Raw genomic sequence first — 139925 nt, forward strand, 5'->3', positions numbered from 1 at the left:
AGGGCTCTTGTGTCAGTCGTACTTTAATTAAGGAGAGGAGAGTGGTGGCGGGTACGGTTAACAAGGCTCTAGGGAGCAGCAGAGCCACAGGCTGGAGGTCCTGAGGGGCCAGGTGACTCAGCAGAATGGAGGGTCAGAGGGGTGACAGAGCACCAAATTCTCCCCTCTCCCTGCACCTTCCAGAGCGACAGGCTCCAATGAATGAATGAACCGAGGGGATCCAGGCCTCTTCACAGTGGCCTGGGGCCAAGGTTGCCCAAGAACAGGGTCGACGGCACCCCGAATCTCACACACACACGCACACATGGGCACAGAGCTGCAGAGAGGGTAGGCCCCGCTGGGCCCTGGGGACACAGGCTCCAGTGGCTGTCTTGCCATCTCCCCTCCCAGCCCAGCCTGGATCCACGCCAGGCCCTCCCTCCCAACAATTTGCTGGGGAGGCCCCAGGGCACCCAGAGTCCTAACTAGCCCCTCGGGTGCCGTGAGCACAACATGTTGGCAGGGGATACTGCCTTCCAGAGAGGCCCACAGCATACTGCCCACGGCCCTGTGATGGGCACGGGCAGCAGTGCATGTGGCAAGGCACCAGGGTGAGAATGAATGGGGTGCAGTGGTAAGGTGGGAAGGACAGGAAAGCCAGCAGGGATGGCCGTGAGGGCCTTGAATGCCAGGCAAAGGAGGTGCACAGCTGGACAGCGGTGGGGTGGCCCCACCCGGGACTCTCAGCCCCAGATTCATTCACCCAAGGACTTCATCCAACATCCAGCCCGCTCAGCACCACTGGGCCCGTACTCGGGATCCTACTGTGGATGGAGGTGGACAGAGAACAGAGCCATTTAATCATGATTGCGAGGGTGCTGTGGGGGAGGGGCCTGAGTTCCCTGGTAGGGGGTGAGATGGTCAAGGAAGGCTGCCCTGGAGAAGTGGGATGAGTGGGAACAGCCAGGAGAGGGGAGAGCAGGGGGCACATTCCAGGCCAGACAAACAGCCTAGGCAAAGGCTTAGCGGGTGAAGATGGTCACTGGGTTAGAGGAGGAAGAGGACAGGGCCAGTGTACAGACAGCAGCGAGGGATGGCCTGGACCTCCAGCAGCCTCCTGAAGGCAGGGGCCCAGCAGAGAGCAATGGGGATCTTGAGTTCAGGGGCAGAAGTGCATGTTGTGTGTGGGCTGTAGGGGAGCAGTGCAGAGATAGCAGCCTGGACTGTGGTATGGGAGGAGGTGGCCCCAGCCAGTGAGGAGGGCTTCAGGCCGTGACCACACCTGCCTTCCCCTGGCTGTGATGGGGACTGTGGCTTTGAGCAGAGTATGTGAGCTCGGTTCCCCACTCGGGGTTGGGCGCTTCCACGTCCCCATCACCTCTGCCCAGAAGCCTGTCCAAGCCCCTTGTTGGGACCCACTGACAGCGCAGCACCGCGGACAAGTCCTGCACACTCAAGCCTTTGGCGTCGTTCCCCCGGTTCCCCGGGGCCCCATTCGCCTAGGTTTCAGCCCTGCGGGGGTTCCGCGGGGCCCCAGGCCAGACTCCCCGAGGCCTTGGTCGTTCCCACAGCCGTCCCGGAGGCCCTCTCCACGAAGCGTCTCCCGGGCCCCATTGATCGCTAGGCTACGGGCTGGGGCTCTGGCCCGGCCGGGCTCTGGAGGCGGCGGCGGCGGCGCGGATGGCGGCAGAGCCTCGGCGCCCGTGGGCCCAGGCGCGCAGCGCGTACGGTGCCAGCGAGGCGCTGAGGCGCGCGGTGGGCCACTGGCCGGACCCCGAGCCGCAGCCCCACAGGCCAGCCCCAACGAAGCCCGCGCCTCAGGCCGCCTGGCGCGCCTGCGGTGCCAGTTCCGGGCTGAAGCGGCGGCGCGGGCCGACGCGCCCCGGCTGCCACGGCTGGTGGAGCGCGCGGGGGCCGCGGCGGGGGCCGGGGAGCCCGAGAAGGCGCGCAGCCGCGGCTCCGTGTGCTTCGTGTGCGGGGAGCCGCGCGGCGGGGCCACCTACCCGGCGGGCGTCCTGGAGGTGAGCGAGCGGCAGCTGCAAGAGGGCCTGGCGGCCGTGCGCGCCGAGATGGGCGCGGGGCTGGAGGCGCTGCGCGCGGAGCTGTGGGCCGAGCTGGACGCCCTGCGCGCGCTGCTGCCGCCTCCGCCGCTCGCCCTCCGCGAACCTCGCGGCCCCCGCGGCCCGGCCCTGCTGCGGGCGCTGGGCACCGTGAACGCCCTGGCCGCGGGCGCGAGGCCCACCGACAACGCCTCGGACAGCCTGGTCGACGGCGGCGCGAGCCGGGCCCCGGCCAGTAAGAACCTCAAGAAGACCCCGCCCGGGGCCCCGCAGGGCGGCGGGGATTAAGCGCAGGGAGAGGGAGCCCGGGGCGAGGGCCTGGCGCGCCGCCTCCGGCCGCGGGGCTTTGCTACCTGGGACCGGCCAGGTGGCTCGTGGAGCAGGGCTTAGAGCGAGAAGGGTCCTCCGACGCCGCCGGCTAGCGCTCTGGTATCGGAACGGGCTGGGGAGTGCGGCCGGCTCCGCACAGCTGGAGCCGGAGTCCGGGCGGGGTAAAGTTCGGGCCAGGAGTATGTCAGCCTCCGGGAGTGAGCGCAACGGGAGAGCCCAAGGTCTCCTCTGGGAGAGGTGGTTGCAAGAGTATTTTCCTGAAGGGTCTCAGGGAGGAGGTCGGGCCTTCATGCACTGGGGTGGATGGAGAGTGTGACCCACACACCAAGTGACAGACACCGGGGACACGTGGGCTGCTGGGACACTGTCACCTGGACACAGGTTTACTCAGGACAGTGTCACTCGGATGTACGAGCACATTCTACCGTGGGCCCTGCCCTCAGCAGCCTAACTCTAGCCAGCTTCACTCCCCTGACAGTCGGGCCCACCCTCTACTGGACAGCGTTGCCTGGACACAGCGCACCTGGTCAGTGCCCCCTGGACTCTCAGCTTTGCTTTGACAGTGACACGAAGGCCACTTACCTTAAGTAGCCTCACCGCAGGCAGTCACCCGACAGCAGTGTCTCTCCAGTGTCAACCTACATCAGACTACACAGCCCATCTTCCCGGAGTGTCGCCTGGGTCGGGTCTCACCTGGTACAGACAGCCCTTCACTCACTGTCCCTGTCACCAGGACACAACACTCTGTGCTGCAGAGCTGGGATCCAGCAGCTTCTCACCTCTTGGCCTCTGGGAAATGGCAGCTGGAGGCATCACTAAACCACACAGTGTCTGGGGTGGTCAGCCAGCTCGTTTGTAAAATAAAATAGTAATCTTAGGCTTTAGCAGGTGGAGTTTCTCCTTCTATCTCATCGGGGGATTCAGGCATAAGATGTAGGATGGGAGTGGGGGTGCCTACTCCCCGAGAGGGATCTGGGGAGGTCTGGGGTTCTGGATGGGGTCTGGGACTGGCTGTGGTGGGGTCGGGAAGGGTGGCACGGGAGGCCTCCGTGGGAGCTGCGGTGCGCCCAGGCTGCCCCCCTCCCCCCAGCCACAGGAGGCCAAGGTCACTCTGTGAGTCGTTTATTGCGGGAAGGTGGTCATGTCTACATCCTAGGGCCCCTGCCAGAGCCACAGGCTGAGCCCCAAGCCCAGGAGAGCCCCGTGCCCTCGGGCCGGGGTGGGGGCTGCCGCGCGGACCGAGGCGCTGGGGGAAGCTACAACCCTGCGTACTCCGAGAGGCTGCTGCGGCCGGAAGTTCTCCATGAGCGGCGCGGGGCGGGAGCCGGGGGGCCCGGCCTGGGCCACGATCCGGAACTGGGCCACCTGAGGGTGTGGGGCGGAGGCGGTCAAGGCGCGGCGCACGGGAGGGCGGGGCGGGGCGGCTGGCGGGGGGCGGGGCGCGGGCTGTACCTGTGCGCGCCCGATGGGGACCGTGTCCTCGAAGACCGTCCAGAGCACCACGGGCTCGCAGCACTGCGTGGTCAGCGACCCCGCGTAGCGGGAGAAGCGCGAGAGGCCAGAAGCGCCCAGCAGCAGCGAGGCCAGCGGGAAGGTGGACGCCAGGTTCACGGAGGTCCCTGGGAGAGAGATGGCGGCGGGTTGGAACCAACCTCCCGGTGTCCGGCCGCCCCGCCCCCGCCGCGGGGAACCGCGCCCCTCACCGCGCGCAGACATGTTCTTCAGGCCCGACAGACGGCCGAAAAGTTGGCGTTGTCAGAGTCCTGATCCTGGGAAGGGGGCTCCAAGTGAGTGGGGCTCGAGCGGGGGTCTTAAAAGGGGGGAACACTGAGAGGGGTATAGGGGAGACTAAGTGGGAAGAGAGGTGAAGGGGGTTTGCTGGGAGGAGGGCCACCCCCACTGACCCTGCAGGTCCACCCCCACTGACCCTGCAGGTCCACGACTTCTCACTGGCCACGCCCCCTCACAGAACCCGTTCATCCTATAAAGCCTCTAGGGGCCCCAATGCCCACCCAAGATTACACAGGCCACCTGTCCCATCTACAGACCCCCATGGACCCCCTTTCTTGAAAGCAGGCTGTCACACAGCAGCCCCCCTCCGTGCCAGGAGGCACACGGCCCCTCCCTCGCTGTCAAGAGCACGGCCAGCACTGCCAGACCATCAGGGTGACCTCGGGCTACCCCTATGCTCTGGTACTGGGTGTTCATATGGATCACGTGCATCTGGGGAGACACAGACCATGGGAGGTACCCAGCTACTCCCACCAGGCTGCCCTGGCCTCCATGGGGCACTCCCGCCAACCCTCCCCATGACCAGGCCCACCTCCATGGGGCGGTGCTGCTCGTCCAGGCTGTGCTCTGAGCCTGCTCGCCCGGGGCACCAGCCAGTGGAAGTGCAGCTGCAGGGCACAGTAGGATGGTGGTGGCAGCCTGGCGTCCTGCATCTCCAGCAGGCTCTGCAGGCCAGTGTCCATGCGGAGCACTGAGGGGGAGGGAACAAATGTCACCATCTCTTTCCCCCACTCAGCTGCTCTCGTGCCATTAGGGCACAAGGTGCGAGCAAAGGTACCCCCTCAGGCCAGTCTGCCCCCTGGCTGGGCCTCTTTGGAACTATGACACCCTGGGTGTCCAGGCCCCTCTGCTGGCCGGCCAGGTGGGGCTCCACAGACTGCAGTGGAAACCCCCGACCCTGCACGGAGGGGAGAAGGCAGCCTCTCGTGGCAGGGGTCCTGATCCACCTCAGCTATGGGATTGTTGGAGGTTGTGGTGACTCCAGGAGTTCTGACCTCTGGGTACGCCCTGACTTCTGGTCCTCGGGGACAATGGCTGACTGCTACTGGTAGGGGGTTCCTGGCACCTCTATGTGGGGGTTCCAGACCTCCATTGGGGGATGTCTTGACCACTGTGTGTGGAGCTTCCTGTGCCATTTACGGAGATTTTGATTCCTGTGGGGGCATTCCCATCCTTATGTAGAAGCTCTTAATCCATCTGTAGGGGTTCCTGACCCTTGTGGGGGGATCCCTGGTCTCTGTAGGGTGTCTCATCTCCTGTGTGGGGATCCTGATCCTTGTGCAGGGGGTTGCTGTCCCTGTCTGTGGAAGGGGGGGCCTGACCCAGGGTGCTGACCTGTATGACCATCATTCTCCAGGGTCCACGGGCCTGGAGGTGCTGAGTCATAGCCTTGGAAGATGAAGGGTCCAAGGGTGGGGTCCCGCGATGTTTATGGGGGACTGGCCTGGGCCCCCACAGGCTGGGGCCATGTCCTTCCAGTGGGTGGGGCCTGGGGGAACAAGTCTAGGTCTCTAGGGGGGCTGAGACATTGGGGTGCACAAAGGTGGCCCTCCTCCCCCCACACACACACCCAGGGAAGAGCCCCCACCTGACAGGTCACAACTGCCACCCCCCAAACCTGGCCTGGCCATAGTGCTTGCAACACCATCACAGGTACAGCCCCTGCAGGCAGCTGCTCCACAGGGAAGGGGCCTGGGAAAGTCTGCTGGCACCTGGCCACATGCCAACTTTGGGGACCTCCGCGACCTGCTCACACGTGGGCTGGCCACATGGCACGCTTATGGGTCCCGCCTGATGTGAGCAGCTTGGCACACACAGAAGGACTGGAGAGCACAGCAGCCACAGACCCGGACACACACAGAGGGGGCTCCCAATCGTTGCGACCCAGGACTACAGACAGAAAACCCGCAGAGACCACAGAAGTGCAGTGGACACAGGACACAGACCAATGCCACACAGCCTCACACAACACTCTGTCCTCACCACTCTTTGGGTCCTGTGAGTCGTAGCACCAGGCACCTGCAGACGGTGGGAGGGGACTGGGCTGACACAAGCCATCTGGGCTCTGAGCGCCATCCCAGCCAGGGTCCAAGGGTGGGAGCACAGGGCTTTGGCCAGTGGATGCCAGGCAGACTCTATTCTCCTGTCGCCCCAATTCCAACCTCTCCTCCCCAAAGGACGCACCCCCACCCCGACTAGGGGCAGGGCATAAAGCGGAGAAGAGGGAGCGTCCGGGGAGGGTAGGGCAGAGCAGAAAGGCAGGGTCCTGTGCTCACCCTCCGAGTCGGCGCGCACCACCAGCGGCACGGCGAGGAAGGCGAGCGCCAAGCCCGGGGACTGCATGGTGCAGCAGTAAGTGGCGGAGGACGCGGGCCGAGGAAGCCAGCGAGGGCGGCGAATTTACCAGCGGGGTGAGTTAGGGGCGTGGCTGAGTCCTGGGGGCTCCAGGCGCGGGGAGGGTCGGAGGGGCGGCGCCTCCAGTGGGGAGACAGTTGGAGCTCGCCAGGCACTCGCTCTGATCCCGGGGCGGGGACGGCTGCCAGCAACAAACGCCGGCGTCGACCCAAGCTGCACGCTTTCACGGACCCCCCCACCCCCCAACTATTCCTGGGTGGGGGGATGCTATTATTATGCCCATTTACAGATGAGGAAATGGAGGCTGGAGACCAGGAGTGACACGGCAAGGCCACCAGAAAGGACGAAGTTCGAGGGAGATGGCACCTTGGATTCTAGTGCCTTGACTTGGGGAGCTGGGGTGGGGAAGACGCCCCAAGACCACAGCCTCTCTCCTACCAGCGCACCCCTGCCGACCAAAGGGTCTGGGAAGCCGCTGCTTCCTCCGCTCCGCCCCGCCCCAGTGGGACCCCGGCTTCCGCAGCAGTTTCGGAGGTCCCGGCGCCCAGCGGACCCCAGGCTGTGGCCCGAGCCCCAGTCGCTCTCTTGGAAAGCGGGGTCCCTATTTCCCCGCCCCGCGAGTGGCCAGGAGGGAAGACGACGCACCGGAATGCGCTCGGCGGGCGCGCCTTCCCAAGCGCGAGTGCCGCGCCCCGACTCCCCCGCCAGGCGCTGTCCGCGGTGCTGACCGGACCGCCCGCCGCCCCGCAGGCATTCAGGCCCGAGGGCCGCCTCCCCAAGCCCCCAGGGGCCGCACCAGTGCCTTTCCTAAACCAACCCCTTGCCCGCCCAGCGCGAAGACCCACCCGAAGCTGAGTCCCCTGGGCGCCCTCTTTCCTCACATCAGGAACTGAGAAATTATTGAAAAGACCACGGTCAGAGAATGGAAGGGATAGGTGTCTCAGAACCCCACGCCTGCTTCCAGAGGTGGCCCAACTCCTCCACGCAGCCACCTCTGCACCTGTCCCTCGGCCCCAACAAGGCTGGAACCTCCTGCTCCAGCTGGGGCCGCACCGAGGACGGACCACACTACTTCCAGAACACAAATTTATTTGGCATTCGGATGAAACGGTTCTCACAGCATCTTAAGAAAAGAATTAGTGCCAACCCAACCAAAATAAACCCAAACTAAAAACCCTTAGTGAAAGGAAAACATAAACAGGCCTTGAGACAATGGCCTATAGACACCCACCCCCACCAAGCAGGCCAGTAGCTCTCACAGGAGCACAAGACTCTCAGCCAGGGCTGGTCGGGATTCGTCTGACCACGGAGCACAACCAGATCTCATGATGGTTGGCCTAGGCCAACCCCACCTCTCCCCTTGCTCCCCCACCCCCACCCCCAGTGGAGCTCAGCCCCTGGGGCACTAGCTCCTGGGGACACTGCGGGCAGCAGGCAAGGCCTGAAACAGTGCTGCACGTGGGCTGAGCAACCCCAGAGCCCTGGCCTGTCCAGAAGCAGGCCCCACTCTGTGGCCCCCACAGCCTGCTTCAGGCCACCCCTTAGTGACTCCCACACACCCAACTGGCCCAGCAGTCCTTCGGTCCCCAAGGAGTCCCCAGTCCCACACATCTAGTGCCAGCCGCCCTGCCCTGTACACACGGGTCTGAGGCCTGGGCCAGAGACATGGGGGCTGGGAGGGACCCTGAGCTGTTGGGGCCAGGCCCCTCTGGGGCTCCACGGGGGAGCCCACTCCAAAGCAGGAGTGCTCAGGACCCTCACCTAGCACCAACAAGGCCTGTGACAGCTGCTCAGTGCCTAGAACACAGTGGAGGCAGGACACGCTTTCTGCTTTGTCTTTAGCAGCCAGTGCAGCCACCCTCCAGTCCCAGTCCTTGGCAGCGGGAGTGCAGGACTGCTCGGCACGCAGCCTGCCTGCGTGGGGCCGCCTGCAGCACTCTGGCTCCTGTGGGCCGAGTCCCAGTCTGTGGGCAACTTGAGAAGCTCATGCTGCCCAGGGAAGAACAAAACGGTCCCCAATGGGAGACTGTGAGAACGTGTCCAGAAATAGACTGTGCCAGCGAGGCCTATCACCACAGAGCACCCACTTCAAGTCATCCCCCACTCACTGCTGGTCTGGGAGGGCGCGAGGGGCCAGGGAAGGGCTCCCTGCTCTCAGCTGAGGGCCACGCCTTGGGGCCGCCCAGCATGCCATGTCTGGCCCTGGAAAGGGGGGCCCCAGGCCTGAGTCCCCGTGTACCGCCACCACCTGCAAACACTTAGACACATACGCACACATACGCACACAGATACACATGCACACAACAAAGAAAAGATCCAGACATTCAACGTAGAAAAGATATGAATGTGCTAAAAATCGCACAAAACCCGCTTAACCTCCAAACCTCAGAAATGCTAAAACCCCGTGTCAGGAAACAAGACCACTGCCCAGAAACAGGCAACAGTGACCCTCAGTCAAAGGCCCCCTAGGACACCCAGCACCTCGCTGCTGGGGACAGGAAGGTGGCAGGCGGCCACCGGGCACGTGGCTCCAGTGGTGGCGATGGTGGGCAGGAAGTGGACTTCTGGGAGATGGACAGCCCAGGATGTGAATTTCAGCCATCCCTCCCCCCAAAGACACAACCCTTATGGCACAAACAAGGTGGGGTGGGAGCAGGCCAGGCCCAGGGGCAAATTCAGCAGGAGTGGGGGCTCCAGAGGGTAGCAGCCAGGAGCCAGCCCCAGTGGAGGATCCAGGGCCAGGACACTCATGCATGGCTAAAGGCCCCAGCCCGACCCCAGAGCTGCCCAGGGCGGGCCACGTATTGCGATGCTGGGGAGAAAATGGTTGGGGTGGGACCCAGGCCTCCTGGTGTGGAACTGGGTTTCACGGAGCCCAGCTGGAAAGACAGTACAGAGTCCAGCCTCCTTCCCAGCTGCCCTCCTCAGGGCCTTGGGCACCTCGGGCACCAGGCCAGCCCCCAGCCCCCACAGCTGGATGTTCACAACTGGACCTGGGGGACCACCCACAGAGCAGCCCTTGTGGCAACCTCCAAGGCCATCTGCCCCGACTGCACTGACAGTCCTCAGACACCCGCCACCTGGGCGCGCCTTCTCGAGCGGCGGCTGGCAAGGCGCGCGCAGCAGCCCGGGCTCCTCTGGAGGGCGAGTGGCAGCAAGCAAGCCCATCAGAGCTGGAGTGTCCAGCCCCACTAGAACGTATGGCGCCTCCTTTGTTCCCTGCTCCTGACACATGTGGTCTCACGAACTCTGTCATCCTTCTGCCGTTTAAAAAGAAAAATACAGTGACCCAAAGCTACGCGTGTTTGAAGGCCCCAAGGACCCTCGGGCAGGTGCTGGCGCCCTGGGGGCTGGCGCAGTGTCTGTGTGTGTGCCCGCCGTCACGGGTGCAGCTGTGCAGCTGGGTCCAGGCTCACTCAGGGGCCCCTCAAGTCTCCCAAGGGGACCAGCGTTTTTCTTGATGGCAAACAGGTGCTCCCTGCCCATTTGGGCCGCAGACCCGCCGTCCTCTACACCACGGTATTGAGGGAACTTCGGCTGTGGTGGCCGCCCCCCGGCAGCGCCTCTGTGGCCAGGGCACTGCCACTCTGGGCGGGGTCAGGGGGCACGAGGAGGACACTGCTGCTGTCGGCTGAGTCTTCCAGGTCGGCCAGAGAGGCCCTGGGGGTGGGCGGGGGCTGCTCCAGGCGCCGGGGCGCTGCACCCTCACCACCACCATCCCCTGTGGTCGGTTGGGCGGCCTCTGCTGGCTCAAAGGCGTCATCATCTGCGGAAGGAGATGAGGGTCAGCAGGGGGTGGTCCTGGCTCGGAGTATGCTCTTCCTGCTTGCCTGCTCCCACCAACACCGCCGGGCAGGGGACAGCCTGCCCCACGGGGCTCCACTGTGCTCACCCCGCACCTTCGCCATGCAGTGGGCTGCGTTGGGCTGTAGCAGCGGTACAGCCGTGAGCAAAGCATGATGTGTGCGTAGGGGACATGCTTTGACTGAGTCAGCAGATCAAAGGGAGGGGAGGGGGAAACCTTCTCAGACTCTGGGGGTCCAGGCAGGGCTCACATGCATTAGACATGGGCTGGAACACGGGGGCAAGTGCGGGAGATGGGCCAGAGTAGGCAGCCCCGCCAACTGTCTGGGGGTCTGCAGAACACCCTGGTCTGAGGGAGACCTGGTGGCAGCCCCTCCTTATTCCTGCAGATGCTCTCTGAAAGCTCGGGGCTCAGGGACCCAGCACCGCCGTTCCCCTGGCCGACACCCCAGGCCCAGCAGTCCTGCCGTCCTGCCCCGGGGAGCATTTGCTCCCCTGCAGCCTGGTCTACGGAGGAATCTGAGACTCGCTCTCCCAGAAGCATCCCTCGTCCTACCCACCCTGGCCCCCTGGACAGCATATTGTGACAATCAGTGTCCCAAGGACAGAGGTCAAATCCAAGGCTTTCCTGCCTGTGCAGACCACAAAGGACGGGACTAACTGACGGGAACAGACCAAGAACACAGCAGTGCCAGCCTTGCAAAGCCCAGCCTGCTGTGTTACACGTGTTCATGTGTGTGTAACACACAGGGAATCGGGATGGGACACCTGCGTGCACACCAGGGACAGGGACAGGTCAGGCCATGGGCAGGACACCTGCCGTTCTTTCTGCTTCGCCTGTGAGGAATGATTTTCCACAGTATCAGATGAACAACAGACTCAAGTGACCGCTGGACAGGAGGGCATGCCGAGGGGGTGTCTCCTCAGCTCACCACACGTGCACCATGCCTGACAGCCCAGCATTTGGGCACCCCGCTCCCCACAGGGCCCTGCTGAGGGAGCCCCGAGGGCTGCTCACTAACAGGAGTTCCTGGGAGGGAGGCAGGGGCAGGAAGACCACTGCCAGTGGCCATCTGCAACCCTGGGAAGAGTGTGCCCACCCCAGACAGTGGGAGCATCTTACAGGGAAAACCAAAGCAAAAGCAGAAGGCTGGGCAGAAGTTGGGGGGCCACAGGGCCTTGGCCTGCATGCCAGCTGGTTGTGACCCATGGCTCCCTTGCCCTGAGGGTCACCTGCAGGGTCGTAGAACATGCTGTCCGGGTTGATGGAGGCCTCGTAGGGTGGCGGCGGGTCATCGGGTTGGTCGATGTCCGGGTACTTGTACGCGGTGTAGGGAGGGGGAGGGTCATGGAAATGGAAAGTACCACCTTCCCCATCGTCAGAGAGGTGCAGCGGTGTGAGGCCTGTGCCGAACCCGTCTGGGCCATAATCAAAGCCGGGGATCCTTCGGCCGAGGTTGAAGTGGTGCACTGGGCGGTCGGAGAGAGAAACAAGCACGGAGCCGTCACTCCTGGGCTGGACCTGCCACGTCCAGGCCCAGGGCACCACGCACTCCAACAGTCACATGCCTGTGCCCGGCTGCTACCTGCCATCTACACTGGGAGCCCCACCCACCCACCCACCAGCTCCGGCCCACGGAACCCAGGCTCTCAGCACATCTGGGCCTGACCGCGACGGCCTCGGCGTGCTGCCCACCCTGCAGCTCCATCTCCAGGAGGGCGCACCGTGATGCGGGGCCTTCAGACCTGACACGTGTGCCTTCGGAGGCCCTGGAGCCCTAACACGGCAGCTGTGGTCCCTCGTCACCATGATCCTCAGCCCCCCTCCCCACAGGGACTGGGAAGCCTCCTGGCTTGCTCACTGAGACAAGGGGGAATCTCAGAAACTCTACGCAGGCACAGGCTGCGGCAGAGAACGTGGGCTGAGGAGGGTGGGCCATGCTCCCTAAGCTGCCACCAGCCATGGGTGTCCAAGGTTTTTAGCGGGCAGGCTGCCCCGGCAGGTGCCCACACACCCTGGGGGGCCAGGGCTGGTGCCCCTCCCACCACACTCGTGTGACTCAGCCCGGGAGTGGGAGCAGAAGCGGGCAGGGCACAGCTGCCGGGCAGCCCTGTCTTCCTCCTCCCTGCCCTGGGACCACCGCCAAGCCGCTGTGGGTGGCAGGGCTGGGCACTCACGGTTTGCTCCAATCAGGGACTCAATGCGCTCCCGGCGCCTCTGGCGCAGCCGATGGACCATGAAGAGCAGCAGCGACAGGATGAGGAAGGAGGACACGCAGCTCACAATCAGACGCATCCCGCTGGCCATGGAGTCCAGCAGGCTGCTGCCGTCTGTGCGGACGGGGAGAGCTGCTCTCAGGAGGGGGGTTGGCACCCCAGGCAGTGTACCTCCTGACCCCTCCCAGTACCAGGCCCCGCACACAGCCACTGGGATGCCGCAGCCCGGCCTCAGCCCCTCCTGAAGGCTCTGTCGCTACCCCATTCCCCACCCGCCCCCATCGCTGGGGTTGAGCCCCGGAAGCCACTCGGAGCTGGACGGGGTGCTGAGCAGGACTGCACATCCGGCCGCAGCACCCAGGTCCTCCCTGATGCAGGGGAGCTGAGGTCAGCAGGGCTGTGCCAGTGGCCTGAGTTCAGAGCTTGGCTTCAGTCCTACGGGGGGCCCAGAGCTCTCTGCCCCTCCCCTGCACCCAGCAGTGCTCACATGTGGAGGCTGGGGTCATCTGGACCCCACAGGTGATCAGCAGAGGATGCAGGTGCAGCTTCCCCAGGACCCCAGAGTCCCTGTTTACAGCCCCTGTCTACCCTCAGCCCTGTGAGTGTCTGTTCTGATTCTTTCTTTTTACCTTTTTATTTTATATTGGAGTACAGTTGATTAACAATGCTGTGTTAGTTTCAGGTGTACAGCACAGTGGTTCAGAGTTAAACATACACGCATTGGCTGTTCTGATTCCTGACCTCCCCACGCCCACCCTCCTGCCCGCCCTCTCTGTGGGTGGGGAGCCTGGGGGCCACCGCCAGGGACTCGACTGCGCACTCACGGTCTCGCAGGATGGAGAGGGGGCACCCAGGGAGGAAGTGTTCACAGGGGAACCCCCCCGCCAACTCACGCTCCTCTCCCCATCGGGTCATAGCGCCCGCGCCCGAGTAAGGCTGGGCAGGGCCTGCTCTGGGCCAGCTCCATGGTGGAGGCCCAGGGTCCCGCAGCAGTTTCCTCAGGGGGTCAGAGTCGGGCCTGCACCCGGATGTTTTGGGGCAAAAGTGGTGGGGGTCTAGGGCCTGGGCAGCAGCTCCATGGTGAGCACCAACCCCGCCCCACCAGCCAAGCGTCCCAAAGTCCTCTGCTTGTGGAGGCCGCAGCTGCAGGACGCTCTGCTAAGGGCCCCGTGCCTCTGACTGCATGTGTCCAGGGGCCTCACCAGGGTGACTCTGCACCCCCGGGGACACTGGCAGCTTCTGGTGATACCTTTGGTGTCCCCAACAGCAGGCGGGGGAGGCACTTCTGGCACCTGGTGGGCAGAGGCCGGGGATGCAACTCAACATCCTGCTGGCCACTAGCTCAGGGTCTGACCTGCCCTGCCGGGCGCACACCAGGCTTGTTGGGCGCTGCTAAGAGAGGTGCTGCTGCAAGGCAGAGAGGGAGAGAACGGTGTCGGGCATTCCCAGGGCTCTCGCCTGCGTGAGGTTTCCACTTCTGAGTCACAGAATTGGAACCAGGGGGATCTGGGAACACCTGACTCCAGATGCAGCGCGGAGGCCAGGGAGTTTCACGGGGCAGGAGTAACCTGAGCCATGGGAGCCTCTGTGTCCACTCCCACTTCTGCAACAGCCACATGGGCAAGTCCCCAACCACCAGCCCTGAGGAGACACTTCACAGCCAACACAGGTGCCAACTGGATGGCCAGGCTCACACTGGCCCTCCTCCCACGGGGCCAGAAAGCTTCCCCCAAAGCTGCATTTACTGCTGACAACACTGGAGTAAATGTGTGAAAGGAAACATCCTCTCACCAATTAGCTGCTGCTCTGATGCCGGTCTCAAGGGAACATTTCATCCCCGTCCGGGAGGAGGGCTGTCAGCCCAGGGGGCTGCTGTTAATTGGAGGCCAGCTCAGAGACCCCCCGGGGGGTGGGTACCTAAAGCAGCGGGCCTCTGCAATGACTAATTCCTGCTCAGTCCTAAAATAAGCCCAAGGACACAGCCAAGGTCCCTGACCGTCATCCACGGTACTCACCAGGAAGAGGCACCAGCAGTCAGACATGAAGAAAAGAGTACTGTCCCAGGGGGCAGAGGCCAGCCAGGGGCCCCCGGGGGCCCTCAACATGGCAGGTCCCTCCATGGGGTCCGGATAGTGCCAGGCGGGGCTGCCTGCTGTGGTGCAGGCTGCAGGTCCCTGGCCAGCCCTGGGCCCCGACAGAAGACACATAATGCTGCAGCAGACACTGCTGAATGGAAGTGGCCCCGGAGGCCACTGGCCTGACCCTTGGTCTGATGCCTGAGCCTGCCCAGGCCTCCCCAGGCCACCACGAGGAGCTTGGCACCCCACTGGGCTTGGTGCCAAGGACAGCATCCAGTCTCTGTGGAGGAAGCAGATGGAGCGGAAGCTCAGCAGGAATCGGAGGCGGGTGCCTGGTCCCTGATGCAGGCTCTGCTACCGGCTGGTGCACGGCCAGCACCTCACTTCTCGGCCCCAAGCCCGGGCACCAGCGCAGGACGAAGGAGAGGCCGTTGCTCAGCATCGATTTGTTTCCTGAATGAGCCGAATGACCGTTGAACATCTTTTCAGGTGCTTGGCTGACTTCGTGCATCTGCTCTGGTCAAGTGTCATTTTAGGGCCTCTGCCCATTTTTTAAGAGGGTGGTTTATTCTCTTATTATTGCGTTTTAAGAGTTCTTTATATACTCTGAATACAAGACCTTTGTCCGATTTGTGTTTCTCTGTTGGTGGTTTATCTTTTCATTTCTTTAAGGGTCTTTCAACGAGCAGAAGTTTTCAATTTTGATGAAGTCTATTTATCAATGTTTCTTTTGTGGACCATGCTTTTGATCTAAAAATGTTGCGTATCCCAAGGTTACAAAGATTTTTCTCCTGTTTTCTCTTTTTTTTTTTTTTTTTTTTTTTGCGGTATGCGGGCCTCTCACTGTTGTGGCCTCTCCCTGTTGCGGAGCACAGGCTTCGGACGCGCAGGCTCAACGGCCATGGCTCACGGGCCCAGCCGCTCCACGGCATGTGGGATCTTCCCAGACCGGGGCACGAACCCGTGTCCCCTGCATCTGCAGGCGGACTCTCAACCACTGCGCCACCAGGGAAGCCCTCCTGTTTTCTTTTAAAAGACTTAATTTTAAAAGAACATATGTTAGGGGGGAGGGATAAATTGGGAGATTGGGATTGACATACACACACTACTCTATATATAAAATAGATAACTAATAAGAAGCTACTGTGTAGCACAGGGAACTCCACTCAATACTCTGTAATGGACTATATGGGAAAAGAATCTAAAAAAAGAGTGGGTATACGTGTATGTCTAACTGATTCACTTGCTGTACACCTGAAACTAAAACATTGTAAATCACCTATACCCCAAAATTAAAAATAAAAGAACATATGTTTTCTTCTAGAAATTTTATAATTTTAAGTTTTACATAGGTGTATGACCGTTTTGCAAGAAGTGTAGTGTAAGGTTAATTTTTTTGTTTTGCTTATGGATGTCCAATTGTTCCAGCTCTATTTGGTGAAAGATTATCCTTTCTTCACTGAATTGTCTTTGTACCTCTGTTAAAACAGCAGTTGACCACATAAGTGTAGACTATTTCTGGACTCTCTATTCTGTTCCACTGATCTATGTGTCTATTCTTTTGCTAAAAAATCACACTGTTTTGATTACTATGACTATATAGTAAGTTTTATATGTGGTGCCATGAATCCTCCAACTTTGTTCTTTTTAAAAACTGGTTTGGCTATTTTAATTCCTTTGCCTTTCCACATAAATTTTAGAATCAACTTGTTAATGTCTATAAAAAAACTCTGCTGGAATTTTGGGAGGTACCGTACAGAATCTATAGATAATTTGGGGAGAATTAACCTCTTAGTGATATTGAGTCTTCTGATCCATGAATGTGGTATACCTTTCCTTTAATTTATGCCCTTGATTTCTTTTATCAGTGTCTTAACGATTTATAGCATACAGACGGTGTGCATATTTTGTAAGATTTGTACCTAAGTATTTCATGGTTTTTGGTGCTACTATAAATGGTACTTTTCTTAAAAATTTCAATTTCCAACTTTTTACAGGTAGTATATATAAACATAATGGATTTTTGCATATTGATCTTGTATCTGGAGACCTCGCTAAACGAAACACATTTATTAATTCTAGTAACATTCTTGTAGATCCTCTGGGATTTTCTACGCAGACAATCACATCATCTACAACAAGAAATGATTTCATTTCTTCCCTTCTGGTCTGGATGCCTTTTCTGACATTGCCCTTGACCTCCCATACAACCCCGAACATGGTGGTGAGAGCAGACGTCCTAGCCTTGTTGAAGGAGATATTTTCCTGGTGTTTCTTTCCTTGGTGCAGTGTGGGCAGTTCCCAGAAGAGGATGCTTGGCCTGGGAGGCAGTCAGAAGGCTGCAGAAGCAAGGCCACAGTGTGGGGCAGGGTGAGGCCCTGACTGGGCTGTTCTGGCTGCACTGGAAAGAGGCCTGTGGCAGCTCTGATCCTGCCCAGATGCCCTGAAGGCCGTGGTCTGCTGAGAAGTCCTCAGAGCTGGGTGGGCTCCACGGGCCATGCATGCCCACAGATAAGTCACCCTTGTATATATTTGGTCATTCTTACAGAGCCTGGACAGAGTAGTCAAGGCAGCAGAAGTCAACTCCTGAGAAATGGAACCAGGAACCCAGGTGAAGAGACTTGTGAAAGCCAGCATTTGACTCCCGTAGAAGGTGAGTAAGCTGGAGGCTGGAGTGATGTGGCTGGGGCGCAGGAGACCTGGCAGGCACCCGACTGGCTTGTCAGAGGTCTGCAGGCACGTGCCCTTCAGTAGCAGGTACCATCTACCCTGTGGGACGGGGAGGCCTGAGCGCACCCCAGCTCCGTGTCCCCTGCTGGCTCCTTGCAAACATGGCCTCTGTATGCACCACAGCCAGCCACACGGGTTTGGGATACACGCCAGAGCACCCGGTCTGCCGAGCCTCAGCCAGCCTGACGCTGTCTGGCTTCCCCTGATGGCCCTGGGGAGCAGGACGGCTCTCGGTGTGTGGCCCTCGCATGTGGCTCCAGCTTCCCTCCATAGGCCCTGCCCAAGCCGTCCGCCGTGGGGCCCACAAGCTCGTGTCGCTCACACTGAAATTCATGCTTCTGTTTTACGTTTCTCTTGAGGTCGTGAATTCACAGGGAGATGCCAGCTGCTCTGGCGTTGAGAACAATCAGCTGCATGAGTTGCTGTGCTAAGGGCTGAAAGGACAGTCCCACCCGCTGCTCTTTTATCAGAAGTGGAAGGAGGAGGGTCACCCAGAGACCACATGGCCCCTGGCGTCCACTGTGAGTCACCAACGACTGGGGAGGAGTTTTATGTCAAAACTGTGGGTAATATTTAATGTTTTTCTTAAAGATTCTAACAGTAAAGACTGATAATGGCAAGCAACAGAAACTGTCATCACCTTCCACGTCACCACACTCAGAAGCAGGAAGAGCTCCAATGGGGACCACGACGGAAGCCAGTTCTGAGTGTTACCAGGAGAGGAGACAGGCCTGCAGCCCTTGGTCACAGCTGCCATGTGAACACGCAGCCCCACGCAAGGCCGAGCTCGCCATCTCACCTGGGTCCAGGCACATGAACTTGCAGCACTCCTTAGGGTCCTTGCGGTACTGCTGGCAGCCCTGGGGCCGCTCGCAGAGGGCAGCTACGCACATCTCGGGCTCCCCTCTGTGACAGGTGCAGCTCAGGCACGGATCGTCCCCTTTGGGGGTGAAGTAGAACCCTTCATCCACAACGTTGTCCTTGATGTCGACACATGTCTGACCTGCAATAGGAAGAGATATGTGGGTCACCAGCCAGAGGAGCCCTGACTCCCCACCCGGGGAGTCCTCTGCATGACAGCAGAGGAGTTGGCAAGATGGACCTGGAGCACCCCCTTCCAGGGTGGTGGGTCTGCCCATGGTCACAGGGAGGGGCTGAGAGGCCACCCGGCACACTGTTAAGACAACACGCTGCTCAGCATACCTGGCCACGAGCAGACAGCAGGGACAGAGAGCCCGGGGAGAAGTGCTTGCTTTCAAGTGCCTAAGCACATTACATGTGAGATTCCCTCCATTATAAAATGCAGGTGTCACGAGTACCAGCCCTTTTAGCATCAGAATGTATCTCAAATGAGCCTTGGGAGACGGTCCATTGGACCTGAGACACACAGTGAATTCGCGCAAAGCCGACTGGGACCAGAGGAGGAAGAACTGCTGGTGTGAGACAAGAGGGGGTGAAGGCGCAGGCCCTGAAGCGGGTAGGAGACACGCCCAATGCTGGGCATGAGGGCTGAGGCAGGGGCGTGGTTCTCCTCGGGGAAATGAGGAGGAGATGTTCTGGTCTCTCAGTGGGGTAGGGACATCTAGGAAAACTCGCAGAAGACGCCACACCTCGGGTCTGTGCCACACTTGACTAGAGTCAAATCTGTGTAACCCACGTGATCAGGAGTATGCAGGGCAAGAAACTTACATAAAACTGTTCCTGCTCGAACAGAGGGAGGAAGGATGAAGAAAATGAGCAGAGCCCTTGGAGATGCAGGAAAACCATCTGGAGACACAACGGACAAAAACGTCCACATTTACCGCAAAGCAAAATCCTGCACATCTAGGAAGCTCAACGGACTTCAAGTAGGATAAACACAAAGAACTAACACATCAGACATGGCATAGGGAGAAAGCGGGAAGTCAGAGAGGATGGAAATCTTAAAAAGAGCAAGAAAAAATGACACAATACTTATTGTGAACCCCAGTAAGATTTCCTGCCAAGAGGCCAGAAGGCGGTGGGCTCGAAGGAAAAGCTGTCAACCAAGAGTTCTCCAACCAGCAGAGCTGTCTTTCAAAAATGAAGACTTTCCCGGGTAAACAAAACCTGAGGGAACTTGTGCTTTCTGACTCCCAGGATAAGAAACACCAAAGGAAGCTCTGCAGCAAAAAGCAGGTGACCCTCAGAGAGTAATCTGAATCCATATAAAAAACCAAAAAGCACTAGAAAAGGCAATTATGTAATTATAAGACAGTATAAATGCGTATTTTTCCTCTTTTATTCTCTCAACCTAATTAAAAGGCAGTTGCATAAAATAATATATCTATAGTGTAGTGTTGGGCCCATAACATATGGAAAGGTAATATACCTGGAATGTATGTGCCAGTGACAGTGAAAGAGGTGTGTGGAAGCAAAGCTGCACTGCGCAAAGGAAACGGCTGCAGATGGTAAAGCAATTACAACTGTGTAGTGTTGGGTTTTTAACGCTAAGAGATCTAATGTATGCAGTACTCATGCTGCAAAGAGAGGTAAAGAGAACGGAGTTTCACAGAAGTATGTGACAGTGTGATTTAGAAGAAACATATTTGGTCATTTAGATGACCAACATACACTTCTCATATACATTTGGTCTTCGCCCACAGTTCCTGGCTCACAAATGCTTGGAATTTCCTAAGTGCAGAGAGTGATACAGGAGTCTTTTGTTCTGTGATGAAGTGACTTTTGGAAGCTGGTTGCCAGGAGGACCAACCCTGTGATCAGAGGGTTGGAACTTTTGGTTCCCATCCCTTGATTTCTGGGGAAGGGGTGGGTAGGGGCGGGTGGAGGTTGAATCAATCACCAATGGCCAACGATTTAATAAATCATGCCTATGTAATGAAGCCTCCATAAAAACCCAAAAGGACAGCTTTTTGGCCCTTTTTGGAACGCTTCCATGGCACGGAACCAGACCGTTCTGCGGGCCGCTGTGCTGGGCACCGAGCTCCCCAAGAACAGAGCTCCTTCGTTGGGGACCTCGCCTTATGTGTCTTCTCATCCCAATAAATCAGTAATCTAGTGGGTAGACAGGTTTCCTGAGTTCTGTGAGCTGTTATAGCAAATTAATCAAGCCTGAGGAGGGGTCAGGGGAACACCATTTTACAGCTACCACTGGAAAAGAAGGAGACTTTAAGTAAAACAAACAAAAACTACTATGGGTAAAAAAGAGCTTCAATTAATAATTGAAAGGTTCAACTCACCAGGAAGATATAATAATTATAATGGCTTATGTCCCTAACAACATGATCTCAAGAAAGATAAAGCTAAAATTAGAGTATCAAGGAAAAATGGATGAATCAACATCCATAGTGAGAGATTATAACATGTCTCTTTCAAAAAATTGATGTATCATGCAGCCAAAAAAGATCCGAGCAAGAGCACCAAAAAGCCTGAGCTACCAGATGTATAAAAACCCTGTGGCTGGGAGTTCATAAAGATGAATCAAAGAGGCAAACCTCCAGTGAGACTGATCAAGAAAAAAGGAAGAGTACGTAAATGATACCAGGAAACAAAAGGAGAGCACAATGACAGACATACAAATGCTTCAAAAAAATCATAAGCTATTATTTAGATTAGATTACATGGGCAATGCCCTAGATACACATGACTTACCGAAACTGACTCAAAAAAACTAGGAGATGTGAATACGCCTATAGCCATTAAAGGAACTAAATCAGTATTAAAAATTGCACATGTATACACACACACACGCACTCGCACGTGCACACACACACACGTCTTAGCTCTGCCCATTGAAAGGGCATAAAAGCAATGAGCATTAACTAGTGCTCAGGTCCTCCAAGGATGATTCCAGAGAGTAAAAGATGAACTTGGAAATGCTCAAAGAATGATGCAGACACGTCAAAAGGACAGCCTGTGTAACTTTTTATTTCACAATGCTCATGAATCCAAAAGCTTAGGGAAGAAATGGCTCAATTATTTGAAGACCACAAACTATCAAAAACTCACTGAAGAGGAAATAAGACAATCTTGATAGTCCTATAACCATTAAATAAATTGAATTCATAATTTAAAAGCTCTCCCCAAATGGTTTTACTGGAGAAGTCTACCAAATACTTGAAAAATTAACACCAATTCTATATAACCTTTTCCAGAAAACAGAAGAGGGTGGAACATTTCTCAACTCATTTTGTGAGGTCAGTGTTACCCTGATACCAAAACTGGACAGTACAAAAAAAGAAAACTACAGACCAATATTTCTCATGGACTTAAATGTAAAAATCCTCAGTAAAATATTAGCAAAGCAAATTCAACATTGTACTCAATGAGTTATACACTATGGCCAAGTAGGATTTATTCCAGAAATGTAAATCTGGTTTAATATTAAAAAAATCAGGGACTTCCCTGGTGGCGCAGTGGTTAAGAATCCATCCACCTGCCAATGTAGGGGACACCGGGTTTGATCCCTGGTCTGGGAAGATCCCACATGCTGTGGAGCAACTAAGCCCGTGTGCCGCAACTACTGAGCCTGTGCTCTACAATCCGCGAGCCACAACTACTGAAGCCCGCATGCTTAGAGCCCATGCTCCGCAACAAGAGAAGCCACTGCAAAGAGGAGCCACCGCAATGAGAAACCCGCACACCACAACGAAGAGTAGCCCCTGCTTGCTGCAACTAGAGAAAGCCCGCGCAAAGCAACAAAGACCCAACACAGACAAAAATAAATAAAATAAAATAAATTTATAAAAATTAAAAAATTAAAAAATCAACGTACTCCACCATCTCGATAAGCTAAGGAAGAAATACCATATGTTCATAAAAAATGATGCAGAAAAAGCATTTGACAAAATCTAATATTTATAAAAACTCTTAGCAAGTTAGGAATAAAGGGAAACTTCAACTTGATAAAAAAAATACCTGCCCATGATACCTATAGCTAATATGATACTTAATGGTAAAAGGAGTGAATACATAGCCCATAAGATCAGGATACCTGTTCTCATCATTCTTATTCAACACAGTGCTGGGAGTTTTAGGTATTGCAGTAAGGCAAGATAAGCAAGTAAAAGACATAGAGATTTAGAAGGAAGAAATAAAACTGTCTCTATTTGCAGATAACATGACTGTATATATATAAAATCCCAAGCAATCTACCAAAAAACTTCCTAGAATAAGTGACTTCAGCAAGGTCACAGATTACAAGATCAACATACAAAAACCAATTACATTTCTTTACACTAACAATAAACATATATAAGCCAAAATTTAAAACACATACATTTACAACTGCTCCAAAGAAAATGAATTACTTAGATATATACTTACACATGTAGAGGATCTGTTTGCTGAAAAATACATAATGCTCATGAAAGAAATAAAAGAATATCTAAGTAAATGGAGAGACATACCATGTTCGTGCATTGGAATATTCAACATTGTAAAGATGTACATCTCCCCAGATTGACCTATAGGTTTAATGCACTTCCTATCTAAATCCCAGCAAGGTTTTTATAGACAGATAAGCTTATTCTAAAATTTAGGTAGAAAAGGCACAGGCTCTAGAACAGCTAAAAGCATCCTGACCTAGAAGAATAAGGTAGGAGGAACCACTTCCTGATTTCAACACTGATTATACAGCTACAGCAATCAAGACAGTGTGGTAATGCAGAAGGTTCAATGGAACAGAATAGAGAACCCAGAAATATACCCACACAAACATACTTGACTAAGTTTTGACAACGGCACAAAATGCAATGGAGGCAAGACAGCTTTTCAACAAACAGTGCCAGAGCAACTGGACATCCACAGCAAAAAAATGAAGCTTGACCTAATTCTCACACCTTACTAAAAAATTAACTCAAAATGGATCACAGACTCAAATGTAAAATACAAACTATAAAACTTTTAGAACACAACACAGGGTAAACTCTTCAGAATGTAAGGCTAGGCAAAGAGTTTTCAGACTTGACACCAAAAGAGTGACCCATAGAAGGAAGAATTGTTAAACTGGACTTCAGCAAAACTAAAAACCTTTGTTCTGTTAAGGCCCATGTGAAGAGGATGAAGACAAGCTACAGCATAGGAAAAATACCTGTAAAAAACTCATCTGCCAAAGAACTAGAACCTATAATACATAAAGAACTCTCAAAACTCAACAGTAGAAAACCCAAACAATCCAACTAGAAAATGGACAAATGACACGGACAGACATTTCACCAAAGAAAATATACAAATAAGCACACGGAAAGGTTTACATCATTAGCCTCAGGGAAATGCAAATTAAAACCAAGAGATAGTACTACATACCTATCAGAATGGCTAAAAATTAAAAATAGTGAAAATCACAAGTGTTGGCCATGATGTGGAGAAAACTGGGTCACTCTTACATGGCTGGTGGGAATGTAAACACTCTGAAAAAGTTCGCTAGTTTCATAAACAATGAAACATGCAACTAACATACAACCTAGCAACTGCAATCCTGTGCATTTATCCCAGAGAAGGAAAAACTTACATTCACAGAAAAACCTGTGTGCACATGTTTATGGCAGCTTTAACTGTAACAGTCAAACACTGGAATCGGCTCAGCTGTCTTTCAACAGGTGAGTGACTGGTTAAATGCTACTCAGCAATAAAAAGGAACAAAGTTGGGCTTCCCTGGTGGCGCAGTGGTTGAGAGTCCGCCTGCCGATGCAGGGGATGCGGGTTCGTGCCCCGGTCTGGGAAGATCCCACATGCCGCGGAGCGGCTGGGCCCGTGAGCCATGGACGCTGAGCCTGCGCGTCCGGAGCCTGTGCTCCGCAACGGGAGAGGCCACAACAGTGAGAGGCCCGCGTACCACAAAAAAAAAAAAAAAAAAAAGGAACAAAGTACTGACAAGACACACGTGTAACAACTTGTAACTGTGCTGGGCAGAGAGCCAATCCCAAAAGGATGCATAGCAATATGGTTCAATTTATACCACACTATTGAAATGAAAAAACTTTAGAAATGTTAGTGGTTGTAAGTGGTTAGGGAGCCAGCCCACCTCCAGCTTCCCACACCAACCACATCCAATCCGAGCACACCTGGAGCCATCAGGGCACCGCTGAAAAGCCCCTTGCTGGATCCACAACCCCAGCTGGAGGTGGGGAAGCACTTGAGGAGCCCACGTTACTGGGAGGCCTTGAGGACAGATGCCCTGAAGAGGGGCCCAAAGGGAAAACCTAAAGCAGAGGCTGGAACAGACACTAAGAAGAGCCCTGCAGCAAACCAGATGCATAAAGGTAGCCACAGCCCAGCCCGACCCCTGCTGAGAAAGACCCCTCCACCCACTACACCCAAGGTCCACAGAAGAAAGGCCAGCCTATTTCCAGGCACCAAAATGACTGGACTCCCCTCTACTGTCCTACACAAGGTGCTGACTTTCAACAAAATATGACAAGGCACACGACAAACCAGAAGGAAATACCAAACTCCAGAGACAACACGATCATCAAATCCAGACTCGGATATGACACAGAAGAAGGAACTAACACACAGAAAATTTAACACAAGTAGGATTAATATGTGAAAACCTCTAGTGGAAAAGTTGACAACATACAAGATGGGAAATTCAGCAGAGAGAGAGAAACCATAAGAATCAAACAGAAATGCTAGAAATGAAATGTTAAAAAAAAAAAGAGATGAAGAAAGCCATCAGTGGGTTCACAAGTAGACTCAACACAGCCAAGGAAAGAATTAGTAAACTCGAAGACAGGTCTATAGAAATTACTCAAACAGAAAGACCAAAAGGAAATTAAAGAGACACCACAACTAAGTGCAATGCATGATTCTGAACTGGATCCTGGGCCAAGAAAAAGAAAACCCGTAAAGCACATTATTGAAACAACTGATAACACCAGAGTAACAAATTGCAGATTGTTGTGCGGTGTTTGTTGCGTAGCATTTATTGTGCAGTATTGCATCTAGATCAAACATCCTTGTTTGGATAATTGTGCTGTGGTTATATAAGAACATGCTGTTGTTCTTAGAAATACGCACTGTGTATTTAGGCCTCAAGGGCACAGTACCTCTAATTTACTCTCAAAAGATTTAGGAAAAATAGGCAGAAAGAGAATGATAAAGCAAATGTGGCAAAATATAAATAACTGGTGATTCTGTGTAGAAGGTGTATGACAGGAAGTTCCTTGTATCATTCTAGTAACTTTTCCCTAAGTGTGGAATGATATCTAAGTAACAAGTTAGAAAGTTCCCTAGCCCCTGGGCCCAGATGCTCCTATAAGGTTGGTCTATCAAACAAGGACAAGATTATCACCAACTTGTACAAACTGACCTAGAGGCTGGTAAAAGAGAATGCTTCCCAGCTCATTTCATAAACCTAATATAAATGTGATACCAAAAACTATTCAAGGAGCACGTGGAAAAGGAATGGTAGTAACAGGCTAAGCTCACTTCTTAAAGCAGTTTCAAAAATCCTAAATAAAGTATCAGCAAACCAAAGCTGGCAATATACATACAAAAACCAGGAGGATGGTTTAAAATGAGAAAACCTATTAATGTGAAAGAGTAAATGATAAAATCACATAATATAAACAAAGCAGTAATGTAAAACAGTAAAGAAGAAACACCACACACTCCCAATAAATGGAGAAAAAGCATTAATATAAAAATCAATACATTTTTGTAATGCAAAAATTCCCAGCAAACAAAGACTAGACGGGTACTTCCTTAGTCTCATAAAGGTATCTGGTTTTCTAAGTCCTAGAGAAAGTTTTACATTTAATGCTGGAACACTAAAAGCCATCCCTTTTGGGTTGGGAAGATAAGAATGCTCACTACTACCACTTCTAAGTGAAGCTGCAAGAAAAGAAACACCAGGAAAAAAAAGTAAAGAAGTTTTAAAAAGAGTAAAAAGATCTGAAAGAAAACACAAAAATGTCTAAACAGAAAGTCTATTCTCTAATAGACAACTAATAAGGGAGTTCAGAAAACTGATCCCCAAATTTATACAGAAGAGGAAAAGGCCCAGAACAGGCAACACGATGGCCGAGGACAGGAGAGGAGCCCACCAGGTGGGAGGACTTGTCACGAAGCTCCTATAAATGTGATGACATGGTGCCCATGCAAGGACTGACCAATGGCCAAGTCCAAAACCAGGCTCTGGCCCCTGTGAAACCCTGACCCATGACAAATCAGCAGGGAAGGCAGGGATGGTCCCCAGAGGGGACAGATGAGGGAGCCCTGCCCTCGGGCTGCACAATCACGGCATGGCCCTGAGGCTGGAAGAACCTCGATGTGGAATGTGGGCGAGCGAGCTGGCAGAGGGCCCAGAACAGACCTGACACCACAGGCTGGAGGGCAGTGGCCCAGACGGGGCTGACAGAGAAGCAGAGTGAGGGCCTCTGGAGGACCCGCGGAGAGCAGGGGGAGGTGACTAAGAGAGTCCGAGGCTCCAGGACACCACGAGATGCGGCAGGTCCTCTGGTCACCACCGTCATCCCGACTCCTAACGACACGGTGTGGGCAGGGCCTCTGTCCTTGGGGGAGATGAGGGCTCAGGGATGACACTGTGGCCCAGCCTACAGGGCCAAACGGGAGGCCCGCCAGCGTCAGATGTGCGCTTACTTCTTTTACACAGAAACGAGGACTTGTCGTGGCAGCTCTCGGCATGCCAGCTGTGCAGGTCGTGGTGGCGGAGCGTGGGGAAGTGGAAGCACTGCAGCTGTGCACAGAACACGCCGTCACCCTCTGACGTGGCCGCTGCGAAGATGGGGTCCGGGGGCAGAAGCACCTCTGAGGAGCCTGCGGGACAGACAGCGTCACAGCACGATGGCAGCAGGCCGGGGAGCAGGGAGGCAGGCACGCTTAGAAACGTTACTGCAACGTCAGAGGCCCTGCAAGGACGGCAGTGCCCACAGGAAGGAGAAAGACGCCCCTTCCTCCCCAGAGGGACTCAGCCAGTGAGAAGCTGTGGACTCTCCTCGACCACACTGTCAGGGCCACAAGTGTGCCCAGGAGTGTCCGCACTGTCCTAAAGGCTGGCACCCTCCGCTGGGGTTAGGGATTCACCCCAAGAGCTGGGATTAGGGCAGGTGAGAACCTACTAGAATGATCCTCCGCAGGCATGCTATGACTCTGAGCCTGGAAACCTAATGGCCATTTCCGAGTCAACTACTCCACCGGGAGATAGGAACAGGCACTCACACTCCAGGAGTACAGGTCTGGGATGCTCCAGCAGGACCTTTGAGGACTGAGGGGGTGCTGCTTGGGGGGAAGCCACTGCCTGGGGCCCTGACCTGTCTGTGTGGAGACACGGCCACCCACCTGCCACAAGGTCCCCCAGGGTGGGAGACAGGTGAGCTCTGCCCAAGCGCAACATCCCTTCACTTTCCGCAGGGAGGTGACAGAGCAAGCTGCCCGGGATCCCCGGGCTCACCAGCCCTCATTTGTCCTCAGAGACACATCAACAGCAGGACTGGGATGTGTTTAGGAAAAGGAACTGGCCCCAAGCTCAAGCCAGAGGCTCAAGGAGGGACAGGGCAAGGCATGTGGCTCGGGTGGCAGGTGGAGGAACCTGCCAGCACCCGGGCAATGGGACAGGAGAGGTGACCACGGGTGGGTGGGAACGCAGCTGCTCACATGGCTCCTGACATCACCTCGGTAGTTAAAGCAACACACACGTACGCTCACACATGCACACTCACACTCACATACATGATCTATTTTAATTCCACCTGCCTGACGGTTCCAGGATGTTTTGGACTCCAACTCTGACCTTCCCTGTCCTAGGAAGCCTGTCCCTCCCTCTCTGGCCTGAGTTCATGTCCGCTGCACACTCTGCTCATTTTTATGCACCAATTAAAGTTGTGGACTTTGAAACGAGGGTGGACAGTCTAGAAATGGCCAAGGGAGAAGCCACGACAGGTTCTGGAGGAGGTCATGCCCCACCTGGGCCTGGGGGAAGGGCCTGACTGGGGCTGGGCCATCACAGCCTCCCCGGGTCTGGGGCCCAATCCTCCACACAGCCCCGCACCAGGCACCCGGGTGGGAGAAGGTTGGACTGGAGAGCCTGGCAATAGTCACCCTTGTCAGGATGACGCCCCCCAGGTTCAAGCCCAACAACTCTTCTGAAGGACCAGGAAGCCTTACCTTTGAATGCCACCTCCCAGTGACCTTCTAAGGAGTGGTTCCGGCCAGTGATGACATACTGGTAGCCGACCCACAACCTGTAGGAAGACAGATTGCAGGAGACCTCAGTGGGACAGGGGGAAGCAGGCACCACTCTGTGAGTGTGTGCATGTTTTTTTTTTTTTAATAAACTTATTTATTTTTGGCTGCATTGGGTCTTCGTTGCTGTGTGCAGGCTTTCTCTCTCGTTGCAGAGAGCGGGGGCTACTCTTCATTCCGGTGCGCGGGCTTCTCGTTGTGGTGGGTTCTCTTGTTGCAGAGCATGGGCTCTAGGTGCGAGGGCTTCAGTAGTTGTGGCACGTGGGCTCAGTAGTTGTGGCTCACAGACTCTAGAGCACAGGCTCAGTAGTTGTGGAACATGGGCTTAGCTGCTTCGCGGCATGTGGGATCTTCCCAGACCAGGGCTCGAACCTGTGTCCCCTGCATTGGCAGGCGGCTTCTTAACCACTGTGCCACCAGGGAAGTCCCTGAATGTGTGCATTTTTAACAGTTACATTGACCTTTAAAGTATTGAGCTTCAAGGGCATTAATGATTTTTGAAAATTTTGATACTTAGTTTTAATAAAATGCATTAAAATTCTAAATAATAGGGCTTCCCTGGTGGCGCAGTGGTTGAGAGTCCGCCTGCCGATGCAGGGGACGCGGGTTCGTGCCCCGGTCCGGGAAGATCCCACATGCCGCGGAGCGGCTGGGCCCGTGGGCCATGGCCGCTGAGCCTGCGCGTCTGGAGCCTGTGCTCCGCAACGTGAGAGGCCAAAAAAAAAAAAAGTAAATAATAAACTCACTAGTCAGAAAAAGTTTTTATCTCAGGTGACTCCTGCCAAAACTCTTCTTATTAGCTGAACGAATAAAGCTTTTACATTCTAAGTAAAATCAGCCTAGTTCTTGGTGGACACAAACCTGTGAATACACTAAAACCAAAGAGTAGTATGCTCTGAGGGGTGAGTTTTATGGCATGTGAATTACACCTCAATAAAAGACAACCCCTATGAGTATACACTGCCTCCCTTGGAGCCTCCCACCCAGCAGGTGCTCCCAACCCCAGCTTCCCAGCTCTGGAGATGTCCATCAGTGGGTCCCTGGCTGCCGTGGGTGCCATTCTGCCACTCCAGCCCCCACCATGCATGTGCCCATCCTGAGGGCACATTCCCAACACTCTCCCTTTTCCAAGGATTCAACCACCCAGTGAGCTGGGAGTTATCTTTCTCACTTTGGTGATTTGCCAAGCTCACAGGGCATAACGGTGGAGCCTCCACCTGCCACGGTCACTGCGTTCCTATGGCAGTGTGGCAGCCTTTGCCATTGTGTGGAGGGAGCACTGGCAGTATAGTGACCCTGTGATCCACTGCTGGCCCCGGCAGTGTGGAAGGGCTCCTCAGCACACATCTGACCCCAGAACAAAACCCCCTGAATGCCGGGCCTGGGAGAGGCCGGCAGTTGGCCAGTTTCCACACTTGCTCCCTGATGCTGTGGAGCCTGGGGGTCTAGGCCAGGCTCCGGAGCCAGATTGCCTGGGTTGGAACCTGGCACACCCCAGTTAATACGTGCCCTGGTCACCATCCTGGGCCCTGTGGTGTTTGGGGGACTGAACGAGTGGGCCCATGGAAGGCACTGAGCACAGGCCTGGCAGAGCCCACTTTCTCAGAAGGATCGCCCCACCTACCTGCACGGCCTGCAAGCCAGGCCTATGAAGCCCCATGTGGAGCAGCCCCATCTGACACAGGCCCAGACCCCCTGCAGTTGCAGCAGAACCCACAGAGGAGGACCAACGAAAAGGACTGGCCCAAGGTGACACAAGGTGGCAGCCCATCCCTGCCCCTCTGAGAGACCCTGCCCCATCGCAACACCTACCCTAAACTCCCATCTCCATTTGCTTCCGGGGGGGGCAGCTGCTGCAGGCTTCCAGAGGCCACGTCCTGGAGGCCATCATACTAGGCAGACCTTGGCACCCCACAGGCCCCAGACCCCACCCCGGACTCACTTGTGCTGGTCCTGCCACGCGAAGCTCCGCTCGGGCTGGTCCCATTCCTGGGTCAGGACGAAGTGCAGCTCCTGGTCAGTGGAGAAGGTGGCGAGGGACCCGTTCACGCGCTGGCAGGTCTGCGCGGCATCCCAGTAGTTCTCCCCGCTCAGGTAGACTCGGTAGCAGCTGGCCGTGCCCTCGTAGTGGTGCCACCCTGTCGGGCACTTCCCTAGGAAACATGAAGGACGGCGGGGAGTTGTCCCCCAAGTTAGCATCCTCACTCCAAAATGCAATTGTACATGCTGCATCTAAGCAGCTTAGAAATCACCCAAGAAGGGGGAAGCTGAGGCTCAACAGGGGAGCTCTGCCTCCAAGACCATGAGCCTCCCAGTTGTATGAGGCTGTAGCCGCTGGGCAGTCAAGACCAGCCGCTGAGTTCGCTGAGTAAAGTGGCTGACGAGCCAGTAGAACTCCTCAGGCTGGCAGTGTGAGCATTCCCACTACATCACCACACCTAAGCATGTCTACTCAGGAGGGGGTTTCAGCTGTGGTTTTTCTGCCTTTCAATTTTCCTTAAATTTATTCTGCTCTTTTAAAATCCTAATATCGTAGAGAGTTCACTAAATAACTAGTTATTTAAAAAAATTTTTAAACGGAGGGAGAGCCTGCTTCTCCACCTACAAAAGGGTGGGTACAGTTCAGCCCCAAAAGGTAACCATCTCTTAAAAAAAAAGCAGGCTGGTTCCAGAGCTTGGGTTCAGGTCATGGCTTCCTCACTTGGGCTGGGTGGCTTTGGGCAGGTCATTGCGCAGCTTCACCCATCAAAGGAGGCCCTGAAAGGCTATTTTAGGCGGACACCCCGGCACAGCCAAGTGGCATGGGAGAGCCAGGGACCACGTTAGGGGTGAGCCTTTGATCATGAACAGGGCAGGTCTGCAACTTACTGCTGAAGCGGACAGGTTGCGCCATGTTCATGGCATGGAAGTGCGTGGGGTCGCCACCTCGAGCCCGCCCCGGCCTCGGATCCACAGCCTCCTTCTCATGGTAAGGACGCGCCTTCCCGATCACTTCTGAAAGCAGAAAGAGAGTGGCTGTCAACACTGCTCATGGGGGTCAGACGCCAAAGTGAACCGCGGTACAGTCAGATGGCGGGGTGAGGGGGGGGTTGGGAGGGCAGGGAGGAGTTAGCACAGATTCCATCTATTCAGGTTTTCTTTACAACTCTAAAACATGCCGTTCATGCCAAATGGGTTACATGAGCTTCTTGCTGAAATTACGCCTGGGCAGTCTTCATTTTTCATTATGACTACGAAATGGGGACTCTCAGGTTGCATTTTCTAACAGGCTACTACGGGCACATCACAGGGTCAGCCACTCCTGCTTAACACCTTCCAGCATCCCCGGCCCCAGGGGGTTCTCTGCAGAGCCCAGGCTGCTCCCCCACTGGCCTGGAGCCTCCCCTCTTAGCTGTGTGTGGCCGTCTCTGCCTGCTGGCCCCTCTCTCGGCCTCAAGGCCAGGGTCAGGGCACCTGGCACAGGCCCAAGTGTGCAGCAGGCCTGGAGCATGGTTAAAGCGTGACCAGAAAGCTCAGGGTGAGGAAGAATGCTAGCTTTATGTGTGGTGGTCCAAGAGTAATTCGCAGGTCTGAGAGAGGAGACCCAGAGAAGTGAGGAGATTTACCCAAGGCAGGAGAGAGCCAGGGGCTATGTTTCCGAGGGGCCTCTGCGCTCTGCCTGCTGGGGGGCACCTGGTGGAGGATACCGGTACAGGGTCAGCACAGGCGACGAACTTGGTCTGCACGGCTTCGCAGACACCACAGACACCTGCCTGCAGGTGGCTCAACAACCTCAGGCCGGGAGGCTGGGGGGCGTGGCCCTGGAGGGGCGTGGCGCGTGCCAAGGTGGGGCGATGGGCGTGGCGTGGTGGGGGCGTGGCGTGGCAATGGGCGGTCCCCACCTCCCCCACCTGCGGGCAGAGGACCTTAATTCCCCACCAGGGATTGAACCGGGCCCTGGCAGTGAAAGGAGACTGCCAGGGAATTCCCTGACACTGTTTTTATTTAATAAATCATCTTTATTTTTTCCCATTATAAAATAACACATATTCAATGTAAAATATTTGAGAAATACAAAAGTTTGAAAAGACGAAACAGATAAACTGTACTATTCTAGAGGTGGCTGCCCTTCCAATCTCTCCTTTCTACACAAATCCTTAAAACTATTGGGATCACATCAAGCACTATTTTATGATTTGCTTTGCAAGCTGAAGACTATAAACAGCTTTCCACATTCTTAAGTGAGTGAAGATCACTTTCAATGGCTGCTCAGCATCTGTGAATCGATTTCTTTAATTACCACAACTCCTAGGGTTCCAAGTTGGGGCTGCCTGCATTTTCTAATTTTTGTAGAAGAAGCACATGTGTGTCCTCTGAGACCCTAGCAGCTTTGTCCCTCCTTCCACTAACTACTCAGTAGAGTATTTCCTCGGAGTTTCCACAGTCCCTTCCCAGGCAGGTGATGGGATCAGCTTGCCAATCACTCTAACACATAAAATGTGTTCCCAGTGCCTGAGATAAGTTGGACCCCAGGCAAAGACCTAGAGGAGAAGCTGCCCTCTTCAAACACTGCCCTGGGGTGGGGCGGCTTCAGCTCTCTGGGACTGGGGTGCCCCTTGCACACGCCTGGGCACCACCACTCCCCGCAGGAGACACTGCAAAGCCCCTGCCTCCGTCCCTCCAGGGCGCCAAGCAGAGGAGTGGGCAGATCCCCGCTGGGCTGAGGGGTAAGGAGGGAGGGGAGCAGAGCGCTCCCCGGCAGAGGGCGCAGCCTGGGCAAAGGCCAAAACCGGGCATGCCTGGGACAAGCTTGAAGACCAGCTTGGGTATAGCTGAAGCATATTTCACTGCGCCTGCACTTCACACCTCCCTTCTGCCTGCTCAAACGAGCAAGACCTGTGGTTCCACTTGGTCTTGGCCTCTTCCCCAGACCAAGCACAGCACCTGGGCACCTGGTATACAACCAGTCAAACTGCTCACAGAGGGACGAGGAATCTAGGGCAGAGGGGAGAGAAAGAAAAGAACCGGTTCTGCTGGGGGCACCGAACACCAGGTGGCCAGGATGCAGCCGGCAGTGAAGCCATCTGCAGCCCGGGGAGGGGGTGGTGGGGGCAGGTGAAACAGCACAGTAAAGTAACCAGAAAGCCTGGTGGCGGTGGAGGACGCTGCTCTGTGATGAGCAGGCTTCTCTGTGGTTCAGGCGGCAATTCTGAGCCTTCCTCTCTCCTCCAATTTCCTTCATATCCAAACGCCCACATCCATCCCCTCATCACTCATTATTCAGCGTCCATTACATGCTGCCACCGAAACCCACCAACAGACACAGGCCCCCCGAGTGTCCTGGGGGCCAGAAGCAAGAGGTGAGGGTGGCTGGGGGAGGCAGAGTTCACTGGATCAGCAGCCTTACAGCCCTCTTAGGACCACCTCTGACAATAAGGAGTTTCCTCTGAGCCCCACAGACAGCGCGGCGGCCAGCTGGAGGGTGTGCGGCCAGCTCCAGAGTGCGGGTTTCAGGGTGCAGACGCCCCAGAGCAGCTCTAGGCACTGTCCCAGGTACCCGGCAGCAGGTGGCCCTGACCCCTTAGTGGGAGGTCTCACTCTCACTCCCTGTGGTGGGGATGGGGATGAGTCCAAGCCTGGAACCCGAGCCCAGCCCTGACGTTTCTGAAGGAGTGCTCCTCTCTCTTCAGATGTCCCTCCCCGGACTTCAGAATGGGAGCCCGAGGAGGAGACCCGGCTGAAACGCTACTGAAAATCCGAGGAAGAGGGAATGTCTGAGATGGGGAGGCAGGCAAGGCCGTGACAGACCTGCTTCAGAGCAGAAGTGTCCTGGCTCAGGACCCTCGTGTGCCCTCGGAGATCAGGGCAGCAAGAGCTGGAGGCCTCGAGTCCAACGGGGAAACTGAGTCAGGAGTCAGGGCAGGCAGTGTCCTGCCTGCTGCTCCCAACAGCAAGTGGCCGGAAAAGAAGATGATGTGCAAATAAAGGACAAAATGTGAGTGATTCTAATTTGTGTTTCCAGAAACTTAAAACTTGTCCAGATGAGCCTGTAACATCTCCGAATGAGGGAGAGGGCAGGACAGACTGGAACCTCTTCAGTGCTCTGAGCTGTCGGGACACATGTCACTGTCCTATTTCACACCAAACAGGTTTAGAATCATGGTCAAAAATCAAATGTCTCTAAGTTAACCAATACTTGCTAACCAACGCACGATTTCTAAAACCAGAGAGCCAGGAAATACAGTTACTAATAGCATTTCCGTTACGCTGAACACATTCTTTAAATTGATTCTCTTTCCCCACAGCGGGGCCAGTCACGCCGCTCAGGGGGATCTCACTGGGCTAAAGGTTGATGGTTTGGGGGAGCCCCAGGGACCACCATCTCTGTCTCTGTTCCATCAGGGACACGCTAACATGAGCACTCTGTCTTCCCATTTTATACCCATGTGGACAGTATATGCGGTACACAGAGATTAACTGCAAAAACACAGCCCTATAAGTTTCAAGTTCAAAATCTGCCTCCCTCCTGCGGCTCCTAGGTCCATGAATGTCTCAGGGCACAAGTTCACAGAAGGGACATTTTACCTTCTGCTACTGCCCGGGACAGGAGCTGAAGCCACCTGTCCCAGGCACACTCCACCTGTGGCCACGGCTCTCAGCTGCCAGGAGAGCTGTGGCAGAAGCAGACTGACCTGAGTGGGGCTCCTCACTCAAGGTCTTCTCAATTCTTAGGTATGTACATCACAGGATGAAATAGAAATCCTGCCTCCCCTCCCCCAGCCTCCCACAGAAAATTCTTCAGATAGTTTTAAAATTATTTTTTCTTACTTCTTCTAGTAGTTTAAAAAGAATTACTTATTTTTACTTATTTCTTCTGATAGTATGTCTGTATTTCCGAATAATAGGTTTACCTTGCTATTCCTAGTGTTATCAATTTTAAATGTTACCCACTGACTTAAGGTCAGGCAGGTACAGGCTTAGCTCACATACACTCTTACCTTCCCAACAGAGTAGCATAAATTTCAAAACTAAAGTCAGTAGAATAATGTAATAATGTAAGTGTTCTTCACTTGTGAACCAAATAGCATGCTAAGGTTATTTCGATCCTCTAACAACTTTCTTTTTTCCTGGAGTTAATATTTGCATCGGTTTTTAAATTTTCTTAGCTTTCTGTATATGAACCACTGATTTTTTCAGCTACTAGAGCAGATAACAAAGGCTAACAGTAAAAATTTAAAACACTCAAAACACTGTGTCAGAGCCACCCGGCTCCACTTTGTTTCCTGGAATCCCTGCCTACCTTCCAGCTCCAGGCTGAATGGGCTGCTCTCTGGGCTGGGGCCTGGCTGTGATCCTCGGGTCCACTTTGCTACCCTCCTGCACTGGGACGCTGTTTCCTGGACCCCAGGTCATCTTCTTTCTTGCTTAACCCTCTCCTTTTACAAGATCACATCTTTCTAAGAAAGGGTATAGCAACATTTATGAGTCTATTCATATCTAAAATTTCTTTATTATTTTTTTTTTTGGCAGTATGCAGGCCTCTCACTGTTGTGGCCTCTCCCGTTGCGGAGCACAGGCTCTGGACGCGCAGGCTCAACGGTCATGGCTCATGGGCCCAGCTGCTCCGCGGCATGTGGGATCCTCCCGGACCGGGGCACGAACCCGTGTCCCCTGCATCGGCAGGTGGACTCTCAACCACTGCGCCACCAGGGAAGCCCTAAAATTTCTTTATTTTAGCCTCATGTATCATTGATTTCTCTGGGTATAAAAATCCCAGATTAATAACATTTTTGAAGCTTCTGGTTAAAGGTATCCGATTGAACAAACATAACTCATTCTCTGAAACCCATTAAAACAACAGTAATGGGATTTTATTTTGTTATTATTATTTTTTTGCCCCCCTGCGTGGCATGCAGAACTTCCCCAACCAGGGATCAAACCCATGCCCCCTGCAGTGGAAGCACTGAGTCTTAAGCACTGGACTGCCAGGGAAGTCCAGTAACAGGATTTTTAAAAAGGCACAGTCACAAGGACAAACAGAACAGTTAAGAGAATGACAAAGTTCTAAAAACTGGAAAACAGGACTTCCCTGGTGGCGCAGTCGTTAAGAATCCGCCTGCCAATGCAGGGGACACGGGTTCGAGCCCTGGTCTGAGAAGATCCCACATGCCGCAGAGCAACTAAGCCCGTGTGCCACAACCACCGAGGCTGCACTCTAGAGCCCGTGCTCCACAACAAGAGAAGCCACCGCAATGAGAAGCCCGCGCACCACAACGAAGAGTAGCCCCTGCTCCCCGCAACTAGAGGAAGCCCGTGTGCAGCAATGAAGACCCCACACAGCCAAAAATAAATAAATAAATTTATTTTTTAAAAAAAACCTGGAAAACAGAAGGACAAGTGATAATGTAGAGAAGGTGATCACATGTCCTAAGATGCCTGGTTATGCCCGCTGTCCCAGTATACCATCCAGTTTAGCATTTGTCAGTCTCAAAATTGTCTTATTTTAGAAGTAAGTCACTCCAAATTTATTTGAGCCTAGAAAGCTAAATCCTAGGCCAGCAGCTGGGCAAAGTAAGGAATTTGCAAACTATATACATTGACCCTTAGACCCAGCAATCCGACATTTAAGAATTTACATTGATGATACATCTCCAAAACCCCCTCCAAAACAAAAAAGCCCCCCCCATAACCCCGCATATGCACAAGGTTACTTACTGTGACATTATTTTTTTTGGTTTTTTGCGGTATGTGAGCCTCTCACTGTTGTGGCCTCTCCCGTTGCGGAGCACAGGCTCTGGACGCACAGGCTCAGCGGCCATGGCTCACGGGCCCAGCCGCTCCGCGGCATGTGGGATCCTCCCGGACCGGGGCACGAACCCGTGTCCCCTGCATCGGCAGGCAGACTCTCAACCACTGCGCCACCAGGGAAGCCCATGTGACATTATTTTTAATAGCAAACTAAAGAGAACAACCTAAAGGCCCACACATAGGAGACTGGCTAAATAAAATACAGTATATTCTTAAGATGGAGAGCAATATAGCAGTAAGAAAGAATTTAAAAAAAAAACTTTATGAATTAATACAGAGTTATTTTAAGGATATTCTACTGAATTAAAAAAGAAAAAAAATCAGGGCAAAAAGTACACATAGTAAGACACTTTTTTATGTAAGAAAGGGTAAAGAAAAAGAAACAAGTAGTAAAATATACACATATTTGCTTATTTTTGTAATTAAAAAAATGCCCAAAACTCAGAAAAGATAGGCCAGAAACCAATCAAGCTAGTGGCCTATTGGATATGAGTGGAAACAGTTAAAGGGAAATAGAACTTCTAAGTGTATGTTTTTATACAGTTACAAGTTTTGAATCTTGCTAATGTTTTACATATTCTAAAAAAAAATCAGTTAATCTTGTGGATACACTAAAACCCATGAAATTGTACCTTTAAAGGGGTGAATTTTATGGTACATGATTTATATCTCAATTAAAAAATAAATGAAGATGAGGAGGCAAAGTCCTAAAACTGAATGCAAACATTCAGACGTTAACACATCACACAGAAGAAAAACAGGAACGAATCCGGTGGCTTCTGACTAGACAATGACTGTACCCCCTCAGTGCAACACAGTCTAACATCATAAAGAACTGAGAAGAAAACCTAGAATTTAGTTAGTAGGTTTGTTCTTGGCCGTGGTACAGGAGCAATAATTCCAAAACTCTTCTATGTGTACTTTAGAATTGGCCAAATGAGTACATATACAGATGGTGCTGGGAACCAGGGTTCTTACTATGGGAAAGGGAAGTACAAATATGAGATGGGGGAGGAGAGGAGGAAATCTAGATTAGAATCGGAGGTACAGCAAATACGAACTCATGATTTAAAAAAAATGTTTTCTTGCGCTATCCACTGAAAGTGCCTAGAAGCAAGGATGAGCCCAGCTAACACTTAGATACTGGTTTCTAAGTACCATTCCTCACCGAAAGTAGCAGGGTTCCTTAAGAGAAATGGCTGATTCCAGGTTTAGGGCAGGAAAAGTACAAGATGAGCCTGGAACATCTTCAAGTGCCAGAAAACAGGAAAGCACTTTATAAAATAATATCATTTGCAAAGAGTAGTGCATATGGCAGAGTAACAAAAACACCATTTTAAACTACCAGTATTATAACCGATTCAGACAAGAATCATCAGTATAAACTAAAACAGTTGGGTAATACCTAGAATACCCCTCCACAGCTTATGTATTCATTACCTATTCACAGATTACTTTTCATTACAAAAGGGGGGAAAAACTATTACAATAGTGGAATCTGATAGACATTACCTTAACAAAATGATCAAACATAATATCACCAACAATGGGACAAAATGACCTCATGTGACCCCCCCCCCTTTTTATTTTTGCGGTATGTGGGCCCCTCACTGTTGTGGCCTCTCCCGCTGCGGAGCACAGGCTCCAGACGCGCCGGCCCAGCGGCCATGGCTCACGGGCCCAGCCGCTCAGCGGCATGCAGGATCCTCCTGGACCGGGGCACGAACCCGTGTCCCCTGCATCGGCAGGCGGACCCCCAACCACTGCACCACCAGGGAAGCCCCTCATGTGACCCTTGATTTGACACTTCATTACCTGATTAAAAAAGAAAAAAGTCTCACCTGAATCTAAGCATGAGGAAACAGACAAGCTTAAAGGACATTTTACAAACCCACTGGTGTGGACTCCTCAAATATGTCAATGTCACGTAAGATCAGTAATTTTTAAAAAGGCTGGGGGACTTCTCTGGTGGTGCAGTGGTTAAGAATCTTCCTGCCAATAAAGGGGACAAGGGTTCGAGCCCTGGTCTGGGAAGATCTCACATGCCACGGAGTAACTAAGCCCATGCGCCACAACTACTGAGCCTGCGCTCTAGAGCCCGCAAGCCACAGCTGCCCACATGCTGCAACTACTGACACCCGCGCGCCTAGAGCCCGTGCTCCGCAACAAGAGAAGCCACCCCAGTGAGAAGCCACGCACCACAACAGAAGAGTAGCCCCCGTTCACATCAACTAGAGAAAGCCTGCACGCAGCAATGAAGACCCAATGCAGCCAAAAATCAATGAATAAATTTATAAAACATAAATAAATGATAAATAAATAAATAAAAAGGCTGGGGACACCTCTTGACTAAAGGACAGAGCAAGATGGCAAGAAAATACAATATGTAACCTTTGACTAAATCCTGGACTTAAAAGTTTAAAAAACCTGTAAATGACAGTTTTGTGACTATTGAAAAAAATTTCAATATGGACTATATATAAGATAATAGTGTTATAGTAAGTTTCTTGCATGTGAAAACTGTACTGTGGTTACAGAGTGGATTGTTCTCATTCTCAGAAGATGCTGAATATTTAGGGGTAAATGTCATATCTGTAATACACTCTCAAAGGGTTCAGAAAAAATGTACATAGAGAAAGCAACTGTAGCAAAATGCTAATGGCTGATGAATGCAAGTAAGGGCTACAGAAGCGTTCACTGCACTATTCACTGCACTACTCTCAAGCCTTTTCTAGAGATATGAAATTTCTCGTATTAAATCAGGGAGAAGGCAGGGACTTCCCTGGTGGCGCAGTGGTTGAGAGTCCGCCTGCCAAGCAGGGGACACAGGTTCGGTCCCTGGTCTGGGAAGATCCCACAGGTCGCAAAGCAACTTAGCCCATGTGCCACAACTACTGAGCTTGCACTCTAGACCCCGCGTGCCACAACTACTGAAGCCCGCACACCTAGAGCCCATACTCCACAACAAGAGAAGCCACGACAATGAGAAGCCCGCGCACCGCAACAAAGAGTAGCTGCCGCTCACCACAACTAGAGAAAGCCTGTGCGAAGCAATGAAGACCCAATGCAGCCAAAAATAAATAAATTAATTAATTTAAAAAATATCAGGGAGAAGGCAGTCCACACACCCAGATCCCAACCCCTGCACGGTGTGCTCAGGAAACCTGCCCCTCCTTCACACTAGCAGAACACGGGGGATTTACTAAAAAAGTAAAACAGGGGGTCTCTGGGATGGGGGATACCAGTTCAGCTGAAAGTCATGGTTCTTTATTTAAGGAGGGGAGGGCAGACTCCCAGCCCCTCTTCCTCCACTAAGCTCCTCCTTTATTTTGTTTAGGTAGTTTCCTTCTATTCCTAGCTTGTTGAGTATTTCACCATGAAAGAATGTTTAATTTTGCCAAATGCTTTTCCTGCATCAAGAAGATCATGTGTTTTTTCCTACATTCTACTAGTGTGGTATATTACACAGATTTTAGTTTTTTGAACCACCCTTGCATTCCAAGAATAAATCCATTTGATCATGGTGTGTAAGCCTCTTAATGTACTGTTAAATTCTGTTTGCTGGTATTGTGTTCAGGATTTTTGCATCAATGTTCATGGCATATTAGTCTGCAGTTTTCTTTTGGGAGGTTATGTGTTTCTACGAATTTGTCCATGTCAGTTATGTTTCTAATTTGTTGGCATATAATTCTCCACAGTACTCTTTTTTTTTTCTTTAAAGATTTTTTTTTGATGTGGACCATTTTTAAAAAAAATCTTTACTGAATTTGTTACAATATTGCTTCCGTTTTGGTTTTTTGGCCACGAGGCATGTGGGATCCCAGGTCCCCCACCAGGGATTGAACCCACACCCCCTGTATTGGAAGACAAAGTCTTAACCACTGGACCACCAGGGAAGTCCCCCACAGTACTCTCTTATAATCCTTTTTGTTTCTGTAAAATTAATAGTAATGTCCCAACTTTCATTTCTTCTTTTTTTTTTTTTTTTTGGCTGCGTCAGGTCTTAGCTGCAGCACGTGGGATCTTCGCTGAGGCATATGGGATCTTACATTGCCACGTGGGCTTCTCTCTAGTTGTGGCATGCGGGTTTTCTCTCTCTAGTTGTGGTGCACGGGCTCCAGAGAGTGTGGGCTCTGCAGTTTGCAGCAGGTGGGCTCTCTTGTTGAGGCGCACAAGCTCAGTAGTTGTGGCGTGTGGGCCTAGTTGCCCTGCGGCATGTGGGATCTTAGTTCCCCAACCAGGGATCGAACCCACGTCCCCATTGGAAGGCAGATTCTTTACCACTGGACCACCAGGGAAGTCCCCTCAACTTTCATTTATTATTTTAGTTATTTGAGTCTTTACTCTCTTTTTTCTTTCCCGGCTTCACTCACTTTATTTTTCTCCCCATTCCAGGGCCCCCAGGGCCTCTGGGCCCTTCCACAGCAGTGGCGTCATTAGCCATTCGGTGTTTTTATGAAGAAGTTGAGTCTTTTCTCTTTAGTCAATCTAGCTAAAGGTTTGTCAATTTTGTTGACCTTTGGTTTTGTTGATTTTCTCCATTGTTTTTCTATTCTGTTTACCTCTGTTCTAATCTTTATTATTTTCTTCCTTCTGCTATCACTGAGTTTAGTTTGTTCTTCTTTTTCTACTTTCTTAAGTGTAAAGTTAGATTGTTGATTTGAGACCCTTCCTCCCTCCCTCCAGCTGACACTCTCTCTCTCTTTCTTAATTTAAGTATTTACAGGTACATATTTCCTTCTTAGTACTGTTTTTGCTGCAGCCCCTAAGTTTTGGTTTGTTGTTTTCTTTTCTTTAAAATAAATTTATTTATTTATTGGCAGGCAGATTCTTAACCACTGCATCACCAGGGAAGTCTATGGTTTGTTCTTTTCATTTTCATTTATCTCAAGATATTTTCTAATTTCCTGTGTGATTTCTTCTTGACTCATGACTGTTTAAGAGTATATTGTTGAATTTCCATGTATTTGTGAATGTTCCAGTTTTCCTTCTACTGTTGATACCTATTATAGTTTCATTCCACTGTGATTTATATGATTTCAATCTTTTAAATTTGTTCAGACTTATTTTGTGGCCTAACATATGGTCTAACCTAGAGAATGTTAAATGGACATTTGAGTAAAAAGATGTGCATTCTGTTGGTTGTTGTTGGGTGATCCTGTAAGTCCCCAAGGCTCTGTTCACCTTTCTTTGTTCTCTCTGTTCCAAACACTCAGTAATTTCAAATGTTCAGTTTTCAAGCTCACCTAGTCTTTCTTCTGCCTGTTGAAGCCTGCTGCTGAACCTTTCTAGTGAAGTTTTCAATTCAGTTTAGTTTTTTGTCCATGTTTTCCTTCACCTCTTTGAGCACATTTAAGATGGTAGTTTTAAAGCCTTTGTTTAGTATGTCTGAGGCCCACTGTTTCTTGAGGGATAGTATCTGCCACATAATTTTCTTCCTTCAAATGGGCTGTGTTCTCCTGTTTCTTTGTATGTCTGTTATTTTGTTGTTGTTGAAAATTAGGCATTTGAATAAATCCTCTCCCAATCTTTGCAGACTGGTTCTGTATTGGGGAAGACCTTCATTAATTAGCAGGGTTTGTTCTAAGCCTTGAGACCAGCTCAGGGTGAACGCTTAAGGTCTTCTTAGGTCTTTTCTGCACTTGCATTGTGTCTGGTCCTGTGTGTGAACTTCTTTTGATTCTTAAGTATATATGCCTGCTTTAAAATGTCTTAATTTCCCAGAGCCAGTCACCTGCTTCTCAGGGTCTTGGACGTACTATTGTATTCCTCCACCCACAGTCCCTTGCCCCAGGCATCTGCAGGTCTGTATCCAGTTTTTGTGAGCATTGCTTGACACTTTCTACAGTTTTTTCAGGCTGAGATCCAAACTATGTAATTTTTCCCTCTCTGAGCTCCAAGTCAGAAAAAACAGACATCAGTCCCTCAGGCAGCCCCCAGACAGGTCAGAATGTTGCAAATAAGGTCATTCTGCTCCCGCTGGTTGGAGGCAAGGAATTTGGAATTGGGTTGTTGCTTCTTTTAGACTGTGCTGTGCCACTGGGGGAGGAAGTGGGCCAAGGGTGAGTAAAAATGCCATGATATTTCCTACCACTTGAATGTGGCTTTTTCCTGATTGGGTGTTCCCATGGTTGCTATAGACTTTGACTGTTTTCCAGAGCTTCCATGAAGTTATTTTAGCCATCCTCTAGTTGCTTTTTGAATGTATGCATGACAGAATGGGCGTCTGAAGTTTCTGAGACAGCCATTTTGCTGACATCAGAATATATTGTTATGCCATGCAGTGCAGCCAAAAAAAAAAAAAAAAAAAGAAGAAGAAGATGAATATATTGCTAAAGTTTTCTTTTACTCCCTGAATTAATAAGAGCTAACATATAGTGAGGGATTGCTGAGTGCTGTGTTCTGCTCTAAGCATACCTTGTGTACATCAATCCTCTGGCAACCCTAAGGTAGGTACTATTATCCCCCATCTCACAGGTGAGGACAATGAAGTTCAAAAAGCATCTTGCCCACAGGACTACAGCCAGAGGAGGCGGAGGCGGGGAACCAGCCCAGGCAGCTTGGTTCTGAGCCCCCACATTTAACCGCTGTTTTACACACAGCAGAGTTAGCTACCTCAGCCACTCTGTGCTGGTCCTTTTGGTCTAGGATGCTCTAGCCAGAGTCCAGGGAGCATCCTGTGGCTGCTTCCTTCCAGAGTCTAGAGAGCACTGGCTGTCTTTCATGTTTAAGAGGAAGGTGGTCCAGCTTGCCAGAGGCTCTGTGGGCACTCGTGGGCTAGGTGCTGGTAGGGTTCAGGTGAGTTCAAGGTGGGAACCCTCCAGCTTGTTGATACCGCTTCTACCTCACCCGTGATGCACCAATTTCTCCAGAAAAGACTCCCACAACCCCCTGCCTGAGGAAACAGACCACATGGGGAGCAGGGCAGAAGATATGGTCAAGGGTCTCATCTGTCCCCATAGAGAATTTCTCTTAATTCCTCTGTTTTCCACCTCCATGGCTCCCCTCTGCTGGGCCTGGTGCCTCCTATTCTGCAGACTGTAAGTCCAAGTGCTATCTAACAGAAATATAATGCAAGCCACATTTCAAAAGAGATGAAATTAATTTTAATAATTGTATTTAACCCAATATATCCAAAGTACTATAATTTCAACATGTAATAAATATTAAAAAGTATTAATGAGGTGTTTTACTTTTTTGTACTAACTCTTTGACATTCAGTGTATACTTTACAGTTGTGATGCATCTTAGTTGGAAACGGCCACATTTCAGGCACTCAGAAGCCACATGCGACTCGTGGCTACCATACTGGATGGCCAAAGTCTGGAAAATAAGCTTCATGTCTGCCATGGAAGAGTCATCTAGCCCCATGGAGAAAGTGAGGAAGTGAGGAAGCCCAGCCACCCCCAGCCAGGGCATGTAGGGCCTGCTGGGCAAACTGGCTCATTTCCTGGTGTTCTCTCCCCCAAGCAGGCCGCAGTAAAGCCTAGTAATAAAGTACGTCATGAACCCCCAGCCCCCGCTAAGTCGGTCATCTGCTACAGGGCTGCACCCCAACGTCTGCTTCTCCCAGGCTGACCCCTCTGTCTCCCCACCAGCGAGGAACCGGAAGCCCGGGTTTTGTGTATCTGGGCTGTTCAGCCTTTCTTCCTCTTGGTTTACCACACGCGGATGTATCTGAAAATGAGATGGTGCTCAGTTATCCTTGTCTTTACTGTGCTGTGTGTACTTTTGGGCAACTTGCCCTGTCACCTACATTCTGCTTTCAGAGTTTCCGTGTTGCTACAGGAACCTAACAGGCACCTGCTGTCGCTGGGTCAAATACTCTGTCGTGTGAACACACATTTGGGTTGTTTCCAAGCTGTACATTAGTATGAACAGCACTGCAAAAATTTCTCCAGAGCTTCCCCCAAATGGCAATCCTGGATCACAGAATATGAGGATGTTCAGCTTTGCAGGTTAATGCCTGTTTTCCAAAGTGGGTGTGTCAGTGCACCCCTCTCGCCAGCAGCCCAAAGACCTCCAACACCCAGGTTTGTCAGACGTCCTCAGTTTCGCCAATCTAAGTATCTGCAAAGTGGGAGCTCACTGTCGCCTCTGAATACTAATGAGGTAGGACATCTCTTTATGTGTTTAGCCACCATTCTTGCTCGTTTTTCTTGTTTGCTGACATGCCTGACCGTCTTTTGTCCATCCGCAGGAGTCCTCTACACACGCTGGATTATAATCCTTTATAGGCTTCCCACTCTGTACTTGTCTGTTCACATTCTTAATTGGGGCTTTCTGATAAAGGGGAGACCTTAATTTTAATCTGGTAAAACTGGTCGTTTCTATTTAAGAGTTAACATTTTTTTTGACTTAAAAAAACCTTTCCTATCAAGGTCATAAAGGTATTCTCCTCTACGGTCTTCCAGGAGTTTTTCTTCAATTAACCTGAAACCGATCTTTCGTACACTGTTCATCAGGGATCTGACGGCATTCCTTTCGGACTCCATCCTTTGTCTAGTGACGGGTAATCCACTTCTGTCTCAAATCAAGTTTCTCTGGTCCATTTCTGGCAGCTCTTCTGTCTCACCAGCCAATCCCTGAGCCAACTGTGAAGGAAGCCTCAGCACTGGCAAGGCTGGTGCGTGCTTCTTTCTCTTCTTCAAAGTGGACAAATGGTATTAGGACTTTATCCTTCCACGGGTTTTAGAACTGACTTGTCATATTTCCCAGAACACTGAATCCACAGATCAATATAAGCAGAACGGGCAGCTTTACCACACTGAGCCTTCCTTGCTAAGAACACCCTGTCTCTACTTATTCAAGTCTTCTTTAATGTGTCTTAATGAAGCTGTGAATTCTTCTCCAGTAAAACTTTTACATTCCTATTTGTATCAGACATGGTTCACTGAGGAGAGCAGGGACCACATAGGTATTTCCAACACAAAGGGAATTTGTGCTTTCAAACAACTGACAAGGTTGGGAGGTGCACAAATGGGCCACCTCTAACCGTCAATGCCCCCTCTGTGCTGCAGCTGAGAGCGAGCAGGCCAGTCTGCCACCCACCGCTGAGCAGAAAATGCTTCCGGGATCACCGCCACTCTGCAGCCCTGCCACGCTCCCACTATCCGAGCCCACACACCCACATTGTGGCCAGGGGAAGAAGGGGCCCCCTCCCTTCCACCTTCCAAACGTCACAGGAATGCATCTCAGGGGCTAAACAACACCAGAAGCTGCTGGCAGGGGGTCTGGGTAAGACAGCTCCAGCCCCTGAAAGGCAGGGACTGTCCTGAAGGCCCAGACCATCAGGCACACCATCTGCTTTCTATCTCCCCAAAATACTGCTGAAATTACTGATCTACTGTGTCATCTTTTCCCATTTTCTTGGTCCCTGTGGTTTTACATCTTTTGTACTCTTTTGTTCTCTTTTGTTATAATTTTAGCAGGCTTTTAGCTGGACAATGAAGAAATCTCTTGTGGTCACTCAAGAAGTCCTGCAGTCCAAGTTCAAAAGCAGCCAGACCTAGCACGGCTAGGACTTCCCATGGATTTACTTAAACTTCACCACATCAGGAAGGTCACAGCTGAGCCCCTGCCCACACCCACAAAGATATTCAATGACTGGGTGGGCTCCCAGACACGGGCCTGCCCTGGAGGCTCCCAGCCTGGCCGCCACCCCCTCCAATGTCACCAGAAAGACAGACACCTCAACCAGAGACACGCACGAGATAGTCAAGCCAGAACAGGATCCAGGACAACCAGGAGGGGTCGCCTCTCAACAGTCACCTTCACAGGCAGATACCATCCAACACCTCGAGCCGACACCCAGGTCTTCAGCGGATGAGTGTGTTATGTGTGTGTGTCACAGGCACACGCACACACCCTGGACCAAGCTGAGAGCCAGGGCTGCCGTGAACACGCTGCTCTTGGGGGCAACCCTCATCGAGGGGACAGGGGCAGAACCGAGCAAAGGAGCTGCAACTCAGACTTTGTGTGGCATCCACCCCTGTCTCCAGGGCCCGAGTGGGCAGGATGGCAGGAGGGCCACGGCCGGTCACCGGGGCTGCCACCCAGGGGCTCGCTGTGGGCCGCGGTGCCCCCAAACGTGGCCTCTTGGGTCCTCTCATGCCCCCCATGGCCCTGGCCCTGCAACCAGCCACATTGGGACCTGCCGGTAATGGGCATGTATTTTTTAAAGAGACACAGAAAGAGAGAGGGAGAAGGGGAGGGTGGTCACTACACGCGTCCCCCGGCCCGACACTCACCTGGACAGTTGGCTTCATCACTCTCATCCTCACAGGTCACCAAGCCGTCACACTGCCAGGGGAGGGGGATGCACTGGATGGTGCCACTGCGACAGGCAAACTGGCCTGGGTTGCACCGCAGCTCTGTGGGACCAAAGGCAAGAGGCCGTTGAGGATGCAGTGCCACCTGCACCTCTGAGCACACGGGGCAGGGGCGACACAGACACTGACCAGACAGACGTGCCAGCACACTAGGTGAATGCAGGGGGAGAGGCCGCCCCCACCCAGGGCCCCAGGCCACTGCCTGGATGAGGTGGGGGCATGGGGCTCCCGAGGCTTCACAAGGTGCACAGGATGGCGCAGGAAGGGAGGAACAGGGGAGTCTGCCACAAACCGAGACCACGGGGACAGGTGGGAGGAAGGTATTTCAAACTTCAGGTCGCATGTTGTATGGAGCAAAGGTGATTTAGCCAGTAAGTGACATGATAAGACCTGTGCTTTAAGGAAGGTACAATGGGCAGTGGTTTCTGGAAGCAATTGTAATAGGGGACCAGACAAAACACTGAGTAACTCAGTACCGAAGGGCCTGACTGAGGCAGGGGTCAGCCAGCTCCTGCCACCCGCCTGCCCTGGCTCTCAGGTGTGCTGTCAGCAGGCACGGCTGGGGAGAGACCATCCTTGGGGTAAGAGGGAACAATAACAATAACTGAAGCTCATCAGGGCCACAAAAACGCCTGTCCTCAGGATCCACACTGGAAACAACTTCTAATTCGTGGGGCACTGGGTCAAGATGTAGAAGAGTCTTGCCTGGTTAGTGGGGAAAAATTAACTCTAGGCTAAATGCTGCCCTAGTCCTGACTAAGCAAGATTGAAACGAAGAGCTGAAATGACCAAACTGTTTCCAAGCCACATCCTAAAACAAAGCTCAAGAATATTTATAGGAATATGCAGAAATATGCAGAACTCAGAAAGTCAAAATTCATAGTCTGGGCTTCCCTGGTGGCGCAGTGGTTGAGAGTCCGCCTGCCAATGCAGGGGACACTGGTTCGTGCCCCGATCCGGGAAGATCCCACATGCTGTGGAGCAGCTAGGCCCGTGAGCCATGGCCGCTGAGCCTGCGCGTCCAGAGCCTGTGCTCCGCAACGGGAGAGGCCATAACAGTGAGAGGCCCGCATACCGCAAAAAAAAAAAAAAAAAAAAAAAAAAATCATAGTCTGCCGTCCAATAAAAAAATTACCAGACATGTGAACAGGAAATTGACCAAAATGAGGAGGAAAAAAAAAATCAATCCAGAAATGACAGAAAAGATAAAACATTAAGAATTATTATAACTGCACTGCAAATGTTGAAGAAGTTAGAGGAAAGATTAAACATGTTAAGTAGAGATATGGAAGACACAAAGAAAGAAACCTACTGTGAGAGATAGAAACACTGCACAGACAACAGAAAGTCTAAACAGAAAGAAAAGAAGGCTAGAAAAAAATGAATTGTGGCTCTGGGACCACTTCAAGCCACCCACACACATGTACATGGAGGGGAAACAGAAAAAATATTTGAAGAAACAATGGCAGAAAAATTCCCCAATTTGATGAAAACTATAAACCCACAGATCCAAGTAGCTCGATGAACCGCGGACACAAGAAATAGAGAGAAAAATACTCCAGGGCACATCATAATCAAATTGCCTAAAACCAGCAATAAGGAGAAAAGTCTTAAAAGCAGATAAAAAAGACATGATGCACAGAAAAACAAAGTAAAGATGACAGCAGATTTCTCACTAGAAACAACACAAGCTGGAAGATGGTGGAACAACGCTTCTCAGTTCTGAGAGGAAAAAAGAAAAGACTGCCAACCTGGAGGCACTTAAAGCAAATGCACACATACTCCATCGTGGGGTTTATAACCTGAGTGGAAGTAAAATTGTGACAACAGCAGCACAAAAGCCAGGAAGGGCGAAACTGAAGCATACCATTTAAAGGCTCTAACACTACAGGTAAAGCGGTCTGTCCCATGAATGCGATAAATTAAAGTTGAATATCACTAAACTAACACAAGAGCTACAGCAAATAAGCCAATGAGGAAGACAAAAGGAACAAAACATACTCAACCCAAACGAAGAATAAACAAAGGGAAAAGGAAACAACAGTTGGCACAAATAGAAAACAAACGACAAAATGGCAGACTGTAATTAAATTTGCCTGATCAATAAACATATGGGGTGATCTAAACACCCTAATTAAAAGTCAGAATTTGTTACATAGGTAAAAAAGCATGATGAAACTACATGTGTCTAAAAGAAATCCACTTTATATAAGGACACAAATAGGTGAATATGAAACAATGGAAAAAGATATGGCATGCTAACACGGATCAAAAGAAAGCATAGGTGGCTGTATATATATATATATATATGTATGTATATATATATATATATATATATATATATATTTTGGCTGCATTGGGTCTTTGTTGCTGCATGGGGGCTTTCTCTAGTTGCAGTGAGAGGGGACTACTCTTTGTTGTGGTGGGCATGCTTCTCGATGCGGTGGCTTCTCTTGTTGCGGGGCACGGGCTCTAGGCACATGGGCTTCAGTAGTTGTGGCATGCGGGCTCAGTAGTCGTGGCTTGTGAACTCTAGAGCGCAGGCTCAGTAGTTGTGGTGCACGGGCTTAGCTGCTCCGCGGCATGTGGTATCTTCCCGGACCAGGGCTTGAACCCGTGTCCCCTGCATTGGCAGGCAGATTCTTAACCACTGCACCACCAGGGAAGTCCCAGGGGTGGCTGTATTAATACCACACAAAGGAGACTTCAGGGCAAATAATATTACGAGGAATGAAGAAGGTATTTAATAGTGATAAAGGACATAATAACGTTAAATGTCTCTGCATCTATAGCAGAGCTTCAAATGAAGGAAAAACTCCTGTAATTGCTAATAGACAAATTCACAATCAACTTCAATCCCTTCTCTCAATAACCAATAGAATAAGCAGACAGAAAATCAGCAAGGATACAAAAACCTGAACAACACTATCAACCAGCTGGACCCAACCGACATTCACAGAAATCTCTGCCCAACTACAGCAGAATACACATTCTTTTCACATGCGTACAAAACACTGACCATAACAGATAAATATATGAGCCATAAAACAAATCTCAATGCATTCATAAAGGTTCAAATTTAAGTGTGTTGTTTGATCACAATGGAATTAAACTACAAATCAACAGCAGAAAGATGTCTGGGAAATCCCCCAACTATATGGAAAACAACTGACATACTTCTAAATAGCCTTTGAGTCAAAGAGGAAATGAAAAGGGAGATTAGAAAGCATTTTAATTTAATGAAAATTTGTGAAATGCAACTAAAGCAGTTCACAGAGGCAAATGTATTGCATTAAATGTCTATATCAGGGGATTTCCCTGGTGGCACAGTGGTTAAGAATCCACCTGCCAATGCAGGGGACAAAGGTTCGAGCCCTGGTCTGGGAACATCCCACAAGCTGAGGAGCAACTAAGCCCGTGTGCCACAACTACTGAAGCCCGAGTGCCTAGAGCCCATGCTCCACAACGAGAAGCCACTGCAATGAGAAGCCCATGCACCGCAATGAAGAGTAGCCCCTGCTCGCAGCAACTACAGAAAGCCTGCGTGCAGCAACAAAGACCCAACACAGCTGTAAACAAACAAACAAACAAATAAGTTTTTTAAAATGCTTAAAATTCCTATATCAGAAAAGAAGAAAGGTCTCAAATCAATGATCTCAGCTGCCACTTTAAGCAATCAGAAGAACAAATGAACCCAAAGTAAGCAGCAGCCAAGAAGTAAAAAAAGATCAGAGAGAAAATTGATGACACAAGAAAACAGAGAAAACAACAACTGGATAGCCATTTAAAAAAAGAAAAGAAAAACTGTGATCCATTCCTTGTGCCAAAAATTAACTCAGAATAAATCATAGAGCTAAACATAAAACGTAAAACTATAAAACTTCTAGAAGAAAACATAGGAGAAAATCTTTGTGACCTTGGATGAGGCAAAGATTTCTTAGATACCTATACCAGAAGTATAATCCATAAAAGAAAAAGTTGATAAATTGGACCTCATTAAAATAGAGAACTTTCCTTTTCAAAAGACATTGTTAAGAGAATAAAAAGAAAAGTCACATACTGGGAGAGAAGAACTGTAAATCACACATCTGATAAAGGATTTGTATCCAGAATATATAGAGAACTCTGATATTTCAATAAAAAGAAAACCCACACAATTTTTAAAATGGGCAAAAGATTTCAATGGACAATTAACTAGGGAATTCCCTGGCGGTCCAGTAGTTAGGACTCGGTGCTCACTGCCAGGCTGCCAGGGCCCCAGGTTCAATCCCTAGTTGGAGACCTAAGATCCCACAAGCCTTGAGACATGGCCAAAAATAAAAAAAATAAAAAAAGAATGCACAATTAACCAAAGAAGATACAGATGGCAAAAACATAAAAAGATGCTCAACATCGTTACTCATTAAGGAAATGCAAATTAAAGTCCTAATGAGATACCATTATATATTAGAATGGCTAAAATGAAAAATGACAATACCAAGAGCTGACAGTATGTGAGGTAACTAGAACTCTCCTACAGTGCTAGTGGGAATGTAAAAATGGTACAACTACTGTGGAAAACAGTTTGACAGTTTCTAAAAGGCTGAACATATACCTACCATATGACACAGTCATTCCACTCCTAGGGATTTATCCAAGAGAAGTATATGACCATACAGAGACATATTCAGAGTAATATTATTTGCAATAGCCAAAAGCTGGAAACAACCCAAATGCCCCAAACAACTGAATGGATAAACAAACTGCAGCAGAGCCATACCATGGAATACTACTCAGCAGTAAAAAGGAGTGAACCACTGAGATGCAGCAATGTGTAAGACAAAAGAAGACCAAAACGAGCAGCCAGCTGCAAGCTACAGCTTGCCAAACCCTGTTCTAGAGTTAAGTGTCGAAATAAATCTACCCATACCCAGCACCTAACACAGGGAGGTGCCCACTGAATGTCTGCCGAACTGAACTACTCTGTTCTTTAAGTCGCTATAACAAAGCGTCCTCAGTTCTGATATCCCCAGGAAGGTTCTTTCCCTTCCTGACTCACCTGCACAGTGCAGGGGCTGTTCAGAAAGCAATCCAACCTGTGAATCACTGGTTAACACATGTGAATTGCTCATTCAAAAAATATTTGCTAAGCACCACTTTGTGCTGGGCAACCCTCCAGGTGATTGTGCTAGTGTGGTCAACGGAGCAGGGAGAGCCAGGACGTGGCACAGCCTGCCTTGCATGCCGGGCGGGGACCAACACACAGTCAGCTGCTTACTGTGTCCGCTGGGGATTCCCGAGGGTCTCACTGGTGTTACTCCAGCTGTAAATCAACATTCCCTTTCCTCTCTTCCTCAATATCCTCTCGGGTCCCCTTGTAAAGCATCCAGCACAATTTCTGCCACATACAAAGCTGCTCAAAAATAGTCTCCCCGTCTTTCCACTACTGGGTTCACCAAGGTCCTGTCCCAGCCCCCTCTTGTGATGACTATCTCCTGGCTGGCTATTCTAGCCAATGGATTGTTGATGCTTTTTGAAATAATCCATGCCCTCACCACGTACGTGCAAGGCCACAACACCAAAATACAAACTTCTTTCACACTAGTTCTCAAATCTGTTCATTTCAAAACCTTTTTTTTTTCTTTGCGGTACGCGGGCCCCTCACTGTTGTGGCCTCTCCCATTGCGGAGCACAGGCTCCGGATGTGCAGGCTCAGTGGCCATGGCTCACGGGCCTAGCTGCTCCACGGCATGTGGGATCTTCCCAGACCAGGGCACGAACCCGTGTCCCCTGCATCGGCAGGCAGACTCTCAACCACTGCACCACCAGGGAAGCCCTCAAAACCTTTTTATACTCTTAAAAATTCTGAGGACACCAAACATCTTTTGTTTATATGGGATACATCTATCAACATTTACTGTATTGGAAATTAAAGCTGAGAAACTGTGTAAACACAAGCTTCCCAAGCACTTACTCAAAAGGTTAAACACATAATAACTGCTGGAGAGGGTGTGGAGAAAAAGGACCCCTCCCACACTACTGGTGGGAGGTAAACTGGTGCAGTCACTATGGAGAACAGTACGGAGGTTCCTCAAAAACTAAAAATAGAGCTACCATATGATCCGGCAATCCCATTCCTAGGCATATATCTGGAGGAAACCATACTTTGAAATGATACATGCACCCCAGTGTTCACTGCAGCACTATTTATAATAGCCAGGACATGGAAGCAACCTAAATGTCCATCAACAGATGAATGGATAAAGATGTGGTACATATATACAATGGAATATTACTCAGCCATAAAAAAGAATGAAATAATGCCATTTGCAGCAACATGGATGGATCTAGAGATTATCACACTAAGTGAAGTAAGTCAGACAAAGAAAAACAAATGCCATATGATATCACTTACATGTGGAATCTAAAAATGATACAAATGAACTTATTTACAAAACAGAAACAGACTCACAGACTTAGAAAACAAACTTATGGTTACCAAAGGGGAAAGGTCAGGGGGAAGGATAAATTAAGAGGCTGGATTAACATATACACACTACCAGGATCTCCTGCATAGCACAAGGAACTCTACTCAATACTCTGTAATAACCTATATGTGAAAATAATCTGAAAAAAGAATGGATATATGTATAACTGAATCACTTTGCTGTACACCTGAAACTAACACTACATTGTAAATCACCTATACTCCAATATAAGAAAAAAAAAAAAAGCTTAAATACAGAGTTACTATAGGAACCAGCAATCCCACTCCTAGGTATGTGTCCAAGAGAACTGAATGCCAGGACTCACAGACACCTGTCCTCTGATGCTCAGAGCAGCATGACTCACCAGGCCAAGAGGAGGAACAACCCAGGTGTCCAGCAACAGATGATGGATAAACAAGCTGTGGCCTTTCCATACAATGGAATATTATTGGGTCATAAAAAGGAAGCAAATTCTGATACATGCTAAAATGTGGATGAAACTTGAGGACATTATACTCAGTGAAACAAGCCAGACACAGGAGGACAAGTACTGTACGACTCCACGTACATGAAGTCCCCGGAGCAGTCAAATCCACAGAGACAGAAAGTGGAAGAGTTGCCAGGGGCCAGGGGTTGGTGATGGGGAGCTTTTGTCTGATGGGTTTCAGTTTGGGAAGATGAAAGAGTTCTGGAGATGAATGACAGTGACGGCTGCACACCACTGCCAATGTACTCACACTGACCTGTACACTTAAAGTGGTTAAAGTGGTAAACCTGATGTCATGTGAATTTTACCACAATTTTTAAAAACCCTTTAAGAGAAAGGAGAGAAAATAAAGAAAGAAAGAAAGAAAGAAAGAAAGAAAGAAAGAAAGAAAGAAAGAGAGAGAGAGAGAATCCCAAGCACATATCCCATTGGCCATCACATCAGGTAGCCTCCGGAAACAGCACTCTGCACCTGTGAGAGAGGGAGAGAGAGGCAGAGGACCCCTTGGTGCTGTCATGAAAATCATCTGACCTTTTGGAGTCCTAGAAACCCCAGCCACACGGGGAGAGCTACTGCTTTTAAAAAAAATTTTAATTAATTAATTTATTTTTATCTTTGGCTGCATTGGGTCCCCGTTGCTGTGCACAGGCTTTTCTCTAGTTGCGGCGAATGGGGGCTACTCTTCATTGTGTGCACAGGCTTCTCATTGCGGTGGCTTCTCTTGTGGAGCATGGGCTCTAGGAGCATGGGCTCAGTAGTTGTGGCTCACAGGCTCTAGAGCGCGAGCTCAGTAGTTGTGGCTCGCGGGCTCTAGAGCGCGGGCTCAGTAGTTGTGGCTCGCGGGCTCAGTAGTTGTGGTGCACGGGCTTAGTTGCTCTGCAGCATGTGGGATCTTCCCAGACCAGGGCCCGAACCCATGTCCTTCGCATTGGCAGGCAGATTCTCAACCACTGCGCCACCAGGGAAGCCCAGAGCTACTGCTTTAACCACGCGATGTCTGGGGCCTGGAGGACTCGTGCCCTGTAGAAATGTCATGTCTCTGCAGTACAGATTCTTTCTCTAGATTCAATTTCTTCCTTGTCAGCAAGTTTCGGCCTCATCTTAAATTATGTAAAGTGAGCTGTCTCAGGTTTCTGTGTGAAATTTAGTACATGGCCTAAATTGTCTAGAACTGATTTCCTCTCAACATTTACCCACAAAGAAATAGAGGAAGGGACTTACATGGCAGACCAGTGGTTAGGACTCTGTGCTTTCACTGCCTGGGCCCGGGTTCAATCTCTGGTCAGGGAACTAAGATCTCACATGCCATATGGCGCAGCCAAAAAAAAAAAAAAAGAAAGAAAGAAAGAAAGAAATAGAGGGGGACTTCCCTGGTGGCACCAGTGGTTAAGAATCCACCTGCCGGGCTTCCCTGGTGGTGCAGTGGTTGAGAGTCTGCCTGCCGATGCAGGGGACATAGGCTTGTGCCCTGGTCTGGGAAGATCCCACATGCCGCGGAGCAGCTGGGCCCATGAGCCATGGCTGCTGAGCCTGCGCGTCCGGAGCCTGTGCTCCGCAACGGGAGAGGCCACAACAGTGAGAGGCCCATGTACCGCAAAACAAAAACAAACAACAAAAAAAGAATCCACCAATTCAGGGGACACAGGTTCGAGCCTTGGTCCAGGAAGATCCCACATGCCGCGGACTAAGCCTGTGCACTACAACTACTGAGCCTGCGCTCTAGAACCTGAGTGCCACAACTACTGAAGCCCGAGCGCCTAGAGCCCATGCTCCGCAACAAGAGAAGCCACCGCAATGAGAAGCCCGCACACCACAATGAAGAGTAGCTCCCGCTTGCCGCAACTAGAAAAAGCCTGCACACAGCAACGAAGACCCAACGCAGCCAAAAATAAATATATAAATTTATTAAAAAAGAGAAATAGAGGAAGATGGCATACAGCAGAAGCCCATCACTTGGGAAATCAAAACTCAGCCCAGAAGTGCAGGAGCGGGTTGGGCCCCCTCTCCCCAGCCACCACGGCCCAGGCTCCCAGCGACCCGCAGGCCCAGCCCTAGGCCACCCGGCCTCCCCAACATGGTTCGCACATGCTTCCCCGGAAAGAGCTCAGGGTGGGGCCCAGTGGGTGCTGGGCAGTGCTGTGCAGGGCTAGAAGGCATGGCGCCTGGGCATGAGGGCTGTCGGTCCCTGCTAACAAGTGCTGACAACGCAGAGAAGTCAGATGCAGATCCGCGGGTCGCCCTGCAAGGCGGGCCCCCTGCAGAGGGCTCACCTGAGTCCTGAAGTCAGAGGCTGAGAATAAGGGGTCTGAACCCCTAGTGACCATAGGGAAGGCCGTGGGCTGGACCCCTGCCACGATCAGAGAAGGTGGGGCATGTGCCCTGGAGGGAGCCCTGTGTGGCAGGGCCCAGTGGGACACATGAACCAAAGGGACCAAGTGGCTTCACGGTCACGCTGTGAGGAGCCACGGAGGAGTAGCCCCAGAACACCCATGGCAGCAGGGCCTGGGAGGCCGTTCTAGAACCAACTGTGATTACATCAGCAACTCCCACCTTCCCGACGGGTTCCAAGTGCCACTTGCCTTTTCAGGAGGCAAAGGGCCGCCTCCAGCCTTCCTCTGGCACCTCCTCTTCCCATGTTCTTGGGAACCCTGACTCGGCTATTCCCACGGCTCCCCCTGTAGCACCCCTGCCCCGTTCCCAGTGGTTCCCAGTCGCTATCACTTCACGGCTCCAGCAGGTTCCTGGCATGATATACAGGGAGATGAGCTTTGAAAGAGGCCCCAGGGACCTGTCCCTAGACAAACCACAGGCCTCAGTTCCCGGACTGCAGTGAAGCCCCTTGTCAGCCAAGACCCCTACTCCACCTTGCTGGGCTCCATCTCCTCCTGCGGGTGGTGGACACGAGGCCCCAAGGAGGTGGCCGGCTGCGCAGCTTCATGTGTGTCCTCCGTCCCCTGGAATGACTCCGGGGCCCTCTGAGGAGGAACATGCTCTCGGAGGGACCTGCCCGGGGAAAGGGGTCAGGCCCAGGGATCTGAACGGTGCGGCGCCCCGTCAAGGCCCCACGGACAGAAGGCCTGGGCGTCCCTAGGCTCAGGCAGACGCCAGGGTCACAGCAGGAGCAACACTGGCATCTGATCTTCAAGCCTCAAGGCGCTCAGAGACCAGCTGCCTGTGACCCTCAAGCCCGAGGGCCCAGAGTTCTAGAGGGAGCTGGAGGCGCGTGGCTCAGGGCAAACTATAGACTGAAGTGTTACCAGTGGGTTTAAAAGCAGGCCAGGGCTTCCCTGGTGGCGCAGTGGTTGAGAGTCCACCTGCCGATGCAGGGGACACGGGTTCATGCCCCGGTCCAGGAAGATCCCACATGCCGTGGAGCGGCTGGGCCCGTGAGCCATGGCCGCTGATCCTGTGCGTCCGGAGCCTGTGCTCCGCAGTGGGAGAAGCCACAACAGTGAGAGGCCCGCGTACCGCAAAAAAAAAAAAAAAAAAAAACCCAAAAAATAAATAAATAAATAAAATAAAAGCAGGCCAGACACCCCGCTGCTTATACTATCCCCGCCTCGGCCACCTGGCTCCCTCAGCAGAAGGGTTGACCCACCTGCCCTGTCCCCTGTTGGGCTGGCACAGCAGGATAGGACCCAGATCCCCAGCCCCAAAGCCAGCACAGCTAAGCAGAATCCAGGCAGGAATCACAGCTGCCCCGCCAGGATGCTCCGCACTCTGATGTGGGGTGTGACTAACCCATCGTCCTTCAGAGGGTTGGGTCCAAATTTTCTGATTCGGACCCATTTTCTCTCTGTTAAGACAGAAGTCAGAGGACTCATGAAACGCAGCGCCTCCGTAGAGGTCAGCCCCACAAAGCCCCAGGGGACCAGGGCTGCCTGTCTGCCAACGGGACCTGCAGAGCCAGGGATGCACCAAAGCACTGTGAACATGAAAAGGCTCCTGTGGTGGTTTCAAAATACGTCCGCTGATGCTTCGATGTGCCTCCCTACCACCAGGGGCTCCCCAGTCACTGTGACCTTCAAACCCTTCACTGAGCCAGGGCCAGGCTCCCCCTCACTCAGCCCACCTGAGGGAGAGAAGACGCCCCCTGCTTCCCAGCAGCTGCCTGCCCCAGGGGAGCGGCAGCCACTCCCGCCCATCAGCCAAGGAGTCACAAGGCTGGACATTGCCCCCCCCAGCACAAAGTGACAAGGCCGAAGTTCAGTGTTGATTTCTCATAAATAACAAGCACGTTCTACATCCAGGAGGTGAAGTGACCATCACCTGCAACCTTCTCTCCTCGGACACGGCCCAACCAGGACACTGGCTGGTCTGCTCTGCCTGCCCTGCCCTGTGAGTCTCCTCAGTGGATGTTAGGGAAAGAAGGCCTGGCTGCAAGTGAGTGAGCCTAGAAGAGGAGGGGAGACCCCAGGCAAAGGACGGGACCAGAGAGGAGAGGCAGGATCGCCACGCATTTCTACTGAACCAACAGCACCTCAAGGAACGAACAGCAACCGGCAACAAGTCTACACTTTATGAGGGCTGAGTGCAAGGGAGGGAGGGAGGGGTATACTTGGGAGGGAGACCAGGGCAAAGGGGTGGGCAGAACTGGAGTAACAGCATCCACCTCTGACGGAACATCCACCAGCAGCTTCATCCAACATTCATGCCACACATTTTTCACTTTTCTTTCTTTCTCCCGGTTTTATTGAGATATAATGACAAACAGCACTGTGTAAGTTTAAGGAGTGCACCGTAATGATCTGACTTACAGACATCGTGAAATGATTACCACAAAAAGTTTAGTGAATATGAATCATCTCATATAGATACAAAATTAAAGAAGCAGAGATTTTTTTCCTTGTGATGAGAACTCTTAGGGTTTATTTTCTTAACGACTTTCCTATATAACACGCAGCAGTGTTAATTCTATTTATCATGTTGTACATTACATCCTGAGCACTTATTTATCTTATAACTGGAAGTTTGTACCTTTCGACTGCCTTCATCCAATTCCCCCTCCTCCCCAACCCCCGCCTCTGGTAACCACAAATCTGATCTCTTTTCTCTGAGTTTATTTTTTGTTTTTGAAGTATAACTGACCTACAACACTATGTTAGTTTCCATTATATAACATGTTCTATATTTCTATACACTTCAAATGATCACAACTCCAGCTACCATCTGTCACCATGCAAAGTTATTATAATATTATTGACCATGTTCCTTATGTTGTATATTTCATACTTGTGAACCAATTACATTGCAACTGTCAGTTTGTACCTCTTAATCTCCCTCACCTATTTCTTTCCTTCCCCCACCCCTCCCCTCTGCAACCACCTGCTTCTTCTCTGTATCTATAACTCTTTCTGTTTTGTTACACTTGTTTGTTTTGTCTCTTTTTAAATTTTTATTTATTCATTTGGCTGCGCTGGGTCTTAGTTGCAGCATGTGGCACCTTTGTTGTGGCATGCAGGATCTTTAGCTGCAGCATGCAGGATCTTTGGTTGTGGCATGCGGGATCTTTAATTACAGCATGCAGGATCTAGTTCTCTGACCAGGGATCGAACCCGGGCCCCTTGCATTGGGAGGGCAGGGTCTTAACCGCTGGACCACCAGGGAAGTTCCTGTTTTGTTTTTTTTTTAGATTCAACATATAAGCGAAATCATACAGTATTTGTCTTTCTCTGACTTATTTCAATTAGCATAAGACCCTCTAGGTACATCCATGTTGATACAAATGGCAAGATTTTACTCTTTTTATGGCTGAGTAATATCCCACTGTATATATATACCACATCTTCTTTATCTACTCATCAATTGATGGGCACACTTAGGTTGCTTTCATATCCTGGCTATTGTATACAATGCTGCAATAAACAAAGGCGTGCATATATGTCTTTTACTTAGTATTTTCATTTTCTTTGGATAAATACCAAGGAGTGGAACTGCTGCACTGTATATGGTGGTATTATTTTTAACTTTTTGAGGACTCTCCATACTGTTTTCCATAGTGGCTGCACCAATTTACATTCCCACCAACAGTGCACGGAGGTTCTCTTTTCTGCACATCCTTGCCAACACTTGTTATTTGCTGTCTTTTTGATGACAGCCATTCCAACAGCTGTGAGGTGATATCTCATTGTGGTTTTGAATTGCATTTCACTGATGATTAGTGGTGTTGGCCATCTGTATGATTTCTTTGGAAATACATCTATTCACACCTCTGCCCATTTTTAAATGTTTTTTTTATGTGACTGTAAATGGGACTGTTTTCTTAATTTCTCTGACAGTTCAGTGTTAGTGTATAAAAATGCCACAGATTTCTGTATATTAATTTGTATCCTGCAACTTTACAAAATTCATTGATGAGCTCCAGCAGTTTTTTGGTGGCGTCCTTAGAATTTTCTATGTGTAGTATCATGTCATCTGCAAACGGTGACAGTTTTACTTCTTCCTTTCCAATTTGGATTCCTTTTATTTCTTCTTTTTCCTTCTTCTTTTTCGGCCACGTCGTGCGGCATGCGGGATCTAAGTTCCCTGACCAAGGATGGAACCCGGGCCCCCTGCGTTGGGAGCACAGAGTCTTAACCACTAGACTGCCAGGGAAGTCCCTATTCCTTTTTTTTTTTTTAATTTCTTTTTCTTGTCTGATTGCTGTACCTAGGACTTCCATTACTCTGCTGAATAAATAGTGGCAAGAGTGGGCATCCTGTCTTGTTCCTGATCTCATAGGAAATGCTTTCAGCTTTTCACTGTTGAGAATGATGTTAGCTGTGGACTTGTCATATATGGCCTTTATTATGTTCAGGTATGCCTCTTCTATACCTACTTTGTTGAGAGTTTTTTAAAATTACAAACAGATGCTGAATTTTGTCAAAAGTTTTTCCACATCTACTGAGATGATATTTTTATTCTTTAATTCTTTAATGTGGTGCATCACATTGATTGATTTGTGGATAGCGAACCATCCTTGCATCACTGGGAGAAATCCTACTTGATCGTGGGGATTTTAATGTATTGTTTTTTTTGTTTATTTTTTAAAATTTTTGGCCGTGTTGGGTCTTCATTGCTGCGCACAGGCTTTCTCTAGTTGTGGTGAGCAGGGGCTAATCTTTGTTGCGGTGTGTGGGCTTCTCATTGTGGTGGCTTCTCTTGTTGCAGAGCACGGGCTCTAGGCGTGCAGGCTTCAGCATTTGCAGCAATGTGGGCTCAGTAGTTGTGGCATGCGGGCTCTAGGGCGTGCAGGCTTCAGTAGTTGTGGCTCATGGGCTCTAGAGCACAGGCTCAGTAGTTGTGGCACATGGGCTTAGTTGCTTCCCAGACCAGGGATTGAATCCGTGTCCCCTGCATTGGGCAGGTGGATTCTTAACCACTGTGCCACCAGGGAAGTCCGGGATTTTAATGTATTGTTGAAATCGGTTTGCTAATGTTTTGTTGAGGATTTTGGCATCTATGTTCATCAATGATATTGGAATGTAATTTTCGTTTTTTGTGATATCTTTGTCTGGTTTTGGTATCAGGGTGATGCTGGCCTCACAGAATAAGTTCAGAAACATTCCTCTCTGTAATTTTTCTGAATAGTTTGAGAAGGAAAGATATCAACTCTTCTCTAAATGGCTGGTAGAATTCACCTGTGAAGCCATCTGGTCCTGGACTTTTGTTTGTTGGGAGTTTTTTTAACTTACTGACTCAATTTCATTACTGGTAATTGGTCTGTTCATATTTTCTATTTCTTCCTGGTTCAGCCTTGGGAGATTTTACATTTCTAGGAATTTGTCCATTTCTTCTAGGTTGTCCATTTTATTAGCATACAGTTGTTCATAGTAGTCTTTTATGATCCTTTGTATTTCTGTGGTATCAATTGTAATGTCTCCTTTTTCATTTCGGATTTTATTTGGGCCCTCTCTTTTTTACTAATGAGTCTGGCTAAAGGTTTATCAATTTTGTTTAGCTTTTCAAAAACACAGCTCTTAGTTTCATTGATATTTTCTATTGTTTTTTAGTCTCTATATTTTGTTTATTTATGCTCTGATCTTTCTTTCTATTAACTTTGGGTTTTGTTCTTCTTTTTCTAGTTTCTTTACGTTGTTTGAGATTTTCTTATTTCCTGAGGTAGCTTATATCATTATAAACGTTCAGAACTGCTTTTGCTGTATCCTATAGATTTTGGATCATTGTGTTATTATTTATTTATCTATCTATCTATCTATCTATCTTTGGCTGCATCAGGTCTTAGTTGCAGCACGCAGGATCTTTTGTTGCAGTGTGTGGGCTTCTCTCCAGTTGTGGCGCACGGGCTCCAGATCACAAGGCCTCTGTAGTTGCAGCAGGCAGGCTCTCTAGTTGCAGTGCACAGGCTTAGTTGCCCCACGGCATGTGGGATCTTAGTTCCCCAGCCAGGGATCGAACCCACATCCCCTGCATTGGAAGGTGGATTCTTAACCACTGGACCACCAGGGAAGTCCCTGGATCACTGTGTTTTTGTTTTCATTTATCTCCAGGAATTTAAAAATTTTATTTCTTCAATGATCCATTGGTTGTTTAGCAGTATATTGTTTAACCTCCACATGTTTGTGTTTTTTGTATTTTTTCTTGTAGTTGATTTCTAGTCTCATAGTTTTGTGGTAGAAAAAGATGCTTGATATGATTTCAGTCTTCTTAAATTTACTGAGACTTGTCTTGTGGCCTAGCATATGGTCTATGCTGGAGAATGTTCCATGTGCACTTGAAAAGAATATGTATTCTGCAGCTTTCAGATGGAATGTTCTATATAGGTCTATTAAGTCCATCTGTCTAATGTGTTGTTTAAGACCAGTGTTTCCTTCCTGATTTTCCTTCTGGATGATCTGTCCATTGATGAAAATGGGATGTTAAAATTCCCTACTATTATTGTGTTACTATCAGTGTCACCCATTATGTTGTTTTACGTACTTAGGTTGTTCCTATGTTGGGTGCATGTATATATATATTGTTTAAGACTTTTTTTTTTAATGTGGACTGAATTTTTAAAGTCTTTATTGAATTTGTTACAATATTGCTTCTGTTTTATGTTTCAGTTTTTTGGCCCTGAGGCATGTGGGATCTTACCTCCTTGACCAGGGATCGAACCCACACCCCCTGTATTGGAAGGCGAAGTGTTAACCACTGGACCGCCAGGGAAGTCCCTGGGTACATGTATATTTACAACTGTTATATTTTATTCTTGGATTGATCCCTTGATTATGTAATATCCTTTTTGTCACTTCTTACAATCTTTGTTTTAAAGTGTATTTTGTCTGATGTAAGTATTGCTACCTTAGTTTTTTTTTCATTTCTATTTGCATGAAATACCTTCTTCTATCTCCTGACTTTCAGTCTGTGTGGCTTTACATGTGAGGTGAGTTACCTTTAGGCAGCATATATATGGGGTCTTATTTTGTGCATCCACTCAGCTACTCTCTTCTCTGTCTTTTGATTGGAATATTTAGTCCATTTATATTTAAAGTAATTATTCATATGCACCTACTTAATTGCCATTTTGTTGACTGTTTTTGAGTTGTTTTGTAGTCCTTTTTGGTTCCTTTCTTCTTCTTTTGCTCTATTCCCTTGTGATTTGATGAATCTTTCATGTTATATTTGGATTCTTTTCTCTTTTTTGTGTATTTATTACAGGTTTTTGGTTTGTGTTTATCATGAGGTTTATATATAGATATAGATAGATACATAGATAGATAGATACAATTATTGTAAATTGCTGATCTCTTGAGTTCAAATGCATTCTAATCTTTTTTTTTTTTTTTTTTTTTTTGTGGTATGCGGGCCTCTCGCTGTTGCGGCCTCTCCAGCTGGGGAGCACAGGCTCAGCAGCCACGGCTCACGGGCCCAGCTGCTCCACGGCATGTGGGATTCTCCCGGACCGGGGCACAAACCCGCGTCCCCTGCATCGGCAGGCGGACTCTCAACCACTGCGCCACCAGGGAAGCCCCTCTACTCTTCATTTTTACTGCACCCCTGCACAAAGTTTACTGGTTTGACATCATATTTTATATCTTTTTGTTTTGTGTATCCCTTTACTTATGATGGATATAGGTGATTTTTACTACTTTTGTCTTTTAACCTTCCTACTGGCTTCATACATGGTTGACTTACTACTTTTACTGTATATTTCCTATTATTAGATTTTTCCTTTCATTATCTTCATATTTCTAGTTGTGGTCTTTTATTTTCCACTAGAGAAGTCCCTTTAACATTTTTTGTAAAGCTGGTTTGATGGTGCCAATCTCTTAGTTTTTGCTTGCCTGTTAACATTTTGATCTCACCATGAAATCTGATGAAAGCTTTGCTGGTTTGCAGAACTGGAGTGATAGCTATCTCACATCTTACGTAACATATATCAGCAATTTCATACAATACTCAAAACATATTCTGATGACAGCCATGGTATAGTATAGCCAGTACATCTCAAGAGAAACAACAGCAATAGCAAAATCAGATTCTTGAAAGTTCATTTTGCATGTGCCAAGCAGTGTATAAAGTGCCTTGAATACATTTTTACATTTAAATCCTTCAGACGAACCCATTAGCTCCTTCAAACAACAGAGCCTTGTGCCTCCTGGGGCCAGGTACTGTGCTGGATGCAAGCGAGAACAGAAGAAGAAGTACAAGGTCTCTGCCCTCACAGAGCTCAAAGTCTAGTAAGGAGGCAGATCTTCCCAACCATGGAGTAGGCAAAGATTACCATAAAAGAAAAAACTGATAAATTGGACTTCTTCAAAATTCACAATTTCTTTGATCAAAAGCTCAGTAAAGATACCTAGTTCAGTGGAACAGAACACAGAGCCCAGAAATACACCCACACTAATGTGGCCAATTGATTTTTGACAAAGGTACAAAGACAATTCAATGGAGAAAGAATAATAGCTCAGTAAGTGGTAGTGAAACAACTGGAAATCCACATATCAAAAAATGAAGCTCAACTCACAGACATACAAAACAAAATTATGGTTACCAAGGGGGAAAGGGGTGGGGGGCAGGAGGGATAAATTAGGAGTTTGGGATTAACAGATACACACTACTATATATAAACTAGGTAAACAACAAGGACCTATATATAGCATAGGAAACTATATTCAGCATCTTGTAATAACCTACAATGGAAAAGAACTTGAAAAAGAATATATATGTAATATAAATATATGTATAAACATATTTCTAAATATATATATACATATATATATCTGAATCACTTTGCAGTACACCTGAAACTAACACAACAGTGTAAATCAACTATACTTCAAAAAATAAAAAATCCCAGTGCTCTACCGCTCAAAAACAAAACAACAACAAAAACAAAAACCCCAGAAAAACAAACCTCAACCCATACCTTAATATTAACCCCAAAAAGATCAAGGACTTAAATATAAAACCTAACACTATAAAACTTCTAGGAGAAAATATAAGAAAATCTTTGTGAACCTGCGTTAGGCAGAGTGCTTACATTCATCACCAAGAAGAAAAATTATTATAAACTGGACTTTACCAGAAGACAAGTGGTTGCCAGGTGGGACCTCAAGGCAGAGGAGGCACTGACCACAAGGCGTACAAGGGAACTACGGGGGGATAGAAGTGTGTTCCGCATCCTGAGTGTGGTGCTGGTTACATTTGTCAAAGCTCAAAGAATGATACACAGAAAGAGTGAATTTTAGTGTACTAAACAAATAAACATGTTTTTAAAAGTACAGTTAAGCAAATGAATGGGTAAGTCACTGACAGAAAATATCTGCAACACATCTAAGAACTTTTGTATATCTGGAATACAAAAAGAACTTCTACAACTCAACAATAAACATAAATAACGAAAAGGCAAAAAACCTCATACAAGTGAGCAAAATATTTGAAGAAATACTTCTCCAAAGAAGATACATGAACAGTTAAAAAGGACATGAAAAAGGACTTCCCAGGTGGTCCAGAGGTTAAGACTCTGTGCTTCCACTGCAGGGAGCATGCGTCCAACTCTTGGCAGGGAAACTAAGATCCCGCACGCCGTGTGGCATGGCCAAATTTAAAAAAAAAAAAAAGGACATGAAAAAGTTCTCATCATCATCACTCACAGGGAAATGCAATTAAAAAGAACCACCTGGGCTTCCCTGGTGGCGCAGTGGTTGAGGGTCCGCCTGCCGATGCAGGGGACACGGGTTCGTGCCCCGGTCCGGGAAGATCCCACATGCCGCGGAGCAGCTGGGCCCGTGAGCCATGGCCACTGAGCCTGTGCGTCTGAAGCCTGTGCTCCGCAACGGGAGAGGCCACAACAGTGAGAGGCCTGTGTACCGCAAAAAGAGGAAAAAAAAGAACCACCTGATGGGACTTCCCTGGTGGCACAGTGGTTAAGAATCCGCCTGCCAACTGTTGGTGGGAATGTAAATTGATACAGCCACTATGGAGAACAGTATGGAGGTTCCTTAAAAAACTAAAAACAGAACTACCATATGATCCAGCAATCCCACTACTGGGCATATACCCTGAGAAAACCATAATTCAAAAAGAGTCATGCACCACAGTGTTCATTGCAGCACTATTTACAATAGCCAGGACACGGAAGGAACCTAGGTGTCCATCGACAGATGAATGGATAAAAAAAAAATGGCACATGTATACAATGGAATATTACTCAGACATAAGAAGAAACAAAACTGAGTTATTTGTAATGAGGTGGATGGCTAGAGTCTGTCATACAGAGTGAAGTAAGTCAGAAAGAGAAAAACAAATACCGTACGCTAACACACATATATGGAATCTAAAAAAAAAAAAAAAAAGGTACTGATGAACCTAGGGGCAGGACAGGAATAAAGACGCATACATTGAGAATGGACTTGAGGATGTGGGGGGGGGAGGGTAAGCTGGGATGAAGTAAGAGAGTAGCACTGACGTATATACACTACCAAATGTAAAACAGATAGCTAGTGGGAAGCAGCTATATAACACAGGGAGATCAGCTCAGTGCTTTGTGTCCACCTAGAGGGGTGCGATGGGGAGTGTGGGAGGGAGACGCAAGAGGGAGGTGATACGGGGATATATGTATACATATAGCTGATTCACTGTTATACAGCAAAAACTAACACAACATTGCAAAGCAATTATACTCCAATAAAGATGTTAAAAGAAAGAAAGGGAGAGGGAGGGTAGGAGGGAGAGGGAGAGGAAGGAATGAAGGAAGGAAAGAAGGAAGGAAGGAAGGAAAGAAGGAAGGAAGGAAGAAAGAAAGATAAAGAAAGAAAGAATCCGCCTGCCAGTGCAGGCGACACAGGTTTGAGCCCTGGTCCAGGAAGATCCCACATGCCACGGAGCAACTAAGCCCGTGCGCCACAACTACTGAACCGGTGCTCTAGAGCCCACAAGCCACAGCTACTGAGCCTGCGTGCCACAACTACTGAAGCCCGTGCACCTAGAGCTCGTGCTCCACGACAAGAGAAGCCACTGTAATAAGAAGTCCACGCACCGCAATGAAAAGTAGCCCCCACTCACCGCAACTAGAAAAAGCCCACGTGCAGCAACGAAGACCCAATACAGCCAAAAATAAATAAATAAAAATAAAATAAAAAAAAAATAGCACAAGCACTCTGAAAAAACATCTGGCAGTTTCTTATCAAGTTAAATCTTGTTTTATTTGATAGAGTATTAGAAGCCTTAGCTAGTGCAATTAGGCAAGAAAAAGAAATAAAAGGCATCCAAATTGGAAAGGAAGAAGTAATATTATCTCTCTTCACAGCTGACGTGATCTTGTAGGTCATGTCTAAAGATTACACACACACACACACACTGTTAGAACTAATAAACAAATTCAGCAAAGTTGATCACAAAATAAACAAATTCAGCAAAGTTGCAAAGCAAAGTTGCAACACATAAAAATTAGTTGTGCTTCTATACACTAACAATGAACAACCTGAAAAAAAAATTAAGAAAACATCTCCATTTACAATAGCATCAAAAAAAAAAAATTCAGCAATAAACTTAACCAAAGAGGTGAAAGACTAGTACACTAGTAAACAAACTACAAAAGATTGCTGAAATTAAAAAAGACACAAGGGGGCTTCCCTGGTGGTGCAGTGGTTGAGAGTCCACCTGCCAATGTAGGGGACGTGGGTTCGTGCCCCAGTCCGGGAGGATCCCACATGCCGCGGAGCGGCTGGGCCCGTGAGCCATGGCCACTGAGCCTGCACGTCCAGAGCCTGTGTTCCGCAACAGGAGACCACAGCAGTGAGAGGCCCACATACCTCCAAAAAAAAAAAAAAAAAGACACAAGGGGCTTCTCTGGTGGCGCAGTGGTTAAGAATCCGCCTGCCAATGCAGGGGACACAGGTTCGAGCCATGGTCCAGGAAGATCCCACAAACTGCGGAGCAACTAAGCCCGCGAGCCACAACTACTGAGCTCACGTGCTACAACTACTGAAGCCTGAGCGCCTAGAGCCTGTGCTCTGCAACAAGAGAAGCCACTGCGATGAGAGACCCGTGCACCGCAACAAAGAGTAGCCCCTGCTCGATGCAACTAGAGAAAGCCACATGTAGCAGTGAAGACCCAATGCATCCAAAAATAAATAAATAAATAAATAAAATTTATTTAAAAATATATAATAAAGAAGACACAAATACGGACTTCCCTGGTGGTCCAGTGGTTAAGACTCCATGCTTCCACTGCAGGGGGCATGGGTTCAATCCCTAGTTGGGGAAGTAAGATTCCACATGCTACGTGGTGCAGCCAAAAAAAAAAAAAAGACAGAAATAAACAGAAAGACATCCAATATTCATGGACTGGAAGACTTAAGAGGTCAATACCGGGACTTCCCTGGTGGTGCAGTGGTTAAGAATCCGCCTGCCAATTCAGGGGACACAGGTTTGATCCCTGGTCCGGGAAGATCCCACATGCCGCAGAGCAACTAAGCCCGTGCGCCACAACTACTGAGCCTGCACCCTAGAGCCCATGAGCCACAACTACTGAAGCCTGCGCGCCTAGAGCCCATGCTCCACAACAAGAGAAGCCACTGCAATGAGAAGCCCACGTGCCGCAACTAGAGAAAGCCTGCGTGCAGCAACGAAGACCCAAAAGAGCCAAAAATAAATAAAATAAATAAATTTCTAAAAAAAAGAGGTCAATACTACCCAATCTACAGATTCAATACAATCCTTATCAAAATGCCAATGTTTTTTTTTTGCCAAGAGAAAAATTCATCCCAAAATTAATGTGAAAACTCAAAGGACCCTGAACAGCAAAACCAATCTTAAGAAATAAAAACAAAGCTGGAGGCCTCACACTTCCTGATTTCAAAACACAGTAAATTACAAAACTACAGTAAACAAAACAGTGACTGGCATAAACAATGACATATAGGCCAATGGAACAGAATAGAGAGCCCTGAAACAAATCCTCACATATATGGTAAAATGATCTTTGAGAGAGTAGCAAGGTTACACAATGTGGAAAGGATAGTCTCTTCAACAAATAGTGCTGAGAAAAGTGGACACCTACGTGCAAAAGAATGCAGCTGTACCCTTACCTTATACCATATAGAAAAATTAACTCAAAATGATTGAAGACTTAAATATAAGACCTGAAACTATAAAACCCCTAGAAGAAAACATAGGAGAAAAGCTTCATGACATTGGATTTAGCAATGGTTTCTTGGATATGAAACCAAAAGCACAGGCAACAAAGGCAAAAGTAGACAAAGGGGACTACATCAAACTTAAAGTAACAACAAACTAAAAATGCAACCTACAAAATAAGAGAAAACATTTGCAAATCATGCATCTGATTAGGGGTTAGTAACCAGAATATATAGAAAACTCCTAAAACTCAACAGCCTAAAAACAAACAACCCAATTCAAAGACAGGCAAAAAGACCTGTTCCACTAACGTCCTTTTTCCATTCCAGGATCCAATCCAGGACACCACATTGCAGTTAGTATTACAAAGGAATTTCTTCTCTTTAAAAAAATATTTATTTATTTATTTATTTATTTATTTATTTATTTTTGGCTGCATTGGGTCTTAGCTGCGGCACGCAGGACCTTTCGCTGCTGTACACAGGCTCTTCCTTTCGGTGCGCAGGCAGTGCGCGGGCTTCTCTCTAGCTGTAGCGTGCAGGCTTAGTTGCCCCACGGCATGTGGAATCTTAGTTCCCTGACCAGGGACTGAACCGGTGTCCCCTGCATTGCAAGGCGGATTCTTAACCACTGGACCACCAGGGAAGTTCCACAAAGTAATTTCTAATATGCTCCATCAGAAGATTTTAAGGTAACAAAATAAAAAACATTCATTAATAGCATTTATTAATGCTAAAATCTAAATAATTTAATTGTAATAAATTTTACTTGGCCTTTGTCTCCAGTGATACTGACTGGTTGTCTACTCAACATACATAATTCTCTTCATACCATAAAAGCAAAACTGGAAAAAATATTTTAAGCAAATAGCAATATATACTAATGAGAGTTGACATGTTAAAACTATAAATATCTACTCCTAAAATGATACTTTAATTTACCCAGGCAAATACTACAACCTACTGGAAAAAGAAATGTTTCCTTACCAATTAGTGTGATGAAATAGAAGCCTGGTATAATAATGAGATTACAGTAAATACTTTTCTCAATATTATTTGTTTAATAAATGTGGTTTCAAATAAACACAGTTTTGAACCTAGCTGTTTAACAGACACACATTAGAGAAGAGAATTAATCCAAATAGCTTTTGGACCCAGTACTTTGAGTACATACCATCAGTCTAAAGACAAAAAAAGAGCTGGGGGAAAAAAAAATTCCCAAACTCTAACTCAGTCAGTCTGCTGTTGTTAGTGGTAACAGGTATAGCACTCCTGAGATGGTTCTCTGTGCACTGTGGGAATAAGGAAATAGTAAATCTACTGATGTTGTTGGAAGCCCCAGTTCTACTGTAGAAAAAGGGTGATACCAATATGAACCAGGGAAAGGAAGCAAGACCCTGGGATGCTGGGTTGGAACTAAAGATACAGTATGAACTTATAAACAAAGAGACTCACATGGACACACCCATACGCCCACACTACAGAGAGGGACACACGCCCCAGCTGGACCGAAAGGTCTAGCAGCAGCAAGGTCCTCTTGGTGATGAACACACCTAGCACCAAAATCTTGGTTTCTCCAAGAATACCATCTCCCACTAAAAGGAACCAGTGCTCCGTGGAAAAATGCTGGGGGCAGGAAAGATACAAGATGAGCCTGGTAATGAGGAATGTTCAACAGCGCTTGGGGCATGTCAGAAGGATACAGAAGCCAGCCTGAAGGGGTTCCCACTGCCCAAAACAACTGCAATATAATCACCAAAATGAATGACAATAATGACTATCACGCATTGAATAAGAAGAAGAATCCATGAGTCCACACCGATGTTAAAGAGGAAGAACAAGCTTTTTTACAGTAGACTAGTACTAAATGAAAGAGGAATAAGAGAAAAACATCATTTAGCAATCATCACAGCAATAACTGATTCAGGCAAGAATCATCAATAGATGCTTAAAACCACTGGGCCAGGGCTTCCCTGGTGGTGCAATGGTTAAGAATCAGCCTGCCAAAAAAAAAAAAAAGAATCAGCCTGCCAATGCAGGGGACATGGGTTCGAGCCCTGGTCTGGGACTATCCCACATGCCGCAGAGCAACTAAGCCCATGAGCCACAACTACTGAGCCCATGAGCCTAGAGGCTGTGCTCTGCAACAAGAGAAGCCACCACAATGAGAAGCCCACACACCACAATGAAGAGCAGCCCCCACTCGCTGCAACTAGAGAAAGCCCGCACGCAGCAACAAAGACCCAATGCAGCCAAAACAACCCACAAAAAAACCCCACACTGGGCCAGGTGATCTGTCTCCCTAACGAGTACCTGCCGACCACAAAGGGGGAAAGAAAGCCACCTTTCCAGTCGAGAAATGCAGTCAAAGCCACCTCACCACATGGCCACAGTTAACAAGGCCATTCCTGGGACAAGCTGCGCTGAAGGGGACTCAATGTCTCAGGGGATCACTCCTGCCAAAGAGGCGGCAACTGAATCTGACCACGAGGAAACAATCTGATAAACCCATAAGGAACAATATTCCAAAAAATGGCCAGCCTGTACTTTTTAAAAAGTCCACACCACGAAAGACAAAGAAAGCTAGGGAACTGTCCCAGATTTCAGAAGATTAAATGCACATGACAATTAAATGCAGCAGATGATTCCGGGCTGGATCCTGGATTGGGGGGAAAAAAAATGTGTGGTGAATGGGACAACTGGCAAAGTGGGGATATGGCTCATGGTACTACCCCCGTGTTAGCAGTCCTAAACGTGCTTCCGGGAGAACGGCTTGTTCTCAGGAAATAGGGGAAAGGAACTTAGAAATGAAGGGTCATGTCTGTGTGTGCAGATACATTTCATCTCTGGACGTGCGCGCATGCGCGCGCGCACACACAAAAAGCGTGCAGATGTGGGACGAGTCAGATGTCACAATCGGTAAATTTAAGTGAACTGTATACAGTTGGAGTTCACAGTACTATTTTTGCAACTTTTCTAGAAGCATGAAATGTTTTCAAAGTTAAAAAAGTTTTGGAAAAAGAATGAGGTAACCCTCTGCCTTCCTCTGAAGGAAGATACTTTGAAATCTTAATTCTTTTTGGAATTAAGGCTTCTTCATGCCAATAAAACATGCAGATCATTGGATCTTAGGATTTGGTTTCGCTTTTGCCAGTAAGGCACCTCACAAATGAGTAATTTTGTTCATGTCAAAGTTCCTCTAAATGGTCACTCTGAGTCTAAATTATCCTTAGTGAAATTATGTCATTTAGGTAAATAAGCACACGAATTAGAGTTATAGCATAAATACATGTAAAAACCAGGAGTCGACCTGGAGCTGCTGCAGATGGTTTTAGGTTGAGACAAGCCCACGATATCAGATCCTCAGCACCTGCCACCATCTCCAACCGTGCAGCTCTCTAAATTGCAGCTTCGGGTTGAGGAAAAGTTGTGATAAGAGGTCGCCTGGAAGAAGGCCCCACGGGCAAAACAAGACTGAGGAAAGTTCTTATAAAGGCTTGTCTAAAAAAAAAAAAAAAAAAAAGAATGAAGTAAAGCTGTATGGACTTACCCACAAAGACCTCCAAAACACTATCAAATGAAAAAGTAAAAAAAAACTTGTAAAAAAAGTATAATTCCATTTACATAAAATAATCGATGTATGAATTTTTATAAGTGTGAAAAAAAACCCGCCATCATATTTCCACTGTGCTGGGCTTTCCCACAGCTCACACACCGGTCTGGACCCACATCCTTCGCACGGATGGGGTGGAGGAGAGAATCTGAAGAACATCTCCCTTCCGGAAGTGGCCAACAGACCCCCAGACGGCTGCTGCAGAGCCCGCCGCATCCTTTCCAGGCCCTTCCAGGCCTCCCGTCCCATCTCATATGACCATGAAGCTCTGTGGGTAACTGACCGACCCAGGGACCCTAGGAAGTCGCCAGTGACACATGAAAAGGCCTCCACGTCAGTAGACCCGGTGGCAAGTGCGCAGGGGGTCCTGGAGCCTTACATCTCCAGACCGACCCTCCGGGACGCCCTCACGGTGGCTCCTGCCCCCTGTCCAGTGCCTTGGGGAGCCCCAGGCAATCCTCCCCACAGCGACCAACTCCAAAGGAGGGTCCCCAGGGAGGAAGGCGGCTTCCCAGCAGGGCAGGGGCTCAGGGTAGACCCGGAGGCCCTTGCAGTACAGCATCCACACAGGGCTCTGCTCTCAGCCCCCGCCTGTCCGACAAGGAGCTGTCAACAGCTGAGGACACAAAGACAGACGACAAGCTGATTAGACTGACAGCTCGCTGCCAGGGGCCCGAAAGCCAGCCTACAGCAAGGGACCAGAAGGGGCAGGGGCATGAAGGACAAGAGCCAGCCCCGGTGACTGGAGCGACGGCCACGCCAGGTGGAGAGGAGGGAGAGAAGGCAAGAGGCGAGCGTGTGCGGCCCCCACACCCGCCGGCTCTCGAGCGAGGCCAGTGTAGTGCGCCAGCCTGGGAAGGGCGGGCCACGTCCTTGGGCAGAGGGCACGGCCATCGGTGGGGCAGGCTGCCCCCCAGCCCCTGGCGGCTGGTGAGCTTCTTCATTGAGGACCCACAGCGATGAGAAGCCTCACCTGCCCTCACCTCTCAGGGCAGCTCACGCCTGCAGGAACGATCCTCCCCCCAACAGCGTGAGGCCCGGGCCAGCTGGCTCTGCAGCAGGCCCCCCCGAGTCCCTGGTCCTCGCCACCCCCACTGGGGCAGCTGCGAGGCCCGCTGGCAAAGGGAGCCGTTGCTCTTTATGTCAAAATATAAACAGCCATTTGTGCATTTGTTCAATAACTGATTTCTGAGCGCCCACTCTGTGCCAGACCAGGCCCGGGAGACCCAGCATGCATGTGACAAAGAGCAAACCATGTCAGCGTGAACAATCCTGGCCCTGTCCAAAGTGCTGTGACTGTTTGGGGGGCTCTGGGTAAGCCACCCCCACCTCCGGCGGCAGCTGGACTCAGAGCTCACGAAGCATCAGGCACTGGTCACAGCCACTGCACTCCCTGCCTCGGAGTCAGGGGGCTCTCCTGAGAAATATGTCCTCATGTGCTGGCACGTCCACACTCTCAGGGGGTCCTACACTCCCTGAATGCAATTCATGGATAATGCTCACAGCTTCTATGGAGCATTTGCTTTACATCTTTACACTTTTTAGAACTTGATACCAATCCACTTTCATTCTCATATCTCCACGAAGTACATACGCTCTGTTATTACGTCCATGTCACAGATGAGGAAACTGAGGCAACGAGAAGGCACACAGTGGGCAGCAGAGCGGGGCCAGACCCCGGACAGTGCAGCACTAGGCTCCTTGCTCTCAAACCACCACCACGGACTCACCTGGTGCTCCAGGGAAGCAACCCCAGACCTTGGCTTTCCTCTCTCCCAGATGGATGCCCAGAAGCCCCAGAACACTCTGGGACCCCGGGTCACCACGCTCCGACCACGGCCCACAGGCCATTCACCCTCCCCTGGACTTGCCCTGCAGAGGCCGACAGGGCCAAGCTTGGAGCGGCAGGACAAGATGTGACTTCTTTCACGAAACATCCCAGGTCAATAACCACACTGCAAGCCCACCCATCACTCTGACTGGCAAACAAACTAACGGTCCAAAATTGGGCTCTCGGGATCACACTGGCCTGCTCCGCAACCTGGAAGGGGAAGGGGCCGCTCACCAACTCCTCAGCACCCAGACACCAAGCACAGGGACAAGGGAGCAGCCCAGCAGCAGCTGGAGGAAAAGACGTTTAGTGGGTCCCCTGCTATCTCCCAGCTCCTAAACACTGTCACTGACACACTGCACTCAGAGTCAACTACCAGGTGTCGCCCTGTGCCCAGTGCCAGGGAGGCAGAGGACAGCGTGAGCTATGGGATCCCCACCGGTGCAGGGCAGCCCAGTCAGTGCTGCTGCTCATGGGTGGGGGGAAGCCAGGCCTGAGAGGAACCAGGGAGGACTGCGGCGACAGCAATCTGGGCCAGAGAAGCCACAGAGGTGCACACACATGTGCCAAAGTGCAGCAGCCACGCACCCCTCGCTCCTGAGACCAGAACCACCAACTGAAACTCTACCCCTGACTCAGGCTCCAGGGCCAAGCAAGCTTTGGCTGCAGTGCTGCCTTTCCCCTTTGCCATGGCGACACGGTGCCCGCACACAGCAGGCAGCAGGCAGGGAGGCATCACTGCTCATCTCTGCTCTCAGCACTGGCCAGAGTGATGGGGGGGAAGGGTCATGACATCTTCCACTTACTCTCAAATGGTTCAGAAAACAACCACGTGTGCACCTGCATATATACACACGTGCACACGTACACACATGCCCTCAGGGCGGGGAGAGTGGGGGTAAGGCAGATGAGGCAATATGCTAACAGGGAGGTCTGGGCAGAGGATGCGCAGGGCTCTTTGCACTAATTTTCTCCCTGCAACTCTTCTGTAAGTATGAAACCATTCCCCAGCAAAATATTTCTTTATAAAAAAAAAAAAAGAACAATTCATTAGCTAGTGAGATTGGAAAGTCTATTACGCTACTTTCCAAGTAAAAAGAATCCAAGTGTTAGGTCCAAAGCCCCATCTGTCAGCAGGACAAGCTCGGCAGTGCTGTGGGTTGGGGCTGAGCAGGGGCTCCAAACTCGGGAGGCGCCTGGCAAGCCCTGGACAGACTCCACTTTCCAGCTCCGTCTGTGAGCTTTGGCCACATCTGCTTGTGAAATAAAATATCCCCCCTCTTCCTGTTCACTAACCCACGTGCTGCTCCAGAGGCCGCAGGCGCTGGCCGGCTCACTGAGGATTTGTCAGTTCGGCACAGCCAGCAGGAGGGGTCCCGAGTGGCATAGGGGACAGAACCCTGAACTAGGAGCCAGCCCCCCACACACGCCCTTGTCTGTGCCCCAGCTCTGCTGCTCCTCCGCTGTGTGACCTCATGCACATCACTGGCCTCTCCCAGCCAGCTTCCCAGAAGCACAAGGAAGACAGCGTCCAGTCCTGCTCCTCTATCAGGCCAACCAGGTGAAAACAAGCTCTTCCAGAACTGCGGCCTCAGCTCACTCAGTGAAAGCAAATACATGGTGGGGTCCTCCTGGATGGAGCTGTGGCCAAAACCATGGCAGGATTTCCTTTCATAACTGAAGCCAGAAAAACACGGTTTTAGAAACAGCACTTGATGCTACATTCCATGAGAATGGGATGTAGATGGAGAAAGGTCACTGCGATGGTATCGCAGTCGGTGGCCCCCAAATGCCCCTCCATGTTTGTCACCCCTCGAAGAGGTCCCCACCCTCTTTTTCTCACCACAGCCCCAGAGTATACAACACACACCACTGTCATTCATGATGCCTGATCACAGCAGGGACCTGAGAGGAGGGCTGGTTCTACCCCTCAGATCAGAGTATTCAGATTGAAAAAGTTCTGCACCCTCACCTGGAGAACCACTGGGTGGAACAGGGGAACGGAGGTGGCCTGGGGGTCCACAGCTGCGGTTAAGGACAGACAGGGCAGGACATAGACAGCTGGAAGGGAGAGAGCCAAGGGTGCATGATGGCGGACAGACCAGACTTCTAGGACTGAAACCTCATCCCAGCCACCTGGTGTCATGAGTTCTGTTTCATTTCCCCCATCTGTAAAATGGAGGTAGCAACAATATCTAACCCACAGGGACCACCTGAGAGCCCCTGGCATATAACGCATCCTCAATCAACCAAGATCAAACATGAATTTAAAAGACATTGTGGGGACTTCCCTGGTGGCACAGTGGTTAAGAATCCGCCTGACAATGCAGGGGACACAGGTTCGAGCCCTGGTCTAGGAAGATCCCACATGCCGCGGAGCAACTAAGCCCGTGCGCCACAACTACTGAGCCTGCACTCTAGAGCCCACGAGCCACAACTACTGAAGCCTGCGTGCCTAGAGCCTGTACTCCACAATAAGAGAAGGCACCACAATGAGAAGCCCATGCACCACAATGAAGACTAGCCCTTGCTCACCGCAACTAGAGAAAGCCCACGCACAGCAACAAACACCCAACACAGCCAAATAAATAAAAATAAAAAGACATTGTGGCGGAAGGTCAAGTTCAGCACTTTCCTGTTGCCCCACTCTGTGAAAGGCCTCACACCCTAGCCTGCATCAGGGGAGCTAAAAGTGCTCCACCTGGCAGAAAGCCTCCTGGGAAGCAGGTCTGCCTGGTTCCCTCCTCACACCCCAGTGTGGGTCTAACCCAGGACTCTGAGAAAAAGCATGCAGACTAAGACCAGAAAAGCCTCCCTCCCAGGCGCCAGCCAGCAGACCCCTGCCTGGAAGGACACAGCACATACAGGTACCCAAGGAGAACATCTGACCCAGAGTGAGACCCACCTTGCTGCCCAACCAAAAGCAGGGAGCCATTTGGAGTCCCCCATGTTTTGCAGGGCAACTCAAAACACCACCAGGGGCTGCTGCAAAGTTCTGATGTGGGGAGTCATGGAATGAATAGGATAACTTTGCTCCCTCAACCAGAGCCACCCCCTGCCCCAACTCAGACCTGAGTGTGAGGCCTCCTGAAGCACACCCCTGCTTTGCAGGGGCACACGGTTAGCCACCTCTGCCACTACCTCATCTCTGCTTCCAAACCTGAAAAGCACTCCTACAGGGAGGGTATATTCTCTTCATTTGAGCATCCCTAGTGATGGGCAGGTGGGGAGCCACCCCAAGACACTTTCTGAATTGCTGCTGGCCAGCTGGCAGGATATGTGGACAGATGGAAAAGGAGTTGGGGACATCAGTCACATCCATCCACCCAGGCAGGAGATGCTGGACCCGGAACCAGAGACACCCTGAGAAAGACATGTATGACGTGTGGCTTCACCCCTCAGAATCCACTGACATAATGCGCAAAATCGGGACCCAGAAGTCAGACGGGATGACTCTCACTTCTCCACAGGTATAAACATGTTTTCTAAAGGACGTAATCACAAGAGCCCACAAATCCATTGGCTCTGGTCCCCAAGAGCCCATACAGCACTATCCTCCACAAGTGCTGGCTTCCGTTCCTACCAAGGCCACCCCCAAGCAGTCACCCCACCGTCCAGAGAAGCATCGCTGGACACTCCAGCTGAGTGGGGGCCAGGGTCCCGGCTACCAAGTGGACACTGGGGAGGAGGCAGAGCACTCCATACAGATAGCAGAGGCAGCGAGAGGTGCAGCGTGCCCAGGCAGGAGCCTGACTGGGGAGCCCGCACACCGCTATGCTCCCCTGCCTGCTGTACACACCCAGGTCTTAACAGCACCCACACAAGGAGCCCTGGCCACTTCTGCCTTCATGGGCCCCTTCCTCCATTAAAAAAAAAAATCAAGAACCACACTTTTAAACCGCACCGGTATAAAAACTAATGTATTTATATGAGCAGGTTACAGTATTTCCTTCAACCTGAAAGTTTAGGGCTTTTTCCTGCTGACTGTAAAACATTTTTACAGTCCACCAAAAGCACCTTGGGTCCCCGGCCTCCTGTGCCTGACGGATAAATCGGCCCTGCATTTGGGGTCTTGATTTCTCGCTGGAGGAGGAGGCACATCAGAAACAGAGATAAGGATCGTCCAGGACTTTCTGCTGCCGCGATCCCGATTCCCCACCACAGGCTTCCTTCAGAAAACGCAAGCCCCCGGGGGCTCCAAAAGCATCTGAGGGTCACAGACCAGGAGCACCCCCGGTGCCCGGCTCAGCGGCTCCCGGGCCGAGCGACCGTGACCAGCCAGCGGCTTCCAGGTGCCCCGAGCCGCCCCCTCGGCCCCCGGCCTGACCCCCATCGCTCCCGCTCCGTCGACCGCCGAGCGCGAAGTGAGGGCCCGGCGAGGTGGGGGTCCCGGCCTCCCCGCCCCCCCGCCCCGCCCGCGCCCCCGCCCCCACCACTGCGCACCTGGCCGCAGCGGCTCGGTGACCGTGAGCACCAGCAGGAAGAGCAGCAGGAAGGCACCGCTGTCTGCCTTGGGCACCATTTATCCTCCGTTCATCGTCCCCGGGGCGGCCGCGCGACCCCGCGGGGAGGCCGGGCCGGGCCGGGCCGAAGGTCAGGCCGGGCCGGGGCCAGGCCAGGCGAGGACGCTGCGGGAGGAGGGTCAAGAGGCCGCGGGCAGTCGCGCTCTCCGAGACTCTGGTCCCGCGCAAGATGGCGGCCGTCTTGCTCGGTCCGCACCACCCCGCCCCCGCCCGCGCCGCCCGCGCCGGCCAATGAGCGCCGGGTGGGGGTGGGATCTGCGTGTTCCCCATGCGCAGTGGCCGAAAGGGGCGGGGCCCAAGGGCGGGGCGGTGGCTGAGGGGTGGGCCCTTCGGGGGCGGAACTACGAGGAGTCAAAGGTGCCATTGGCTGAGCAGAGAGGAGAGGCTCGTGGGCGGAGCCTCAGCGGCGGGGCCTCCGAAGAGCCCCGCAGAGCCCGGGCGGCGGGGCCTAGATGACAGACACGGAAGGGGCGGGGCGTGGAGGGGCCGGGGCGGTCCGTGGGCGGGGCCTGAAGGGAGGGGCGGGGCGCAGGGAGCCGGTGGGCGGGGTGGGGACGGGCACCGGGTGAAGAGGGCCCTGGGACACCTAGCGTCTTCACACCTCGCGCACCTGCAGCCCCAGGTCCGGTCAGTGGCCCAAGAGTGCGCCCCAAAGTCGTCTTTTAAAGGCCGAACCGCTGCGGAGAGGGATGAGGAAAACTGGAGGGACCAGCCTAACCCTGAGGAGGTTCCGGAGGTGGTTCCACCTCGTGAGGAACACGCAGGTGTGGCTTCATCGGCACATACAACTGAAACGTTTCAAACGGATGAGGGAGTAGCCTCAAGGAGGGTCACACAAGGAGAGCTGACAGGGAAGCCCAGATCCTAGAGACGGAGCAAAGCCCCCCTCTGGAGGAAGGGCCCTGCCCGCACAGCGGGGACAGGAGAACGCAGCACAGCTGCCGCCACAGCAGGCCCGTCTGCACGGAGGGAAGCTGCCGGGGACAGCGCTCCGAGCGCTGGCCGCGCACCTGTCACCGTGGGAGGGTACACAGTAGGTGGGGTGTCCCCGACGAGAGAGGAGCAAGCCCTCCAAAGGAGGGACCACCAGCCGCGCACACAAGGGCTTGCCCAGGGTGTCAGGGTGGGGAAGAGGGTGGGGAAAAGGGTGGGGATGGGAGCAGAGAAAAGGGGGAGGGCCAAGGCTGGTGGGCACCCAGCCCAGCCCTGCCCACCTCCAGCCCACCAAATCACTCTCCAGGAGCAGTCACCCCAAGCCCCTTCAGGGCATGGTCCTCCCGAGCATCCCAGCATTCCAGCCTGGGACATTCAGGGTCATCTGAGAGAGGCACCCACTCCCTCTGGACGGATATAGCCAAAGTCAACCCCAAGGTTAGGCCAGACCTGCCCATTCCTGTCCCCTCAGGGCGTGGCACACAACAGGGGCCCACAGCAGAGGGGCCTCACTGCTGGTGGAAACGGCGATCCCTGTCCAACGCTGCCCTGTTAGCACATCCTCAGGGAGCATTCCCAGGAGAAGCTGCTGCACTGAGAGAAGTCCAGGCCTACCTTCTGCCCCCCAGTCCCAGCTCTGCCCTGGGAGCCCAGCAGGGCTATGGATGGTCAGACCCCCGGGAGGGAACTCACAGCCAAGAGCAGAAACCCTTGCCAGTTGTACCCCACAGAGCCAGCCAGCAAAGGTTCGGATGAGGAGAGCAGCACAGGAAAGTGAAAAGTCCAGCAGACCACGCAGCAAGCGGGCAGAGCCCCAGCTTCCTAAACTGCATTGACCACTGGGCCAGGATCCTTGCCCCTCCTGACCCACCTCCCCCTTCTCAGCCTTGCTGTGCAGCCAGCAGGCTGCCTGCGTGGACATTATTAAGGGCTTTCAGGGCTGCAGGGAGGGAGAAGAGGCCAGGGACGTTTCCCCCCCCACCCCGTGGGGTCCTGTGGCCTCCACCTGAGATCACTGCTTCTGTCAAGGCGGCCCTCCCTGTACTCCTCTTCCCAGGTCCCAGTGACCACCCTTCTTCCAGCGGTCCATTACTACTCAGGGTTCTCTACACTCTGCTCCATGTTGGTAAATCATCCCCTTATTAAACCCTCCTCAGACAGTCCTAACTTGAGTGTGTCTCCTGTTTCCTGCTGAGACCCAGAGTGATGGGACTGCCTGCCCTGGATTTCCAGGGATACCCCGGGTTGCAGAAATCAACCCGCTGCTCCACCAGCAGGCCTGGCTCTGGTTTGGAGGCTTGGGCTGACCAATACACTCTCCACAGCCCCCTCCTACCTTGGGTCCCCGCCGAGCATGAGGCCATGCTCCGCTGACCTTCTGTCTGCTGCAGCCCACTGGCCAGCCTTCCAGGGTTCCGAGTCTTAGTGGCTCAGGCCAGAGCCTCATTCCCCAGGGCAGTCCTCCTTTATGACTTCATCCACTGAAGTCACCGGGGAGACAATGCTGAATCTTCCACCCCAGAGTCTTGGCCTCTAGGAGGCAGGCCAGAGGACTTTCTGTCCACAGTGTAAATGAGGACGCCGCTGGCCCATGTCCCGCAGGGATGTAGAGGGCAGCTTCAGGGGCACTGGGCGCTCCCGGCACCATGGATGATGCTGCCGTCCTCAAGCGACGAGGCTACATCATGGGAATCAATTTGGGAGAGGGCTCATATGCGAAAGTCAAATCCGCTTACTCTGAGCGCCTGAAGTTCAACGTGGCGGTCAAGATCATCGACCGCAAGAAAGCCCCCACAGACTTCCTGGAGAAATTCCTTCCCCGGGAAATTGAGATTCTGGCCATGCTAAACCACCACTCCATCATCAAGACCTATGAGATCTTTGAGACCTCCGACGGCAAGGTCTACATCATCATGGAGCTCGGGGTCCAAGGCGACCTCCTCGAGTTCATCAAGACCCGGGGGGCCCTGCAGGAAGATGATGCACGCAAGAAGTTCCACCAGCTGTCCTCAGCCATCAAGTACTGCCACGACCTGGACGTTGTCCACCGAGACCTCAAGTGTGAGAACCTTCTCCTCGACAAAGACTTCAACATCAAGCTGTCTGACTTTGGCTTCTCCAAGCGCTGCCTGCGGGATGACAGCGGCCAACTGACACTGAGCAAGACCTTCTGTGGGTCGGCAGCGTACGCGGCCCCCGAGGTGCTTCAGGGCATCCCCTACCAGCCCAAGGTGTATGACATCTGGAGCCTAGGCGTGATTCTCTACATCATGGTCTGCGGCTCCATGCCCTATGATGACTCCAACATCAAGAAGATGCTGCGCATCCAGAAGGAGCATCGCGTCAACTTCCCACGTTCTAAGCACCTGACGGGCGAGTGCAAGGACCTCATCTACCGTATGCTGCAGCCGGACGTCAACCGGCGGCTGCACATCAGTGAGATCCTCAGCCACTGCTGGGTGCAGCCCAAGGCCTGGGGCCTGTCCTCTGCAGCCGTCAACAAGGAGGGGGAGAGCTCTCGGGCCACCAAGCCCCCGTGGACTCCTGAGCCCAGCTCCGACAAGAAGTCTGCCACCAAGCTGGAGCCCCGGGAAGAGGCCCGGCCCAAGGCCAGGGTGGAGACAAGACCCAAGGAGGAGGCGCTGGCAGTGCAGGTGTTGAGGCAGTCAGAGGCCATGGGCCTCACCAGCAAGCAGCCCAGCAAGGAGATCGAGGAAGGGGCCCCCCCACAGCCTTCAGAGACACACACCTAGTCAGCTCTTGCGGCCCAGGGGGCCGGCAGAAAATGAGGCAGAGTTCATGGCCTCAAGCCTGAGCTCCAAAGCCGCCAAGGGACAAGCCGAGAAGGAAGACAGTTCCAGATGAACCGCTATTTTTGTCAGTTTCTTCCCCCTCCCTTTGACCTTGGTAACTCATGTAGCTAAAGAAGCAATAAATCACTATATTACTGCAGACCCCGAGGTCAGTGTCTTTGCCCTGCGGTCTTTGGTCGCCCAGGGAGAGGATCCTGCACTCCCCCCAACCCCACTCTCAGACCACGCTGCGCTTCACCTCCCACTTGGGAAAACACAACCCTGTGTGCCCAGCCCTGACAATGACCTCAGGCCCTGGACCGGAGCAGAGCTGAGTAAGGAAGACATTGCTTCAAGAGGGAGGCCCATGAGCGCGATGCTGGTCTGGAGAGGGGCGCGAAGAGCAGGTGGCTGCGGGCAGACGAGGGCTGGGAGGCGGGGGCCTTCCCCCTGAGGTCTGGGTCCTCAACAGCCCCACAAGGCTGCCGGCGGGGAGAACCTGTAGAGGCAGGCGGACCAGCCTCCCTCGAGCCCCTCCCCGTGGGCAGCTCTTTCTGCTCTGGCTCCAGGGTCCCCCACGTACTGCCAGCACCCAGTTCCCGACAGCGCCCTGAGTCATGCCGCCTCGTGGGCATCCCCTGGCAGCAGGGGCCCTGCTACATGGCCAGCCCCTCTCCAGCCTGCATGTCCCGCAGTCACTGTGTGGTCTGAACACATCTTGTTCCCCTCTGGTCCCAGTCTCTCCCAGGGGTGACGCTCCTGCCAAAGCAGATAAGTGGACACTGGCAAGCAGGAGGGCACAGGCGTCCTCACACGCGTGCCTGGCCTGCGGCCATGGTGTCTGCAGAGGGAGCAGGCCCGTGTGCGCATTGCCAGCTGCTGGGCACTGTGGGGCCCGCCGTGCTGGTTCTCACGCTGTCCTCACCTCGGCTATGCCGCGGCAGATGCTTTCTCCTCCTGATCTGCACGTGCGCCTGACAACCTTGCATGGACCTGTGGGTTTAACACACCAAGAGAACAAGAGCCTTCAGGCTCGCCTCTCCTCCCGCCCCTGCTGGTGTCTTGGGAGATGTGAGTTCCAGTGAGTGCCCCAGACGTGGCCTCTGCCTGGCTCCTCCGTCTCCCCACAGCCACCTCCACACATCCTGTGTCCCCAGAGCTGCGCATCCCCATGTGTCAAGGCTCAGCCACCACCTAGGCCCCTGTCCTTGTTCTCCCATCGCTGCCCACGGTGGCCAGAGCCCTCCTTCTGCACCCAGTCTGGCTCCCACTGCCTGCAGGAAGGATCCCCACACCTAGCCCTTGAGGTCCTCCCAGGTCTAGCCTCCTCTTGGCCTCCCAGCCCCCTGCCATGTGCCATAGCCCTGCTTGTGGATGCATCCCTGGAGCCCTGCCCATCTCTCCAGGTTTGGCCAAGGGGCCACGGCCTCCACACAAAGCCTTCTGGGGGCCTCTGCCAGGGCAGGCCTACGAGTGCCCAGGGCCCAGGACAGAACCACTGCAGAGTAGTCCTGGAGGACCCGGGAGCCCAGAGTCACACAGCTCGCCTAGCCCTAGCGGTAGAGTGGAATTCCAGAACCCATGGGGCCAGCAGGGGTGGGGATGTCCCAGGAGGCTTGTGAACCTCCTCCGTCATCAGTGCGGTCATTGCGGCAGAGGGCAGCGCGATGCAAGGAGGCCTGGGAGCGACTCATTGCAGCCCAGCCCGGAGGCAAGCCTGGGCAGGAGGGACCTCAGGAAGGTGCACCTACTGTGTGCTTTACAGGTGGGGAGATGGCTCAGAGAGGGTGGGGCGACTGCCGGAAATCACACAGTGCGGAGCAGAGGCCCAGGTGCGTGAGGCTCCCTCCTCCCCAGGTGGCCTTAGATGCTGGCCTATTCCTGTGAGCTGTTCCACTGCACACGGCCTGGGCTCAGACCCTTTCAGCCCCTTGATCCTGAAGCTTTAGGATCAAGACCCTCAATGTGGCCTCCGTGCTCCCTCCCGCCCCCGCATGCTCTCACCACGCTGACCTTTCAGACCATCACACGCACTGCAGTCCCCATCCTCTTCCATGTGGCCTGACCTCAGATCTCAGCCTTCCAGCCTCCCTGAGTCTAGCCCCAGCTCTCTGACCTCACAGCTCCATATCCCTGTGTCACGGCCCAGCCGCAGAGCATTCATACTGTGGGTGACACTGAAACTCCCTGGCCTCCAGACTCCAAAAAAGCAAGGTTCTGTTCATGTCACCCAGGGCCTGAGGCCGACCCTCGAATGCCATGGAGTGGAGAAATAGAGGCCAAAGCTCCGCGGGGGGCGTCCCAGGGTCTGCAGGTCTGGGACCCACAGGCCCGTAGCCGGGAGCACCCTGAGCCCGCATCCAGTCTAACATCCCACCAACCCAGCGCACCAGCAGCCCCTGCCCCTGCGTGCACACCCTGGGCAGAGCCGCCCACTCCACACCTGGCAGGTCCACTGGCCTGATGCTGGCACATGCCTCCTCCATCCATGTCCCCCAAGAACCAAAGAAGCCACACTGTCCTGGGCAAGGGCGGGTGTGGAGGAGCAGAACCCACAACAAAGGGGAAAACAGGCAGTGGGGTTGGCCAAGAGGCCAGACGTGCAGGGTGCCCCCGACAGAGACCTGGGGGCGAGGGAGACAGGTGGGGATGGTGCCTGGCTTCCGGGGCCTGACCTGGGGGCCTCACAGCTGACCCCTGTGACACAAAGGAGTGAAGTTCTGGTCATTTCTACCAAATCCCCCAGGAGAAAGGCAGGCATCAGGCTAGTCACTCCCGCTGGCATCTGGACCCGGTTGCCCTGCGCTGAGATCTTCCACACAGACCTCTTGCCAGGGAGCTCTCCACGCTCCAGGTGTGTCCACGCGCTGTGCTCTGGCCAGGACAACACACCTCCCAGCACCTGGGGGAGCCCTGCTGATCCCCTGCATGCGGGTTCCACAGTCACTCCTCCCCCCCACAAACAGGACTTCCTCTCCCCCAACCCCCAGAGAACTGAGCACACACACGGCACGCCTCCTGTCCTGGCAACGCGCTACAGAGGACAGACAAGTGGACAGCAGGGCTTGCGAAACACCCGAGGAGATGCTACAGGAGGCCACGTTTCCCAAAGCAAGAACAAAAGGGTTTCCACATTGTTTCCGGGGCAAAGACAGTCTGAGATGCAAAGATGATGTGCCCTCCCGGGGTTCCAACAGCTCACAAAGGTCCCAGCGACATAATTCAGGATCCCCCCTCACCCAGGTGCTTGCTCTTCACTGTCAGGGGTGCTGCTGTCCCCCAAGACCCCTGGGACCGCAGCACCAAGGCTCCACCCGAGGCCCTGCCCACTCACTGGCCAACGCACCAGAACCCAGTCTCCCTCTGTTGCCGGTCCCCCTCCCCACGGGCCTGCCCGGTCCAGCCTCCCCGTGCCTGGTCACAGGCGCTAGCCTCCACTCACCCCAAAGCCCCTTCCCTATGTGCTCTTCCAGGACCCATCTTAAAACAGGACTTGGGTTCTGGCTGCTCCTGCCCCGGGACCTGCAGCAGCTGTCTCCCCTCCCTCTCCTCCACCTCCTCCTAACTCTGGGACTCAGCCATTCTCAGAACGGCCTTCCCTCCCCCACGCCCTTCCCTGCCTGGACCTATCACCCCCCCACCCCCGGAACGTGCATCTGCCAGCCCACTGGGGACTGGGCCGCCGGGCTGGGCACTCACAGCCTCTGAGCTGCCCTCTGCCCCAAGCACGCCCTGCTCGCCGTCACAGCACTGACCCACCCCCACCCCACCCCCGCTCCCCGGACAGCTGGTCTTGTCTCCCAGGCTTGGAACCACCACCAGCCCGGCGGACCAGGGAAGTCCCTCCCCAGCACGGCGGGTTCTGAAGACACAGCCCCAGAGGGGGTGCTCATCACACCTCAAAGAAGGGGCAGGAAATTGGCCCTTGTGGGACAGAGGCCATTGCAGAGTCAGTCCCCACATCCAGGAGAGGGAAACGGGTGTGGGGCCCACACGCTGGCTGGACCTGGGCGGTCCCCTGGGCCTGACTCGGGACAGTGCAGCACAGCGAGGAGGAAGAGCAGTGAGGGTCACCACAGTCCTGGGCACCAGCTTCCTTCCAGCAGGCGGGGAGCAGCACTCCTGCCAGGCCAGCCTGACTTCCAGGGCTCCAGGGCCTGTCCCCCACCCAGTCCCCAATCCGGGCAGCCTGGCTTTATGACTTCACAGGGGACAATGCTGGGTGTTACACACCTCCAAGTGCAGGCCCAGACCACAGTGCAAACGAGGACAATGCCTGCTGGCCCAGGTGGGGAGGGGATGTAGAGGGCAGCGGCGCCAGCTGCTCCTGGCACCATGGATGATGCCGCAGTTCTAAGGAAGAAGGGTTACATCGTGGGCATCAACCTAGGCAAGGGCTCATACGCAAAAGTCAAATCCGCCTACTCTGAGCGCCTCAAGTTCAACGTGGCCGTCAAGATCATTGACCGTAAGAAGACGCCCACGGACTTTGTGGAGAGATTTCTTCCCCGGGAGATGGACATCCTGGCAACCATCAACCACCACTCCATCATCAAGACCTACGAGATCTTTGAGACCTCTGACGGCCGTATCTACATCATCATGGAGCTCGGAGTTCAGGGCGACCTACTCGAGTTCATCAAGTGCCGGGGGGCCCTGCACGAGGATGTGGCACGCAAGATGTTCTGGCAGCTGTCCTCAGCCATCAAGTACTGCCACAACCTGGACGTCGTCCACCGAGACCTCAAGTGTGAGAACCTTCTCCTTGACAAGGACTTCAACATCAAGCTGTCCGACTTCGGCTTCTCCAAGCGCTGCCTGCGGGACAGCAGCGGGCGCGTCATCCTCAGCAAGACCTTCTGTGGGTCGGTGGCGTACGCGGCCCCCGAGGTGTTGCAGGGCATCCCCTACCAGCCCAAGGTGTATGACATCTGGAGCCTGGGCGTGATCCTCTACATAATGGTCTGCGGCTCCATGCCCTATGACGACTCGGACATCAAGAAGATGCTGCACATCCAGAAGGAGCACCGTGTGGACTTCCCACGCTCCAAGAACCTGACAGGCGAGTGCAAGGACCTTATCTATCGCATGCTGCAGCCGGATGTCAACCGGCGGCTGCACATCGACGAGATCCTCAGCCACTCATGGCTGCAGCCCCCCAAGCCCAAAGCCATGTTTTTGGCCTCCTTCAAGAGGGAGGGTGAAGGCAAGTACCGGGCTGAGTGCAAACTGGACACCCAGCTGGACTCGCGGCCCGAGCACCGGCCCGACCACAAGCTGGGGGCCAAGACCCAGCACCGGCTGCCGGTGGTGCCTGAGAACGTGGACAGGATGGAGGACCGGCTGGCTGAGACCTCCAGGGCGAAGGACCATCATGTCTCCGGAGCCGAGGTGGGGAAGGCGAGCACCTAGCGGTGCGGAGGGCCTGGGGGGCATGGCGCGGTGAGCACCCCATAATCTAAGTAGGAGGTAGAAGCTGAAGAAGGCACAGGTGCAAGAACAAGTAAAATCCGTCAATTAAACCATTATTTTGATTACGTTCTATTAGCTTTCTTCCACTTAGTAGCAAAGACTTTAAATCCTGACCACCAAATAAACCAGAGTGTATACAGCAGAGAGGCCCGTGAGGAGTCATTTTCTCTAGGACTCAGCACTCCCCTCCCTGCGGCGCAGGGGATCTGGAGTGGGGGCCAGGCCTCATGGGCAAGGACTCCGCGGCCGCCTGCCTGCCTGGCCCCCACGTGCCTCCCCACCCTGCCCAGCCCCCACTCAGGCAGCCCTTCCTCAACATCCCCCTCTCCCTTCATTCCCGCGGTTGGGCTGGGAGACCCCAAAGCCGAGACCTTCCAGTGGCATTCCCCCTGCCCCTAGCCCCGCCAAGCAGCCCTCATGCTTTATCAGCCATCACCCCCATCGACGCCAGGTGGTCAGCACCTGGTCTTCTGTGGCCTTGCCTGGACAGAGCCCCACATCTCGTTCACACCCACCCAGACCTCCACCCCCTACTTGCTGGGGGCTCCCTCAGGGCCAAACGCACCCTTCTCTATGGAGAATAAAGCACCCAAAGCAGCCCTTTCCTGATCCTGGACGGTCCCAGCCCTGCCCCCTTGGTGGGGCAGAGGGCACAGCCGGGACTTGGCTCCCAGGAACTTGCAGGACTTCCCTGAGGAGCGCGGGCCAGCTGGTGCCCAGGCAGCCTCCAGCGAGCATGAGGATGGCCCACTGCAGGGTGTGCGTGCTCAAAAGCGCGAGGGGCTCCCATCTGAGCAGACCCCAGGCTGCCTCTCTGAGCACAACCCGAGGCCTAAAGAGCCTGTCTGGGAGCCAGCCCACCTCCCTGTGAGGGGTTGGCCCCAAGACTTCTGGGGTCAGGCACCAACACCCTCGGGCCCAGAGGCAGGTGTCCGCCCGTGGTGCCCACGGCACTCTCGGGTCCAAATGGAGCCCAGCCCCACTGCTTGTGACACTGTGGCCCAAGTTACTGTTACATGGGGGTCTTGCTGGTGGGGTGACAATGGGGTGAGGCCAGCAACCCAGCAGCATGTGGCAGGCAGGGCCTGGAGCCCCGAGCAGAGGGAGGGAGGGGACATGGGGACGGCCCTGCTCACCTGAGCTGGAAGCCAGGTGCTTGGGAGGTGATGGCTGAGGCCACTGGGAAGGCGCCTCCCACGGGAGCAGCCTCACATGCAGGACCCGTGCAGCTGCATCACCAGCAAACCACACAGGTCAGGCCTGGCCAGGGAGGCTGTGGACCTGGGCCCAGAGCCCGGGTGAACCTGGCAGCAGGGGGACCAGGGACCAGCTCTTCATGCAGGAAAACCTGGGGCACAACTGCCAAGGGCTCTGCCCTCCCCAAGGGCGGACCGAAGGGCTGTGAGCTCAGCTCAGAGGCAGGTCCCCAGCCCTGGGGGCACCACCGGAAGCAACGCAGGCAGCAGCAAGAAAGGCTGGACACCCCGGCCCTCCGAGGGTCACCACCCAGCAGCCTCTTCCCAGGAGGTCCACAGTCCTGAGCGCAGGATGCAGGTGAGATGCAGGCACGAGGGTGACCCCAGGGCGCACAGGCCACAGGGCGGAGAGGCAGCCCCGCTGAGCTGTAGATGTTCTTTAATGAGGATTAAATAGGAACAGGTTGGGGTTTGATAGAAAAGCATGTCAGCAAGGCCCTGGGATGCTCCCCAAGGCCACGGGGCAGGTCCTGTGCCAGCCCAGCACCTGTCTTCTGGGTCTCCTGGGATGCTCGCTGCTTCGGGCTCAGGCCTGGGTCCCCAGAAAGCCAGAGTCCTCTGCTGGGCAGAGAGCTGCCCTGAGGGCTCCATGAAGCTCCCGCGGGCCCAGCCCAGGACGGACTAGAAGAAGTCCGAGGCTTTGCGCCGGGCGGGGAGCTGCAGCAAGTTGTCCGTGATGCAGGCCGGATCCTGGCTGAGGGGTGTGTGTGTGGCAGAGCCAAGAGCCGGTGTGCTCGTCGGGGTCTGGGGCCCGCCGGCTGGGGTCTTGAGGTGGGTAGAGCGTGCTGGGGATGGTGTGTAGCTGGCACGCAGGGCCCGGTCCGTGTACTTGCTGGCCGTCCTGCTCACGAGGCGCTGCAGGGCTGGGGACATGGCTGGGCTCAGGCCTTTGGGGGTGAGGCTGCAGCGGAAGGAAGGGGTGGGTGAGAGGCAGGATTAGGCCCGCTGCAGGGCCTCCCTTGGCCCCACAGGAAGGCTCCCGGAAGATGCGTGATCATTCTGGGTGGGGACCTGGATGGCCTGGCCCAGACAGTGAGCCCGAGCCTGCAGTCGAGGGGTGTGGCTGCCCTCGGCTGAGAGGCTGCAGTGGACCCCAACCCTCTCCAAGGGCAGCGATAACACCGACTCCATGGGGTGGACAGGAGCTCAGTGGGGACAATGGGCCTAAAGGTGTCCCGCAGGTATGTGGGAGGAGGAGGCTGCACACAAGGCGGAGGGCCCCGCTCCAGCCGGAGGGACGGCCACAGGCCCTGGCCCTGAGAGCGCCCACTGCAGGGGCCGGGCCACCCTCACCTGGCTAGGTTCTCCGTCGCCCTCCGCAAGGCCTCCTGCTTCTTGGCTCGGTTCTTGGCAGCAGCCTCATTGGCCATCTTCAGCCCCAGCCGCTCCCTGCGGCCCGGCTCCAGGATCTAAAAGACAGCAGGCGTGGGGGAGCTGGGCCACTACCCAGCCAGGGAGTCCTTGCCACGGGGGCGCCGGCCTCTTCCCCTGGCCCCTGTGGTCCCAACAGCCCATCATCACTGCCCCTGAAAGCCCCCAACCAGCCTGAGCTGCCCACCCACCCAAGGCCCTCCCGGGTTCTTCATGAAGTCGGCACTGCCCGGTCAGGCACCTGTGGCCCCCTTCCAGGAAAAGGGCGTTTCAATATGCTTCCGTCTGACTGCCAGGGTGTACCAGCCTCTGCGCTTCCATAGAGAACTTCAAGAAATGTTTCGTGGGCCTGTCTTTCTGTTTGTTTGTTTTAAAGATTTATTTATTTAATTTTATTTTATTTTTGGTTGCGTCAGGTCCTAGTTGCAGCACACGGGATCTTCGTTGAGGCATGTGGGATCTTCATTGTGGCGCACGGGCTTCTCTCTAGTTGTGGCATGTGGGTTTTTCTCTTCTCTAGTTGTGGCGTGCAGGCTGCAGAGTGCATGGGCTCTGTAGTTTGCAGCACGCAGGCTCTCTAGTTGAGGTGCGTGAGTTCAGTAGTTGTGGTGCGTGGGCTTAGTTGCCCCGCAGCATGTGGGATCCCAGTTCCCCGGCCAGGGATCTAACCCGCGCCCCTGCATTGTAAGGCGTACTCTCCACCACTGGACCACCAGGGAAGTCCCTGGGCCTGTCCTTCTATTGTTTTTTTGTTTCCTTTCTCACTTGCAGGAGTTTCATCTATGCTGGCTACGCTAACGTACACTGTTCAGATTTCTCTTCAGTTATCTGCTTGTAGTTTTACTTTTGATGTTTTCCGCTGTACTCGAGGTTGTCATCTTCCCGTAGCGCTATCCAGCCCCTACTCCCTTCATGATTTCTCCCTTTGCTGTCGTGTTTAGAAAGCCTTCCTGCCTCAACGTCACATTAAACGCTGACTGGTATGTTATTCTGAGGTTTAACATTTGCTGTTTTAACATTCAACTTTTCCATCTTTCCGGAACTCATCCTGCTGTGTACACTGAGGGCCTGGCTTGTTACCCTAGCTCCACACACTCAGCACGGTGCTCCAAATCCTGCCTGGGCGCTGGGACCAGGCTCAGGCCTCACCCACCTGCCAAGGGTGGCTCGCTTCAACGCCTGACGGCACACATCCCCCTGCAAGTTTTTCTCAGCTGTCGCCGCATCCCAGGCTGAGAACCAAGGTGCCCAGGCCCCGCGCACGCTGTCTGGCCACACGTCACCCCTGCACTGGGGAAGCGCCTGCCCCTTGGCCACCAGGTTTCTGCCGCACAGGTCTGTGCTTTCTCTCCAAGCCAGTCACTCCTTTGATTGTATGTTTCTGTTGCTACAGTGACTGACGCTTTTGCCTTTGCATTCCACATCGGTGCTGCCTGTGTTTAAAGAGACCCGTGACCCTGTCCCCTCCGCAGACCTATGTGAATTCCAAATTCCGTGCCCCATTCTTTGGGGTTTCAAAGCAGATGACATGACCCTGCAGCCTTCAGTCTCTGTGGCACCACCCACCTCTGCCACCAGCACCCCCCCGAGCACCCGACAGTAGGCGCAAGGCTCTGGGGACCTCCCCCACTTCCCCCCCAAACCACACCCATCGCTCAGTTTCCCCACAAACTGTGTGCAGACCAGGGACCTGCCTTCCCAATGTCGCTCTGGGGCCCCACCTGCCTGCCTGTTCGCTGGCACCTTCCCGGGCCACCCCATCCCTACAAACCACCTGCCACCCGGCCCCCTCGCCTGCCTGCCTGGCCCACAAAAGGCCTTCCTCCTGGGCTCCAGGCCTTGTGAACCTCAACTCTGACTGCTCCTATGACACCAGGCTGGGGGCGCCTGATCTGGTTCTCCCGTAACCAGAGGCCTCTCTCTGCAAGGACACAGCCCTCCTGAGGACACAGCCACATCCCACGGACACTAGGGTTCTGGGACCCTTCCCGCCCTCAGGCTGCAGCACAGCAGGAGTTCCTGGCCCACCTGAGACCGCCTCTCATCTCTGAACAGCCCCATCCTCCGGGCCTGCAGGCTCAGAGCGGCCCCGGCAGCTCCCTGCCTTGGTGCTTTGAACCCCCCCGCCCCAGTCTCTCCCCGAACCCAGCCACCTGCTCACGCCTGTCCTCAGTGCCCGGTCCTACGTGGAAGTGCAGTGCCTGCCCAGGTGTGCAGCCCATCCGCTGTGCACGGAGCTATGGGTGCTCAGGAGGCCCTGCGTCCACCCGTGCTGCTCCCACCGCGACCCACCTTGAAGGCTGGCCCTGGCGTCCTGTCCACGTAGGGCGTTTCAGATCCTTCGACTCTCAAGGGCGTGTTCTCGACCTCCCCCCAGGTCATCAGTGGGGACTCGTTCACACCTGCGGATGGAGAGCCCACAGCCAGCTCAGGCCTGGGACCCGGATGGGGGTCGCAGCTCACAAGCACCAAGGCCAGCAGCTGCCCTCTCTCCTTCCCAGGACCAGTACCCGGCACTTCTGACCTCTGGGAGGGAAACATCAAGGTCAGCCCATGCCCCTGCACCATGGGGTTTAGCCTGGGGTAGGCAGCTTCGCAGAGAAGCTGGGCTGGGTGAGTTAGATCCCCATCCTAGCACAGGGCCAGGGGGCCCTTGGAGGATAGTCACAGGACCCCGCTGCAGGGAGGAGATCCAGGGCCTTCCAGGGCTCCCAAACCTCCCAGGATCCTGGGCAAACCGTGGTGCCTCCACAGGCCCTTGCCATGGCACAGCCACTGGTGACCCTGGGTGCAGAGAGAGACCAGCGTGTGCCCAGGAGGCCACCCGAGTCTCATGCGCCCGCTGTGATCTCTGGGCTTAGGTTTGTGAGCACCGCACACCTGCTGATGTGAGACCCAGAACTAGGAAAAACTAGGCCAGTGGCACAAGGCAGGTGGCCTGAGGGAAGTGCACATGGCCCTGTAGGACCTCTCAGGCCCGTCCTGCCCACCTGCACGGGCCAGGCACGGCCCCTGGAGGCCCAGGTGCACCCAGTCTCCTGCAGACTGAGCTTGGCTTCCATGCGCAGGATGCCTGCCCAGAGGCTTCCCTGGTGGCGCAATGGTTAAGAATCTGTCTGCCAATGCAGGGGACGTGGGTTCAAGCCCTGGTCCGGGAAGATCTCACATGCCATGGGGCAACTAAGCCTGTGCGCCACAACTACTGAGCCTGCGCTCTAGAGCCCACGCTCCACAACAAGAGAAGCCACCGCAATGAGAAGCCCGTGCACCACAATAGAGTAGTCCCTGCTCTCAGCAACTAGAAAAAACCCACGTGCAGCAGCTAAGACCCAATGCAGCCAAAAGTTAAATAAATAAATAAATAAATAAATAAATAAATAATTTTTAAAAAGGACGCCTGTCCAGCGCCCACTGGACTCACTGGCCTCCCCGCCGAGCCCCTCCGCCTGCTCACCAGGCCAGTCTGTCCCGCTGAGCTCAGGGCGATCCACAGGAACCACCCAGCTAGACCAGCTAGAACAGCTGGCCCCACACGTCCCAGGTCGGGCCTGCCTGAGAGCCCTGCCACCCACAGCCCTATTCAGCCCTGGCACAGATGGGACCCTGGGCCCGAGTCACATGAGGCACGGTGCAGACCCAGGGGAGCGCCAGGAGTGCCAGGCCAGCCGGGCAGCCCACCTCCCCCCAGGCCGTCCCACCAGCGGGCGTGTTTCTCACCAGGGGCAGGAGAAGGCGTGGCAATGAATCCAAATCCGCCGACGCGAGGGGACTCCTGGGGGATAAGCTCCTTGCCATCTGGGCCCACCTTGCCCTGTTTGTGCTGGAGCGAGAGGAGAGGTGGTGTCAGGGGCCTAGGCCATCCCCGCTGGCTGACGGAAAGAGGCTGCCCACCCCCACTTCCTGGGTGCAGACCCAGGGGAAGTGGGGAGGACCCTGGCCCTTGCAAGGACCTTGAGGACCCGTCAGAGCGGCAATCAAGCGAGGAAGCACCTCCGCCTTCCATGCCGAGCCACACCTTACATGCGTTACCTTCAGGGGCTACTGACTTCAGGGCCCTGTGGGGAGCTATGCTAACTGGGGCAACTGTGCTTGATGGCTCCCACAAGGCACCTGTAAAAGCCTCCAACACAGTCCCCCCACCTCCCACCTCCTCAACGCCATGACCACCGGAGTCACCGCCCTGCAGTAAATCCAGGGTCAGGAACCTCTGCTGTCCGCCACACCGAGCCCAGCCCACCCCATGGGAACTGGAACAGACCTAACCCACAGAATGTGTCTGATCGAAGCCTCCACGAATGGAGAAGAGACTCAGACCCCGCCACATAGGGACCCAGACACACCCCCACCGCCGAGCCCTGCTGAGCCCAAGGATGGTCCTAACATATGGGGGTGGCCAGGACCAGAAAGGCGGGGATGCCCATGCCACCCCGCTGGCCCATACCCTTACCTGGGCATTGAGGGCAGCGGCCTGCTGCAGCTGGGACCTGCTGAGGGCCTGGCTAAAGGGGTCCCTGAGGAAGCGGGTGTTCTTATGCACCACCTGCCGTGGCTTCTTAAAGAGCTGCTCTTCGTCGGGGACGCCTGGCAGCGGGAGCAGAATCGCCTCAGCGTCAGGGTGGGCAGGCCCCCCGCCCCTCGCTCAGGGCCTGAGGGAGAAGAGCTGGTTCCCCACGGAGCACAGCCTGAATGCAGCTGGGGGAGCCACACAACCGCGCAGACTCCACAGGCGAACCTGCCTGCCCTGAAACGGACCGGGACCCCCAAAGGCCCAGAGTACAGGGGGCACAGACACACACTCCCAGAAACCAATCCAAACCTTCAGCCCCAGGCTGCACCCCCGCCCGGCCCGCCGCTCACCCTCTGGGTAGTACATGAGGGAGTTCTTGGCCTTGTACTTCCAGGTCTCCACACCAGCCTGGCCACTCTCCACGGCTTGACACTCTGCCGACGGGAGCGCGAGATTATCCTTCTGCCTCTGCGTCATGGTGGAAGCACAGGTCAGGGAGGACCCCCGGCCCTGGGCCCTGGCCCGGGGACCCCCACCCCGAGTGGGTACCACGGACCCTGCACCAGGGCACCTTCTCAAACTCCTCCTCGGCCTGGTAGAGCCATGCGTGGCGCGCCCGGCTCTTCTCCTTGGCCACTTCCATGATCTCCTGGAAGGAGGCGTTGTCCTCACTCGTGTGCCGGCTTAGGAAGACGTCCAGGCTGGGCAGGGGTTCCCTTTCCTCCTCCTCTGTGGCCTCTCCTGTGCAGGGGTGCAGGCAGGTGACACGAAACCATCATGCAGTCACTCGGTCCCAGGAACCCTGTCTCTGGCCTTGGGTCTGTCCGTGAGAACCCACACTGCCAGACAACACCCCCTTGGGGGGAATCAACTCCTCCAGCTGCCCAGGGATCCCCCAGGGGCCCTTCCCATCTGCTGGATACCAGTGAAGAGTGCATTCTGACTCAGGCCGGGAGGGGACGTCAGGCGTTAGAGCAGCATGATCACAGGGGGTCCTCCCACACCAAAACAGTGCCTGTCCTGTAGGCCCTGCCTCCAAAACCCTGGGCTGTCCCCCTGTCCCTTATCCTGACTCCCTCCCTTCTTGGTATCTGTGCTAAAGGGGGGTGACTGTCACCTAAGCCTTGTGACCCGCTAGCGGACCTGATGGCAAGGACCCTGTATTATCTAGCAGTGGGCGAGGGGGCACCTAACAGGCACTGGGCCACACCCCGGGCCGCCCTGGCCGCTGCCCGTGAAAGGGCAGCCCGCTGAGGTGGTGCAGCACCGCATACAGCAGTGCAGGTGCGGTGGGGACGACGGGGGAGGGCCTCTACTCCATCCCCGACCACCTGCCAGGCAGCGTGCAAAGCACTGTGCCTAAAAGGTCAAGATGAGTGTCAGAAAGGTGGGCACTCAGACCCCGTCCCACCACCAAAAGCTCTGGGACCTGCAGAGGTTACTGCCCTCCTGAGCCTCAGTCCCCTCGCCTGCAACCGTGAACTACATGGTGCCTACGCTCAGGTTACTCAGGGGATTCCTGCATTTACCGAAAAGTAAGGGGGATTCAAAGGAAAGGAATCTGCCAACAGTCTGTGATTCTCGAGCCACATCGCAACGGAGAACCACGCTCTGAGGACACACAGGACGCGCTGTGACTGGCAGGAGGCTGGGTTCTGGAGCAGAAAACGTCACACATGTGCTCGCACAGGGCACCAGTGCCAGCGGAGGACACTGTGGATGACACGCCGGTAGAGAGCAGCTCATGGCCATCTACACACACACATGTCCACCCCTGATGAAGCAACGACTGAGAGGAGGCCCAAGGCACACTGTTCACAGGGCCCAAGATGCTCCTTCTTGGGAAGGCTCCCCGGAAAAGTCAGGATGAATCTTTACACTCCAGTAAGCGTGCTGGAGACCCGGAGGCCCAGGCACACCCTAGGTGCAGGACATGCAGACGGGAGCAAAAGGACCTGCTCTTGTGGAGGGAGAAATGGTAAACAAACAGAAACGCCTTTTTTTTTTTTTTTTTTTTTTTTTTTTTGCTGTACGCGGGCCTCTCACTGCTGTGGCCTCTCCCGTTGCGGAGCACAGGCTCCGGACACACAGGCTCCGCGGCCATGGCTCGCGGGCCCAGCCGCTCCGCAGCATGTGGGATCTTCCGGGATCGGGGCGCGAACCCGTGTCCCCTGCATCGGCAGGCGGACTCTCAACCACTGCGCCACCAGGGAAGCCCCAGAAACGCCTTTTAAACTGGCGTGTCCTCCAGCAAGAAAACAGAGCCAGGTGGCAAATCACAGAGAACAGGGTGAATAACTGCGCTGGGAGGTCAGGGAAGGTTCCCTGACAGGCAGCATCTGAGCAGACACCTGAAGGAAGAGAAGGAGCAGCCATGCAGTCACCCACAGGGGGCGACCAGCTCAGGAGAAGCAAGTGCAGAGGCCCTGAGGCATCTGAAGGAGGCAGTGAGGGAAGGAGCCCCCGCCCCAGGCTCATGACGCCCCCCCGGACAGAGGTTGGTACAGTAAGCAGGCCAGCAAGAGGGGAGGCGAGATTCCCATGCCACAGAGGAGGGCCGGAGGCTCAGATGACCCCCATGTTTGGGAGCTGGACCCATATCTTCTGCCTCCTAGACCCCATGGTTTGCCCTTTAAGGAGAGACCCTCAGGGACAAGAAGGAGTCTTCCCCTGAACACCCCAGGGCCCCACAGACAAGGTCCCCAGGCAAACCCAACAGTGTGAGGGAAATGGGGCGCTCACTCACCATCGCCGTCCTCCAGGCTGTGGCCCCGGCCCCGGGCCTTACTGCCCACCACCCCGGTGCCCGTGTGCACCTCAGGGGTTTCAAATGTGGCTGGAGTCACATCTGGGGGAAGAGAGGGGACGGGGATTGGAGGAAGCCTGAAGCAACAGTTCAGCGGGGGTCCCCTCCCGCTCCCACACAGGACTCCTCTTACAGGGCGGAGGGGGCTCTCGGGACATCTTGCCCAGGGCAGAGCCAAACTTGATGGCAATCTGGCGCATCCGTTCCAGGTCTCCATTCTCCTCGGCCTCCAGGTACTCCTTCTGTGCCTGCAGCTTCTCCACATCAGGAAAGAAGTCCCTCTGGATGACCGTCTGGAGGCCCTAAAGGCGCGATCAGAACACAAGTCAGAGCTCCCGTCTGCCTCTCCCCTGCCACTCAGCCCACAGGGTACGTGTGAGGCCCCCAACCTCTGTCCAGACCAAGAATCCCCAGAACTTGGGGGAACACAGTGCTGTAATTTTTTTTTTTCTTTTTTGGCCACGCTGTGCTGCTTGTGGGATGTGGGACCTTAGTTACTCTACCAGGGATTGAACCCAGGCCCTTGGCAGTGAGAGCGTGGAGTACTAACCACTGGATCTCCAGGGAACTTCCACTGGGTGCACTTTCAAAGCCTTCTCTCTCCCTCACTAACTGGTCACTTTCATTCTCCTTTGCTGGCTCCACCGCCACACCAGCTGGACCAATGTGCGTGTTGCCACCTTCATTCCACCCATGATCTCCTATTTCCAGTCTGAATCCTTCACCGGGATGCCTTCAGCCAATCACCCCACCACCAGCACTGGTGGAGATTCCCAGCTTCGCACCTCCAGCCAGACTTGCCCCTGAGCTGCACGTCTGCACACCCAGCTGCCCATTAACGCCACCTGCCTGCACATCCCAGGAGCTTCCCAAACTTAACCAACTTCCTCCCAGCCCCGTGCCAGCTCCTCCTACTTCAAGGGCGGTGGGATGCCCACCCGCTCAATGATGCTGCCACAGTGGCAGCCCGTTTCCAGGACCCCCAGCCTTAACGCTTGCCATTATCGCTCTCCAAGAAACCCTCTTTGTCACCATCCTCCCAAATTCCTACTGACCCTTTAACAGAACCTTGTTTTCCTGACACCCGCCCCCCCTCACCGCGTACAGACACATCCGCCCCTTCTCTCCCTGACAGCAGGGACACCTTGCTCCACACTGTGCTTATTTGTCCCCCCGACTGTCCACATCCCGAGGGCAGAGACTCGGGCTGCTCCACCTTCGCGAGCGTACAAGAGCGTCGGTACCCAGGGAGCGACCCGGGGGAGCGCGGGGCGAGGGAGCGCGGGGCAGGGAAGGGGCCTGGAAATCGCTGGCGTCCACGCCGAGTCCTACCTCGATGTACTCCTCCTCGTCCAGGACCCGCTGCCTGCTCGTCGGAGCCCCGGCCTCTCCGGGGGCGCGCTTCCTCCGGGGCCCGGACGCCGCGGGCACCAGCACGGCCCGGACCGAAGCGCCAGGCGTCTCCATCGCTATCCCAGCACCGCCCCGGCGGCTCAGGCGCGGCGCAGGCCGGGGGCGGGGCGCTCCAACTGCGCATGCGCCTGAAACAGCCCTACCAATGGGGTAGCCGCGCGTTTCGAAGGCCGGCCCGCGCTCCGTGTGACGTCACCATGAGCCCTGAGCTTTATGGGAGTTGTAGTCTTCGTCCCGCCCCGCTCTGGTCTTTAGTATCTGGGCTGTGGGAGCCACGGGGCGCTGCGGTAGGGGCTAGGGGCATGTTGCTCCCGCTAGTCGTGAAAAGTTAAAGCACTACGGAATTGGAAGACTTGGAATTCCAATTTCTCGCAAATAATCAATATACGCTTCTATGTTATTTAAAAAAATACGATTCCGAAATTTTGGTTATATATGAGTTTCAAACTTTTTATTCAAAGTTTATGCAAGAAAATAAATGTCTGGTGCCTAAGTGCCAGAGTTGGCTTCCCAGAAGGCTAATCCTCATTGAAATGGACAAGAAAATTGTCTAAGCATTTCTCACGAAAGATCATTTCTTCCCCAAAGGTTGTAAATTATGTCAAACAATTTCTGCCCCAGAACGATTCAGTACAATTCAGTGGGGACTCCATGGTATGATTCCTCCCCTTGTGGAGCTGACAGTTGAATGCAGAAGACAGACACTAATCAGATCATCCCACAAACAAGCATAACCCTGCAGCGGGCAGGTGCAAAAAAAAAGAATCCTACCTAGGGGCCATCCTACCCAGGGGGCATCTTACCTAGGGAGCATCCTACCCAGGGGACCTCCTACCTAGGTTGTAGCCTACCTAGGGGACAGCCTACCTAGGGGGCAGTCAGGTGAAGTTCCCCAGGAAGGAAGTGGTTGCAGATCCAAAGGATGAACAGGCATTGAACAGGTGGAGGGGGAGAGCATGTGCAAAGTTCCAGTGGGAGGAGACCTTTGGATACACAAAGTGCAAGGAGCAGTGGGGTGGGAGCTGACGCCAGAGGGGCAGGGCCAGGCTGCATGGGGCTCGTGGGTCATGGGTCACAGCGAGTTTTTTCTTTGTTCTGGGAGTAGTGGGAGCCCTGGGAGTGCTGTAGGCAGGGGAGAGGCATGTTCAGAGTTGCACCCTGACTTTTATGGAGGATGAATCACAGACGAACCAGAGTAGGTACAGGTGAACCAGTTGGAGGCAGCTGCAACGGTCAAGGTGAGAGATGACAGCGATTTTCATCAGGATGGTGCAGTCGAAGCTGGGGAGAAGGCAGATTCTGGGATTGTTTGGGGAGGTAAAATCGACTTGCCATTGGCCTGCGTTTGGTGGGTGAGGGAGAAGAGGGGTCAGGGCGCCTGCCCCTAGCTCTCTGGCTCACGCATTGAGGATGCACAGGGAAACAGCCTGCCATGGACAAAGTGACCTAGAGGAACACTGGGCTTCCAGGTGGAGTCATCAAAGGGACAGCTGGACATAACTGCCTAGCACAGGGGAGAACCCTGGGCTGGGATGTAAATGTGAGACGGAGACGGGACTCAAGCCTGAGGGTGGATGAGATAAACCAGGGTGAGAATGGATATGAGAGGGGAGAGTCTGGGCTCGGCCCAAGGACACCTGTGTTACAGGCAGCTGCGGGGCGAGCCTGCCCAAGATAGCTGGAGAGGAGGGAAAAGCCAGGAGGGCAGCATAACTACTGGTCCCTTGAAAGCAGAGCACTGATCATGGGTGCCCCACACCATGACATAAAGCCACTCAGCCAAAGAGGGCGAGCTTTCTGGGACCAGGGGGATGAGGGTGTCCCAGCTGTGGGGAAGCTCCACAGGCAGGCTGTGCCATCTCCAGGGATACGGTTAGGATTCAGGAAAACGGGCTCTGTGACAGCAGGAAGTGTGCATCCTGGAGGGTGAGCGAGAGCTGCTGTCCTGCCCAGGGACCCCTCGTGCTCTGTGTTCTCTGACCTGACCTGCCTCAGAGAGTTCTGCCCAGGAGCTGCCCTGGCTTCTGCACCTTTTGTGGAGGGACTGTGTCTCCTGCCAGATACCCACTTGCATCCCTCCAGAACCTGTGAGGAGGCAGAACAAAGTCCCCACGCCAGGTGAGGGGGGTGTTACGTGCCTCGCGCCCACCATACAGGCCAGCTTGGGGAACTGAAGCCTTGTTTTCACGCTGTCCTTGCTGGGGCCAGGATGATGGAGGGGACAGCATTTTCCAAGGCAGTGGAGGGGGGGATTCTCCTAATTGAACCTGGTCCCGCCCCACAGGGTGGCAGAGATTGGCTGCTGTGAGGGAGGCAGACACTCCTGCATGGAAACCCCAGAGCTAGGAAACCAAGGATCCCCACCCAAGAAGCAGCTTCTAGAGGCCAGTGCAGGGTGCCGGGCCACGATCTGTGGGGCAGTCTGCTCTGCTGGGCCCACCCTGGCACAGGGACAGAGGACTCACTGGGCTGTGACAAGCCTGCCCTCTACTCCCTGGGAAGGAGAGGAGGGGCAGGTCCCGGCTGGGTGTGGAGTGGAGCCACGGAGGACTTTGAGTCTGGACTGCTTTCTCAGAGCTTGTAGTAGCTTGTTTATTTCTCAGTATCCACACAAGACTCACAAGATTGAACAGCGGGAACGGGGCTTCTGGAGATTACCTCACTCAGCCTTCTTATTCCGCGGGTCAGGACGTCCAGGCCCCTGGCACCAGCCCCGGGACGCAGAGACCCCACCCGCCCAGCCTCTGGAGGGGTCTAGGCCAGTCAAGGGGGCTGCGTCCCTGCTGAGGAGATAACTGAGGCCAGCAGGAAGTGGGCGGGGAGGAGGACGCTGGGTGCCACTGTTGACAAGGGGTGGCTCCTGTCCTGGGGTGGCTTGGTGCCTCCTGGGGTGTAGTGGGGGGTTGAGGAAATTGATCTGCTCTGTGCCCCGCACCCCACCCCCGAATCTCCCCGGCCCTCCTGCCCGCTTGCGCTTGGGAGGGAAGGCGCATGGAGCACGGAGCATCAGTGCGCTCTCCTTCCGCGAGGCGGGTGGGGCGGGGACACACGCAGAGGGGCTCCCGCGTTGAGCTCCAGGGCGCAGGCAACTGGGCAGACACCAGGTTAGAGGCTGGCGTCCTCTACCAACTCCTATTAGGGTAGGTCTGTCCTCTCCCTGAGCCGGCCTCAGAGGGTGCCACCGAGCCCAGGAGTAACTCTGCAGCCGTCAGCAGCTCTCCTTCGGGGGCTTCTTGGCTCCCGGCAGGAGCCTCGCGGACGCCGATGTGCGCTTCTGGTGTCGCCACTTGGCACGGCGGTTCTTGAACCAGACCTGAGGAGGAGGGGCGCTCAAGCAGGTCCAGCCCCGGACCCGCGTCCCGCGCGTTTCCCAAGTGGACCGGCCGGGGCTTCGGGACGGACGCGGGCTGCGGGGCCAGCCCCGCGCAGCGGCTGCGCCACCGTCCCTCATCCGCTGCCGATGGGGAACGGGGCTCGGGCCGCGGGACCGGGACCCCTTTCCCACCCGGAGCGTTCTCCCCGCCCGCCCCTTCCCACCCCCGCCTTCGTCCGACGGCGCCCGGGACACCCCTTCAACAGCTTCGCGCTCTTCCGAGTTCCCCAAATTCCGGAACAGAAACGCGCGCCTCATTTGTCTTGGGCCGGGGTGGGGGATTAAAACTAAGGAAAAGAAAACGAGCCCGACCTCTGCTCCAGCCCGCGCCCTGCCTCCCGCGCCATCCCCAGGCGCCGCTTCCAGGGACCCACCCGGCTCCCCTGCTTTCCCGGGGCCTGTGCGCCTCCGCCCACCACGCGGGGCCGGCTCTTCCAAGGCTGCAGGCACCCACCTCCACGCGCTCTTCGCGCAAGCGAATGCGGCCGGCCAGGCGCTCGCGCGTGCCCACGTCGGGGTACTGGTTTTGCACGAAAAGCGCTTCCAGCGCCTGCAGCTGCTCCTCGCTGAATATGGTGCGGTGGCGCCGCGTGCGCCGCTGTGGGCCAGGGCCGCCCGCGCCGGGCGGCTCCCCGGAGCCCTCGGTGGGTGCGGCCAAGGGCAAGGGCGCCGCGGGCCCCAGCCTCAGCGGCCACAGCAGCCGCGTGCCTGCGGGACGAGGGCGCGGTGAGGCGCGGGCCGGGGGCCGGGCTCCGCTCCCCGCCACGCCGCCCCGGGTCCCTCAGCTCCCGCGCCCCGCGCCCACTCACCCAGGCCGGCGGCCGGCTCCGGGGACCCGCGGGGCGCCGCGCGGGGGCCGCAGCAGCAGCAGCAGGCGCAGGGCACGACCTCGGGCGCCCCAGGCTCCCGCGGCTCCGCGGGGCTCTGGCGGCCGGCGGGCGGCGGCGGGCGGGCGACCCGGGCCGAGGGGCTGCTCTCGGGCAGGCCGGAGAGGATGTGCTCGATGGAGAAGGGGCAGGGCCGCCCGGGACCCCTGCGGCCCGCCGCGACCCGCGCCGCCGCCATTCCTCACGCCCGCCGCCGCCGCCGCCGCCGCCGCGGGAATATATCCGTCGGGGGGGCGCGCCATAATCCCCGAGACGGGCGCCGCGTCCACGCGGGTTAATCCCGCCGCGCGGCCAGGAGCGTGCTAATCCCCGGCGGCGGCGGAGGCGGGCGGGAGCGGTCGCAGGAAGCCCTGCGCCGCTAGTCCATGCCCCCGACTCGCAGGGCTGGCAGAGGCGCGCAGGGCCGCCTCCACTGCCCGCCGGCACCCGGTCCAACCCTGCGGCGTGGACGCCTGGACCACGGCAGCTCCTGGGCGCGGGGCCGCCTCCTGGCCCAACTCCTGGGTGCCCTGGTCCTGTAGCCACCGCGGCCAGGGCTGGTTCCTTGTCCCCTTCGGGGACCTACCAGGTGGAGGAGCAAGTCTGGAGAACAGCCCCCCCCCCCAAACTGCACAGTCTCCTGGCCCCCAAACTCCTGAGCCCCAACCTCAAATGGGGCCCAATACCCTCGGCAACCCCGCGGTCCCACCGCACTTCGGCCCAAATTCCCCCGCCCCCTCCACACACATACTTAGGAGCCCGGGTCTCAACCTCGTGGAGGAAACGGGGGTGCGGGTGGGAAACTATCTCTGCTCATCACTAAACCCGCAGCCCCACTGCCCTGAGCCCCCAATTCTTTGCCTTTTCTCCTGGGCCCCATCGGAGGCCCCACTTATGTGCTCTGGGGAAACTTATCATCTGCTTTCCGGTACTTCCCAGAATCCACCCCAAACCATTACCACCCCCTCCCCACCCTCATCACAGCCATTCTTCTCAGGAGCTGACTCCTCCTGTGCCCACACCCCCACTCCTCAGCTCCATCCACACCATCCCTCCGGGTCATTCTGCCCAACTCTGTCGGTGGCCTGCACTTTGCCAAGCTCCAGGAAGACCATTTCATCCTCATCTAAGCAGTGTCAGACAGCTGGCCAGGACTTCTGCTGAAGGCCTTCTCTGGACCTCTGAAAAGTTACTGTGTGGCTCACAGGACAGAGCAGCAGACGGCCTGGCTTCTGCCCCAGCTGTCACTTCCTGGCTGTGGGATAGGTTCCTTCACCACCACCACCACCCTGCCGTGCCTCAGTTTCCCAATCTATAAACTGGCATAATAATAGCGACCTAACTCTCAGGTGCTTGGAGGGCTCAACCAGTTACTGTGTGCGAGGTTAGAACCCCGCTGGGCAGGGGCCTCCATGAATGGCAGGTACCATTAGGGGGGCAACACACGGTCTCATGCTTCTCCTCCCACCTCACACACCTTTCAAGCTCCCTTGCTGACTCCACTCTGGTGTCAGTGAGGACTCTGGACTTCAACTGACAGAACCTGCTGACTCAACTGTCATAAGAGTCCTGACACCAGCTGCCCAGGATCTGTTAATCTGGAAGCTCTGTGAGGGAGCCACCACATCTGTGAGTGGGCCACCTCATGGTCACAAGATGGCTGCCACTGCCCCAGAGCTCCCATCTCTTCCCACGTGTCCCTTTGGGTGACCCTGGAAACCTCGCCCAGCTAACTTCCCTCGCAGAACCATGTGCTCACCATTAGATCAGAGAGGAACCTGGGGGTCAGCTACCCATCGAAGTCAGTTCCTCAAGGATGGGGGCTACAGGGTCAGTGGTCATAAAGGCTGGGCCCTGGTTGTTCCTTTATCCCTCCCCATTTCTGAAGCTTCAGACACCACCTCTGTGCCAAGGACTCCCCAGTTGATACCTCCAGCCTGACTTCTCCCTCTGCTCCAGGCTCTCATCTCCCTAAGTACCTGCTCCATGTCCCATTTCAGCCACCAATGAACATCTCCCAGTCACCATGCCTGGGGCAGACTCAAGATCTCAAAATCCATCCCTTGCTTGGTATTCCCCACCTTGATAAATGGGTCGCCTACCCACCTATCCACCTTGGTAGATGCACCATCTCTCCACCTGTCCACCTCTGCATACACCCTATGTCTCCACCAGTCCACCTTGATAAGCGGCCCACCGTGATGCATTTCAAAGATGTCAGCAAATACTTTGACACTCCTCCCTCCAGGAGGTGAAATCTAATCCCCTCTCCTTGAACGTGGGCTGGCTTAGTGACTCGCTTCTAACCACTAGGAGGCAGCAGAAGTGACACTGTGATTTCTGAGGCCAGGTCCTACAGCTGGGTGACAGAGCTTCTCTCTCTCATCTTGGGATGCTTGTTCTCCGAGCTCAGCCACCACGCTGAGAGGAGGCGCCTGCAGCCACAAGGAGAGGACAGGCAGAGCAGTTCCCGCCAGCAGCTCCAGCTGAAGTACCAGCCAACAGCCAGTATGGAGCACCGCCAAGGGGTGAGTCAGCCTTCCGGTGGCTTCTGTCCCGGCCACCATCTACTGCAATCGCAGGAGAGGGAAAGTGAGAACGGTGAAAGGCAACAGTAGGAGGTGACTGTGGTGTCCTCAGCACTGAGTGTGAGGTGGCTATCATGGGCTCTAGGTAACCAGACGGGTCCTGGTACTGGAATGCAATGCTGCAGATACAAACCCTAAACCATGGGCACTGGCTTTGTGACCAGGCAGCCGGGGGCGGGGGGAGTGGGAAGGACCCTGCTGAGACTGACGGTGGGTCTTAGGGAAGGTGAGGAGAATGTACTGGAAGATGGAGGGAAGGAGACCCTTGTTGTGGAGTGGCAAGAAGTTTAGCAACATTGTCACCTGTCATAGAACAGGAAATAGGAAATGTACCTGGTGAGGCAGATGATGTAGCTATGGAGATGCCCAGTGGGGCTGTTGAAGGAGCTGCCTGGCTTCCTCTAGGCTCCCTACAGAGGAAGGAGAAAGAGATGTTCAAAACAAAGCAGCCAGAGTTAGATTTACACCTACCGCATGTATCAGCAATTCCATCCCTGGGATTCACCCTGGAGAAATGAAAACTTGTGCTCACACAAGACGCTGCCCATGAATGTTTAGAGCAGCTCTAGTCATTATCGACAAAGCTTGGAAACAACTCAGACGCTCATCAGCTGGTGAATGGATGAACACGCCGGGGTCCGGGGTCCACACACACCAGGGAGGAGCCCAGAGTGACAGCGACACGTGCAACAACACGGATGGACCTCACACACATCGTATTTAGTAAAGAACAACTTTCAAAAGGCTACATACTGTATGACTGCATGTACTGGACACTTTGAAAAAGGCAACATTGGAGTGATGGCGATGTAATCAGTGTTTGTGGTGGGGGAGCACCCGAGGGAGTGGGGGTGGGTGCTGAGGGGAGGCTGGTTCCACTCTAGCCCAGGGGGTCTGGGGCCCCCTTGAGTGAGGTCGGGGTGCACAGCCTTCTTGGCCAAGGCAGCTCCCACCAGTGATGCTCCAGGAAAGGGGGAGCTGCAAGTCACCAGCTCACACCGCTAGGGCACTTCCTGCAGCCCTGCCACCCTCAGCCCACCCACTCTCACGTTAAGTGCACTGAAGTCAACTTCCCCAGGATTCTGGTTGGGCATATTTTCTGGATGTAAGTGAGAGAGGAAAGCTAGTGGGACAGGCTGCGGCTGCCATGGTCCCAAGGCTGTAACCTGGCGCCATCCCCCTCTCTTTATCAGATATATAATGTACAAATATTTTCTCCGATTCTGTAGGTGGTTTCTCCCTTTCTTGATGGTGTCTTTTGAAGCATAAGATTTTAAGATTTTGAATAAGTTGTTTTCTTTGGTTGCTTATACTTCTGGTGTCATTTCTAAGAAGACATTGCCAAATCCAAGATCATGAAGATTAACCCTGATGTTTTACAGTTTTATAAACTATGTTTTCTAGTTTTAGCTCTTACATTGATCCATTTTGAGTTAATTTTTGTGTATGATGTTAGGTGAGGATCCAATGTCATTCTTTTACATTTGGATATCCAGTTGTCCCAGTCCCATCTGTTGAAAAGATTATTCTTTCCCTCCTTGAATTGTTCCCCACCCCCCAGTTGCAAATCAATTGACCATAAATGTGAGGACTTACTCCTGGATTCTGAATTCTGCTCCATCGATCTATACATTTATCCTTACTGTCTTGATTACTGTAGCTTTGCAGTCAGTTTTGAGATTGGGAAGTGTGAGCTCTTCAACTTTGTTCTTTTTTTCAACATTGATTTGGCTATTCTGTTTCCCACAAACTTTCAAGTGAATTTTAGGACCAGCTTATCAGTTTATTCGAAGAGACCAGCTGGAATTTTGATAGAGATTACATTGCATCTGTAGATCCATTTGGGGAGTCCTGCCATGTTAACAACATTAACTCTTCCAATCCATGAACATAGGATGTCTTCCATTTATTGAGATCATCTATAACTTCTTTCAGTAATGTTTGTAATTTTCAGAGTATACATTTTTTACTTCTTTAATTTATTCTTCAGTATTTTGTTCTTTTTGATACTATTATAAATGGAATGATTTTCTTAATTTCATTTTCAGATTGCTCACTGCAAGTGTATAGAAATACAATTGATTTTGTACATCGATCTTGTCTCTTGCAACCTGCTGGATTTGTTTATTAATTCTAATAGTTTTTTGTGGATTCTAAAGGTTTTCTATATACAGGGTAATGTCATTTGTGAACAGAGATCTTTACTTTTTCCTTTACAACATTGGTGCCTTCTGCTTCATTTTCCTGTCTAAGTTCCCTGGCTAGAACCTCCAATAAATCACCGAACAGCAGTGGTGAGAGTGGGCACTCTCATGTTGTTCCTGCTCTTAGAGGGAAAGGATTCAGTCTTCATCATAATGTATCATGTTAGCTGTGGATTTTTTTTATAGATGCCCTTTATCAGGTGGAGGAAGTTCCCTGCTATTTCAAGTTTGTTGAGTGTTTTATCACAAAGAAGTGTTGTACAATCCATCTGTTTTTTTCAGGAGCTAGACTAATGAACTAAATCATGGGTTTGTTAGAGACCATCACCTGCATTCTTTAAGTCTTTAGCCATGACATTCGACTCTGCTATTCTTCCTAAGAGGAAGCATTTTTTTCATCTTGGTAGGGGGCAGTTCAGGAGCTCTCACTTACAAAATAGGTCTTACTCTAAAGATCAGAAACCACTGCGGAAGTTCTGCCAAATGTTACATATGTCTATTCCAATTATGCATTCAGAAACTGGAGAATAGCCAGTGGGTAGGTTAGGAGCCCCCCGGGGTCCCCTGTGATATGGAGTTGGGTCAGTACTCCATTTATCACCTGCCCTCTCTATATTCCCAATCCAACGGAGAGGCCATGATGGCACATTGGGTCCCAGGGACCAGTGTTAACATGGAGCCTGTATCCAACGGCTCTGAGATGGCCTGGGTTCTCCTCTTCTCCAGCATAAAATTACCCGAGGAAAGGGACATACGTACCTTTGCAGAGGATTAGGGGCATCAAGCCTACAAACACTCTCCACAGTGTTGCCGGATCCTTCCTCACGGGAGGAGACTTCAGCAGATGAGGTCTGGGTCTGAGAACTGGCTGGAAATTGAGCAAAGGATTGTGACACTCCTTTGGGTCTGGTGATTTCAGTCTTTTGCTCTTCTATTATTTTACTTTTTAATGTGATAAAAAATACATAGCATAGAATTTACCGTTTTAACCATGCTTAAGTGTACATTCACAATGTTGTAAATCATCATTATCATTTCAAGAACTTTCCCATCATCCCAAACAGAAACTCTGTACCCATTAAATGCTAGGTCCTCATTTCCTCCTACCCTCAGCCCCTGACAACCAGGGGTTATGGCTGAGTACCATTGCATGTATACATCACTTTTTTTTTTTTTTTTTTTTTTTTGCGGTACGCGGGCCTCTCACTGTTGTGGCCTCTCCCGCTGCGGAGCACAGGCTCCGGATGCGCAGGCCCAGCGGCCATGGCTCACGGGCCCAGCCGCTCCACGGCATGTGGGATCTTCCCGGACCGGGGCACGAACCCGCGTCCCCTGCATCAGCAGGCGGACTCTCAATCACTGTGCCACCAGGGAAGCCCTACATCACATTTTAAAATCCACTCATCCATCAGTGGACATTTGGGTTGTTCCTACCTTCTGACTATTGTGCATAGTGCTGCTGTGAACATGGGTGTACAAGTATCTACTCGAGTCCCTGCTTTCACTTATTTAGGGTAGATACTTAGGAATGGAATTGCTGGATCGCATGATAATTGTATGTTTTACTTTTGAGAACTGCCAAACTGTTTTCCATTGCAGCAGTACCATCTTACATTCCCACCAGCAAAGCACAAGAATTCCAATCTCTCCACATTTCACCACCATTTGTTATTTTCCCTTTTTTTATTTTTTATTTTATTTTATTTTTTTTTAAGTTAATTAATTAATTAATTTTTGGCTGTGTTGGGTCTTCGTTTCAGTGGGAGGGCTTTCTCTAGTTGTGGGAAGCAGGGGCCACTCCTCATCGCGGTGCGCAGGCCCCTCACTATCGCGGCCTCTCTTGTTGCGGAGCACAGGCTCCAGGCGCGCAGGCTCAGTAGTTGTGGCTCACGGACCTCTTTGCTCCGCAGCATGTGGGATCCTCCCAGACCAGGGCTCGAACCCGTGTCCCCTGCATTAGCAGGCAGACTCTCAACCACTGCGCCACCAGGGAAGCCCTTCCCTTTTTTTTTTTTTAAAAAAAGTGTAGTCATCCTAATGGATGTGAAGTGGTAGCTTATGTTTTTGTTTTGTTTTGGTATTTTGGCAGCACGTGGGATGGTTCCCCAACCAGGGATCAAACCCAGGCCTCCGCAGTGAAAACGCTGAATCCTAACCACTAGGCCACTAGGGAACTTCCCAGTAGCTTGTGGTTTTGATTTACATTTCCCTAGTGACTATTTATGTTGAGCATCTTTTCATGTGCCTATTGGCCCTTTGTAGAACATATTTTTTTGGGGGAAATACAATCCAACCCTGCTGATTTCATGTATTAATTTATAGACCTCAATTTGATTTTGTATATACTTTAAGGCTTTCTATGTAAACGATGATATCACATGAACATATTATCTGCTAGTGTTACTTCTCCATCTTCAATCTTTATGGCTTTCATTCCTTTCTTCCTTTCTTTCTTTTGGCACAGCATGGCTTGCAGGATCTTAGTTCCCCAACCAGGGATTGAACCTGGGCCCCGGCAGTGAAAGTGCTGAGTCCTAAGCACTGGACCGCCAGGGAACTTCCAGGCTTTCATTTCTTTTTCTTGTGTTATTGAAATGTCTAGACCTCCAGTAGATCGTTGAATAAAAATTGAGAAATCAAACATCTTTGCCTTGCTTCCAGTCTTAGAGAGAAACAACTCAGTCTTTAAGCACTAAGTATGATGATAGATGTAGGTCTTTCATAGATGCAGCAAAGGTTATATTTTTCATAGATGAAGGAAAACCCATCCCCTTGATTTTCCCAGTTTCTCAAGGCTCATAGCCTGTTCCTCCATCTTCAAAGACGGCAACAGTGGGTCAAGCCTTTCTGACCATTGTATCATTCTGACCTCTTCTCCCCCCTCTTCCACTTTTAAGGACCCTAATGATTACATTGGACCCACCAGAAATAATCGCCTTATCTCAAGATGATAAACTTAATCACAATTGCAAAGTCTCTTTTGCTATGTAAGGTAACATATTCACAGATTCTGGGGCTCAGGATGTAGACATCTTCGAGGGGACCATTATTATGCCTAGCACAGTTCGATCCCTGGTCGGGGAACTAAGATCCCACATGCCACGCAGCATGGTCAAAACAAACAAACAAAAACTAAAAAAAACCAAAAAACAAAAACACGGTATCTAGTAATTTAGATAAGCCTCAAAAGATATTTTAAATGAGTGAGCAGAGTTACACTTCTCTTAATGGTAGAGTCACTTGCTTTGGACTAATCCTCCTATGGATAACAATGATAAACTCTGAACAATATATTTTTTAAAAAACTGAAAACACTGTATATGAACAGGTAGAAACTAGAAGGAGAGTCAACACATGTACCAACACTTAGGACTTCAACATCTCTTTTTGGGGGGACACAACAGAAGCATAGGGGGACTAACCATCCCAGTTGCACAGTGAGAGTCCTGCTTCCTGGGAAACTGATGAATAGGGTGACATGGGTGAGGGGTGGAGTGTTAAGCGACAAGGCATCTGGGTCCGTGGAACCCCCCCCAGGGAAGCACTGGGGCAGACACAGGCTGCTTCAGTATTCAACTATCTCGAGGAAGCAGGGACCAGCCTTTTAGTCCCTATGCCGGTCAGCCCTTGTCTGCTGTGTAGGTGGCTCCATCCAACATTCCAAGGTGAAGGCAGCTGTGCACCATTGGTCGCCAACACTCAGAGGAGCAGGATGGGTGAGCTGACCACTGAAGGGGTCCACGACACCATCCGCTGGTCCACACCCACCCGCTGGTCCTCCTTGGTAAACGGCCTGCCTTTCCACCTCACCACCTAGGTAAACAACACCTAGACCTCTGTTCACCTTGGTAAATGCACACCTGTCCACCCAGGTAAGTGGCCCACCCACCCATGTGCCTCCATGACACCCACCTGCCCTCAGAGCTGCCCAAGCCTCAAAGTGCATGCAGTGCTGGACAATCCCCTACTGCCACCCCCAAATCTCACCAGTTCTGCCACCCCCTCAGTGCCAATGCAGATGCCGGCCACCTGGGCCCCCACAATGGCCTTTCTACATACTCCCGGCTACTCTCCTGGCCTGAGACCCTCCCCAAAGTGAGCCTGCTGTGGTGGCTCAGGTGCGCTCTGCATACAGATCCAATCACGGCACTCCCCTGCTCCAAACGCTCAGGATAAGAGGATCAGCCGTCTCATCTCCGTGCTCCCCCAGCCCCTGGACCCTGACACCTCTGTCCACCTGCCCCAGCTGGCCTCTGCCTCCTTCCCCCAGCTGCCCAGGCTCTGGGTCAGCTCCACCACTGCGCCCAGCTCGCAGCCAGCCCGGTGCTCTCAGCTCCATCCTGGGGTTCAGCGTGGCTTCTGCAGAGGGGCCTTCCCTGTGCACCCCACCTGCCCGCCGCCAGGGGTCTCAGGCCCCCTCCCCCTGCACACGCTCCCTCCACAATCCCAGTCGCTCCCGGCTGCCCTCCTTTCTGTTTCCCGGACTAAAGAACAGACCCAGCTGCTTCCAGGACTGGTCAAAGCTGGTCAGTGCCAAGAGACAGGGGCAGATGGGGGGCAGGGGCTCCGGGGGGTGAGGAGGGGCCAGAGGAGAGTCAGGGGCCAAGGGAATGGATCTGCAGGTAAGTCCTGAGGAACCACGGGCTTTGGACAGTCAGACGCCGGAACGCAAGGTAGGCCCAGCAAGGTCCAGGGCCGGTTTGGGGGTTAGGTCCCAGCAAGTGCGGAGGTGAGGCCAGAGGGGAGGCGGGGAGCTTGGTCCCTCGGCAGCCAGGGTGGGGGCGGGGAGGGGTCCTGGGCGCAGCTCGGGGCTGGGGAAGGCGGACTCGGGATGGAGGTGGGAAGCGGCCCCCACCCTCCCTCTCCCCGCAGCGCCCACCCGGGCCCCCTTTCCTGCCCCCTCCCCGGCGGGAAAGGCGAGGCCATCAGGATTCCCCTGATTGCTTTCTTTCATGCCGGTGCCTTTCTCAGCAGCAAACGCCAGCTAATGCCTCCTTTATCACGGAATTAGGGGATTTAGGGCCCACAGCACAAAGAGGCCCTCGATAGCAGCCGTAATCAAGGGCCAATCGGCCGATCTCGAGCGGGCCCGGGAAGAAAGCGAGCGCGGGGATTAGCGCGGCGGGGCCGAGATAGCATCGCGCGGCCGCGGGCTGAGGCCGCCGGGGAGGGCCGGCCGCGCCGCGGAGAAAGGCCGGCTTAGCCACTCGGCGCCGGGGATTCTGAAACCATTAGCGGGGATTAGCACGAGGGTTAATCTGCTTTGGCCACTCAATTGTCAGCGGGACGCGCGCGCGGGGGACCCCTCGGTGGACCGACCGCGGTACCTCTGCAGTCCAAGCCCCGGGCTGGTCTCGGTTTCCCCAGCGGTGACTGGGCCAAGCCCGGTCCCGAGAACCAGAGGAAGGGATGAACCCTTCGGTCCATCAGGCCAACGGGTTACGCGTGCACCTGGCCCAGCAGGTGTGAGTGGAGCCTGGGTCTTGGCTGCAGCCTCCACCTCTGCCAGCCTCTGCGGGAGGTCCGGGCACAACCCCTGCCTGTCCTCAGGGACCCCTTCCCTTCTCCTGGTCGGCTCCTCCCCCATCCTGTTCCCCTCCGCACTCCACGTCTGGCTCCGTTCACCCCTTGTGGACTTGGTGCCGGCCTCCCCACTGAGCTCGGGTTCCAAAGCAAGGCACACACCCCTCCCCATCCCACAAGGCCAGGAGGCAGGTCGCAGACCAAGGGGATGCTGTTCGAGGCCAGAGAGGAGCCACTGCTTGCAGACCCTCCACCTCTCCCTTGGAATCCCATCCCAGGGTGTGGACCCCTGAGCTGGCTGACGTGATGCCACCTGCGGCCTCCCCAACCGCTTATCTTCAGCTCCCTCATTAGGTGGAACAGGGTGAAGACTGTGCAGACCTGGGCCTCCATAGATCCCAGAGAGGTCCTCTGTCTCTGCCTGGGTTTTCCCATCCGAGAAGTGGGGCTGACTGAGAGTAGGAAAGGTCCTGGCAGGAGGCCCACTGACCAGAGGTGCCACCTGTGTTTACTGCTGCCTTCTGGAGGGACATGCCCCAGGCCCCACTTCTTCTCCTGGGTTGGTAATGACAGGCTCCGGGAGTGGGGGACTTAGAGGGGTGTGCCTGCACCATATGGTTGCCCTGGCCTTCTCTTCCATGGGGATGTGCCATGGTCACCGTGCCTTACTTGAGCCCACGGCTGGAAACAGGTGGCTGGGCTGGAGATGGCCAGGCAGGCAGGACTGGGCGGCGCCATCAGTGGAGAGGCTGGTGGACCTCCTGGTCCCATCCCGCGACCCTATCTCCTTTCCCGTGGCTGAGACTGGGGACGTGGAGCAAAAAGCTGCACGGGGAGGAAGACACAGAGGTGAGCCTCAGGCAGGCGCGTCAGGAGCGCCCGTGGCAGCGTCCAGCGTGGGAGTTGGACGTTGGGGAGGGTGGGCGATGGTGGCTGCGCCGGCCAAGCGCTGACTGTTGGAGGCTGCAGACGAGGTCGGGGCACAGGCGATCCGCTCCGAGGACCTGGGTCTGACGGCAGTGAGCAGGAGGGGCCTTCAGATTGCGGGCCGAGCGCATGCGCGGGCCTGCGCCGGCCGGGCGCGCAGTGACGCCATCGGCGCGCGCCGCACGAATTCCGGGTGTGAGCGGCGCCGCTCCCGTCATCCTCGGCTGCTCTCTCTGTGAGGTCAGGCCCCGAGCTCCCTGCCGGCGTCGCGGGTTCCCGCCCCGGCGAGTTCGGTTCCTCCCTCACAAGCGGGTCCGGAAAGCTTCCTGAGTGTCTCCGGATTTCCGAGGCTGGGAACTGAGTCGCCCTGAAGGTCTGCGGCCTTTAGCTGACGGCACGCGGGCACAGCCTCTCCCCGCGCTCCGTCCCCGGTCGCGGATGTTTCTTTATCTCCCCGATCACAGCCCTGGGTCGGGGGGTGTTCTCCCAGGCCGCGAGGATAGTGGGCTGGAGGCGGGGCTCCAGGGTGCGGTCAGCCTGGAGGGCCGCCAGGGGCAGACAGGCCTGTTGGCCCGAGAGCTTGGGCCCTAGACCGCTTTTCAGCGGGGGGGTTGGGCGGCAGGCCACTGCCGGCTGCTGAGCAGGGGCGCTGGGATGCCCCGTCTCTGGAGGTCACTTGGGAGATGACAGTCCTGTGGCCAAGTGGGGCCACCGGGCCAGGCCCAGCCAATGGAGGAATAAGTGGGAGTGGCTGGCCAGGCCGAGGAAACAAAAGTGACAACAGTTGGGGAGTGTCAGGGGTCAGGGCCTAGACCAATCTGAGCAGAGGGGAGGTTACTCTTAGGGATATTCGCCAGATGGGCGTGGGAAGAGGGGAGCTACAAGGCCACACCAGGGGCCACCATGTTTTCCATGGGTCACCCACTCTGTTGGCCTAGGCTACGTTTGTCCACGATCCTAGGTGTTCTCTGTGGTCCTCCCATTGTCCTTTTCGGCTAGTTCTCCGCTGTGCCTGCATCTCTCTCCTTGGCTCTGTTGCCAGATCTTAAGGAGGCAGGAGATCCTCAGACCCCCCCGATTCTGTGCCTTATACAAAGGATCCTGGTCCAGGGAATCTGAGAACACGTAGGAAGTAGAATGTCAGTGAGGAAAATACTCTGGCATCCTCAGCTCAGACTGTGTTTGCTGTGAAGGCTGAGGGCACAACCCGAAAAACAGATTTCTCTTTGTTGGCTAAAAGGAGAGAGACCCATTTGTCAGGAGTGACTCTGTGTGTGTGTACTAAGCTCTGATTGCCATTCATCACCTACACAAGGACATGGAAAAACCAGAGGACGCCTGTGCAATAGTGGGTGAGGAGAGGCCTCAAGGAAGTGGGGGCGGGGGGCCCTGGAGGGCAGCTGCCTGAGGGCCTCTGTGATGGGGCTGGAGGTTGGCCAAGCCCTGTCCCAGGAGTGGCCACCAGCTCACCCTTTGCTCCCTTGGCCTGTGTCTGAGGCCATTGTCCAGGGCACATTTTGTGATGATCCCAGGCTCAAGATGATGCCAGATGATGAAGGCTGCCTGAGGCTGAGTGGCTTCCAGCTGAGCACAGAGGCTCTGGCTGTGGGCAGCATATGGTGACCTGGAGTCTGCATGCTCAGTTCACATCTCTCCTCTGATATGCAGACCCAGTCACCTCCTGGTGTTCTCCCTGGCCCTGGCCTGTGTGTCCAGGTTGGTGGGGGATCACACTGGAAGTTGCTTCTTTCGCCTCCCGACTGCTCAAAGATCTGCCCACGTCATTCTGCCCCTTTGCCCTAATGCTGCAAAGGCAAGTTCCCCTGCCATCGGCCTCCTCCCTACAGCCTTCAAGATCTTGGTTAAATGCAGCTGGGCTCCCTCCAGGCATCTGCCTGCCTCCCTAGCCACTCTCCACCTGCTCACTTCCCTCCAGCCTTGCTGGTCTTCTCTCAGCTCAGAGACCCTGCCCCTCCCTCTCCCCTCCTCCCCTCCACCCCTCCCTCAGGTCTCAGTTCCAGGAACTGAGGCTGCTCCAGCTATGTGTGAACAGTCGGGGCCAGGGTGGGGGGCCAGTGGTCCAGTGGGGCTGGTGGATTCTCCAGGCTCACAGCCCCAGGGGACACAGGCCCAGCTCAACCAACTTTTCTGGCTGGGCTACCTGCTGTCCACCTTGTGCTGTGTGGCACAAGAGAGGGGTCCCTGCCCCTCCTGGGTACAGGTCCCCATGCCCTTCTTTCAGTTGTGTAGCCTGTCCCCTTCCTCCTCGTGAAAGGTGATGGGGACAGGACTCAGGGTGCAGCCAGTGAGCAGACGCCATTCCTAGAGGTCAGAATTCCAGGACACTTAAGTCCCCTCAGGGCCCAGCTCCTGGGCTTTGCCCGCTCTAGAACTACCTGGGACCCTGGGACACTGCCAGCAGTCTCCCATGAGGGTTCACTCTGTGCAAAGCATTGTTCTAAGTGCCTTACAGACATGATATCATTCCAGCCTCATAGTCCACTGGAGTGGGTTCTTGTGTCACCTCATTTCACAGGTTGGGAAATGAAGATTAGGTGGCTTGCCTCAGCCTGTGAACAGGCAAGCTTTGCTGCTGGGCCCTTCCTCCTGCATCTCCTGTGAGCACTGAGGGCACACACACAGCCTGGCCCTTCAAAACCACATTCCCTTGCACCCTCAAGCCCACCCTCGGCCCCCAGATCTGCCCCAGACACCGGGTGCTGTGTGAGGTTGCTGGGGTGGGGAACTCTCTCCCAGAAGGAGCAGCTCCAGGAATGGGACCTGCTTGCTGGGAGTCTCCTGCGGGCAGGTAATTTCCCAGTCTGAGCTAAGCCCTTTGTGTGGCTTTTGCCGTGTAGTCCCTTGGACAGGAAGGTCCTTCGCCCCCTCACAGCCTGGGGCACTGGCTTATCCCATCCTGTTCACACCTCCTCCACCTGGCTTGTGGGTGGTGGTTCCCAGCCAGATCTGGGCCACAGGGGCCCTCCAGTTCAGGGTTCTTTGGCCCCCATGCTGGGCTGGGCTCCCAGCTGGGCCCCGGGATAGGGGGTCTTCAGCAAGAGGGACACCTTCCTGAGGTTGTGCTGTGGGGTGAGGGCTCTAAGTGCCCACCCCTTCCTGCCCCAGGGCTGCTACCTCCCAGACTAAGTGAAGGATTAAGAAAGGACCTCCTGGACTTCCCTGGTGGCGCTGTGGTTAAGAATCCGCCTGCCAATGCAGGAGACATGGGTTCAAGCCCTGGTCCGGGAAGACCCCACATGCCGCAGAGCAACTAAGCCCATGCGCCACAACTACTGAGCCTGCGCTCTAGAGCCCACGAGCCACAAGTACTGAGCCCGCGCTCTAGAGCCCACGAGCCACAAGTACTGAGCCCGCATGCCGCAACTACTGAAGCCTGCGCCCCTAGAGCCTGTGCTCCACGAGAAACCACTGCAATGAGAAGCCCGTGCACTGCAACAAAGAGTAGCCCCACTCCCCCAACTGGAGAAAGCCCACACGCAGCAATGAAGACCCAATGCAGCCAAAAAAAAACCAAAGGATCTCCTGCTCAGAGTCTCAGGGGACCAAAAGTTGGTCACCCCAAAGCAGTGCCCCTCGAGCAGACCATCACAGGGAAACCATGAGGGGGTAAGCTGGGCTGGGCCACAGGCTGCAGGACAGACAAGAGCCCGAGAGCACTGTCTCCAGGCGCAGCCACCAACGTGGGGCAGCTCTCCTCTGCCCACTCAATGTTGCCTGCCAGGTGACCCTGCAGGATCTTGCCTGCAGGCCACAGGCAAGGCCTCGATGGAGGCCAGATGTTCCTTGGCCTGGTGCCAGGCCTCCCAAGGGGCTAACACTGTGGCCACAGCTCGCTTGCCCACCAGCCTGCCTGGCCCCAACAGTGTCCTCGGGTGAGGAGTGGGCCTGCCCTTGGCAGAGGCGTGGCCACCACTGCCCACCCACAGATGGGCTGACACAGGGACAGGAGGCTGCAACAGGATCCAGTTTATTCTGCCTTGGAAGGGTGGTCCTGAGAGTGGCAGGTGCCACCCTGTCCTGGGCGGAGGGAGGGCCCAAGGGCTGGTTAAGGCCAGTGGTGGGAGAAGCGGGGGGTACGCAGCCCCTGGAATGCACTGAGGCCAGGCTGAGGCCCGGAGGCAGCTGTGGTAGGCCGGGGTGATGCCCCTGCTGCCCAGGGTGGAAGGCACCGGGCTGGGACCAGGCCATGGCTACAGGGCCGTGACCCAGGCCACACAGGCACCCCGGGAAGTGGGGCACAGGGTCACAGGACACGAAACATGAAACACAGGCATACGAGTAAGCACGTGGACAAGTGGGCACAGATTCACAGGCCAGAGGAACACCCGGTCTCAGCTGAACACATGGACACCATGGTGATGTCATACAGACCACAGGGGACACATGGACTTGACGGCCACAGGGGACAGCCCTGGGCCATGGACTGTACGGGGGAAGGGGAAGGGGGCCTTTTGGCACGACTGCACTGGAATTGTGAGAAGGGGGCGCTGGGGGCAGCCCATGCGCAGACCCCGGGGCTCAGTCCGTCTTCCACACTTTATTGAGCAGCTTCACCACCTCGTCGTAGATGACGAACACGATGGCCACGTCCAGGCACACCCGGCCCAGGCGTGGGATGGTGCCCTTGTAGAACCTGAGGGGGGAGGGTGAAGAGAAGATGAAGCCAGCGTGTCTGGAAAGTGCGGGTGGGTCCAGAGATCGGAGGGAGGAGCAAGAGCAGAAAGAGCAGACTCCCTGGAGACAGGACAAGGGGAGGGCCTGGGGTGGGTGGACAGGAGGTGGGGTGTGGCCCAGGTGGAAGGCGGGGGGCCTGGGGTGGAGACGGCAGCACTGCCCCTCCCCCACTCACGCCTTGGGCCCCTCGTTCCTCAGGATCTGCAGGCCGCAGTCCCACGTGTTGCGGTACTTGTGCGCCTCCAGGCCCTGCAGAACACCAGCAGCTGCGGGATTCAGCAGCCAGTCCCACCCCTTCCCAGCCCCAACCCCGGCCCCCGCCCCCACCTGCATCCGGGTCTTGATCACGTCCAGAGGAGTGTTCCCGAAGACACTGGCTGCGCCCGCGATGGCTCCAAACACACCAGTGATGAGCGGGTTCATGGGCTTGTTGGGGTTGTCCCCTGGATGGGCGTGAGGGCTGCGGTCAGAAGGGGACGGAGGACAAGGGCTGGATTCCAGGCCTGGAGGTAGGGTCTTGGGGAACAGACGCACCTCGGTACCAGTTGCGCAAGGAGGTCATGACGAAGAAGCGAATGGCCTGGTTGGATCCCTGCTTCAGCACGGTGGCCGTGAGGCCCTGGTACGTTCCCTTCAGCCCTGGGGCGGGCAGGCACTGTGGTCACCCTGACGCCTCCAGGCCCCGGCCCGAAGGAGCGCCAAGGCAGGAAGGGGAGGTGCCAGCCCTTTCCAGCCGGACCCAGGTCCCTAACCCCACCTGAGGGTAAGGCTGAGTGGCTCACCTTGTTCCCGCACGATCTCCCTGACCCCGTGGAAGAATCCTCTGTATTTGGGGCTGGGGGAGGTCTGGTCATGGATGAACTTCACCTGAGAAAGAGGGAAGCAAAGGCGCTGGCTCCCAAGGGTCAGGGCAAGGGCACACCTGGCCTCTGAGACACGTGGCCCCAGGATCAAGAGGGCCGCCTTAACGAGGAGCCTCCGCCGTCATGTCTGCTGGTTTTTCCCACAACTTAGGCAGCAAACACGTGTTACCTTATGGTTCGTGCTCGTAAGTTTTTTAAGACCTTGTCTTCCCACTGCCTCCAGAATAGAGTCCAGTCCACAGAAGGCTCTTCCAGCGGGCCTCCTGCTCCAGGCTCCCCAGGCAGACCCCTGCCCACCTTGATGGTCTCCACCGGGCACAAGACCACTGCCCTGGCCACCCCAGCACTCTCTCACGCCTGTCCCCTACCGAGACCTGCCCACCTTGATGGTCTCCATGGGGCACACGACCACCACGGCCTCGGCCACACCAGCGCCCAGGCCGCACAGCAGCCCGCGCGTGCTGTCCAGCCGTCCCTGGGCGTCCCGCATGTGGTTGCTGAGAAACTCGAACATCCCGAACCTGGGGTGGGAGGCAGAGGCATGAGAGGGGCCGCCGCGGGGCCGGGACTCCCTCCCGCGGCCCCGGGGCCCCGAGCCCGCCTCACCTGACGGCCGCCTTCGGAATGGAGCCGTAGAGCAGGGAGCTGAGGCCGCGGTACAGGCCCAGGACGCCATGGTTGCGGACCGTCTGCCGCACGCAGTCCCCTGGGGGAGGGGGCGGTCAGCGACCCCACCCGCCGGCCTGCCCGCCCCCGCCGGCCGCCCCGACTCACCGATGCCCCGGTAGCGTGGCGGGTGCGAGCGCTCGTCCAGCTGTAGCTGCGTCTTCACATACTCGGTGGGGAAGGTGATGCAGATTTCGATGCCACCCGCCAGGCCGCCTGCGGGGAAGGACCGAGACCCGGACCGCGCTGAGACCCCTCCCCCTCCCTGCCGGCGTGCCCCTCCCCCGCCCCGCCCGGACTTTGCCCGCCGCCCGGGAGCCGGGCCCACGCCCCTCCCGCGGTCCTAGCGGGGCGCCCGGGGGGACACGCGGAGGGGCCCGGGCCCGCCCGGAAGCGCGGCAAAGCCGGTGTCCCGGGCCCACCCGGAAACGCGGCGGGGTCGGGTGGGGGTCGGGGTCCGCGTGCGCGTGCCCCACCTGCCAGGATCGCCTTCCCCGGGTGCGTGAGTGCGGCCTTTCCAGGCGCGGGCGCGCCGGCCGCGAGAGCGCGGGGCGCGGGCATGGCGGGCGGGGTGGGGGGCCCGGCGGCGGCCTCGGGTCCGAGCTCCTGCGCTCGGTCGTGGCGGCGGCGGCGGCGCCGGTTATGGACCGGGGCGGGGCGGCCGCGTCGCTCCGGGGCTCCGCCCTGCGTAGTCCGAGCCCGGCCCTGCCCCCGGGCCGCCCGGAGCCCGCGGGAAACTAAGGCCGGGTGGGCCGGCGGCCCAGCCAATGACCGCGCGGGCCCGACTAGGCACCGCCCCCGGAGCCCCGCCCCCGGGGCGCGTGGGGCCGCCCCCTCCCTACCGGGAGGGCGGGGCCGCCCCGCACCCAACGCGCTGCGAGGCTGCCGCGGGATTCCAGGCTCCGGGCGGCGCACACGGTGGGGAGAAGACCCCTGACAATCCCTGCTCACCGCCCTCCCCCCGACAAGAGTCTCCGCAGCTCTACGGGCCCCTTCCGTCCACGCCAGCACCGGCGGGGAAGCTCGGCCCGGATAAACAGACTTTCATTTAATGTGCGAGTTACATGTTCTGTCCAGCGGGTCCGCGAAGTGGCCCGGGGGGTGGGGGCAGCTCTGCCAGCGCGGAGTGGACTGGGCGCCGTTCCCCTGCGCCTGGGAGTACTTGCGCTCGACTCCCCAAGAGTGTAGGCTCCATCCAGCCTGAGGGCCCGGAGGTCGGAGTCCACCTCCTGCGCGGCGGGCCGCAGCGGTTGCCTCGCGCAGTCAGTGGCCGCCCCCGGCTCCGGGCGGCTCAGAGGCTGCCATCACTGGGCTCCAGCAAAATAAATGATGTCCAGGTGTCCCGCCTCCCGTGGGTTCTCTGCGCTTCTGGGGTGACGCGCTCCTTGGGGAGGTCAGTGACCCGTAGAGGGTGCTGCACCCGGCGCCCTCCCCGCAGAAGCTGCACAAGGGAGCCGGCGGGGAATCCGGCAGGCCGGGCCTGCAGCGGGCCTGCTGTCAGCGAAGGGTCGGCCTGCGTAAGGAGAGGCCCAGGGTGAGGACTCCTGCTGCCCCCGAGTGGCCAGGGGTCCAAGGAGCAGGGTTCAGGCCAGCCCAGACCGCAGAGAGGCTGCAGGGATGGTGGGAGTTGCTGTTGTGGGGCCCCTGGAGGGCTGGCCAGGCTGTAACCTAGTCCCCACACAGACACCTACTTAGCTCAGTGGGCTGCGTCCATGCATGCCCATCAAAATATTAAGAAACAGACTGACATTAATGCTGGGTAGGCCTGAGTATGGAGGACACAGGTGTGGGAGGCCTGAGGCTCCGTGCTGCCTGCCCACACACTTCAGGCCTGTGTCCCTCCTGCAGCCTCTGTGCAGGGGACACCAACCGCTCTGTCTGCTCACGGCCAGGCCATCCAGGCAGCTTTCCAGTGCAGAGCAAGCGCAGGCTTGTTGCCCGGGGCCAGGCAGCGGGGTGGGGGACAGCAGTATTTGTAGCTGGGCAACCGCCAGGCATGCATATCTGGGAAGATGAGGCCATGCCAGTCCAGCAGTCCTGGAGCACTGACCTTTGTCCTCCCCGTCCATCCCACCCTGCCGGAAACCCAGCCAGGGAAGGGCAGGCGGTGTCAATCACTGCCCCACTCTCCTCCCCTCCCCAGGGGACAGGGGACTAGGGGCTACGGGCTGCCCCCTACCAAACAGGAGAGGGACAGGTGCCACCATGTGCTCCTCTCACTGCCACAGTCTCTCTGGGGCGTCCAGTCTGTCCACCTGCAAAGAGGAGGGAGTGCCGAGTGCCCGTCCGACAGGCTGTGTGCGGGCTGGGCCTGGGGTTGGTGGGGGGCTGGGCAGCAAGCACATAGCCTCCAGGAGAGTTAGAGCTGAGGCTGGGCACACAGGGCACCCACCATGACGTCTGTAACCAGGCAGAGATGGGGCGGGGGACCCTGGTGAACCCCAGCCGCCGCTGCAGCCCTGTGCCTTCAAGTGGGCACTTGGCTGCCAAGGCACCGGAGTGGTGGACAGCAACAGCAGTCCATGGGTGCAGCTGAGTCCTCTTCTGGACATGGGGACACTGCCAAGACAAGGCAGTGCTTCCTGCTTTCAGCCAGTCCAGGCTGCCCATCCCTCTTAAGGAGACCAGTCACCTGACACCTGGGACTCACCCCCCGCCCCCACCCCCACCCCCCGCACCAGCCATCTGAGGACAAGCTGCCCCCCGCCCTTCCTCCAGGAATTCCCAGATGCTGCCCGTGCAGTGCTCACAGGCCTGTGCAGACACACGGACAGTGAGGGAAGAGGGTGAGGCGTAGCCATGGGGCTGTGGGGTGGACACACTGTGTTCTCCAGGCAAGAGCAACTGTGTGTCTGGGACTCCAAACAAGCACCTGGGTGAGAAGAAAGTCACGTGTCCAGCACATACTCAGATCTGGGAGAGACCAGACCAGCCCGGACCAAGCAGAGACAGCCCTCCCCTCCCTCCATGAGACCAGGGCTGAGGAGAGGAGCCAGACAGTCTGAGCTGGGCCCATGGACTCCTCTGGGAGAGCCCAGGGGGTTGTTCCAGGAGGGTTGGCCCTCAAGCTTCCTGGATGAGCCAAGAGGCCCAGGGCCCGGTTTTCCACTCGGGAAGGGGCCCTGGCCTTCTTGTCCAGGCCCTCAGCCTCACAGCACTGTCCAGTTGGCCAGGACCCCCACCGCCTGAGCAGCCCCACTTGAACCCCCTCAGCTTGTCCCAGACAAGCTCCTGTCCTGCTCTCCAGCCGTCTCTGCTTTAGTCTTCCCCATCAGTGATGATAACCCTCTGTTTCTGATGTTCAAGTGCCAAAGCAGTCATCCTTGGCTTCTGTCACTCCACACCCAATCCATGTGCATGTGGGGATGGCCGCCCACTCACCCCGAAGGATCACTGATGGCCTCTCACTCGAGTCAGTACCACCCGAGGGCTCCCGGCTCCCACCCCTGAAGCCCGTTCTCAGCAGCAGGCCCCTCACCTCAGGCCCCAGGTCCCACTGCGAGTATGACCTGAGGCCTGAGGACAGCCTGTGCCCCCCGCCCCTACCCCCAAGGCCCTTCTTTGAACACTTGGCACGTTCCTGCCTTTACCTGCCCTGGCCGCTGACCCTCCCTTCAAATGTCCCCAAGACCTTGCCCCTGGATTCCTCTGGGCTCTGCTCAGGACCGCCTTCTCACTGAGCTGCCTTGATGGCCCCACTGTGAAGCTCCACTGGCACCGTGGCCCCCGCACCTGCCCCACCCCCAAAACTCATCCCCTTCAAACACTGTGTCTGTCGCCTGTCAACCTCACTGAATGTGAATTCAACCGAATAGAGTTTTCGTGTTTTGCCCACTGATAACCATTACCTGGAATAATGCCCAGCACACAGTAGGTGCTCAAACATTTGCTGAACGGTGAGTGTTCTATTTGCCAGCCTCCGGGCTGCTTCAATACCCTCCACTGTTTGCTTTACAATTCATTTCTAGAACTTCTACGCAATAGGAAATCTCATGTCACCGGACCTCGGTGGCACGCACCTTCACAGGCTCACAGGTCCCCGAGTCCTGGGACTCATTAAGCCCCCCCAGGCTCCTGCCCCGCGTAACTACAGCACCAGCACGAAGGCCCGACCCTTCCAAAGGTCTCCCGGGGTCCCCCTCCTGGACTGTTGCACGGCCTCTGTCCCTAAGGCCCCGTGGGTGTGGCTATGGCTCTGTCACCACCAGCCCAGTAGTCTCAGTAAGTCACCCAAGGGTGGTCCCATGGGGACTGACAGGGCTTTTGAAGGTCCCAGGACACAAGAGAGGGGAGGGCACTTGGAAAACCCCGAATACCAGCTGGCAATGGGGCCCAGGATGTCTCATATGCCAGTTGGGGTTCATTTACAGAGGGGGCATCTGCCTACCCTCTGGGTGACAACCGCCCCTTTGTCTGCAGTGCGTAAGCGCTAACACCGGAACACCAGCACTGGGGCTTTCGCAGGTGGATTCTGAACAAGCGGAGACCTGGTGGGCTGCACGAAGCTGGCGGGGGGGGACGTCGGGGCGCATCTGACCCACAGGCCAGGCGGGTGTTGGAGAAGTGGGGTGAGGAGGACTCCCTGTTCCTGCCAGGCCTGCTCAGGGGACGGGGGTGGGTTTGGGGTGTGCAAAGGGTTTGACGGGGTCCCCAGGGCTGTCCATGCGGGTGGCGCTGATGATTATCTTAACTGTACTTGTGCTCCCGGCACGTACTGTGTGCACCCACGATGCTGATGTCAGGAAGTGAAGAAAGAGCCCCTTGTTCTTTATTTGGTTTTTTTTTTGAGAGTTCTGTTTTATTCAGTGGAAATTTTTAGGACTTCAAGCCCAGGAGGCAGCATCTCAAGTAACCCTGAGCGAACTGCTCTAAGGAGGAGATGGGGGAGTCAGGATATATAGGAGTTTTGCAACAAAGGGCAGGTAGTCTGCACATCAAAAGATTACTGTTAACTAAAGGAAACCAGATATCTCAAGTTAAGGAATTTAGTGCTTTTCCATGTATGGGTAGATGCAAGAGTCTGGAGCCCCTTGTTCTTGAGCAGAAGAGGCTTCTGCTCCAAAGGGCTCTGGCGAGGCCGTCGGGCTGCAGGCCTCTCCAGGGCTGACCGGGAGGACCACCGCCAGCAGAGCCAGCTTCTTGGAGCTTTCCCACCTCCCCGCCTGTGGCACACAGCACAAGTTTTCTTGGAGCGAGAGGCAGAAAACGCAGATAAAAGTAATCAGCACCCAGAGATAACTGGTCGCTACCCTGGGGGGTGATCTTGGCCCGTGTTTTCTGTGTGATGTGTCACCAGAAACCCCTGGACCTGCACACTCACACAAACAGATGGGGTTGTGCTGTTTCCCACTGAAACTGGAAACACCCTCTCCTGTAGCTCTGTCTGTTCATTCTGGACAGCAGGGTAGGTAGATTCATGACATATATACTGTTTATAATTAACGCCTTGCTACTGATTGGACACTTTACTCTTTTATTAAACAATGCTTCACACATTCATTGAAGCTAAACCATGTGCACATCTTTACAAACTTTTTTCCACTCACAGATGATTCTGATATTGTCAGAGAGCTTCGAGAATCTTCCTGCCAACCGACCACAGAAAACCAACAACGCCAACTGACACTGATTATGCCAATAAGGTGATACGATTTTAGAAAATACTTTAAGTTGGGATGCTACTAATAACACTGATAATTCCATGCTATTAGGACAATTTCCAGAGCCGATTAACCAACACGGGGTTCCCCTGAGCCTTTGCTTATAGGGTTCTCCTAGTCATCCCAGAGGACAAGGCAGGCTGAGGGTGTGGGGGTGACCAGGGTGGAAGCCAGGTGGGCATGAAACCAAGTTCCCCTACAACCCAGGTCCTCTGCCGAGTTTATTTAATTTATTTTTAAGGAGTGTTTATTTATTTATGTTTGTGTGTTTGTTTGTTTGTTTAGGGCTGCATTGGGTCTTCGTTGCCACGTGCACGCTTTCTCTAGTTGCGGTGAGCAGGGGCTACTCTTTGTTGTGTTGTGTGGGCTTCTCATTGCGATGGCTTCTCTTGTTGTGGAGCACAGGCTCTAGGCGCGCGGGCTTCAGTAGTCGTGGCTCACGGGCTCTAGAGCACAGCCTCAGTAGTTGTGGTGCACGGGCTTAGTTGCTCCACGGCATGTGGGACCTTCCCGGACCAGGGATTGAACCCGTGTCCCCTGCACTGGCAGGCGGATTCTTAACTACTGCACCACCAGGGAAGTCCCCTCTGCCGAGTTTATGATGAACCTCTCTGTCCAAAATGTTATTCCCTTTTCTTGTCCAACACCTGTTCCCTCAAGATTGACACGTATCAAAGAAAAGGGGGAACTGAAACTGAGCACGACCCTGTGGGGCCCTCCCAGGTACAAAAGCCTGTCCGTGTCCCTGCTTCTTGTTTGTAGGAAAATGGCTTCAGCCTCCTAGACCTTCCCTGAGTTCCAAAAGGCAGATTCAATTATTGGTACTAATTAGGGAGTGAGGGAATGCAGAAAGCAGCAACAGTGCAGCATGGGGCAGTGGCCCAGCTCCTCCTCATGGGAGGCACATAACAGTCTGACATATACCTCTGAGTGCTTCTGCAAGGACTAAGGCCCCCACCCAGGTGGAGGATGGTGACTTCAGGCTGAGCACAAGCAGTGGACCCCAGACTGGTTAGAACCATAAGACTGATGATTGAGATTCTGGGAACGCCACCTTGTTACCTCCCCACCAACCAATCAGAGGAAGGTCACACACCCTGCAGACCTCCCCCCAAATTTTACCTATAAAAACTCTTACCCAGGACTTCCCTGGTGGCACAGTGGTTAAGAATCCACCTGCCAGTACAGAGGACACAGGTTTGAGCCCTGGTCTGGGAAGATCCCACATGCCATGGAGCAACTAAGCCCATGTGCCACAACTACTGAGCCTGCGAGCCACAGCTACTGAGCCCATGTGCCTAGAGCCTGTGCTTCACACAAGAGAAGCCACCACAGTGAGAAGCCTGCGCACCACACCAAAGAGTAGCCCCCGCTTGCCACAACTAGAGAAAGCCCACGTGCAGCAACAAAGACCCAACGCAGCCAAAAATAAACAAAAACAAACAAACAAACAAAACAACTCTTACCTGGGGGAGGGATGGATTGGGAGCTTGGGATTAGCAGATACAAACTACTATATATAAAATACATAAAAAACAAGGTCCTACTGTATAGCACAGGGAACTATATTCAATATCCTGTGATAAACCATAATGGAAAAGAATATATATATACAACTGTATCACACTTTGCTGTACAGCAGAAGTAAACACAACATTGTAAATCAACTATACTTCAAAAAAAAAAACCCAAACCCACTCTTCCCCAGAAACCAACAGGGAGTTCGGGTTTTTGAGCACGAGCTCCCCATCTCCTTGCTCAGCCCTGCAATAAACCTTTCTCTGACCTAAACTCCCATGTTTCAGTTTGTTTGGCCTCACTGTGTGTCAGGCACATGAACTTGTGTTTGACAACAGGTGTGGTTGGGGACATTGTTGTAAAGCACTCAGCGGCCTCAAACACCCCCTACTCCTAACAGGGGTCTCCAACCTATAGACAATCAGGTCTACTGAGATCTTCTTAAATGGGATGCCCCTCAGAGTTGGTCGGAAGTTCCCAGGTGGAAGCGGTGTTTTCTGTTTCAAAGCAGGTGAGCATCTCTCTGATCACACAGCAGCCTGGGCCTGCAGAGCCCTGGAGGAAGGAGCGGCTCCAGCCTGGCCCCACTCCTAGTGTGTGACCCTCATGGCCCACCTGCTCCCACGGGCGGTACAGGTGTGCTCCAGGTGTGCTGTGCTGCATCCAGACCTGCCTTCTTCCCGCTAGCAACCGCCGACCGGGGATCTTGTGCTGTGATCCCCCATCAGCCTTCTTCCCTGGTGGCTTCAGCTTCTACGTCCTCTGCTCCGAGGCCCTGGTGTCCCCCACCTCAGCAGCCACGTCAGAGCTGCGCCTGGGGAATGGCCTCAGCAGACTGCAGCTCCTGCCCCACCGTCCTCACTCCCTCGGTGGTGCTGGCTCTCTGGCCTTGCGGAGAGCCATTCTCTGCTGAGTTCACACCAGGGGCGTGGGGTGAACCCCGATGCTGACCGTCTGCCTTGAGCTCCGACGCCAGCCCTGGGGGTCCCCCACCAGCAGCCATGTCTGGTCTCGTCTGCTCCTCAGACCCAGCTGAGAACCTGGCCTCCCACTCCCCAAGGAAACAGATGCAGCCAGAGGGGCCACATGTGCTGGAGGCCCAGAGTCAAGTGTAGTCTACGAAGTCTGAACTCTTTTTTTTTTTTTTTTTTTTTTTTTAAGGCCGCACCATGAGGCTTGCAGGACCTAAGTTCCCCAACCAGGGAAAGAACCTGTGCCCCCTGCAATGGAAGTGCAGAGTCTTAACCACTGGACCTCCAGGGAAGTCCTGAAGAAGTCTGAACTCTTAATGAACCACTTCGTTTTTCTTGCGTAATAGTTTATATACAAAAGTAAATATATATTAAGTGGTTTATAAAGAAAAACCAAAAAGTTACTCAGTAATTTTAAAAGCTTACTTGATCTTTTTTTAAAAATTTTTATTGGAGTATAGTTGATTTACAATGTTGTGTTAGTTTCTGCTATACAGCAAAGTGATTCAGTTATACATATACATGTATCCAATCTTTTTTAGATTCTTTTCCCATATAGGTCTACTTGATCTTTTTTGTACTTTTCTGTTCTGTGCCGGATAATCCCAGTACCCACAGTCTGTCTGGGCAGGTCTAGCTCTTACTAATGGGGCCTCATTTCCTTACACATTTTGTCAGCGTTTTTACGATGAGCTCAGTTTTTCTTGGAATGATATCTGTCAGAATTCTTTGAAGCCTTGCTTGAAGGTAGGTTCTCCTTAAGAGGACTTATGGGGCTTCCCTGGTGGCGCAGTGGTTAAGAATCCACCTGCCAATGGAGGGGACATAGGTTTGAGCCCTGGTCCAGGAAGATCCCACATGCTGTGGAGCACCTAAGCCCGTGCGCCACAACTACTGAGCCTGCACTCTAGAGCCCGCGAGCCACAACTACTGAGCCCACGTGCCACAACTACAGAAGCCCGCATGCCTAGAGCCCATGCTCCACAACAAGAGAAGCCACCATAATGAGAAGCCTGTGCACCGCAACGAAGAGTAGCTCCCGCTCATCACAATGAGAGAAAGCCCGCGCGCAGCAACGAAGACACAACGCAACCAAAAATAAATAAATGTATAAATAAATTTATTTTAAAAAAGAGGACTTGTGTTTGTCTCTGGCAGAGATTGGAAATTGTTTTAAAATTAAATTCCTTACTTGAGGGTTTTTTAATACATGAATTTGTGCTACAACCATCTGAGGGTCGGATTGCCAGGCCCAGTTTTGTCCTCTTAATCTAGCACCGTGGTTGCAAAGAGCTCTTTCTGTTCCTTTTCACCCAGTCTCTCAACAGAGGGCTAGGCAAGGCTGGAACAGCCTTACTCATCCTTGCACTGACCAGGGACACTTTTGTCGGCCTCTGCGTCCTGTAGAGAGTGAGAGCCACAGCTCAGTTCAACAGGGTTGGGCAAAAGTCAGTCATGTCCCTCTTCCTTCCCGGAGATTTTTACCTCAGGCTTCTTTGCTTACTTGCCAGCCCACTGATTCACTTTGTATGTTTCACCCTACATTTTATTGATTCACTTTGTATGTTTCACCCTACATTTTATGTTTTTCTGGTGACAAGTTTGTGGGTGCCTCATCTGCCACATGGACAAACCTAGGCTATTTTCGCCTGCACAGAAAACCACATCTGTGTGAGGCTGTCAGTCACAGGAAGGACCACAAGAATACGAAGGTCCCTGCGTGTCCAGGAAGTACTGTGCCCAGGGAGGCGACACAGAGTCAGGACCACTTTTCAGTGCTTTTTGTGCTAATATTTATAAAGGAGGTTGGCCAACAGCAGGACAGAATATCCTGGTCGCCTCAGGCCCCTTAATGCCGGCATCCTGTAATCAGGGTTTATGATTCCATTAAAATATAATTTCACATTCTGTTAATTTACTGAACAGCATCTCCAAGTTTAAACAGACACACAGCCCTAACACAATACCACAGGCCTTGGAAGCCTTTCTGGCCTACAAAATACACCTTTCAGTTAAATCTTGACAGCAGGATTTTAAATGAACCATAATCTGTCTAATCAAGATTTTAAAGTGAAGACAAGTACTGGTGAGGCAGTGTGGAAGCACGCTGCCAACCCCGCAGGGTTGCCATGTGGTTGCTTCTGCCCTGCCCACGACTCCCCACTACATCTCCAGGGGGTCCTCCCTGCCATAGGGTCCAATGTTTGTTCACCATGATTTCCAGAGTCTAACACACATGGGACATACCAGCCCTGACATGTGCTCGCTCCCTTGTTGGGGACTCGCGGGCAAAGAGAAGTCGGGAGGGCGGCTTCCCAGGAGGAGCGGGACCTAGGCTGCAGGACACAGGCAGGTTCAAGTGAGGGGCAGCGGCAGTGGGAAGGGTTGGACTGAAGGCTCAGGAGGGCATGGGAAGACCGGCCCCGCCTGTAGAGGCTGGTGGGAGCAAGATAGGTTGTAAGGGAAGGTCCGGTGAGTTTGGGATCTGCTGTTGTGGCCAAGTTTCTGGGGCTTGTCGGAGGTGGGTGAGAAAGAGCAGCCGGCTCTGAGGAGGTCTGACCGCTGACCTTCACCCCTGGCTGTGGACGTGAGCGGCTTCAGGGGAGCCCACCCTGTAAGAGGCCACCTGTACTCCGGGTGCCCTGAGACGCAGGGCCTCCCTGAGGCATCTCTAATGATCCGATAGGACCACTGGGGGATGGCGGGGGCAGCATGGAGGTAAGCACAGGGGGCACCGGACTGGGAGGGGGACGGTGGCATAGAGGGTGCCCACCGGGGTAGATTCCTTCTCGCCATCCTGCCATCTGTCACTTCCTGAACCCTCACAGCATTTGAAATACACACTAGCTGTTTTGAGGGCAAAAATGAATTTCTACCATCTGAGTGGACACTGGGTGCCCAACCCAAGGTCAGCTCAGGAAACCGCTTCCCTTAAGGGGACCTTCCGTGGTGAGCTTCCACTGCAGACCTGAAGCATTGGCCGCCCCCAAAGCACTGCTCAGAGGCTCTGCAGGGACTGCCCCAGGGCGGGGCAGGGGTGGGGGGTGGGGCACGGCTTTGAGTACCAGTCTCGGTGACAACGCGAGGGCTAGCTTTCTCTAGTTGTGGCGAGCGGAGGCTACTCTTCATTGCAGTGCATGGGCTTCCCTTATTGTGGAGCACAGGCTCTACATGTGCGGGCTTCAGTAGTTGTGGCACACAGGCTCAGTAGTTGTAACTCGCGGGTTCTAGAGAGCAGGCTCAGTAGTTGTGGCGCATGGGCTTAGTAGCTCGGCAGCATGTGGGATCTTCCCGGACCAGGGCTTAAACTTGTGTCTCCTGCATTGACAGGTGGATTCTTTTTTTTTTTGTTACTTTCACTTTTTTAAAATTAAGGCTATTCTAACTTTATTCAAAAGGTCTTTATGTTTTTCTACAGTCTAGAATTGGTGGACTAAAAAAATTATATATTCATTAGTGTTAGAAAGAATTAATTTCTAAAACCATCTGTGCCTGGTGTCTCTTTTATTTTTTTTATTTTGGCAGGTGGATTCTTAACCACTGCGCCACCAGGGAAGTCTCCGTGTCTTTAGACCTCGGCTGGGAGAGGTGACTTGGGGAGCACAGCACCTGCTTCTCCAGGCCCCATCGCAGGGGCTCCACGCTGGAGGGGAGCTGTGTGTGCTCATGGCTGTGGCGGGGATGGTGCGGAGAGGCCAGGGGGGACTCGGAGGAGGTGGGGGAAGAGTTCTTTTCAGCTGCAGGGGGCTGCAGGTGGGCGGAAAGGGAGGTGAGCCCTCAAACTAAACGCCTGAGGTCCATGCTCTGAAAGGCTGAAGTTAACACCATGTCTGACAGAACAAGACAGTCTCTGTCAGAGGCTTGCATCACTCACTGACCCACTGAACAGCAAGAGAACATTAAGACCCAGCGCCAGGACCCCTGGGGACGGCCAGTTCCGGCACGTTGGCTGGGTCCCTCCCCGTCTCTGGGCTCCACTGGGATCTTGGATACTCTTCCAGCCCCACTGCCCTGCTCTCCTGGAAATGCTGCCAGGGCAGGCAGCAGACAGGATCTCATAACCACAAGACAGTTGATCGTGGCAAAGGCCTGAGTTGTTCAAGGTTGTGCTGGGGACGTGAGACTCTTCAAGAATCGGAGAAAGGACAGTGGACAAGAGGCCACCCCTGCTCTCATCAGAAAAGCTTCAAGTTCCTTTCATCGAGTGGAGAGGTGCCGCAGCTAAAAAAGTCTGGGAAACTCACAAGCAGAGGTGGGTTGGAGACACGGAACAAGGGTCAGGGAGGCCAAGCAGAGGAAATTGGTGTGAACTTGGGGGACAGTGGGTCCGGCTGGTCAGAGAGAAGGGGGAACCCCAGAGATTCAGGCAAGCGGAGGGTGACCAGGCAGGAAGTGGGGCTGATGCAGCGAGAGCAGGGGCTCCTGCCGGTCAACATGGGGGGCCTGGAATCCCCGCCTACGGGCACCTTAGGTAAATGGGAGCTTAGGAAAGTTCTTCCCGATGGGTGGGTGGGGCTGAGGACCTAACAAAGGGCTGTTCCTGACCAGGTGACAAGGGCCTAGTGCACCGCAGGCGTGAGCTTTGCTATAGCTGGGCGGTGGTGACAAGAACAGAATGGGGGCGCGGACGGAGGCCTATTAACGTACGAGGCTTCTGATGAAATAAAATTCATATTTTAAGGCAAGACAAGCAACATTTAAATAAAATTTTTTCTCTGCTCATTTGAGCCTCCTCCCTCCCCTCCACTGTACATTGTGCATCTGCATTAAGCATGAACCAGACTCCCCAATGGCAGAAATACCTGCTCAACCACAAAGAGCAATTTTTCTCCTTCTGGTGCCAGCCATGTAACTCCTTAGGAGGTAACATTCCTTTCTCAGTTCTGTAAGGAGTCATGATGATCCAACCCTGGCCTTGTAGGTACAGACGTCTTTGGTGGACTTTATGTACAAGGCCACTATATCATTTCCCTTAAAGACAGCGATTGGTGCAGAATAGACTGGTCAGACGACCTAGGGAGATACTGGGCTGGAGTTCTCAGCTTACTTACTGATGACCTTATTAATGTCACTAGTTATATTTCTGCCTATTTTACAAGATTATTGTTTCTTTTCTTTTTTAAATAAATTTATTTATTTATTTTTGGCTGCGTTGGCTCTTCGTTGCTGCACACGGGCTTTCTCCAGTTGTAGCAAGCGGGGGCTACTCTTCGTTGCGGTGCACGGGCTTCTCACTGCAGTGGCTTCTCTTGTTGCAGAGCACGGGCTCTAGGCATGCGGGCTTCAGTAGTTGTACATGGGCTCAGTAGTTGTGGCTCATGGGCTCTAGAGCGCAGGTTCAGTAGTTGTGGCACACAGGCTTAGCTGCTCTGTGGCATGTGGGATCTTCCTGGACCAGGGCTCGAACCTGTGTCCCTTGCATTGTCAGGCGGATTTTTTTTTTAATATTTGTATTTTATTTTATTTTTTTATACAGCAGGTTCTTATTAGTTATCTATTTTATACATATTAGTGTATATATGTCAATCCCAATCTCCCAATTCATCACACCATCACCACCCAACCTGCCACTTTCCCCCTTGGTATCCATAAGTTTGTTCTCTACATCTATGTCTCTATTTCTGCCCCGCAAACCGGTTCATCTGTACCATTTTTCTAGGTCCACATATATGTATTAATATACGATATTTGTTTTTCTCTTTCTGTCAGGCGGATTCTTAACCACTGCGCCACCAGGGAAGCCCAAGATTATTGTTTCTTTCATGACCAAATGTCTGACTGAGCCTCTGATAAAAATAATGATGACTAGAAGACCTGAAACAACTGACCAAATATATAGTTCTGTAAGATCAGGAATTTCAATAGTGTAGCTCTAGATGTGGGAAGAAGCAACAACAGGGCAATAACAGACTAGTAGGACAGGCGGCCCAGAGGCCTTGGGCTACTGTTAGTTAACAGGGTCTAGTCTGGTAACAGCACATTGAGGGGCCTATCAAGGAAATCCTCACCTGACCTGGGAATGAGCATTCCTAACACCATGGGACAAATCCGTCATGAAATGCCTCCCAAACCTTGGTCTGAATTAAGGCTGAAAGGGAAGGGACCGTAACATAGAGAATGTTGCCCACTACCCAATTCTACAAGAATCAAGTCATTAACCACTGCAGTCGCTGACCTACCTGAAAGGAATTCAGGGTGAAGATCGGGATAAGGCACTTTGTGCTCTGGGAAAACTGGCAGAACTGGCCCTCAGAGACTTAGATATTTTCAGGAGAAAATTTTTTTATGAATTTTTATTGCCTCTTCCCATACTTAGAAAAGCACTAAAACTATTAACTAAGGTAATGTGTTCCTCAAGAATAGTAATAACCTTCTACCAAGCTGGGTTCTTGGATGCACATATCCCTTCGCCAAAATCACATATATACTGGCCTCCCCTCTTTCCTCTTTTTTAAATTTTATTTATTTATTTTTATTAAAAACTTAAAAAAAATTTTTATATTGGAGTATAGTTTATTTACAATGTTGTGTTAGTTTCAGGTGTACAGCAAAGTGATTCGGCTATACATATATATATATATATATATTCTTTGTCAGATTCTTTTCCCATTTAGGTTATTACAGAATATTCAGTTCTCTGTGCTATATATAGTAGGTCCTTGTTGGTTATCCATTTTATGTATAGTAGCGTGTATATGTTAATCCCAAACTCCTAAATTATCCCTCTCCCCTTTCCCCTTTGGTAACCATAAATTTGGTTTCTAAGTCTGTGAGTTTGTTTCTGTTTTGTCCATTCACATCCCCCCTTTCATCTTTGGAACAGTCCTCAGACCTTTCTGAAAGACTGTCTCTGGGTTATAATCCTCAGGTTGGCTTGACTAGAAGTTTCCATTTCTTTCTTAGATTGACTATTGATTTTTTTTTAACAACAGATCCAATCATTCCATATCCCCACAAATACTTATTTTCCATTTTTAAAAAATTACCACGGGGCTTCCCTGGTGGCGCAGTGGTTGAGAGTCCGCCTGCCGATGCAGGGGACACGGGTTCGTGCCCCGGTCCGGGAGGATCCCACGTGCTGCGGAGCGGCTGGGCCCGTGAGCCATGGCTGCTGGGCCTGTGCGTCTGGAGCCTGTGCTCCGCAAGGGGAGAGGCCACAACAGTGAGAGGCCCACGTAACAAAAAAAAAAAAAAAAAAAAAATAATAATAATAATAATAAAAAAAAATTACCACAATTCTAAGAAGTAGTTCATTGTGACTTTGATTTGCAATTTGCTAGTGACGTTGACCATCTTTTCATGTGCTTATTGGCTATTTGTGTATCTTCTTTAGATAAATGTCTATTCAAGTCTTTTTGCTCATTTTTAATTTATTTTTATTTTTTAATTTTATTCTATTTTTTTACATCTTTATTGGAGTATAATTGCTTTACAATGATGTGTTAGTTTCTTCTGTATAACAAAGTGAATCAGCTATACATATACATATATCCCCTTATCCCCTCCCTCTTGCGTCTCCCTCCCACCCTCCCTATCCCACCCCTCTAGGTGGACACAAAGTGCTGAGCTGATCTCCCTGTGCTATGCGGCTGTTTCCCACTAGCTATCTATTTTACATTTGGTAGTGTATATATGTCAGTGCTACTCTCTTACTTCATCCCAGCTTAACCTTCCCCCTCCCCATGTCCTCAAGTCCATTCTCTACGTCTGTGTCTTTATTCCTGTCCTGTTCCTAGGTTCATCAGAACCATTTTTTTCTTTAGATTCTGTATATATGTGTTAGCATACGGTATTTGTTTTTCTCTTTCTGACTTACTTACAGTCTCTAGGTCCATCCACCTCACTACAAATAACTCAATTTCGTTTCTTTTTATGGCTGAGTAATATTCCATTGCATATATATATATATATGCCACATCTTCTTTATCAATCCGTCGATGGACACTTAGTTTGCTTCCACGTCCTGGCTATTGTAAATACAGCTGCAATGAACATTGTGGTACATGACTCTTTTTTTTTTTTTTTTTTGTAGTACATGGGCCTCTCACTGTTGTGGCCTCTCCCATTGCGGAGCACAGGCTCTGGACACGCAGGTTCAGTGGCCATGACTCACGGCCCGGCCGCTCCTCAGCATATGGGATCTTCCTGGACCAGGGCACGAACCCGTGTCCCCTGCCTCGGCAGGTGGACTCTCAACCACTGCGCCACCAGGGAAGCCCACATGACTCTTTCTGAATTATGGTTTTCTCAATCCCACTAGCGGGATTGCTGGGTCATATGGTAGTTCTATTTTTAGTTTTTTAAGGAACCTCCATACTGTTCTCCATAGTGGCTGTATCAATTTACATTCCCACCAACAGTGCAAGAGGGTTCTCTTTCTCCACACCCTCGCCAGCATTTATTGCCTGTAGATTTTTTGATGATGGCCGTTCTGACCGATGTGAGGTGATACCTCATTGTAGTTTTTTTTTTTTTTTTTTTTGGTACGCGGGCCTCTCACTGCTGTGGCCTCTCCCGCTGCGGAGCACAGGCTCCGGACGCACAGGCTCAGCAGCCATGGCTCACGGGCCCAGCTGCTCCGCGGCACGTGGGATCTTCCCAGACTGGGGCATGAACCCGCATCCCCTGCATCGGCAGGCGGACTCCCAACCACTGCGCCACCAGGGAAGCCCCCCTCACTGTAGTTTTGATTTGCATTTCTCTAATGATTAGTGATGTTGAGCATCCTTTCATGTGTTTCTTGGCAATCTGTATCTTTGGAGAAATGTCTATTTAGGTCTTCTGCTCAGTTTTGGATTGGGTTGCTTTTTTTTTTTGATATTGAGCTGCATGAGCTGCTTGTATATTTCAGAGATTAATCCTTTGTCGTTGCTTTGTTTGCAAATATTTCCTCCCATTCTTAGGGTTGTCTTTTCATCTTGTTTATGGTTTCCTTTGCTGTGCAAAAGCTTTTAAGTTTCATTAGGTCCCATTTGTTTATTTTTATTTTTATTTCCATTTCTCTAGGAGGTGGGTCAAAAAGGATCTTGCTGTGATTTATGTCATACAGTGTTCTGCCTATGTTTTCCTCTAAGAGTTTTATAGGGCCTTACATTTAGGTCTTTAATCCATTTTGAGTTTATTTTTGTGTATGGTGTTAGGGAGTGTTCTAATTTCATTCTTTTACATGTAGCTGTCCAGTTTTCCCAGCACCACTTATTGAAGAGGCTGTCTTTTCTCCATTGTATATTCTTGCCTCCTTTCTCAAAGATAAGGTGACCATAGGTCGTGGGTTTATCTCTGGGCTTTCTATCCTGTTCCATTGATCTATATTTGTTTTTGAGCCGGCACCATACTGTCTTGATTACTGTAGCTTTGTAGTATAGTCTGAAGTCAGGGAGCCTGATTCCTC

At 53.2% G+C, this 139925-nt stretch overlaps 8 protein-coding genes across 12 annotated transcripts; 3 read left to right on the forward strand and 5 right to left on the reverse strand.

The window, feature by feature from the left end:
- The first annotated feature begins 1616 nt into the window (after positions 1-1616).
- FAM246C (family with sequence similarity 246 member C) lies at positions 1617-2430 on the forward strand. Its single transcript, XM_081252618.1, is given in 2 exon segments — positions 1617-1777; positions 1780-2430. Coding segments are annotated over 2 exon segments (666 nt in total). The 5' UTR covers positions 1617-1659; the 3' UTR covers positions 2328-2430.
- A 1091-nt stretch (positions 2431-3521) lies between these two features.
- Positions 3522-6503, reverse strand: LOC308627078 (carbonic anhydrase 15-like; the record flags this gene model as incomplete). Its single annotated transcript, XM_081252785.1, is given in 10 exon segments — positions 3522-3988; positions 4073-4105; positions 4108-4138; positions 4512-4592; positions 4693-4752; positions 4754-4851; positions 5496-5584; positions 5586-5649; positions 6144-6179; positions 6437-6503. Coding segments are annotated over 10 exon segments (1026 nt in total).
- A 1084-nt stretch (positions 6504-7587) lies between these two features.
- On the reverse strand, positions 7588-80322 carry DGCR2 (DiGeorge syndrome critical region gene 2). 2 transcript variants are annotated; one of them, XM_081252721.1, is made up of 10 exons: positions 80051-80321; positions 47566-47688; positions 31397-31522; positions 30471-30681; positions 28451-28527; positions 26927-27103; positions 18144-18347; positions 12498-12650; positions 11553-11789; positions 7588-10281 (listed from the first exon to the last, which is right to left on the reverse strand). In XM_081252721.1, exons 1-10 carry the CDS (start codon positions 80127-80129, stop codon positions 10025-10027), a joined length of 1644 nt encoding a protein of 547 aa, XP_081108847.1. In that variant the 5' UTR covers positions 80130-80321; the 3' UTR covers positions 7588-10024. The 2 variants fall into 2 exon arrangements, with proteins under 2 accessions (XP_081108847.1, XP_081108848.1); XM_081252722.1 differs by lacking the exon at positions 47566-47688 and having other exon boundaries at positions 80051-80322.
- A 2387-nt stretch (positions 80323-82709) lies between these two features.
- TSSK1B (testis specific serine kinase 1B) lies at positions 82710-83816 on the forward strand (the record flags this gene model as incomplete). Its single annotated transcript, XM_081252356.1, has 1 exon — positions 82710-83816. One exon carries the CDS (start codon positions 82710-82712, stop codon positions 83814-83816), a length of 1107 nt encoding a protein of 368 aa, XP_081108482.1.
- A 4374-nt stretch (positions 83817-88190) lies between these two features.
- Positions 88191-89267, forward strand: TSSK2 (testis specific serine kinase 2; the record flags this gene model as incomplete). Its single annotated transcript, XM_081252583.1, has 1 exon — positions 88191-89267. The coding sequence occupies one exon, from the start codon at positions 88191-88193 to the stop codon at positions 89265-89267; it is 1077 nt and encodes a 358-aa protein (XP_081108709.1).
- Positions 89268-90924: 1657 nt separating this feature from the next.
- ESS2 (ess-2 splicing factor homolog) lies at positions 90925-100767 on the reverse strand. Of its 2 annotated transcripts, XM_081252213.1 has the most exons (11): positions 100600-100767; positions 99401-99569; positions 99208-99309; positions 97991-98116; positions 97033-97202; positions 96812-96929; positions 96402-96535; positions 95672-95774; positions 94247-94356; positions 91877-91992; positions 90925-91484 (listed from the first exon to the last, which is right to left on the reverse strand). In XM_081252213.1, the coding sequence occupies exons 1-11, from the start codon at positions 100732-100734 to the stop codon at positions 91205-91207; spliced, it is 1563 nt and encodes a 520-aa protein (XP_081108339.1). In that variant the 5' UTR covers positions 100735-100767; the 3' UTR covers positions 90925-91204. The 2 variants fall into 2 exon arrangements, with proteins under 2 accessions (XP_081108339.1, XP_081108340.1); XM_081252214.1 differs by lacking the exon at positions 97991-98116 and having other exon boundaries at positions 90926-91484; positions 100600-100765.
- A 3081-nt stretch (positions 100768-103848) lies between these two features.
- Positions 103849-117079, reverse strand: GSC2 (goosecoid homeobox 2; the record flags this gene model as incomplete). Of its 3 annotated transcripts, none has more annotated exons than XM_081252958.1 (3): positions 103849-103993; positions 104508-104761; positions 104863-105118. In XM_081252958.1, 3 exons carry the CDS (start codon positions 105116-105118, stop codon positions 103889-103891), a joined length of 615 nt encoding a protein of 204 aa, XP_081109084.1. In that variant the 3' UTR covers positions 103849-103888. The 3 variants fall into 3 exon arrangements, with proteins under 3 accessions (XP_081109084.1, XP_081109083.1, XP_081109085.1); XM_081252957.1 differs by lacking the exons at positions 103849-103993; positions 104863-105118 and adding exons at positions 110471-110579; positions 115904-117079 and having other exon boundaries at positions 104057-104761; XM_081252959.1 differs by lacking the exons at positions 103849-103993; positions 104863-105118 and adding an exon at positions 107026-107071 and having other exon boundaries at positions 104057-104761.
- A 3057-nt stretch (positions 117080-120136) lies between these two features.
- SLC25A1 (solute carrier family 25 member 1) lies at positions 120137-123424 on the reverse strand. Its single transcript, XM_081252441.1, has 9 exons — positions 122862-123424; positions 122494-122601; positions 122326-122425; positions 122102-122240; positions 121639-121723; positions 121391-121495; positions 121184-121299; positions 121032-121105; positions 120137-120815 (listed from the first exon to the last, which is right to left on the reverse strand). Exons 1-9 carry the CDS (start codon positions 122944-122946, stop codon positions 120701-120703), a joined length of 927 nt encoding a protein of 308 aa, XP_081108567.1. The 5' UTR covers positions 122947-123424; the 3' UTR covers positions 120137-120700.
- Positions 123425-139925: the final 16501 nt, after the last annotated feature.

The sequence above is a fragment of the Mesoplodon bidens genome (genome assembly GCF_964165515.1).
Source record: "Mesoplodon bidens genome assembly, chromosome: 13".
In the NCBI taxonomy this organism is placed as follows: Eukaryota; Metazoa; Chordata; class Mammalia; order Artiodactyla; family Ziphiidae; genus Mesoplodon; species Mesoplodon bidens.

Bases quoted from the DNA above. Each gene is read 5' to 3' on its own strand.
- DGCR2 (XM_081252721.1), bottom strand. From the start codon at position 80,129: ATGGTGCCCAAGGCAGACAGCGGTGCCTTCCTGCTGCTCTTCCTGCTG. The intron at 30,682-31,396 runs GTAAGTTGCAGA...CATGTTTCCTAG, and splicing joins GCAACCTGTCCGCTTCAGCA to GGAAGTGCCCGACAGGGTGG. The intron at 27,104-28,450 runs GTAAGGCTTCCT...TCTGTCCCGCAG, and splicing joins CTGGGAGGTGGCATTCAAAG to GCTCCTCAGAGGTGCTTCTG.
- ESS2 (XM_081252213.1), bottom strand. From the start codon at position 100,734: ATGGAGACGCCTGGCGCTTCGGTCCGGGCCGTGCTGGTGCCCGCGGCG. The intron at 97,203-97,990 runs GTAAATGCAGGA...ACCCCTGCACAG, and splicing joins TGAATCCCCCTTACTTTTCG to GAGAGGCCACAGAGGAGGAG. The intron at 96,930-97,032 runs GTGCCCTGGTGC...ACCATGACGCAG, and splicing joins CCGAGGAGGAGTTTGAGAAG to AGGCAGAAGGATAATCTCGC.
- SLC25A1 (XM_081252441.1), bottom strand. From the start codon at position 122,946: ATGCCCGCGCCCCGCGCTCTCGCGGCCGGCGCGCCCGCGCCTGGAAAG. The intron at 122,426-122,493 runs GTGAGTCGGGGC...CCCCTCCCCCAG, and splicing joins GCCACGCTACCGGGGCATCG to GGGACTGCGTGCGGCAGACG. The intron at 121,496-121,638 runs GTGAGCCACTCA...TGCCCGCCCCAG, and splicing joins GGAGATCGTGCGGGAACAAG to GGCTGAAGGGAACGTACCAG.